At 43.9% G+C, this 144,179-nt stretch overlaps 1 protein-coding gene and 1 long non-coding RNA gene across 3 annotated transcripts; one reads left to right on the plus strand and one right to left on the minus strand.

Annotated features, from left to right (window-relative positions):
- Nucleotides 1–13,850: 13,850 nt before the first annotated feature.
- Nucleotides 13,851–20,037, minus strand: LOC129705327 (uncharacterized). The gene is made up of 3 exons (XR_008724881.1): nt 19,905–20,037; nt 15,990–16,153; nt 13,851–15,374 (listed from the first exon to the last, which is right to left on the minus strand). It is a non-coding gene; the product is annotated as an uncharacterized LOC129705327 (long non-coding RNA).
- Nucleotides 19,175–93,809, plus strand: si:dkey-234i14.6 (uncharacterized). 2 transcript variants are annotated; one of them, XM_055648840.1, is made up of 5 exons: nt 19,175–20,362; nt 50,008–50,184; nt 70,717–70,944; nt 89,954–90,167; nt 92,830–93,809. In XM_055648840.1, the coding sequence occupies exons 1-5, from the start codon at nt 19,931–19,933 to the stop codon at nt 93,006–93,008; spliced, it is 1,230 nt and encodes a 409-aa protein (XP_055504815.1). In that variant the 5' UTR covers nt 19,175–19,930; the 3' UTR covers nt 93,009–93,809. The 2 variants fall into 2 exon arrangements, with proteins under 2 accessions (XP_055504815.1, XP_055504816.1); XM_055648841.1 differs by lacking the exon at nt 50,008–50,184.
- The last annotated feature ends 50,370 nt before the right edge of the window (nt 93,810–144,179 follow it).

Genomic DNA, 144,179 nt, shown 5'->3' on the forward strand with positions numbered 1-144,179 from the left:
AATTAAACTGATCTCTTGTGCCTGCATGTGATTCATATTCCTCCATTCCCTGCTTATTCATTTGTGTCTGCCCAAATGACTCTTACATGCAACTATGATAACTGCCTTCACCACCTCTTGCAGTTTAGAGATACAGCATGGAAACTGGCCCTCTGGCCCACCAAGTCTGCGCTGACAATCAACCACCCGTACACTAGATCTATATTGTCCAACTTTTGCATCCTACACACCAGGGGCAATTTACAGAAGGCAATTAACCAATAAATCTGCACATCTTTCGAATGAGGGAGGGAACTGGAACACAGCCAGATCCCACAGCCATTTGAATGGAACTTTGTGAAAGACTGAAGGGCCTGTCCCACTCTCATGACCTAATTCAAGACCTCTCCCGAGTTTCCCCTTGACTCATACTCGCAGCATTGTCGTCACAAGATCGTAGGAGGTCGTAGGTAGGTTGCGATGCTGGTTGTTGGTACTTGTGGCATCAGGTAGATCGGGGCGTTTTTCTAGCCTGATGAAAAATGTCCATGAGTAAAAAAGGTCGTGAATTAGGTCATGAAAGTGGGACAGGCCCTTTAGACACAAGGAACTGCAGATGCTGATTTACAAAAAATAGACATATGATGTTGGAGTAACTCAATGGGCCAGGCAGAATCTCTGGAGAACATGGATATGTGACATTTTGGGTTGGGTAGGTCTGAAGGGGAGAAGAGGAGGGGAAGAGTGAAGAGGCAGGGAGTGAAGGACAGAAGGAGAGGGGAATGGAGAGGAGGGGGAGAAAAAAAGATGGGGAGGAAAGATAGGGAGAGAAGAAGAGAGTGAGAGGAAGGGAGTGAGAAAGAGAAGGGGAAGGGCAAGGGGAGAGAAGGGAAGGAAGAGGAGGAAAGGGAAAAGGGATATGAGGGTGGTGAGGAGGGGAGAGAAGAGGGGATAAGAGAAAGCAAGAAGAAGGATAATTGAATTCTTAAAGCTGCAAAAAGAAACATGAAGTAAAAATTAAAGCAAGATCAGTTTATTTATTTGAATGCAGTGGGACACCTTAGGAATAAAGTGAAAATACACAAAGAGGGATTTAGTGGTGTGGAAGGTTAAGAAATAAAAGGCAGCTCAAGCACAAGCTGTCTGTGGATGTGCAACAAGGTTTGAATCCTGCACAAAGAAAGGGATATAAAACAGAAAATGCTGCGAGCTGTCAGAGGATCAAGCAGCATCAGTGAGGAGAATAAACAATAGTTTTGGGTCAAGCACTCCTCATCAGAACTCAAAATATGACAAGACATAAAAGGTTTAAGAGGCAAATATGGAGAAATGTCTATAGTAGGATGCATGTCAAAATGATCAATGGCCACGGTGGCACAGTGGTAGAGTTGCTGCCTTACAATGCTTGCAGTATTGGAGTTTGTACATTCTCTCTGTGCCCACGGTTTTTTCTCAGAGATCTTCGGTTTCCTCCTACACTCCAAAGACGTACAGGTATGTAGCTTAATTGGCTTGGTGCATGTGTAAAAATGGTCCCCATGTATGTAGGATAGTGTTAATACGCGGGGATCGCTGGTCGATGTGGACTTGGTGGGCCAAAGGGCCTATTTCCATGCTGTATCTCGAAACTAAACTAAAACTAAACATAAACTTAATAAAAAACAGCAACTGGAATAAAATTATACGGAAATAAATATAGTAAAATGCTGCTAAATAGTCACAGTCAGGACTATTAATGTTGGCAGAATGGTATATTGATCAGACTATTGAATGTTATTCTATTTAATATCCAAACATTCATAGAGCGTAGAACACAATACATAGAAAAGAATAAAATCATGAGGGGAACAGATATTGTGAGTGCACAGATCATTTTACCCAGGGTAGGGAAATCAAAAACAAGAGGACATATGGTCAACGTCTTCTTATCGAGTCCACATCACAAGATTAGAAATTGATTGATGGAAACATTGCCGCGATGTGAACGTTCTTTCCTTGACCCCCTTGGTCAAGGTGAGAGGGACAAGATTTAATAACAATCTGAGGGTCAACATTTTCACTCAGAGGGTGGGAGGTCTATGGAACGTGCTGCCGGAGTGGTAGTTGAGGCAGATACGACAAAAGCATTTAAAAGGCAGCTGGATAAGTACATGGTACACAAAAATGCTGGCGAAACTCAGTGGGTGCAGCAGCATCTATGGAAATAGGCAACAATTCAGGCCGAAACGTTGCCTATATCCTTCGCTCCATAGATGCTGCTGCACCCGCTGAGTTTCTCCAGCATTTTTGTGTACCTTCGATTTTCCAGCATCTGCAGTTCCTTCTTAAACACTGGATAAGTACATGGATTGGAATGGTTTAGAGGGTCGGACACAAAGTACTAGAGTAACTCAGCAGGTCAGGCAGCATCTCTGGAGAACATGGATAGACAAAGTTTTGGGTCGAGACCCTTCTTTGGATCCTTTGACACTGGTTGTACATAAGGTGGATTAAAGAGTAAGATTGTCCACTGACTAAAAGATAACTTTAAAACACTGTCATGGTAAATAACTTTTGTTTTTGGATATAAAATTGGCAGAATCAATGCTCCATGAACATTGAATTCTCCAATTTAGGTAACTACTAACTAACCCCCTCTCATATCCCTCTTTCCCCACGCTACACCCTTTTTCTTCCCCTTCCCCTCCCCTGTGCCCACCTACTTCTCCCCCCTCACCACCTCCTGCTACTTTTCTCCCTCTGGCCTCGCAATTTGCAACTCTTCAATTCTGACACACCTTCTGCTTTTATCTCTGGCCTTTGTTCCAACCATCTGCCTATCAACAACCCCTCGCCTGTGCCCACCTATTACCTGCCACACCTGCCTCTCCTCCCTTGCAGGTTTCTTCTTCCCTCACCCCCCATCCCACCACTCTACAATCAGTCTGAAAAAGGGTCTTGACCCAAAATGTCACCTATCCATGTTCTCCAGCGATGAGCTGCTGTGCCAGAGAACCTGCTGAGTTACTCCAGCCCTTTGTGTCCTTTAGTGTATTCATCAGCTTCTGCAGTTCCTTGTTTCTCCATGCTTTTGAAGTTAAATTTGTCACACACTAGATTTATCAAAACAGTGTACCACTTATAGCAGAATACATTTAAAATGCAGAGTATTACATGATAGCATATGCAACAACAGAAAAAGTGTCATGGGCAGAGTTAATATGGAATGGTTACATATCATTTCCTGCACCTTCCCTAAGACTTTAAAAACTGCTGAATAAGCCTTGAGATAAACACAACCCCTAATTGAGGATAAATGAGTAAACTGCTTGTCATTGTTTTCCGTGAAACCATATTGAACAATTTCCATCTGTGATGGACACAAAATGTTGGAGTAACTCAGCGGGACAGGCAGCATCTCTGGATAGAAGGAATGGGTGACATTTTGGGTCGAGACCTTTCTTCCATCTGTGTTGGTCTCTATCATTTAACACCAGTTAAGACTATAATCTTTGTGTCCTATTGTAGCACATGATAGATGAAGCACACAGGTTGTACAAAATAAATTCAGTGTCATCAGAAAAGGAATGTAAACACAGTTACCATGAGTAACTGAAAATAAATTTATCTTTGATAATTATCCTTTGAATCCTTACGTGAAAAAAATCTTATGTCCACAAGATTTTTTTAACATAAGGACACAAAGTGCTGGAGTAACTCAGTGGGTCTGGCAGCATTTCTGGAGAACATGGATATATGACATTTCGGAACGGGATCCTTCAGCACTCTGAGTCCTTTTGTGTAAAGCAGCATCTTCAGTTCCTTGTTTCTACATTTTGACTGCTCCACTCTGAAATCTCCTCAAGGTACGCCTGTTTTGAAGAAGTCCTCCTTCAAAAGAGGAGGAAACTGGAGCACTTGGAGAAAACCAAAGCGTTCACAGGGAGAACGTACAAACTAGACAGATAGCAGCTCCCTGTAGACAGGATCAGACCCAGGTCTCTGGTGCTCAGCGGCAGTAACTCTATCACTGCACCACCATGCCGCCCCCACCAATGGAGAATTCTTCTGGTCAATATTTTTCCATGTGACTGGGCAGCCCACGGGATCAATAGACTATTTCTGTTTACTTTGCTAATGAGGGGTGTACTTTGGTATGGCAGTACTTTTCCGGACTGTACTAAAGAAAATAATTTCAATGCGCATTTGCACGTGACAATAAAACACAAAAAAAAATGTTGGCCGTTATTACACTTGGCTCACATGACGTTGAGTTTTAACAGTGGCGCAGCAGTAGAGTTGCAGTAGTGTGTAGGATATTGTTAAGTGCATGGGGATCGCTGGTCGGCATGGACTCAGTGGGCTCAAGGGCCTATTTCCGCTCTGTATCTCTGAACTAAAATACTTAAGAGGTTGAAAAGAGGTGTTATATAAAGGTCTTGATCATGTTAAAAGGATTTAATAGATGTTGGAAATATATTATTTTAGGTCGGGCAATAAAGAATTGGAGAGGGGGGATGGGAGTGGAATAATTCCACTGTGCCATCAACAATCCCTGATGTGATTTATCCCTTCAAGGTGACTATCATTATCTGACAAATGTAAAGGTCTATTTATATACTATTGGGACAATTATAGTAGTATAATAATAACTAATTTAGTATTAATACACAGTTCATTGGAATCCGGGGGCATTCCAACTGACTGCTTTGTAGACACTAAATCCAACAGGAATCTAAAGATCAGATATAGTATCAAAAACATTCTTGAGTTGGAGCTAAAATAAAATCTGGTATGAAACACAGTCTGATGTAACTTACAATCACATTGTCATAGCATGAAGGTTATGTGTCCCTAGTGTGTGGGATAGTGCTGGTGTACAGGGATTGCTGGTTGGCATGGACTCAGTGGGCCGAAGGGCCTGTTTCCACTCTGTATTTCTAAGTTAAACTAAACTAAACTAAATCCAAATTTGGAAGCTGGTAGTGCTGGACAGCGTTGGACAGCCTGATTCGGTCTTGACCTCGGGTGCTGTCTGTGTGTGGAGTTTGCACGTTCTCCCTGTGATGGCACAGGTTTCCTCCAGGTGCTGTAGTTTCCCTCCACTTCACAAAAGATGTGCGGGTTTGTAGGTTAATTGGCCTTTGTAAATTGCCTCCAGTGTGTAGGAGAAAGTGGGATAACATAGAACTGGTGTGAACGGGTGATCGCTGGTTGGCGTGGACTTGGTGGACCATAGGGCCTGTTTCCATGCGGTATGTCTAAGCTAAAGTAAAGTGGCAAATTTTGTTCCAAATCTTTGTTAGTGTTAACACCTGCTGTGTACAAGGCATGTGATGGGCCACACCTGCAGCTCAACAAGGGGCATTCTTGCATCCAAGTCAGAAGCTCATGGCTTCAAGTCTTGCTCTGGAGATTCAAGCAGGTCTAGACAGATACTTCAATGTGGTACACTGATTTTCTGGCAACTGGTGGTCCGGCACCTCCTTTAATGGATGAGTTGAATTTGGCCACAGCAGCCCCGGGGCTCTCGAAGTCCGGCCCGGCCAGAGCCGGCAGATCTGTTTCCTTCGCTAACTTCCGAGACCGACTTTGCGGGCTGGTATCTCGGCCTCTGTCGGTCCAGCAAAATGGATTATCCAGGAAGGGTCTGGAACCAAGGGTGCCAGAAAATCGGTGGTGGACCTGTATAAAGATAATGCTGCACTCTTGGACACTTCCTTTCACGTTATCTGAGGCCCTATTCTGATGTTGAATATCCACTTAAAGAAAAGAAAGGAAGATCTCCCTGCTATTTCTAGCCAATAGTTATACCTCAATTGCTATGACAGTATCACGGTGTAGAATAATTTATCTTATTGCCATTGATTGTCAAACTTACAACATTTTAAAAGGTGGTATATTTTTAATAGCCCTTCGTTGATTGAAAGGGAATTCAGAGCCTTCTGAAAGGTAATTTATGTGTGTTTATTTAATGCATTGTGTTGCTTACATGTAACTGAAATCATTAATTATTAGGCTTTATTGTGACTATTCTGACTTTGGTCTTCCTAAAACGAACAAATGCTGCGATTTTAAGTTGCAGCCTTTGGTTAGGCCGCATGGTACTATTGTTTGCAGTTCATTGGAAGGGTGTGGAGGCTTTGGAGACATTGGAGAAGAGATTAACTAGGACATCGATCAGAGAGTATTAACTATAAGGAATGAATGGACACATTTGGATTGTGTTCTCTGGTATGTTGGAGACTAATAAACATATGTATAATTATGAGAGCCATGAATAGGATTGTTGATCAGAGTGGAAATGTTAAATGTCAAATGCTAGAGTGCATAGTTTTAAGTTGAGAGGAACAATGTTTAATGAGATTTACGCAGCAATTTTTGTTTAAACAAAATGCTAGATGAATGGAACATGTTGGCAGGGGAGGTTATAGAAACATGTATGGGAGCAACATTGAAGAGGCATTTTGGTATAAATGACCAGACAGGCACTAGATGGATACGAACTGTGTGTAGGCAGGTAGGATGGGATGCATCACAACACGGTTTGGGAACAACTTCATGACTGCAAGGCATTGAAGAGAGTTGTGGACGCAGCCCAGACCATCATGCAAGCCAACCTTGATTCCATTGACTTCATCGACACCTCACGTTGCCTCGGAAAGGCCACCAGCATAATCAAGGATGAGTCTCATCCCACTCACTCCCTCTTTTCCGCTCTTGCGTCAGACAAGAGGGACAAAAGTTTGAAAACGTACACCTCCAGATTCAGAGACAGTTTCTCGTTTCCTGTTGTTATCAGGCAACTGAACCGTCCTCTCACAAACTGGAGACCGATCCTGACCTAGCATCTACCAAAGGGTACACTTAATCAGACTTTACTGAATTTTATCTTGCGCTAAACATTCTACCCTTTATCCTGGATCTGTACACTGTGGACAGCGTGATTGTAATCATGTATTGTATTTTCGCTGACTGGATGACAGGTAACAAAAAGCTTTAATTAGTTTAGTTTATTGTTACGTGTACAAAGATACAGTGAAAAGCTTTTGTTGCGTGCTAACCAGTCAGCGGAAAGACTATACATTATTAGAATCAAGACATTTACAGTGTATAGATACATGATAAGAGAATAGTATCTAGTGCAAGGTAAAGCCAACAAAGTTTGATCAAGGATTATCTGTGGGTCACCAATGAGGTAGATGGTAGTTCAGGACTGCTCTCTGGTTGTGGGAGGATGATTTAGTTGCCTGATAGTTTATCAGCTGATAAATACAGTGCAGTTTTTCACTGTACCTCGGTACACGTGACAATAATAAACTAAACTAAACTATGTTGGCATCATGTGCAGCACATACATGGTGGGATGAAGGGCCTGTTCTTGTACTGAGCTGTGCTGTTGTATATTCTATGTTCTTTGGCAACAAAGTTACAAAGCAAGGGACAAAATGTGCCTGCAAAAATGTTTATGACATACTGAAAATTAAACGTGTTCGTATCTGCAGCTTGAATGAGGTATGAGGTTTTGCATTATGTCCTAGTACATGAAGATGGATGGAACGCAGAAACATAAATGCATTCCTCTGTTATCTGCTTTCGTTTGCAAGATCAAGAGATAAGGTTTCAATGAAGACAAACCGTCATCCATTTGATTGCTCATTTCCTGAATGCCATTACTACCCTTCCTTGTCAACTTGTTAAATTAATCCCAATCCCTGCCCACAGCCACCAGTTTCAACACGTTTAATATATTGCTTCTACATATCTGTGTAACTCCAGAGCAAGACTTTCCATGTAATTTGCAAACTTAGTCAGCATATCTCCGTCTATGTAACCCTCTGCCTGAGATACACCACAGTGCCTACAGTCAACGCACAAGCTCTGACATTCACCACGTGCTAGAGGCAACCATTTTGCAATGAGTGTCTTGGAACTCCAGTGTGCCTCAAGATGCACAAACATAACATAAATTATACTTAAATTATTTATAAACAACACCTAAAATTCTGTAAGACAGTAAAAAGATAAAATGACTGCAAAAAACACGACATTAGTACCAAACAGGAAAATTAGGAAACAACAAGCAAGTCCATGGTAGTGCATTAATACTTTTACATTTTATTTCATAGTTTAGTTTAGAGATACAGCGTGGAAACAGACCTTTTGGCCCATCGGGTTTATGCCTACCAGCGATCCTCGCACACTTACACAATCCTACATACTCCAGGGGCGATTTACAATTTAACCAAGCTAATTAATCTACAAACCTGTATGTCTTTGGAGTGTGGGAGGAAATCAGGAGCACCCGGAGAAAACCCATGCAGGTCAAGGGGAGATTGTAAAACTCGTACAGATACTGTGGTGCTGCGAGGCAGCAACTCTACCGCTGAACCTCCCTGCCGTATTATACACTCATGTTCACCCACCAAACTCTTAATAGTCTCCGGAACTGTTGTGCTACAATGCTGAGAGCTACTGTGTATCTTCCCCTATACTCTACATATTGTAATTGAGTTTGTCTTGCTTGTATTTATGTATAGTATTGTCTGATTTGATTGGATAACATGCAAAACAAAGCTTTTCACTATAGGATACCAAGTGTTGGAGTAACTCAGCGAGTCAGGCAGCATCTCTGGAGAACACGGGTAGGTGAAGTTTCGGTCAAGACCTTTCTTCAGTCTGAGTGCATTATTTACAAGCGGGTAAATGAAGCTTTGGTATTGAAGGGACATGCACATTATAAAATTTGAAGACAAATGTAGGTGCCTTATAATTAGAGACAGGTGAATTTATAATGGGAAAAGGAAATGGCAGAACAGTTAAACGAGTAGTTTGGTTCTGTTTTCACTAAAGAAGACACGGACAATCTCCCAGAAATACTAGGGGACCGAGGATCTAGTGGGAAGGAGGAACTGAAGGGAATCCTCATTAGTCAGGAAATAGTTTTAGGTAAACTGTTGGGACTGAAGGCAGATACATCCCCAGGGCCTGATTGTTTGTATCCCAGAGTACTCAACGAGGTGGCCCTGGAAATCGTGGATGCATTTGTGATCATTTTCCAATGTTCTCTCGACTCTGGGTCAGTTCCCGTGGACTGGAGGGTAGCCAATGTAACCCCACTTTTTAAGAGACAGGAAATTATAGACCAGTTAGCCTTACATTGGTTGTGGGGAAGATGCTTGAGTCGTTTGTTAAAGATGTTAGAGCAGTGCATTTGGAAAACAGTGACAGGATCGGTCAAAGTCAGCATGGATTTATGAAGGGGAGATCATGCTTGACTAACCTTCTGGAATTTTTTGAGGATGTAACAAGTGGAATGGATAAGGCTGAACCAGTGGATGTGGTGTATCTGAACTTTCAAAAGGCCTTTGACAAGGTCCCACGTAAGAGATTAGTGTGCAAAATTAGAGCACATGGTATTTGGGGGTGGGCATGACATGGATAGAGAACTAGATGGCAGACTGGAAGCAAAGAGTAGGAAATAACAGGTCCTTTTCAGAATGGCAGGCAGTGACTAGTGGGATGCCGCAAGGCTCGGTGCTAGGACCCCAGTTATTTACAATATATATCAACGATTAAGTGAGGGAATTAAATGTGACATATAACATCTCCAAGTTTGCGGATGAAACAAAGCTGGGTGGTAGTGGGAGCTACGTGAGGATGCTATGAGGCTGCAGGGTGACTTGGATAGGTTGGGCGAGTGGGCAGATGCATGCCATATGATAAATGTGAGGTTATCCACTTTGATGGCAAGAACAGGAAGGCAGATTATTATCCGAATGGTGTCAGATTAGGAAAAGGGGAGGTGCAACGAGTCCTGGGTGTACTTGTACACCAGTCACTGAAAGCAAGCATGCAGGTACAGCAGGCAGTGAAGAAAGCTAATGGCATGTTGGCCTTCATTGCGAGAGGATTTGACTTTAGGAGCAAGGAGGTCCTAATGCAGTTGTATGGGCCCTGGTGATACCGCACCTGGAGTATTGTGTGCAATTTTGGTCTCCTATTTTGAGGAAGGACATTATTGTTATTGAGGGAGTGCAACATAGGTTCACCAGGTTAATTCCCAGGATGGCGGGACTGACATATGATGAAAGAATGGGTCGACTGGGCTTGTATTCAGTGGAATTTGGAAAGATGAGTGGGGATCTTATAGAAACAAATAAAATTCTTAAATGATTGGACATGCTGGATACAGGAAAAATGTTTCCGATATTGGATGAGCCCAGAACCATGGGGTCACAGTTTAAGAATAAGGGGTAGGCCATTTAGGATTGAGATAAGGAAAAACATATTTGCCCAGAGAGTTGTGAATGTGTGGAATTCTCTGCCACAGAATGCAGTGGAGGCCAATTCACTGGATGTTTCAAGAGAGAGTTGGTTTTAGCTCTTTGGGCTAAAGGAATCAAGGGATATGGGGAACAGCAGGAACAGGGTACTGATTTTAGATGATCAGCCATGATCATATTGAATGGTGGTGCTGGCTCAAAGGGCAGAATGGCCTACTCCTGCACCTATATTTATATGTTTCTATTTCAAAGTAAAGCCCCTGTCCCACTTAGGAAACCTGAACGGAAACCTCTGGAGACTTTGCACCCCACCCAAGGTCTCTGTGTGGTTCCTGGAGGATTTTGTCAGTCTCCCTACCTGCTTCCACTACCTGCAACCTCCGACAACCACCTGCAACCTCCGGGAACCGCACGGAAACCTTGGGTGGGGCGCAAAGTCTCTAGAGGTTTCCGTTCAGGTTTCCTAAGTGGGACAGGGGCATTACATGTAGTCTAAAGAAGGGTCTCGCCCTAAACGACACCTATCCACAATATAGACACAAAGTGGGACCGGCAGCATATCTGGAGAAAAGGAACAGGACACTTTATGAGTCGGAACTCTTCTTCTGTCTGCCCTTTTCCTTTTCTCCGGACATGCTGTTTGACCGCTGAGTTGCCCCAGCATTTTGTGTCGATCTTCGGTATAAACCAGCCTCTGCAGTTTCTTCCCACATACCATCACCTATCCATGTTCTAGAGATGCTGTCTGACATGCTGAGTTACTCCTGCACTTTGTGTCCTTTTGTGCATTAATCAGCATCTGCAGTTCCTTGTTTCTACAGCTTTTCACTGTACCTTGATACATATGACAATAATAAACCTAAACGTACTCTGAGATGCTGCACTTCTAAATCCACGAGGGACACAAACATGTGCCGTCTGCAAACTGGACAATATATTTCCCTCTTCAAAATGATTGAATTGTGAAAAGCCAGTGTCTGAGCACTGCCTGCTGTCCAGGAAAACGTCATGTATATTCTTCCTGCCAGAGGCACTGTATAAATGCAAGTTGTTGTTGACAAGATAAGAGCCGTTTGCAACAGCTTTCTTTACAGTCCGTGCTCCTTTAAGAAAGCACGCAATTGTCTGCATGGTCTGTGTGGTTAATTATTTCTTCAGTGGGACTGGTGTGCAGCTTTGACGTAGTCCTATTCATGCACGGCAAAGCCTAAATTAGTAATTACATCAAATCCCCACAGAAATTTCACAGCCTTCACAGATCGAGCAACTAAGACGTAGTCAGAGCTGCTTGTCAGATGCCTCGTTCCAGTTCTGATTACCTTGCTTTTAATCACAATGTTCCTCTTGGAGCTTTCTGTTTGCTGACTATGTGCTTGCTTTCCTTACATTATAATAGAAGCACCAACTGTAAACCTGATGGGATATGGGGAGAAGGCAGGAGACTGGGGTTGAGAGGGAGAACTCGATCAGCCAAGATTGAATGGTGGAGTAGATTTAATGGGCTGAATGGTTTAATTCTGCTCCTATCACTTCTGAACTTATGAACCTCAACTGATTTGTGGCATCAATCTGGTTGCCAGTGATGCTTTTCCCCCTAGGCTCTGGGGCATATTAACAATGGCCCAACATAGATTGTTCATTTGACATTTTCATCATGGCTCTGTGGTGGATATAATGCCTCCAACTTGTTTTCAACTATAGATACAAAAATAAGGTACTGCTTAAGGAGTCTGATGAAGGCACTCGGCCCACAAAGTCTCCTATTCCTTTTCTCCAAAGATGCTGCCTGACCCGCTGAGTTACTCCAGCATTTTGGATCTATCCAAGGAACTGCAGATGCTGGTTAATGAAAAGGACAAAGAATGCTGGAGTAACCTAGCAGGTCAGGCAGCATCTCTGGAGAATATGGATTGGTGACCTTACAGGTCTCAACCTGAAATGTCACCAATTTGTGTTCTCCAGAGAAGCTGCCTGATCTGCTGATTCATTTAGTTTATTGTAGTTGAGTTCAGTTTATTCTCACGTGTGCTGAGGTACAGTGAAAGTTTTTTTTTTGCATGCTAACCAGTCAGCGAATGGACTATACATGATTACAATCGAGCCATCCACAGATTATTGATACATGATAAAGGAAATAATGTTTAGTGCAAGATAAAGTCCAGTAAAGTCAGATTAAAGATAGTCCGAGGTAGATGGTAGCTCAGGACTGCTCTCTTGTTGGATGGTTCAGTTGCCCGAATACAGCTGGGAAGAAACTGTCCCTGTATCTGGAGTGCTTTTTCACACTTCTGTACCTCTTGTCTGATGGGTGAGAGTAGTCCTTGATTATGATGGTAGCCTTGCCAAGGCAGCGTAAGGTGTGCATGGATTTACTCCAGCTCATTGACTCCTTTTTGTTTTCAACTCTTCCTTTTCCCTGAACGTGGAATCCCTGACTAAGGTCAAACTGAAGCATCTCCTCTCCCTCAAAAAATGAAATATGCACAAGAAACAAGAGCTTTGCAGTAGGTTGAGTTGTCTTATATAATGCAAGATGTGGGGATATGAAAAATTGATGAGTTCCAAAGAAAACATGGAACATAGAAAAATGGGTGCAAGAGTAGGCAGTTCAGCCCTTCGAGCCAGCACTGCCATTCAATAGGAGCATGGCTGATCATCTAAAATCAGTACCCCATTCCAGCTTTTCCCCCCATATCCCTTGATCCCTTTAGCCCTAAGAGCTAAATCTAACTCTCTCTTGAAAACATCCAGTGAATTGGCCTCCACTGCCTTCTGTGGCAGAGAATTCCACTGATTCACAACTCTTTGGGTGAAAAAGTTTTCCTTCACCTCAGTCCTAAATGGCCTTCACCTTATTCTGAACAGTGACCACTAGTTCTGGATTCCCCCAACATTGGGAACATTTTTCCTGCATCTAGCCTGTGCAATTATTTAAGAATTTTCTATGTCTCTATAAGATAACCACTCATCCTTCTAGATTCTAGTGAATACATGCCCAGTCGACCGATTATTTCATCATATGTCAGTCCTGCCATCCCGGGAATTAACCTGGTGAACCTACGTTGCACTCCCTCAATTACAATAATGTCTTCCTCAAATTTGGAAAACTAAATTGCACACAATACTCCAGGTGCGGTATCCCCGGGCCCTGTACAACTGCAGTAGGATCTCCTTGCTCCTAAACTCAAATCCTCTTGCAATGAAGGCCAACATGGCATGAGCTTTCTTCACTGTCTGCTGTACCTACACACTTATTTTCAGTGACTGATGTGCAAACACACCCAGGATCTCGTTGCACCTCTCCTTTTCCTAATCCGCAACCATCCTGTTCTTGCCACCAAAGTGGATAACCTCACATTTATCCACATTCAAAGTGGATAACCTCACATTTATCCATATTTATCCAGGCACTGATTATCCCTCGATCAATCAGTGCCTGAGGTGAAGCTGACGATATCTGGGTTAGTATGGGAGCTGAAACCATTATCTTGCATAGAAAGATATGTAATGGGTAAATAAAATACTTTTATCTTTAATGGAGTTGAATTATTTAGTTTCGTTTACACTAAAAAGGTTAGGTTTATCAGGAATACTCATAATTAATTGTACATGATTTTTTTGTGTTGCTGCAATAATGTTCCTGTGAAGCAGCAGCAAGCAAGAGTTTCATTGTTTCAGACTCAGTGCATATGAAAATTAAACACTCTTGACTCAATTGGAACAGTGGACAGTATTTTCCTTTCAAATCTTAATTTGTCATGAGGTCTCTTCAAAATCTTCATTTTATTAATGTGCTGAAGAATGTGTCATCTATCATCAAGATCATCATGTCCTCTTCTCACTGCTACCATTAGGCAGAAGGTACAGAAGCCTCAGGTTCCACACCACCAGGTTCAGGATCAGCTACTTTCTTACTACCTGTACTATCAAGTTCTTGATTCAACCTGCACAACCTAGATCCGACTCAACAAGAGAATACGAAGGACCACATCTTGCACTTGGGCGGCACACTGGTGCAGCGGTAGAGTTGCTGCCTTACAGCGCCAAAGATCCTGGTTGATCCTGACGATAGGTGCTGTCTGTATGGAGTTTGTACGTTCTCCCTTTCACCGCGTGGGTTTTCTCTGGGTGCTCTGGTTTCCTCCCATATTCCAATGACTTGCAGGTTTGTAGGTTAATTGTCCCCAGTGTGTAAGATAGAACTGATTTACGGGTGATCACTGGTCGGGCAGACTAGGTGGTCCGAAGAGCCTGTTTCCACTCTGTGTTTCTAAACTAAACTAAAACTAGACACTACCATGGACTTGGTTTTTTGTCTAATTATATTTTTTCACTAATGTCTTGTTTTTGTTTTGTTTTGTTCAGTTTTTGTTTCTTTTTGCTGACTTCCAGAATTTTATGTGTAATTTAATTTAAATATTATTTATATTTGTCCTTCTGTCCCAATACCTTTTTTTTTTTTACCTTTGGCACCATTTTACCTAGGTGAAGTGTGGTTGGCATGTGGTCTCTGACCTTGATCAATCTTTGTTGTACAAATTATCAGCATATTTGGACTGGACTGGAATGGCAAAATTTATGAGCTTGGAATGGGTTTGTGTTCAGATTAGCCAAGGCCAAAGGTTGGTTTAACATTACACCTGAGCAAAACATTTAAAATTCAATTGGAACCAGATCCAAAACTAATAATATAAGGAATGACAGAGGGCTGCCCTAATCTAACGATATTTCAAAGACGCTTCCTTGACTATGGTTTAATGGCTGTGAAAAGACTAATACTTAAATTCTGGAAAAAGATAACAGTCCCCACATTGAAGATGTGGATCACAGAAATGACCGAGACACTACATCTAGAAAAAATAAGACTTGGCTTGACTGACAAACCTGACCAATTTTCAAAAATATGGTCTCCTTTTATTGAATTTCTTCAACAACATAATGGTTGAACACAAACTCAAAACCGACGCTAGGGTCGGGTGAGCGAGCGTATGGAAGGGTAGTGGGATATATCTCCGCTTCTGTCACTCCTTCGTTGGTCTGGGGTTTTCCTTTTTTCTTTTTCGTGTTTTTCTTGACATTTTTTCTTTTTCTTTCTCTTTTCTTTTTTTTTCTTCTTTCTTTTTTTCCGATCTGGTTATTAGTTCACAACATGTTAAAACTGAAGCAATACGAAAATTGTATAACTGTTATGTCGATCATTCTCTCTTTGTACAATTGCTTCTAATAAAAATAAATATTAAAAAAAAACATTACACCTAAGCAGATCTCTACTGTAGACCTGAGGGACAAGTGAGTTACCAATTAAGCTACAGTCTTCTTCATTCGTGTCCATCATCTATGTTTCAAATGCTCGGCCAGGCTCTTGCACAGTGGACAGCCTTCTCGTTTGCCACTGCTAGATCTGCCAGGCAGCATTGTTCACCAAGAAATGGGCATCTTAGTAGATGTGGCTCTGGTATTATATTTAATTCACATGTTTAATCAATAATGTTTTATTATTAATGTTTTATGTATCATTCTTAACTGTTACTGTATGTCATGTTGTCACTTGTGGGCGGAGCACCAAGGCAAAATCCTTGTATGTGAATACTTGGCTAATAAATAAAAGGCCGGTTAGCTCAGTAGGTTAGCTCAGTAGCTCACCACTCTGTGGTGCTAATAATGCCAAGGTCGTGGGTTCAATCCCCATATGGGCCAACTAACTATTTATTTATCAGGTGAACCTTCGGCAAATAACAAGCTTACCTATGAAACTGTACATCATTTTTAGAGCGGCACAGTGGCGCAGGGGTAGAGTTGCTGGCTTACAGCGCCAGAGATCCGGGTCCGATCCTGACTACAGGTGCTGTCTGTAGGACACCCTGTGACCGCGTGGGCTTTCTCTGGGCGCTATGGGTTCTTCCCGCACTCTAAAGACGTGCAGGTTTATAGGTTAATTAGCTTCTGTAAATTTTAGCTATATTTAAGAGGGAGTTACATGTGTCCCTTGTGGCTCAAGGGATCAGGGGGTATGGAGAGAAGGCAGGTACAGGATACTGCGTTGGATAATCAGCCATGATCATATTGAATGGTGGTACAGGCTCGAAGGGCCGAATGGCCTACTCTTGCACCTATTTTCTATGTTTCTAAATTTATTCATTCGTTCATTCATTCATGGATTGTACAGATGTTCCACATTCACATTCTGTGTCTGCCACATCTGCATGGCCCCATTTGCTCGTATTGGTCTTGCATCGGCACATCTCTGTACAAAGCCTATTGAGGGATTTCCAGGTCTTCCACTCACACCTGCGACCAGGTGGTAGCTGTTCATTAGCTGGGAATGGCATCTTCATGTGATGGTGGTTTTCACTGCGTTTATTTGTTTGAGGAGGCCGTGAAACTGGCTGGACTGTGTGAAGGAAGCTCTTCCTCGACATCAGCCGTTTTGAGGCTGGGTGATGGGAGTGACATGAATGGCAGGTGTCCCCAAGTTGCCGACTACGTTCAGGTCTACCTGAGCTACTGTAAATGACAGTCATGGTGTTTATCTCATCATTTTGAGCTGTTACAATCTTGCCTCGTTATAATTGTAGCTTTCACAATATAATGCTAAAATTCAGGTTTTGACTTGCCAATCTGTTAGTGTGATGAAGGGTGTGGCAAGAACGACTGGATACATAAAATAAAGTTAAAATACTAGAAGCTGACATAAAAACAGATCACAGGGAGGACGGATAAGGCACTAAATAATTAGTTTAGTTTAGAGAGATACAGCCCACCGAGTCCACACCAATCAGCGATCCCCGCACAATAACACTATCCTACACACACTACGGACAATTTACATTTTTACCAAGCTAATTAGCCCACAAACCTGTATGGCTTTGGAGTATAGGAAGAAACCGAAGCAACGTGACAAAACCCACGCAGTTCATGGGGAACGTACAACCTCCATACAGACAACATCCAGAGTCAGGATCAAACCGAGGTCTCTGGCGCTGCAAGTCAACAACTCTACCGCTGCACCACTGTGCAACTTGTTTATATTAATATTTGATATATACCAACAACAATAGGTGCCTCTGGTGCTACAAACATGTTACTCGGACTCGCTAACACAGCCATGTGTGTTTCCTCGGTGCTTCCCTGTACCTCCATTTTATGCGAAATGACTTATCTTTGTACATCCCCGCCCCCACCTCAACGAGTTCAGGGTTCACCATGAAGTAGAGCTTTGCTTCCGTCCCCTCCACCCATGCCTTTTTCTATGGGAAGGAGTTCTCACCACCCAGTAGTGACCTCTTCTCCTGTCTCCAACATTCCTCCTCCTCTTGGAATCCTTCCTTTGTCTTATCTTGCCTTCAGTTCTTTCCACCACCACCCCCCCCCCCCCCCCCCCCCCCCGACATTGGGGGGAGGGGGGGAAGTTGGCATTCAACACCAAAATCGATACAATTGCCAAACTCTTTCTTCTAAATCGTTCTTCGTGTAAATCTAACACCATTTCTAGCGATCACCCATACACTAGTTACATCCTGCACCTCAGGGGCAATTTACAGAAGCCAATTCATCTACAAACCTGCACGTCTTTGGAATGTGGGAGGAAACCGGAGCACCTGGAGAAAATCCACACGGTCATGGGGAGAACATACAAACTCTGTACAGACAGCACCTGTAGTCAGGATTGAACCCGGGTCTCTGGCACGGTAAGGCAGCAACTCTACGTCTGCACCACTTTGCAGTTTCAATTTACATCATGGTTTGCACAGACATAGTGGGCCGAAGGGCCTGTTCAGTGCTATCTGTTCATCATTATCTTTTGATACTCCATCTCTAACTCTGGTTTTCTCTCCTATCACATTCCCACTGTCGAAACCTAATGCAAAACCACCATTCCTATTTAGAACATAGTACAGTGCAGCACAGGAACAGGCCCTTCAGCCCACAATGTCTGTCTAAACATGATGCCAAAATAATCTCATTGTCTGCACATGATCTACAGTTGCATTCTTAGAAAACGCCCCCATTGCGATTTTCTGTAATGCAAAACTACATTATCTCTTGCAGTTCAAAGAAAAATTGTCTTTTGTTTTTTTACGCTACCCGCATACATTCTACATGATCAAATCTATTCCTGATCAAATTTTACTTGAATGGTTTAATAATTCAGTAAGGGATAATATCTATTACCCTGAAAGGACTGTAACATAGACATCACCTGTACTGTTTGGCAGAACATAGAATAGTACAACAGGCCTTTCAGCCCACAATGTCTGTGCTGTACATAATTACAAGTTGAATTCATCGAGTCTGCCTGCATGTGATCCATATCCTTCCATTCCCTGCTTATCTGAAAGCCCCTTAAACTCCACTCTAATATCCGGTTCCACCACCACCGGCATGTTCCAGGCACCCACCAACCTCTGGTAAAAAAAACCTGCCCCACACATCTCCTTAAACTTTGCCTCTCTCACCTTAAAGCTATGTATGCCCTCTAGTCTTTGACATTACAGTAGCTATATATTTTATACACACACATATATACGCACACACTCCCTATGAGGCTCCGCGTCTGGCGTTATGAAGTATACACCGACAACATTCACAGGACAGCGGATTGCCGCAAGAGGTTTCGAGAGCAGGAAGTTTGACTCTGGCTTGTAAAACCTGACGCATTTCGGATGAAACCGGCCGGACGATAATTTGTGTTTAACTCTCGTTGGCTTTATAAACAACCCCGCCGGAATCCTCGTCGCTTTTCCGGGCGAACTGGTCGAGCTGGACTGAGAATGTGTAAAAAATATATATCTGGGGGAGAGATGTGACGCGATTGAAGACCTTGGCGTGGGGGTTCGCCGGGTCTCCGTTCGGACCGAATCATTCATTCAGCTCAACCCTCTAGGAATGAGTCCAGAATAACTGGAGAGCAGGAAAGTAATTCAGTAAGAACGAGGTTTGAAAAACACACACACACGCAATGTTAATGACTCTAATATGTGTGGCAACATCGTCTTGCGACAAACAGGGGGAAAGCAGAGAGAGGGAGAGAGGCAGTGTTGTTATTGACATTCCTGGCTGGTTCTGATACGGTTTCCCGAGATCTTTGGATTTCCTGACGTGGAAAGGCGTAGATTTGCAGGGTTGTTCAATCCTACCAATTGATTGTTTTACATTGCAAGTCTCTGTGTGTTTTGTTCTGAGGCTTGGGTTTTTTTTTTTCTCTCCTGAATGCACGGGAGGTTTTTTTTTAATCTCCCCCCATTGAAAGTTTGTTCAGAACATGCGTCAGTCGCCGTCTGCACCTTGGCTGTGCGGAGTTGATGTGTCGATTGAGCGAGTTATGTGAAGTGCTCGGTGGGGGATTGGGAGAATGCAATACTGTACATAGATAGGGAGTGCTCACGGGAGAGACGGGGAGGGAGAGTAGGATTCAAGTGGAGAGAGTATATAAAGGGGGTTGGAGAATGCAATAGATAGAGAGTGCAGTAGGCAGAGAAGGAGGGAGAGGGTTAGTATTTAGATTTAAGTGGAGAGAGTATATAAAACAGACTATGAGGTTGCAATGGGTCTTTTCTGGTTAAGGAACATTCTTGCTTGTAGGTTGCCGAGGGCAAATAATGGCAGAGGCAGCAATTGAGAGGGGTTTTTCTGCACGTTTGCAGCTGAATTATTTCTGACCTGGTTTAAATGCAGCGGTGCGAGCGATGGAAAAGTACGAGACGCTGGCGTACGACACTGCCTTGAGTACCTTGGTGGCGGTGTTGATCTATGTGGTTCTGAAAGTGAGCGTGGATGGTTACCGGCAGTGGCGAGCTCGGGCCAAGGTGCTGGTGGTGGGCTCGGGTCCGGTGGGCTTGACGGCGGCGCTGATAGCCGCTCGCTCGGGCAAGGTGCAGCGCCTGGTGCTGTTGGAGGAGCGTTGCCGCACGGCGCTGCTCGCCAGACCGCAGCAGATCGCCCTGGACTCCCGCAGCGTCCGCTTCCTCCTCGGGCTCGGCGTGGACTTCGACAATGTGGAGGGATGCTGGCACAACGAGCACTTCTTCACCAAGGTCGGGGTCTTCCAGGAGTACCTGCTCAGCCTGCTGGAGAAAAGGAAGCAGGAGATGGACATTCAGATCCATCTTGGCACCAAGGTAAGATAGACACTAAATCTCTGGAGAGAAGGAATGGGTAACATTTCGGGTCGAGACCCTTCTTCAGAGTTAGGGATAAGGGAGACCCTTCTTCCTTCACATTAGGACTTCCTTCCTACACATTTCGTCGGCACTAAGGTACATTGGGCCACATGGCAATCTTGGGATAGACTTAAGCTGGGCAGCACAGATTCAGGTCGTTCGGCCCACCACGTCCATGCTAACCTTTCACCCATTAACACTTATCCCATTTACCCCCATGAGGACCATGCCCTGACTAGACTTCAGATACATTAGTTTGCATTAGGTAGATATCCATTTCCTAATTTAGTTTAGAGATACAGCGCAGAAACAGGCCCTTCGGCCCACCGAGTCGGTGCCCACCAGTGGTCACCACTGCGCCATTATGTCGCCCCAATCTCTGGAGTAAAAGGATGGGTGGTGTTTCGGTTGGGGACCCTTCTCCAGAGACGCTGCTTGACCCGCTGAGTTACTCTGTCAATCTTTAGCATAAACCAGCAGCTGCCGTTCTTTGTTTATACATTTTGTCTGACTTCAGATGCATTCGTTTGCAAAAGTAAGATATCAATTTCTCTGGGATGCTCATTTCAGTGGACCACTGCATTTAAAGCATTGTTTTAACGCTGGAGTTGTATTGCAGAGAAAATAGTAGTCTATTTGTGCACAGCAAAATTCCATAGTGACCATAGAGCCATACAGCATGGAAATGGACCCTTCTGCCCAACTTATCCATGCTTACCGAGTTGCATAACCCAGCTAGTCCTGCTTGCTTGTGTGTCATCTTTACTATCCATGTACCTGTCCAAGTGTTTTTTAAAAGGATGAAATTGTACCAACGACTATTATTTCCTCTGGCAGCTCCTTCCACAATTGTCTTTCATTATGGATAGCACACAGCAAGAAAAGTTTATCACTGTACCTCAGTATATGCGACAATACAAAAAAACCTAAACTAATGCGGCATGGTAGTGTGGCGGTATAATTGTCACCTTACAGCACCAGAGATCCGGGTTCAACCTTGACTACAGGTGCTAAACTGTACGGAGTGACCACATGGGATTTGGCTGGTTGTTCTGGTTTCTTCCCACAGTCCAAAGTCGCACAGGTTTGTAGGTTAATTGGCTTTGGTAACATTGTAAATTGTCCCTAGTCTATAGGAAAGTGCTAGTGACTGGAATTGCTGGTTGGCATGGACTCGGTGGGCCGAAGGGTCTGTTTTCCTGCTGTATCTCTATATATGTACCTCCAAAGTCTAAAATAAACAAAATTGCCCTTTGTCCTCTCACCTTAAACTATGACCCTAGCTTCCCTACCCTGGGCATTGTGGAATAAGTGAGGGATTACTGTTGGACAGGGGGGTGCCTTCTAGGGTTAATGCTATTGAACCTGAGCAACCACCTAGAAGAGTAATGGGCATTTACTGCCTGACTAAATAAATGACAGTGGGTCATAGAGTCAGATAGCACAAAAAGAGTCCCTTGAGGCTAACCCATCCATGCTGACCAAGATAACCCTATCTAGTCCCATTAGGTTGCATATAGTTTAGTTTATTATTGTCGCATGGTTTCACCGACAAAAGTTTTATTTTTGCTGTGCTATCCAGTCAGCAGAATGACTATAAATGATTACAATCACGCTGTTCACAGTGAACGGATACAGGAAAAAAACATTTGGTGCCCGATTTAAAGATAATCTGAGCGTCTCCAATGAGGTAGATGGGAGGTCAGGACCTGCCTCCAAAATGTCCTCTGGCAGCTCATTTAGCATACCCACCATCCTCTGAGTGGTCCGAGTCATGTCTTCAATAGTGCCCTGGGTTATTCGACTTGACGGCTGCACTTATCTCCCTGGTGTGTATGATTTAAACCACAGCCTTTTGATTCTGCTGAACATCCATGAACCTCTGAGCAACAATTGATGCCTTTAAAATACAATCTTTAATTGCCATAAACTGTCAGGATCTCATAGTCGTACAGTGTGGAAAAAGGCCCTTTGGCCCAACTTGCCCACGCTGACCAACATGCCCCATCTGCACTAGTCCCACCTGCCTGCATGTGGCCCATATCCCTCTAAACCCAACCTATCCATATACCTGTGTAAATGTTTCTTAACTCTGGACAGAAGACTGAGCATTTACCCAATCCATTTCTCTCATGTTTTTGAACACCTCTGTAAGATCACCCCTTAACCTCCAAGGAATACAATTCTAGCCTGCTCAACCTCTCCCCATAGCTCGGGCCCTCGAGTCTGACCCCTGAGCTGACCTTTAATGGCTGGTACATTTTGGGTTATTTTGCCTGTGCAGTTCATTCGGATATAGTGACCATTCAAACTTTGGTTCTGTTATGAAATGTAGGTATGAAATGGTTAATATTTACCACAAGACCCTTTTTATTGTAAGTTTCAGTTATCAAGTGTGTGGAAATAATTGGACTCCTCTTGCTTTGACTGTCTTGTATCCAGTACCCAATTACTTCTGAAGTTATTTTGTGGTGTAACAATGGATTGTGTGTAACAACATTGGCATCAACTACGATTGTAAAGTAGCTGGAAATTTTTGATGTGTCATTAGATTTAAAACACTATTTTCTACCAGCTAATATTCTCTTCATCTTGGTGAGTTATTGTCCCATGACCATATGCTCACTCGAATATTACGTAGTGTTTAGACATGTTGCTTCATTCATTCACTTATTTTCTGCCGTCAATCTAACATATTTCAACACCAAGTGCCTCAATGATCAATGGTTGGCATTCTCAAGCCTAGCCTGTAGAACAAGCAGTTATTTTAGAAGATAGATTTTAACAGTGCACTCACTATCTGTTCGATGCAAATTACTCTTGCTTTATTTATTAACTCCTGACCTAAATACCAGTTTATCTAATATACCACAACACTGGAAGATTGTGTGATGCAAGCAATTGTGGGTAAAATGGTTATCTGCAGACTATTTGGTATTGTGACTGCTCGTTAATAATTGACTGAGGTAGAGTGCTGCCTTTCACTACCAGAGTCCTGGGTTTGATCCTGACAACGAGTGACGTCTGTATGAAGTTTGTACGTTCTCCCTGTGACTGCGTGGATTTTTTTTTTAGGTGCTGTGGTTTCCTCCCACACTCCAACGATGTGCCCTCCAAGGATTGTAGGTTATTTTGGCTAAGGTGAAAATTGTAAATTGCACCTACTGTGTAGGATAGTGCTAGTGTATGGGGATCGTTGGTCGGCACAGACTCGAAGGGCTTGTTTCCGCACTGTATCTCTAATCTAAAATTAAACTAAAGACTGAGGGGTGTTTAACCCGTTCATTTTACTCTTTTGTTTAAATTGGACTTGGTTTGTTCATCTCTGCTTCCAACGCCAGTCTCTCTACTACAAAACAGCCGTAGCATAAATCCCTATGACATTGTGAATGATTTTTGTGGCTGGTGTTTCATTATTTGTGACACTTAATATGAAGCTTTGGAGTTGAAGCCCATTCGAATACGCAGCGAGGAAATGCAAGACTTGGCTTATTAAGATATTGCTACTTCTCAGTCAGTTCTGGGTTTGGGTTCCACTTCTGAGACCTTGTCACTCTCATAGCAGCACTGAGAGCTTGGCATACCTGGGCATCAGGCCTGGCTCACCCGCCATGGAACCGGGGACCCACCTGGAGTGGGAGCCTTGTCCAAGGCTCATCTCTTGCTCGCCTTCGAAGATCGGGAACCGGAAGGTGGAGAGAGTCGGCGACAGTGGTGGGTGCGGGACAAAGGGCCAGTAAAGAGAACCAGTGGGGGTCTTGCCTTCTGTGACCTCAAAGCAGGAGATGCCCCCTAGGGCACGAAGGCTGAATTTGGCCAGATGAGAGAGTGGGATGACGGTTTGCTGCCAATCTGGTTGGAGGCGATGGTTGCAGTGGCCCTTTATGGCCATCTGCAGCTGGGACTAGAAATGGTGCGAAAACCTGGCAACTCTTGCATATGGACTCTGGGCTGTTTCTATGCATTTGGAACTTACTCGGGGATTGTACTTGTGTATGGCAATAACATTACTGATCTATATGTAAAGAAAAATTACTGTACCTTGGTGCATGTGATAATAAAAAGGACCCTTGAATGATAGAGAGAATGTTACACCATTGGCAATGCTGACTATTGGACACTTTGCTGAAGTGAGGCCACATCTCCCATTTTACGATTGATGTAATCTCCCTGGAAATAATTTTAAGAGCTGGCGAGTTTCTCTGGTACGGAAATCACAAACCTCGCCAGTTATTTTATTAGGAAAAGGCTATGTGCAAATTTACGGCCATATTTTCAACAGTGCAACAAACAACCTTTTATATTTTAACGCTTGATTGACTGCAGACATTAGAATGACTAATCTCCTTTGTAACTGAAAATGTAAGTATTTTGTGTTTTCTTCTTCTAGTTAGTGTTTCTTTCATCAGCATGACCATATGTTGCTAAATCATTATAGTGAGACTTGCGTTTGTCACTGAATTATCTTTTGGATATCATTGTTTACATTACTGTTCTCCCAGTTATTCTATGCTCATGAACTCCGATGGGTTAGAGATGGGGAAGTGAATGAGATCAGAATTTGCTGTGGAATGAAAGAACATGAGTTGGTGAAGAACGAATATCACTATTAGTTTAGTTTATTGTCACATGTTCTAACATACAATGAAAAGCTTTCTGTTGTGTGCTATCCAGTCAGCAAAAAGATTACACATGGTCATAATCAAGCCGTCCACAGTGTACAGATACACATTATAATGTCTGAAGAAGGGTTTCGGCCCGAAACGTTGCCTTTTTCCTTCGCTCCATAGATGCTGCTGCACCCGCTGAGTTTCTCCAGCTTTTTTTGTGTACCTCACATTATAATGAAGTTGTCCGCAGTGTACCGATACAGGATAAAGGGTATAGTGTTTGGTGCAAGATAAAGCCCAATAAAGACCGATTAAAGATAGTTTGATGGTCTCCAATGAGGTAGATGGAAGCTCAGGATTACTCGCTAGCTGGTGAGAGGATGGTTCAGTTGCCTGATAACAGCTGGGAAGAAACTGTCCCTGCATCCAGGGGTATGCATTTTCAAACTTCTTGTCCGGGGTGAGACTGGTCCTTGATTATGCTGCTGGCCTTGCCGAGGCAGCGTGAAGTGTAGATTATGTGGCATGGAGGAGAGTTTGGGCTCTGCTGGATGTTGACTGTATACTGCTTTCTATCAATCGCAGTTATAACACGTTGTCCCTCTCCAGAGATAGACACAAAATGCTGGAGTAACTAAGTGGGTCAGGCAGCATCTCCGGTCAAAAGGAACAGGTGACATTTCGGGTCAGAGTCGGAGTGAGGGAAATTGGATGTATGAGAAGGGACAGAACAAAGCAGCGTTTGCATTGATGAATCCGGAAAGGTGGAGCCCACAATGGTCCATTGTTGGCTGGGGTGAGGTGGTAACAAAGGAATACAGACGGTGAAATTAGCATGCGGACCAAGGTGGGTGAGGGAAGGGGAGATGGAATGCACGCGTTACTTAATGTTAGAGAAATCAATATTCTGCCCAAGGAAAATGAGATGTTGTTCCTCCAAAATGCATGTGGTCTCACTCTGACAGTAAAGGAGGCCCAGGAGAGAGAGATCAGTATGGGAAGGGGTCCACTCCATTCGAGCTTCAGGAAACTGCTGCATTTTCATTTAATGCATGAAACCTAATTATAAACGTTGATGTCTGTATCTAATGACGTAGGTGCCCTTTTTGACGATATTCTTGCATTGCCATTTGACTTCTTACTCTGGGAAAGGAGAAGGAACAATTGAAATTAATGAATCTCATTTTGGGCAGCTTGTTAATTCTTCAAAGGTTTGTATAAAATGCTCTTGTTCTAATCAAATTAAAACTTTCTTGTCATTATTATTCTTTGCATCTATCACTATTGTTCTGATGCTCAGTGATTTAAGAATAGGGAGGGACAGTGGAACCTCCAATTTACCTAGATATTATCCCTGGCTGTTCGACTATTATTTGTTTTTCCAGCATTGTGTATGAAATTGTGAGCCGCAGACATGATGGGGAGATATAACTTAATAGAGCACACTGTTACCCTAGGTGGTTCAAAGCTTAAAAATGCATGGGGTAAAGCTTCACCCGTGAATACTAACAGCTTCCAGCATTAACCATTTAGTGTCCTTCAGAGACTAATTTTCACACTGTCATTTTTTAAACATTTTTTATAAATCCTCTGCTGCTAGGTGACCGGGTTCGATGGGGAGGTGGTTCAGGTATTGAAGTGCCCAGACATGAGTCAGAAGATCTGATGTATCATTCCTCAGCCTCCAATATTATTGCATCTCTTACGATGGAAACCAGAATATCAACCCTACTTTTAACATTTGAGAACCAACCTTTAAACATGCTACTTGTAAAATTATGCTTCAAACCTCAATGACATTCTCCTGGGTAATTCTTCATTGTGCAGCAGGTATTTTTCTTTTCCGACTCATACAACGTGGAAACAGGCTCTCGGCCCAACTTGCCCACACAAGCCAATCTACACTAGTTCCACCTGCCCGCGTTTGGCCCATATCCCTACAAACTTGTCCTATCCATGTACCAGTCTGAATGTTTTTTAAACATTGTGATGGCACCTGCCTCAACTATCTCCTCTGGCAGCTCGTTCCATATATCCACCACTCTGTGTGACAATGTTACCCCTCGGGTTCCTCTTTTAAAACGTTCCTATTGAAGCTTTACCATTTAAAACTTGAAACCTCATGTTAAACCTATGTCCAATGGTTTTTGATTTCCCCCTTCTCTGCGTGAGAGACTCTTGAGCGTCTACCCGATGTATTCTCTCATGATTTTTATACATATGAATTTCCTACTGAGAAACAAATTCTTTGCATTTGACCCACTTACACGAATAATTCTCTGGTCTATTTTTAATATAATGCCTTGACGCATCTCTCCTTCAATGTGCTGCATTTTATTGGCAGGTCGGGATACGCTTTCTCCTTTTTATGAGCAATCACATCCAGGAACAGAAATATATGAGCAATTCCTTCCCCACCCCTCTGTCCCTTTCTGACGACCTACTTGCAATTTTTTCAGTCCTTTCCAATTTCCTGCTGACTAAAATGAAATAATGAAATGCTGGAATTACTCAGCAGGTCAAGTAGATTCTGTGCTGACTTTGGATATGTTTCATCAGAATTGCCTACGGCACAGTGGCGCAGCTGGTAGAGCTGCTGCCTTCCAGCACTAGAGACCCAGGTTTGATCCTGACTTTGGTGCTGCTTGTGTGGTTTGCACGTTTTTCATGTGACCGAATGGGGATGCTCCAGTTTCCTCCCACATCTCAAAGACGTGCAGGTTTGCACCTTTGTAAATTGACCTCAGTGAATTGCCCCTAGTGTGTAGGGAGGGAATGAGAGAGTGTGACAACATAGAAGTAGTGTGACGGGTGACGTTTCGGGTTGAGACCCTACTTCAGACTGACCCTCAGTTTGAAAAAGGGTCTCGACCTGACATGTCGCCTATTCCTTTTCTCCTGAGATGCTATCTGACCGGCTGAGTTACTCCAGCATTTTGTGTCTATGTTCAGTGTAAACCAGCATATGCAGTTCCTCCCTACACATAGAAGTAATGTGAATGTGGCATCAATGGTTGGCCTGGGCTGATAGGCCTGTTTCTAGGTGCTATGTCAAAACTATACTAATTAAAATGAGAAAAGGGAAGATTTGTAGCAGGGAAGGGATTATCTTGTGTGACCCAAGTATCTCTGGTTGAAGGCGAGTATAAATAGGAAGCAAAGTAGATTTGAAATTCTCAGGAGAGGAGAGGAGAGAACAAAAAGAGCAGTGGAAACGAGATACAAGGCTGGTTGTCAGAAAATATTGCTTGATGCTGAATTTAGAATGGTATGATGTGCCTTGTTGGAAAATGAGACATTATTGATTGAACATGTCAGGTTTCTTGCTGCAGCAGACCAAAGGTGAAGTGGGAGTAAGGTGGAACATTAAAGTGACAGCCTAGCTCTGCTTGCACACATGAGGTGACCTGTACAGTGGTCAACCAAGCCCTTTGAGTCTGAACTGATAGTTGTGCAAGTTTGGCTCCAGAGAGTAGGGTACATAATTCAGTGCTGAAGAGTCAAATTTAAAGGGCAGGGAAATACTCTTCATAGTGCTAGCATTTTCATTGCCCTTTTGCAAGAAACCATTGTATTGTGTTTCTTTTGTAACTTGCTTTCTGCTATACTGGAATGTAAGCTTGTAAGGGTCTGAGTAATGAATCTGAAGTGTTGCTTTAATAAACCATATATGCAGCCTACATGCAGCAAATAATTGCCCATCTCTTGCCGCCACACCCCCAAATTGGAGATTCAATGGTTTGGCAGTTAGCTTGCAAAGTGATGTTTACTGCATTTGCAACTTGCTGGAGCACATGGAATATTTATGTCAATAGTTTTTGTATTTAAGTGAATTAAACCCTTCGGAAATTATAAACATCCATAAGTCTAGAGAAGATGCCCAAATTCCGCAGCGTGCTGAATTTTTGGAGTTTTAAGCTGCTGTCCCACTTTCCTAAGTTAGCACAAATTCTCCCGAGTTTTCCCCTTGATTCAAACTCGGAGAATTACGGTAATAGCTAGCCGTAGGTACTCGTGGCTTTTTTTTTTACTCGTGGACATTTCTCAACATGCTAAAAAAACGTCCCGACTTGCCTGATGCCCCGAGTATCTGCGGCTGGCATTACGAGCCGCTACAGACTCGCTACGGACTTGCTACGGATATTCCCCGAGTTTGAATCAAGGGGAAAACTCGGGAGAATTTGTGAGTAACTCGGGAAAGTGGGACAGGGGCTTTACTGTAATATGGCAACTTTTTTTTCCCTGTGAATATCTGAATTTTTGAAACTATTTACAAAGTATACTGTCAGAAGATAATGTATCAATGTTTCATGGGTCGAAAATAGCTTAATTTCAGGACATCCTTCAAAGGTCCACAGTCGAGCGGATTTGGTGGATATTTCCGATCACCTGGCCCAGTGGTGTGACAAATTTGAATGACATTTGTCTCCTTCAAGGTCAATCAGGGCTGATTTATAACTGACAGCCTTGCTCATGGTTCCCACATCCTATAAAATAAAGCCAAAGATCTATAAATTCCACTTTGCATTTACTTGCAATTATCTACATCGGAGTACTTGTGACCCAGATTTGATCCTGACCTCTGGTGCTATATATATCGATCTCACATAGAAACATAGACAAATAGGTGCAGGAGAAGGCCATTTGGCCCTTCGAGCCAGCATCGCCATTCAATATGGCTGATCACCTAAAATCATCACCACGTCCCTGCTTTTTCTCCATATCCCTTGATTCCTTTAGTCCTAAGAGCTAAATCTAACTCCCTCTTGAAGGAGTTCTCCATGAAATCATATGGGTTTTCTCTGGGTGCTCTGATTTTCCTCCCATGTCCTAATATCACGCAGGCTCTTAGGTTAATTAGGAACTGCAATTAGTGTATGTGGGTCGAAGTGGTAACGGCAGGTACAATTTCAATGCTTAAAAACTATTTGGACTGGGGCACAAATAGACGGCTAAGAAGGTCATCAATTGATAATTATAAGGTGGAGATTGACAGATTCTTGGTTAGTAAGGGTTTTGGTTGTTATGGGGAGAATGGGGTTGAGAAAGAAAGATAGATCAGCCATGACTGATGGGTCAAATGGCCTAATTATGCTCCTGGTACTTGTGAACATGAAGAAAATATGGGACTAACTCGTGAAAGTTGTATCTTGAGTTATGAGAAGAGACTGGATAGTCTGTAATTCTTTTCTTTGGAGTGTAGGAAATTGAGGGATAACTTGATCAAAAGGCTCCTGATTGGCAAGTTTTTCACACAAAGGTCATGGGTATATTGAACGAGCTGCCAGATGAAAAGGTTGAGGTAGGTTGGCTTAGACAAGTTTGACCAAAGGGCCTGTTTCTATGCTGTTTCTCTATTAATCTAAAATACAAGACGTAAAATGATAGTAAGGCCTTGTGTGATGATTTGCGGGGATGATAGGAAACAAACCTGATGATAAAACCTGCAAATAAAACTGGCTTTGCTGGATATCAAAAAAACACTTTTTCCAGTTGTTATTAAAATATTTTAAACTTTAAGTTTAGAGATACAATATGGATGTTGTATCTCTGCCCACAAAGTCCACACCAACTCAGTGGGCCAAAGGGCCTGTGTCTTTCAATCAGACTGAACACATTGCGGTTCAAGTGCTCAAGGCATAAATAGAGACAACACATGTGCACACATGCAGATTTTAAGTCCAAATAAACATCTGAATGGAGAACTTTGATTTTGATTTTAATTGCAAGAAAGTAGAAAGAGTTGGCCTTGTCTTTGATCTGTGGAATTGTGTGCAATGATAAAAGGCAACTAATTGTAGCAGCAAGAGATACCATTGAGTGTTGCTTGAGACAGCAGCACCCCCCCCTCCACGTGTGACACCAATTAAGACTTGCATTCAACTTGGAATGAAGCCCAGAAAAATGTCCTGATAAACACACCAGTTTAAGCAGCAAACATTGCATTGTGTGTCAAGCAATCAGCAGAATCCAATGAGTTGTAGTACATTTTCTATTTCACACTTTAAATTTAGCAACCAAATCGCATTTTTGTGCAACCAGGGCTAAATCAAGTAATACTCCCAAGGCACCCTTTTTAAAATAAAAAAACACATTTGCATTTTGATATACATGAAACAGCAACTTCAAAGCATGTGACAAAATACAGTATTTGGAATAAAGTTGTTTGCCCCAGATTGTTTTGTTAATGCATCAGCAAAATGTCATTCATTACAAGGGCAGCACAAAGTAACAGCAGTAGAGTTGGTGCCTTACAGAGCCATAGACCCGGGTTTGATCCTGACCACAGGTGCTGTCTGTACGCTTTGTACGTTCTCCCCATGACCGGCGTGAGTTTTCTTCGGGAGCTCTGGTTTCCTCCCACAATCTAAAGACATACAGGTTTGTAGGCTAACTGGCTTGGTAAAATTGTAAATTGTTCCTAGTATGTGTGGAGTACAGCTGGTGTGTGGGGATCGCGAGACATCATGGACTCGGTGGGCCCAAGGGGCCTGTTTCTGCATTGTATCCCTAAACTAAACTAAAGCTACAGCACCATTTTTGTTTAATTGGGTAGACACCAGTCTGTAGATAAAGTCCAGTTCCACAAGACTGGGCTGTGGCATTTGTTGCCATTGGTTTATTGTTATCATGTGTACTCATGATAACTGATACCTTTGTTTTGGATGCTATCCAGATCATACCATACATGAATGAATATATCGGGTGATGCAAAAGTGAAAATAAACACAGCCCAATATAGTATGGAGAAAGCGCAGATTAAAAAATAAATACAGGGGCCGCAGTGAGGTTGATTGGAAGGTTCAGAGTAAATCTTTAAAATGTGTACATCTTCTCGCTGGGGCCCAAATGGAGGCTTGAAATTCTCAAATGTTTAAATGATGAATTGCTGTGCTAGGGTGATTTGGACTGGGGCATGAATAAAATGGGGCAGGATACGCGACTAACCTTTAAGAGTTATATCTTGAGTTATGAGAAGAGCTGACTAGGCTGGAATTCTTTTCCTAGCAGGATGGGAGGTTACTTGATTAAAAGACACCCGCTGAGCACATTTTTCACATAGCAGATGGTAGGTTTAAGGAACGAGCTGCCAGTTAAACAGGTTGAGGCAGGTACAACAGCATTTAAAGGACATTTGAAAATGTGTGTATAGAAAGATTCAGAGAGAGATATTGTCCAAATATGGGCAATTAGAACCAACTCGGACATCTTGATCCCAGATAGACATCTTGGTCTTCCTCCCAAAGTGTTCATACTTGGTTGCAATGCCTGTACCATCTGAAGAATTAACATTACAAATTGTCCACTGACATTTAATATAATTTTGGTTAGGAGTAACCCCTATGAAAGCAAGCGATGTTAACATATTCTGTTATGCTGCGGCAAGAAAAGGGCCTGCCCCACTTGTGCGTCATTTGGGTGACATGTAGGCGACAGCCGAAAAAGAGGTTGTCCCGCGTCGTGACGCATGCAGTGACGCGCGGTAAAGCACGGCGCTTCCCTGTCGCCCCAGGATTTTGGAATGTTCAAAAGGGATGGATTCAGTGAGAGTAGACTGAACTCCCCTCTCCCTTTCCCCGATGCCCCCCCATTTGTGGACCCAGCCTGTGACAGCTAGATCCCACTAATAGTATTGCACAAAGGCCACATCATCTGTTTTAGTAACATTGACTATGGGATAAATGCAGACTTTGGGAACAACACCTGCACCCCCCCCCCCTCTCCCCCCAGTCACAGGCTGGGGGGGGGGGGGGGCGTCGTGGAATGTAGGGGGGGGGGGGGGGGAGAATGGGGGAAGGGAAGGAGAGGGAGAGAAGGGGATGTGAGGGGAGGGGGGTAGAAGATAAGAGAAGAAGTGGAGCGGGGAGAAGGGAGGAGAGGGGGACGCCCCCCATTTGTGGACCCAGCGCGTGACAGCTAGATCCCACTAAGGGGGAGAAAAGTGGAGTGGGAAGGGAAGAAGTGGGAGGGGAGAAGGGTAGGGGGGAGTGGAGAAGGAGGGAGGGGGGGAAGACGGGATAGAGTTCAATCTACACTCACTGAATCCATCCCTGGTGATCGGATCTGGAAGCAGACCAATACATCTACAAATAAAACTGAACGACTCGGACATCTTTACATTTACACAATTGATTTTATTGTATTAAGTTTAATATATTAATGTTTAAAATCCATGCATTGAAGGAAGAATATTTTACAACCTCAACCCTAACCGGGCGTCACCCGATAACAGCATACGTCAGCGTGTATGTCGTGCAACTTGACAGTTTTACGGGCGTCAGTCACTGACGCTCCGCAGTCGCCCAAGTGGGACAGGCCTTTAAGAATATCATTGTTCTATCTGGTACAATAAAACACTCTTTTGGCTTTTTTTTTCACCACACCACAGCTGTGCTCTATGTTTTTGCAACATGAAATACCTACATGTGCATCGAGCAGGAACCGTGGACAATTAATTTTCTACAAGGAACCACTCGTCACTTTTCTCACGCTTTCAATTTCATCTTCAAGTACCTTCTGCTAGTAATACATTAGCTTAAAACAAGGCTGATTGGGGGCTTCTCTCATGCCTGCAAGAAGGAATGGTTAATTCCTCCTTCTCCAATAAAATAAATCATCACATTAGCATGTGTTGCTTGGACTTTGAGTCTGTGCTGTATGCATAGAATAATCTATCCAGTTGCTTATATTCCACCCATTTCTAGTTTGTTGCTCGACTCTGCAGTGAAACTGGGTTATGCGTCTTCAGTGATAGTACTAATAGCTCCATGGCATTTATTTCCCCGGCTGCTCTAGGGCCTCCTGCGGCCGTCTCCGCCAACACCACATCCCACGTGCTGTCCGTCGCCTCCCACAGCTATCCCTGCTATTCTGTGCACATAAGTCACTATGTCTTGTTCCCCAAGCTGATCACAGAACTATTCCAAGGAGTGAGTTCATAAGCCATTCACAGACACTAACTCTTGCTCGACTGGTCCTATTCACTGGAATTTAGAAGGATGAGAGGGATTATTGTAGAAACATCTAACATTCTTAAGGGATTGGACAGGCTAAATGCAGGAAGAATTGTTCCTGATTTTGGGGGCGTCCAGAACCAGGGATCATAGATTAAGAATAAGGGGTAGGCCATTTAAGATTGAGATGTGGAAAACCATTTTCACCCAGAGAGTTGTGAATCTGTGGGATTCCCTGCCACAGAAGGCAGTGGAGGCCAATTTACTTGATGTTTTCATGAGAAAGTTATTCTAACAGAATCAAGAGATAGGGGGAGAAAGCAGAAATGGCGTATTGAGTTCAAGTCAAGTCAAGATAGTTTATTGTCATGTGTCCCAGATAGGACAATGAAATTCTTGCTTGCTGCTGCACAACAGAATATTGTAAGCCAAAATACAGAACCGTTCAGTTAACATAAATAAGCAGATAAAGTGGAATAAGCTGTTACAGTTCATAGTCTGTTTAATAGCCTGATGGCTGGGGGGAAGCAGCTGCTTCTGAACCTGGATGTAACAGATTTCAGGCTCCTGTACCTTCTGCCTGATGGTAGCGGAGAGATGAGTGCGTGGCCAGGTTGGTGTGGGTCCTTGATGATGTTGGCTGCCTTTTTGAGGCTGCGACTGCGATAGATCCCTTCAATGGTGGGGAGGTCAGAGCCGATGATGGACTGGACAGTGGTTACAACTTTCTGCATCCTTTTCCGCTCCTGGACGCTCAAGTTGTCGAACCAAGCCACGATGCAACCAGTCAGCATGCTCTCTACTGTGCTATAAGTTTGAGAGAGTCCTCTTTGAAATACCGACTCTCCGTAGTCTTCTCAGGAAGTAGAGGTGCTGATGTGCTTTCTTTATAAATCTCCAAGTTTGTGGATGACATGAAGTTGGGGGACAGTGTTAGCTGTGAGGAGGATACTAGGAGGCTGCAGGGTGACTTGGATAGGTTGGGTGAGTGGGCAAATGCATGGCAGATGCAGTATAATGCAGATAAATGTGAGGTTATCCACTTTGGTGGCAAAAACATTGATCAGCCATGATCATATTGAATGGCGGTGCAGGCTTGAAGGGCCGAATGGCCTACTCCTGCACCTATTTTCTATGTTTCTATCAGTGTGCTGGGACCAGGAAAGATCTTCGGAAATGTGCATGCCTTGGAATTAGAGTTCTTGATCCTTTCCACCATCGTCCCATTGATATAAACGGGACTGTGGGTCCTTATCCTACCCCTTCCGAAGTCCACAATCAGTTCCTTGGTTTTGCTGGTGTTGAGGGCCAGGTTATTGTGCTGGCACCATTTGGTAAATCGGTCGATCTCATTTCTATACTCTGACTCGCCCCCATCAGTGATTTGTCCCACAACAGTGGTGTCGTCGGCGAACTTAATGATGGAGTTTGCACTATGTCCGGCTACGCAGTCATGAGTATAGAGTGAGTAAAGCAGAGGGCTGAGCATGCAGCCTTGAGGTGCTCCCGTGCTGATTGTAATCGAGGATGACGCATTTCCACCAATACGAACAGACTGTGGTCTGTGAATGAGGAAGTCGAGGATCCAATTGCAGAGGGATGCGCAGAGACCCAGATCTGAGGGCTTGGTAACCAGCTCGGAGGGGATGATTGTATTAAATGCCGAGCTGTAGTCAATGAATAACAGCCTGACATATGAGTTTTTGTTGTCCAAGTTGTCCAGAGTGGAATGGAGAGCCCGTGAAATTGTATCCACTGTTGATTTGTTATGGCGGTAAGTTAGAATGATCAGTCATCTTTTGAATGGCGGTGCTGGCTCGAAGGGCCAAATGGCATACTCCTGCACCTATTTTCTATGTTTCCATGTGAGATTGCAATCTGTAACTCATGTTACAGGTCCAGTTGATTAACTAGCAAATCATTTCCTAGTTTGGATGCAGATGAACACCCTTGCAAGAAAATGGATGACTTAACATCCAACCTCGAGGTCAAAAGTAGACCTAGTTGGTAGTTAATATGATCTAGGGTAACCTGGATATACTCTTGAAATTTGATCCTTTACACAAGTCAGGCTGTTTTAAAAAAAAAAAAAAAAAAAAAAATGTGTGAGTGTGATGCACTGAAGTTTGTAATTAACAGAAATTGCTGCTATTTGCATTTTGGGGCAATTGGCTAAGTTATGTCCTAATTCCAATCATTGGTGGTCTATTCACGGTACATACTCTAGGCCATTGCTAGATCACAGGAATGCGGCCAACATAATTGAAGACCAACCACGGTTATTCCTCCTCCCCTCTACTGTTGCATTAGCCAGAAGGCATTCACCAATACACTCGGAAACAGCTTCATCACCTCTGTTATCAGGCTTCTGAATGGTTCTTCCATAAGCTAGTGCACAGGCTGAATATCCTCCACCCCCTTGCTGATATCAGACTAGACATCTGGATTTATTGTGCTATAATACTGAGAATTAAATTCTGCATTCTCATAGGTTCATGTGATAGGAGCAGAATTTGGCAATTCGGGCCATCGTCTACTCTGCCAGTCAATCATGACTGATCTATCTTTCCCTCTTAACCCAATTCTCCTGCCTTCTCCCCATAGCTTTTGGCACCTATACTAATCTATAAATTTTGCTCTACCTAATTGTATTGATAACGAGTATTATCTGATTTGAATGGTGCAAAATTACTCCTTGTTGTACCTCAGTACATATGACAATAATAATAATAATCCAAAACCTTCAGAATTCAAAATTTGAAATGAAATGTGTTCTGCAAGCTCGGGCCGAATGTGAATTAATCGACTTTGAACATTGGCATGCTGTGATCATCTTAGTTGCCGTGTGGGAATTCTGTTCTTGGCATGGCGTGGCTAATCATTTTTTGAAAAGAAAGAGGCTGTTGACGATTAATAGTTCATAGTTCTCCCACTGGCCCGAAATAAACTCTGTATAATAAACAACTTGACAAAAATAGTTGTCATCTGACTTGTAATGTAGATCAAAATTCATGTTCCAGTAAATTAAACTAAATGAAGTTTTGTTTAAGAAAATGTAGAAATTAGCTATAAATTAAAGTGGAGGAGGGGAGATCGTGGCTTACCCAATCCCCTTTCTGCAAAAAAATGAATTTCAATTTCAGGAATCCAACAATCATTTCTTTCAACCTTCATATCACAATCTGAGCGACAATATTCATGTTCTTGATCATGATAAAGTTAGGCAGTTGAAAAGATGAACTTGATTAATTGAAAGATACAGTGTGCAAAACAGGCCTTTTTGCCCACTGAGGCCATGCTGACCATCGATCACCTATTTGCACACGTTCTATAATATCCCACTTTCGCATCCACTCCCTATATACTAAAGGCAATTTACAGAGGCCAATTAACGCACAAATCTGCACACCTTGAGGATGTGGGAGGAAACTCACATAGTCATTGGGATATCGCGCAAACTCCACAGCACCTGAGGTCAGGATCAAACTGGTGTCTTTGTCACTGAGAAACTGCAACTCTATCAGTTGTGCCTGTGTTTTTAGTACCTGGTCTTCCTGATCAATCTTGTACAGTAAAGTACATTTGAAATGTAGCTGCGTCATAACATGGAAGCAGCACCATCTGATCTTTGTACAGCAGGTCCCACAGACTAGCAATGACCAGTTTATTCCTGGAACACTCAAAGGGTCAGTATTTCTGAAAGTGCTGGAGAAAGTATGGTTGCTCTGAATGACCCTATACTGTTGTTCAGATGAAGACCCTGACTTTGTGTCACATTCAAAAGTTTACATCTTTCAACTATGTAGTTTCTTCCTGTTCTAGTGCTTTCCCTCTTGTGAAACTTTGTTCTGCATGGGATCATTATACATTGCATGTGGATGGTATAATGGTCTGGTCCTTGTTTTTATTGTGGCTACAGTGCCTCTGATCCATGAAATAATACACTTGCCCCATCCTACACACTAGGGACAATTTACTATTTTACTCAAGCTAATTAATCTGCAAACCTATACGCCTTTGGAGTGTGGGAGGAAATCGGAGCACCTGGAGAAATTCACAGAGAGAATGTAGAAACTCCGTACCGACGGCACCAGTGGTGAGGATGGAACCCGGGTCTCTAGCACTGTAAGGCAGCAACTCTACCGCTACGCCTCTATGCAACCTCATTCTAATTAGGAAATTGTTTTCTGACTTTTTGCTACAGTGATATGAAGACTTTAAAAGTTGGGGGAAAAAAAAGTTAAAAGACACAGTCAATGCATCTGCAGCCTGAAACACCAAGGTCACAAGGTCTATTTGCTCTTGGAACCTATTTGCACTCAGCCATAGGTCAATTACAAATTGTTCCAATAACATGAGCATTTGTGGCCTTTGCCCAATGGTGTCTGTCTTGCTGTGAATAGACTTTTATTTTGAAGGTGGGCTTGTGGTTATCAAAATATGCTTTAATTTGGACTCGTAAATGGTCAAAGTATATAAAAGTAAAATAAGTAGAGAACTCTCAGTGATTTCTTTCCATTTTGGGTATGTTAGTGTTGGCACATTTGTCACCACAGCACAATTGACACCATTCTTGTTGGAGACGGGGTGAAACAGCACTCTGGTTGTGCACCACATAACTTTCATTGCGATACCGGTGTGGAGGGAGCACTTGGCTGTCATAGATGCTCCGTTTCAGAACCAGGCTTGAATCGTGAGTCAAGAGTGTTTTAATGTCAAATGTCCCAAACAGAGCAACAAACTTCTTATTTGCAGCAGCACAATAGAATATGTAAACGTGGTACTCTGTAAACCATACAATAGACCAAAAAAAGTTGTTTTGATATATATGCACATCATACACATGTTGTATATAATACATACACACATATAATAGATACAGATGCATGTGTACACATGTGCGCTTGCGCATACATGCGGACACATATTATTGTGTGTGTGTCAAAAAGGCAGAGTCAATGCCCCAAGTCTATGTGGTTCAGAGGCTATTTGGAGGTTGCAGTGTTTAATAGCATGATGGCTGTGGGGAATCAAGGACATCTGTCCAGGTATAGAGGAAAAAAGCTACTACAAGGTACTCCCAGTACTACTACTCCCCGACATCCATAAAATGCTGGAGCAACCCAGAGGGTCAGGCAGCATCCCTGGAGAATTGACTTAATAAGGGTCCCAACCCGAAAAGTAATCTAATAATTTTCTCCAGACATGCTGCCTGAGCCATTGAATTACTCCAGCATTTTGTGTCCATCTTTGGTATAAAACAGCATCTGCATTTCCAAGTTATTCTATTCTCCTAGATCCTGGTGGTACAGTTGCATCAATCCTGACTTCTGTACCTTGGCGAACGTGACAATAGTAAACTTCAGTTACATTGGGCATTGAGCTATATTTGGAGTAGATTTTGGATAACATTATCTCCTTTATCTGAGGAAATATATATGTGCTGAAAGTAGTTTGCAGCAAATATCTATGAGAATAGGCAGTTTATAACTTGTATAAATAACAGTTGAAGAGGCCAAAGATGGGTGTGTGTGTGTGTAAATATTGAACCTTTGGAGCTTTTTCTTACCTTGAAAGGCAATGGAAGCAGTAAATTGAATATTTTTTTAACGCAAAGATTGTTGGTAAGAAAGTGGGTGAGAGGTTATCATAGGCAGGAATCCAGAAATAAGGTCACGTGGATTGGCTTTGATCTTTTAAATGACGAATGTGTGCAAGTGGCTGCCTGGCCAACTCCTGCTCCTAATTTGTACGTAAATATATGTCAGTGAAATCTAATAACACATTCTTGAGAACCTTCTTGGCAGATACCGCCACTGGAGGAGTAGAGGTGGCCTGTATAGACACTTTAAAGCAGAAATTGATACGTGTGAGAGCCAGAGAGATGGGAGGTACTGGGGTCGGAGAAGGCGTGTGAGGAGCATTAACATCAATCCACACGAGTTGAGGTTAGTTTCTCCAGGTAATGACCAGTAATGCTATGGCTATCAGTACTAGAGTGCATCCCTGTGTCGCATTGGTAGAGTTTCTGACTTTCAGTGGCAGAGACGCTGACTCCCTGCAACTGTGTGATTTTCCCCTGGGTGCTCCGGTTTCCTCCCACATCCAAAAGATGTGCAGTGTTTGTAGGTTAATTGGCTTTTGTAAATTGTCCCTGGTGTGTAGATTAGACCTCATGTACGGGTGATCGCTGATCGGTGTGTACTCGGTGGGCAGAAGGGCCTGTTTCTGTGATGTATCTCTAAATGAAACAACCTTTGTCCAAGATTCTAATGTCTACAGTCAAGAGTGTCAAGAGTGCTTTATTGCCATTTGTCCCAGATTGAACAATGAAATTCTTACTTGCTGCAGCACAACAGAGTGTGTAAACACATGTGCGGATGTGGCACCGACAGACGAGAAGCCAAAGCAAAGAAGTGGAAGCCAAGGAACCAAATGGAAACGAGGCTGAAACTCCAATAAATCGAAAGATTACGAAGACAAAACGCCTACTAACCAAAAGGATGGGCCGCCTACATGCAAACTAACTGAAAAGGCGGGACGCTTAAAAGCCAACGAACCAAAAAGCTGTGTCACCTAAAAGCAAACATACCGAATGGCCGCTCTGTCGAAACGCTGCCTACACGCCAAAGGACTGACTGCCGCTCAACAGAAAAGTCCAGTAACGGACATGACGTTGCCGGGGGGCGGGACTTGTCATCGATTGGTCCTGACCCCCGCGTCCATCACATCACTGTGAAGGGATGAACATTGTCCCACACCTCCGCTTCACCTGACCCACAGCCCAAGGAGGGTGGCCGTTGGAGAGTGGGAGCTGTCCCGAGGGATGCGCACCTTCGGCCGCTTTCAGCTTGGTGCTTGGGTTCAGATTGCCCAGTCACCTATGGCTTGTGTGGGAAAAGGGCCCCCACGTTTCCGTCTCTCCCTTCTCTCTCTCACTCCCTTCTCTCTCTCACTCCCTTCTCTCTCTCTCCCTTCTCTCTCTCTCTCTCCCCCCTCTTCTCTCTCCACTCTTCAGCAGAGAGGAAACTGGTAAAAATTAGTGATCTGATCTACTTCTACAGGACAGAAAGGTTTGGAACTAAAATGAAGGAAACAACAACCCTTCTCAAGCTCAGAAGGCAGTGAGAAATCGAGCGCCTAATCAAAGAGAGAAGGGACCTGAGGAAAGGGTGGACGAAATCCTCACTGGAGGAAAGAGTGGGCATCAACCTCCTGCAAGTAGATCTAAAGGAATGCCTGGGAAGACTGCGGAGAGCAGAAACCCTCAGAAATCGACGCAAGAAGAAGGAGAGGGCAAGAACATCCTTCTACAGATTTGTGAAAGGACTCTTCACAAAGGAAAAGAGCGGGTCACTTAAGGTGTCAAAGAGGGAATTGGAGGACCACCGGAAATCAACATACACAGACAACCAAAGATTTGATAAGAGGGGGATACCTCCAGACATGCCACCCATTCCTCAACCAGCACACCAGTTGGACGACAGCCTCCCAAGGTGGAGCGAAGTCGAGAAAGCTGTGAGGAAGGCAAGGGCAGCTTCAGCTCCAGGACCAAACGTAGTTCCATACCGGCCGTACAAAATGCTCCAAATTTTCTACGGCTCCTATGGAGGCAAATGGAGGAGGAGGAGCCATCTTGGGGAACGGTTGCTAACCAGCAGCCGTCCGTTTACTTCACTATTTTTGTTGTAGTTTTAATGAGTCCTGTGCTTTGTTTGTGGGAGAGATAGACTTTTTAATGTGACGTAGGGGGTAACAATATTTCTAGGTCCCTACCTGGTCGATGAAGCAGCTTTTTCTCCGGGCTGCCCCGTCGACCCGTCCTCGTGGCCTACCAGCGGGCGTGGAGCGCCGTTTCCTGGCGGGGACCGCCCAGCACCTCGGCTTCGGTGGCGGCACAGCGTTGGAGTGCTATCGCGGAGCAGAGCGGGCGATGCCTTGCCTGGGTCACCGCGCTGGATTGACGCGCTGGAGCTCCGGTGAGCTATGACCGCCGAGTTCATCACCTCCGGGCTGCGGGTCTGCGGAGCGGGCGGCGCCGACTTCAACATCGGGAGCCTGGGAGCTCCAAATCGGCGCGGCCTTGTCGGCTTCGGAAGCGGCCGTTCCAGGTGGCCCAGCCGCTGAGAGGACTCTCCCGACGCCGGGACAACAGCACCCGGCCAGATCGGCCAGGAACATCGGGCCTCCGTAGAGGCAATAGCGGAGGCCTCAATAGGCCTGACTTTGGGAGAACTGGGGATGGGGACTGGACATTGTGCCTTCCCCCACAGTGGTAACCATTGTGGGGGGATGATTTTTTGTGTGTAAGTGAATATTTTAGTTTGTGTCCAAGATGGCTTTCGGAAGGGAGCGTGTACGCTGGCGCAGTTTAGCTGCCGCTGCTCTCTCTTCACAATGTGTTTTTGAATTTTTTTGTCTTTGGATCGAATTATGTCTTTAATTTGTGTATTGGTGATGTCTTTACCAGTCCGGTGGGCGGCGCGACTCGCGTCACAGCGGCCTCTGCAGTCTGTCTGTTTTTTTGTTATTTTTTTGTCCCGTTTTAATGTAGTTTTTATTTTTTTGATGGGGTATGTGTGTGTGTGGGGGGCGGCGGGTGGGGGGGGGAAACTTTTAAAATATTTCCCCTGCACAGAGAACCCGACCTTTCCCTGTCGGGTCTCCGTTGTCGTTGGGGCCTAGCACTGTGGAGCGGCCTCCAGCAGGAACGTCCTGGGGCTCCAGTCACGGAGCTGCGGAGCTACTCACCATCGTACAGCTGGCCGAGTCCGGAGCGGGTGGAGCGGTGGTGGCGCGCTGCTGCGACCCGACCCTCGGAGATTCGGAGGCTCCAACCGCAGGTCTGGTAGACAGCAACACCGGGAGCCCACGGGTCCCTGCTGGGAGACCGCTTTTCAGGGCTTCCGCAACGGCGACTTCTCCCGCCCGAGTAGCGGGGTCGAGGATGACCTGGAGCGGGGCCTGACATCATCTCCCGGCGTGGCTTCAACGGCTGCGGGACTTTGCTAGCGCCCGCTCAGGGCTCCAACAACAAGACCCGGAGCGTGGCCTTGCACCCACCACCCGGCGCGGCGTTAATGGCCGCGGGACAATTGTTGTCGCCCGCTGGGGGCTCTGACTTGGGCTCTGACTTTGACTCTGACATCAGGGGGAGAGGGAAGTGCAGGGGAGAGAAGTTTTTTTTTTGCCTTCCATCACAGCGAGGAGGAGATGCGCTGTGATGGATGTCTGTGTGGTACTGTGTTGTGTCTTGGGTCTTTTTTTTCTTGTATGTATGACTGCAGAAACAACATTACACTTGAGCCTCTATGAGGTTCAAGTGACAAATAAATTGTATTGTATTGTATTGTATTTATTATTTATTTTACTCCGTTTATATGTTTTTTTACTCTTGTTAATTTCTGTAAGGTGTCCTTGAGACTTTGAAAGGCGCCCACAAATAAAATTTATTATTATTATTATTATTATTAAATGAAGATAGCATGGAAAAAGCAAACCATCCCAAAAGCATGGCGAAGAGCAGGGGGAGTGGTGATCGCCAAAGAAAAAGATGCCTCAAACATCGACCAATTCTGGCAAATCATTCGCTTGAATGTTGAAGGGAAGATCTTCTTTAGCATTGTTGCTCAAAGGATGATAACCTACCTGATAACCTACCTGAAGCAGAACAACCTGATTGACACGTCGTTACAGAAAGCTGGTATACCAGGCTTCTCTGGATGATTATATGTATGATATGGCATCAAATCCAGTCTGCAAAAAGGGAAGGAAGAGATCTGCATGTCTTATTCCTGGACCTAGCCGATGATTTTGGATCTGTTCCCCATTCTCTCCTCTAGACTGCCTTTGAGTTCTTCCATGTGTCAAAGACCATTACAAACTGGTCAGAGACTACTTCCAAGATTTGCAATTCTGTATTACAACAACAGAATTGGAAGTGATCATCCGAGCCCCCAAATGGGTCGTAGGAGGAAAGCGGATGCAGTCTGGCAGTTACCTCCCATTCGCGCCTACATGGATGACATGACCACCCTGACCTCAACCATTGCATGTACCAAGCACCTGCTGGAAAAGCTTCATGCGAACATAACTGGGGCCCGGATGAAGTTGAAACCCAGCAAATCCAGGAGCATATCCATCATCGGAGGAAAAATTGTAGACAAGCAATTCCACATTGATGAAACACACATTCCAATGGTGTCAGAGCTGCCAGTCAAGAGTTTAGGACGATGGTATAATGCAAGCCCCAAAGACTCAGACCAGTGTGACCAACCAAGGGAAAAAAACATCAAAGGCCTTGCTAGCATTGACAAGACCTCGCTTCCTGGTAAGCTAAAACTGGCGCCTGCAGTTATGGATTGCTCCCCCGTTTAATGTGGTCTCTGACGGTCTATGAGGTCCTCATCACCAAAGTCGAGAAGCTGGAGAGGACAGTCAGTTCATAAATCAAGAAGTGGCTTGGCCTCCTGAGTTGCCTCAGCAATATCGGCTTGTATGGACACAGCGCTCTGGAACTGCCTCACAGAAGAATACAAATGCACCAAAGTGAGGCTGGACATGACCCGAACTAGACGATGCTGTACGAGCGGCTGCTCCCAGACTGGATGCCATGAGAGGCTGTACAGCAAGCAAAATCTGCTGAGTTCCTTCCTCCTGTACAGTTCTAGCAGAGGGATTGTACAGAGTTGGTCAGGGGAGGCAGAGTAACGTCTTCACAACTGTTTGGAGTTGGTAGACTCGGTAATGTTCACGGACTCTGCACTGGACTCGACTGACTATGCCAGAGTTGTTAATGACTTCATAATGAAATATGTGGATAAGGGGTTCCTACCACTACCATCTGAATGTTCCCTAACGAGAAGCCTTGGATAAGCCAGGAGGTTTGCAATCTACTGCGGACAACACCTGTTGCAGGCAAGTGGGAATTGTGTAGATAGGACATGTTGGTCAGTGTGGGCAAGTTGGGCTGAAAGGTCTGTTTCCACACTGACTCTATGATCAACTCGGTGGAGTTTTTGTGGATGCCTTCAACTTTCACCACAACAGTCCATATGTCAGGCCATTATTCAACCTGTAAATCTAGTACCATTTCCCATGTTCTACCTATTGTACTTGCCTTTTGCTTGGTTGCACTTATGTATGGTATGATCCAATTTGATTGAATAACATGCAAAACAACGTTTTTCACCGGGCCTCGGTACAGGTGACAATAATAAACCTAAACTTAATCCACCCCTTAAACTGCTCTTCAAACTCTGGGAACTGGAGGCCAAGGAACTGCAGATGCAGGTTTAACAAAAAAATAGACTCAAAATACTCGAGTAACTTGAAGAGTCAGGCAGTATCTCAGGAGAACATGGATAGGTGAGATTTCAGGTTCTTCAGACTCAAAGACTTCATGTTCTCCTGAGGTGTGGCCTGATCTGCTGAGTTACTCCAACACTTTGTTCTTTTTTGTAAACCAGCATCTGTAGTTTCTTGTTTCTACATTTGTAAAACTCTTCTATTTTCTGAGCAGATAAAATTTCTAACAAAATAGAACATTGCACAGTGCACACAGCCCACCATCTGCACTGACCACAATGCCAGTCTGAACTAATCCCAGCTGCTGGAACACGGTTCATATTCCACTTCCTTGCCTGTTCATAGATCTGTCTAAATGCTGCCTGACCTGCCGAATTACTCTAATGCTTCATGGTAACTGTGTCTCTGCTTCGACCTATGCATCTCCTGCATTTAGAGTGTTGTGTTCAGTTCTGGGACCCATGTTATAGGAAAGATGTTTTCAAGTTGGAAAGGGTGCAGGGAAGATTTACAAGCATGTTGAGGGTCTGGGCTGTAGGGAGCGGTTAAGCAGGCTAGGACTTTATTCCTTGGAGTGCAGGAAGATGAAGGGTGATCTTATAGAGAAGTATAACGTCATGAGAGGAATAGATCGGGCGGAGTCCCTTGCCCAGAGTAGGGCGGGAATGAGTGAGCATAGGTTTAAGGTGAAGGAGAAAATAATTTATAGGAATCTGAGGGGTAACTTTTTCACACAAAGGGTGGTGGGTGTATGGAACCAACTGACGGATGTGGTAGTTGAGGCAGGGACTGTCGCAACATTTAAGAAACAATGGGTACATGGATAAGACAGGGTTAGATGGATATAGGCCAATTGCTGGCAGGTAGGACTAGTGCCAGTGTGGATGGGACATGTTGGTCGTTGTGGGTAAGTTGGGCTGAAGGGCCCGTTTCCATGCTCTGACTCTGACTATGAATAATGAACTGGATCCTTGACTTTGCCATCACAGACCTGAATCAGCGCAAATTGCCAACACTAACTCAATGACCATCAGCACAGGGGCACCTAAGCACAGCTTACTCAGTCCCTTACTCTGCTCTCTCCAAAGGGTTTGGGTTAGGCATTGACAATGATCGGTAAATCATGGGTATTGACCCCTCTGTCATCAAAGGGATTAAGAGGAAGCCCTGCCTCAAGAAGGCACCTAATGTAACCAAAGACCCACAACACCCTGACCACGTTCTTATCTAGCTGCTACCACCAGGAAGAAGGTATAGGAGTTTGGGAATCCTTACCACCAGGTTCACAAACTGCTTCACCCCCCCCCCCCACATCTACCATCAGACTCTTGAACCACTTCCAGCTCCGTGCCAATCTTCTATGGACTTTGCACTATTAAGTTTGCACTGCACACTTTGGCTTGCGTGGTTTACCTAGAATAACATAATTTATTATATATCCTTTTGCATTTAATGCGCCTGTAAACAGCAGCAGTAAGAATTTCATTGTTCCATTCCCAGTACATTAAACACGCTTGACTCATTGTATGGCTGGTCTATCATATTTAATATGGATAAGAAGTTTCCTCTCATAGCAAAAAGACTATGTAGGAATATTTTTTAGCAGTTTCCAATTGCCTGAGGAGGAGGATGCTCTTTATCAGTATGACTTTGACTCGTTTAGAAAAACAAACTTTTAAAAAATATCATTTATTTTCAAGTCTGAAGAAGGGTCTCAACCCGAAACGTCACCTACACCTTCGCTCCATAGATGCTGCCTCACTCGCTGAGTTTCTCCAACATTTTTGTCTACCTTCGATTTTTCCAGCATCTGCAGTTCTTTCTTAAACATATTTTCAAGTTGTTTGTTTTCCAAAATGGGTGCATTTAGCTCGAACAAGAATTTCTCCAGGTAATTCCAGAGTGGTGGGCAGGTGGCGCAGCGGTTAAGTTGCTGCCTTACAGCGCCAGAGACCTGGGTTCGATCCTGACCACGGGTGCTAAATATACGGAGTTTGTACGTTCTTCCCGTGACTGCATGGGTTTTCTTGGGGTGCTCCAGTTTCCTCCTACACATCAAAAAACGTGCAGGTTTGTAGGTTAATTGACTTCGGTAAAAATTGCAAAATTGGCCCTGGTGTGTTGGATAGTGCTGGTGTACAGGGTGATCGTTGGTTGGTGTGGGCTCAACGGCTTATTTCAACGCTGTATCTTTAAAAGTAAAAGTAATGCCCAGCCAAATAGTAAATGTTTCTTTTGAGTAGACTTTTAATTTGGTCTTTCAGCTTATTTTAAAACTTCCTTTCATCGTTTGGAGAAAGGCCAAATGCCTGTTCTATTCTGAAGGTAGACTCAAAGTGCTAACGCAACAGGTTAGGCAGCATCTCTGGAGAAAAAGTATGGGTGACGTTTCAGGTCGGGATCCTACTATAGACCGGCCTCAGTCCGACCCGATATGTCACCCATCCTTTTTCTCCAGAGAGGCTGCCCGACCTGCTGAGTTACTCCAGCACTTTGTGTCTTATCTTTGGTATATACCAGCAGCTGCAGTTCCTTTCTACGTGCATTCTATACTACCAGGGAATGAAAGGGTAGCATGGCACCGGTATCTTGCATGATCCTGAGAGATCCAGAGCACTTTTGAAACTCCCTTTCTTTGCATTAGAATGGCCCACAATGTCTGTGCCGAACATGATGCCCAGAACAATTCTTACCTGCTTGCACATAATCCATATCCCTCTGTTCCCTGCATATCAATGAGCTCATCTAAAAGTCTCTCAAATGCTACTATTGTATCTGTGACAGCATGTTCCAGGCACCAACCACCCTCTGTGTAATAATTTAAAAAAAATGTTCTTGCACAGTTCCTTTAAACTTTGTTCCACGCCTTAAAGCTATGCCCTTTAGTATTTCATTTTTCTATTTTGGGAACAAGGCTCTAACTGTTTATCCTAACTATGCTGCTTAATATTTTATAAACATCTGTCAGGTCTCCCCGAAACCTCTGTTGCTGAGAAAACCATTCTGGTTTCTTTGGATTTTCTTTGCATTTTCTCTCAATTGCAGCACAATTGACTGTGCTCTTTGCTGCCAAAGTATTAGTCTCTAGAATCCGCTTCCTAAACTACCAAATTGATTTCCCAATCTCATTTAACTAATTCCTGGACTAAACCTCAAATTTGTTTTTCCTGTGGATGTCAAATCTTGCTTGAAGCCCATTCCTCTTAATCACTACGATGTTTAACTTTGTTGAAAGCACTAAATAAATGTTTTAATATTACTGCTTGTTACATCTATGTCACTGCTATGTTCTTTTTTTAATGCGGTTTAGTCATTGCTGACAGGACTAACATTTATTATCCAGCTTTAATTACTCTTTCTTGAGTCAACCACATTGGCCACATGACATTGAGAAAAGATTGGGTAAGGACCACAGAGACTTGGAAGTACTCCAGTACTTTGTGTGCATCTGCATTTCCATACATCTCAACAAATTATTGACGTCTGTTTGCTCTTGACATTTGGGCAAAAAAATTAAAAGACTCGCTGAACCATAAAGGCTGTCAGGATAAAGTGACTGCCGACTTCCAGAAAATAACAATAGTCACTGCCCCTTGAGAAGCATCCTGCATAGGGGAGCTGTTTTGACCACATCAAGAAACACAGTATCTCTGGAGAACATGGATAAGCGACTTTTCGGTTCGTAATTCTTCATCAGACCCAAGTAGTCTTCCCTTAGCGAACCAGATGGGGCCGCGCTGTGCATCTGGCAGTTTTGTGATGTCTTTTACTCAAACTGGAGGCAGCATAGCGGTGCAGCTGGTAGAGCAGCCACCTCATGGCACCAGAGACTCTGGTTCGATCTTGACCTCGGCTGCTGTCTGTGTGGAGTTTGCACCTTCTCCCAGTGACTGCAAGGTTTTCCGCTTGATGCTCCGGATTCCTCCCACATCCCGTAGATGTGTGGGTGTGTAGGTACATTGCCCCTAGTGTGTAGAGTTTGGATGAGAAAGTGGGATAACATAAACTAGTGTGCACGGGTGATGGTTGGCATGGATTTGGTGGGCTGAAGGCCCTGTTTCCACACTGTATGTCTAAACTAAACAAGATCTTCTATGCATTGCAAAGTCCACACAGGCAATTTTCCCAGCTTTATAAATAGTTGATGGATAGAAATTGCACAGGTGCCATGTGAAGGAGAGTGGGAGGAATTCTCTGCTGCTATTGTGGATAGAAATGTGGCATATTTATCTGACTGAGGGATAGGCTGTCCCTTGTAACATTTCCAAAAGTTTTGTATATTGAACCACAGTTACATGCCTGAGACTTTTTTCCCCCCCAAAAAGCCTAGTTTAGTCATCAAATACATGAAACTATTTGTAATTGTTCTTAAATTTAGAAGTAATCCCAATAGTTTTTGGTGTAATGGTGCTGTGGACCACTTAACCTTGTATTTCACAACACGTGTCTGCTTCTATCTTCTGTAGCCACAGCAGATGCTGATTAATGTTAATATTATATGCTTCTGGTATGGTTGCCAGGGAGATTTGGCTCAATGTCTGACCTTCTGTTTCTGCAATGAAATTTGATTTTGTTTTTACAGCTAACCAGATCGTGTTATTTCCATCTTGTTAAAAAATGTATTGAATTAGCACGCTTGAATCCCGCTGATTTATCTTGGACTTGTTACAACTGTGTGATTGACCGCCATATTTTTCCCTTTCCACCTGCCCGTACCTTTCCTTTTCCCTAGTTCACGGAGGAGTACTTGAAGAAGATCCCAATGAGCGAATTTCCTCGCGTGATTGTAATCTGCGATGGCTCATGTGGTGAGTCGAGTTCCGTGCTTGGAATCAGCTCGGATTACATTGTGGAGTCGTGCAATGCTTACGGTGCCAACGCTGCCTTGGAAAGAGCTGATCAGCGGCAGGTACCCTTTCACGGAGCGTTACGGTTTTCCTGTTTTCTGTGCAGTCAATTTAAAGATACTTCCACATTGATCACCGTCTAATAATGTACTCTAGAGATAGACACAGAATGCTGGAGTAACTCAGTGGGTCAGGCAGCATCTCTGGAGAAATGGAATAGGTGACGTTTCGGGTCGAGCCCCTTCAGTCTGCGGTCAGGAGAGAGGGAAACTAGAGATATGAAGAGTTGCAAAGAACAAATGAATGAAAGTTATGCAAAAGGATAAATCAAATGTATGCTGTGTGTAGGTTGGCTTGGAGTGTCAGGAAGTTCTGGGGATTCTGTGTCAAGTGTACAACATTGCAGGAATGTTGCCTGCCCTGCAAAATAAGCCACTGATTTTTCAACTAAATTTAGGCAAAACAGAAGCAAAACTATAAGTTGCTCTGTTTGTCTGCTACAACTTTTTGGACATAACTATCGCTGTAAATCGATAAACACAAATTTGCTCCATGGTGGTGCCTGAATGCAAGTTAGTTAGAAATATTTGCTGGATCACTTTGTATCTATCACGAACATAGAAATGCTTGGGTTTAGGTTTATTATTGTCACGTGTTCGTAGGTACAGTGAAAAGCTTTGTTTTGCATGCTATCAGATCAGATAATACTCTGCGTAAATATATTCTGGTCAAACTCCAGTGCAAAGGAGAAGATACAGAATGTAGAATATGATTCTCGGCATTGTAGAGTACCAATTCTTTGGACAAAGTCCAGTGTCCGAAATAGTGGTAGAGGTGAATCGGGCGATACCACAGCTTTTGGGTACTGTCTGATTTCACCTCTACCCCAATGCATATGGTATCTCATCTTTATACAGTCAGATTGAAGAGATTAATATGATTGATTCCCTGTACTCCTCTGGTTCAGGCAATACCAAGGATTCATTGCCATCTGAGTGAAGAATACTTTTGTTCCTCTCAGTCCAAAATGGCCTAATCCTCATCCTGAAACTGGTTCTCTGCTCTTCAGCCCAGGGAAATAGTCTTGCTCCATCTAGCCTGTTAAGCCCTTTGAGATTTGTGTATATTTTGGCACGATCTCCTCGCACTAAATTCGAGAATTTAATCCTAGATTACTAAAGGGAAAAAAATACATCTATACAGAGATATACAGCATCGAAACAGTCCCTTCAATCCAAAGAGTCCACGCCGAGCAGCAATCAACCCGTTCCGAACACTAGCACTGTACTACACACTACGGACAATTTACAATTAATTTTTCTTCCAAAGCCAATTAATCTACAAACCTATACACCCCTCTTTGGAGTGTGGGAGGAAACCGGAGCACCTGGAGAAAACCTACGTGGTCATTCAGATTCAGATTCAGATTCAGATTCAATTTAATTGTCATTGTCAGTGTACAGTACAGAGACAACGAAATGCATTTTCATCTCCCTTGAAGAGCGACATAGCAAACGATTTGAATAAATAATAATAAGTGTCCGGGGTGGGGGGGGGGGGGGGGGGGGGGGTGGTGATTGGCAGTCACAGAGGTACGTTGTTGAGTAGAGTGACAGCCGCCGGAAAGAAGCTGTTCCTCGATCTGCTGGTTCGGCAACGGAGAGACCTGTAGCGCCTCCCGGATGGTAGGAGGGTAAACAGTCCATGGTTGGGGTGAGAGCAGTCCTTGGCGATGCTGAGCGCCCTCCGCAGACAGCGCTTGCTTTGGACAGACTCAATGGAGGGGAGCGTGGAACCGGTGATGCGTTGGGCAATTTTCACCACCCTCTGCAATGCCTTCCGGTCAGAGACAGAGCAGTTGCCATACCATACTGTGATGCAGTTGGTAAGGATGCTCTCGATGGTGCAGCGGTAGAAGTTCACCAGGATCTGAGGAGACAGATGGACCTTCTTCAGTCTCCTCAGGAAGAAGAGACGCTGATGAGCCTTCTTGATCAGAGTAGAGGTGTTGTGGGTCCAAGAGAGGTCATCGGAGATGTTGACTCCCAGGAACCTGAAGCTAGAAACACGTTCCACCTCCGTCCCGTTAATGTGGATGGGGGTGTGCGTGCCGCCTCTGGACTTCCTGAAGTCTACAATGAGCTCCTTGGTCTTCTTGGAGTTAAGGGCCAGGTTGTTGTCAGCACACCATGCTGCTAAGTGCTGGACCTCCTCCCTGTAGGCCAGCTCATCGTTGTTGCTGATGAGGCCAATCACCGTTGTATCATCTGCATACTTGATGATGGTGTTAGTACCATGTACAGGTGTGCAGTCATAGGTGAAGAGGGAGTAGAGGAGGGGGCTCAGCACACAGCCCTGAGGAACGCCGGTGTTCAGGGTGAGGGTTGAAGAGGTGTGCTTGGCTAACCTCACAGACTGGGGTCTGTTGGTTAGAAAGTCCAGTATCCAGTTGCAGAGGGAGGGGTCGAGGGGTCATAGGGAGAACATAAAACTTCGAAAGGACAGCACCCATAGAAGGGATCGAACCCAGGTCTCTGGCGCTGTAAGGCAGCAACTCTACCACTGTGCCACCTCTGGAACAACTGGCGTATTTGTTGCCACACTCCGTCTCTGACAATAATATCCTTGGTTCTTGCAGGTTTCCCGAACCAAAGACAGTAAACCCATGCAATTGCAAATCTCTGTACAGTGGATTTCGGTTATAGTGGACCAACGGTCCCGTGGCACGGCCCCATCCACTTCTGCCAGTTGCACAATGAGCTGGCACAATGTGGCGAGAGCTTCCAGTTGCGGTAACGGAGAGAGCGAGCAGCATGATGGCATTGTGAGTACCGGGCCCGTCTCTGGCGCACTGCATGTGGGGCCGGGAGCTCTGTGGCGCTCTGGCCTGTGAATTCCCACTGATTTAGGCCCCCCCCCCCCCCCCCCCAACATTGGGTTTGTTCCCTCCCGGCCTTTGGTTAAACTTTACCCCCCCGTAACTCGATTATAGCGGACATTCAGCAATAACAGACACCAGCCCCTCCTCCACCCACCTTTGTGGTCCATTATTTGCAAGGGTTTACTGTAGCTAGGTTGTAGTTGCTAAGACATTATTGCTCTCTTAGGTCTGTGAGATTGGACAACATTTTAATTTTAATACTTAAATTTGTTTACTCTAGTTGCAACTAATATGGATTGAAAATTAACCAGTGTTTAAATATGATTAAGGCCGTATCCATCTGATTGAATCACACGCACCATTGAAGCAGAAGGATACAGAAACGCAACTGTACAAGCAAAACACTGCTGATTTCCATTCTTGTGATGGGAGGCCATTTGGCCTATCACGTTTATGCCAGCTCTCTGAGCAATCCCTTTGCATTTATCACATGATCATTATTCCCCAGCCTTATTAGTTTTTTCCATTTACTTACATAAGAGGGGATTCACAGTGGCCAATTAATTTAAAATCCAGCACACTGGAATGTCAGGGAAAATCCATTCTAAGGAGACCACTCCAAACTCCACACTGTTAAAAAGAGACAGTGTACAAGAGCACGGCATTGTGTAAGGCCCAGTCTCTGGCACTGTGACAGCTGTATTGGATACAGTGTGTGTTGGAAGGATCTGCATTTTGGAGTATCTCAGCAGCATCTCTGAAGAAACAAAATAGATGATGGGTCAGGTCTGAAGAAGGGTCTCAACCCGATACTTCTCCTATTCCTTTTCTCCAGAGATACTGCCTGACCTGTTGAATTACTCCAGCATTATACGTCTTCCTCTGGTACAGGTGCACAACCTTTTATCCGAAAGCCTTGGGACCAGACACTTGTCGGATTTCGGACTTTTTCGGATTTCAGAATGGAAGATTTTTAGCGTAGAATAGGTAGGTAGCGCGGGCGGTTTGAAAAGTCTGGAGCAGCTGCCTCCTCCCCGGAGACCGGGAGAATCATTGCATAAATGTTAGTCAGTTAGTTTGGAGGGATTTTATGTGGTGGTGGTGGTGTAGGGGTGAAGGGGGAAACTTTAATTCTTAGTCCCCTACCTACCTGGTCGGCGACTCCCAACCTCGCGGAGCTGGGGGCTCCGTCCGGCCGCGGGCGACGCCGGTTGTAGCTCCGACCCCGGCAACTCTACCCCTGGCCGCGAGGCGCTCCAAATCCAGCGCGGCCCGCGGCCGGACGTCCCAGCTCCGCGAATGTCGGGAGTCGGCGGCGTCGCAGCGCTGAGATACCAGCGGGGAGCGGGCAATGCCTTACCGGGTCGCCGTGCGGCAAGCTCCGGAGCGCTGTGGCCGCCTTCTTCCAACATTCGCGGAGCGTCGCTGGATTTGGAACCGCGGAGCTGGGGGCTCCGTCCAGCCGCGGGCGGCGCCGGTTGGAGCTCCGACCCCGGCAACTCTACCCCTGGCTGCGCGGCTCCAAATCCAGCGACGCTCCGCGATGTTGTGTGTCGGCGGCCACAGCGCTCCGGAGCTTGCCGCACGGCGACCCGGTAAGGCATTGCCCGCTCCCTGCTGGTATCCCAGCGCTGCGATGCCGCCGACTCCCGACATTCGCGGAGCTGGGGCGTCCGGCCGCGGGCCGCGCTGGATTTGGAGCACCTCGCAGCCAGGGGTAGAGTTGCCGGGGTCGGAGCTACAACCGGCGCCGCCCGCGGCCCCACCGGCCACAGCGCTGCGGAGCTTACTGCACAGCGACCCGGTAAGGCATTGACCGCTCCCCGCCTCTCCGACCAGGTAGGGGACTAAGAATTAAAGTTTACCCCTTCACCCCCCTTCACATAAAAGCCCTCCAAACTAACTGACTAACATTTAAGCAATGATTTACAGATGTTTAAGCGTCTCCCGGTCTCCAGGGAGGAGGCAGCCGCTACAGTAGTACAGACCTGGGTTGAACGTGGGTCGTTTTGGGTCAAGTTTGGCGCCAAACGCGAGCTTTGGTGCGCAGACGACATCTGGAAAAAATGGCCGGTTTTCGGAGCTTTTCGGTTTCTGGAACACCGGATAAAAGGTTGTGCACCTGTATATCCATACTGATCAATAGGGTGTGTACATTTACAACAGAAGCTGCATTTGCTGGTGCATAGTTGTAGTTCTCATACTTATTGACATTTGAATAAGTAGAAACTATTGACGATTTGGAATAGACAATAGGTGCAGAAGTAGGCCATTCGGCCCTTCGAGCCAGCACGGCCATTCAATGTGATCATGGCTGATCATCCCCAATCAGTACCCCGTTCCTGCCTTCTCCCCATATCCCCTGACACCGCTATCTTTAAGAGCCCTATCTAGCTCTCTCTTGAAAGTATCCAGAGAACCGGTCTCCACCGCCCTCCGAGGCAGAGAATTCCACAGACTCACAACTCTCTGTGTGGATAAAATGTTTCCTCCTCTCCGTTCTAAATGGCTTACCCCTTATTCTTAAACTGTGGCCCTTGGTTCTGGACTCCCCCAGCATCGGGAATGTGTTTCCTGCCTCTTGCATGTCCAAACCCTTTATAATCTTATATGTTTAAAAAAGATCACCATCTCATCCTTCTAAATTCCAGAGTATACAAGCCCAGCGCTCCAATCTCTCAGCATATGACAGTCCCGCCATCCCAGTAATTAACCTTGTATACCTACGCTGCACTCCCTCAATAACAAGAATGTTCTTCCTCAAATTAGGGGACCAAAACTGTGCACAATTCTCCAGGTGTAGTCTCACTAGGGCCCTGTACAACTGCAGATTGACCTCTTTGCTCCTACACTGCTCTTGTTATGAATATGCTATGAATATGCTGCTTAAATAAACAGTTATGTTGCATTCAACTTTCAACGTGGGGTAATATTGTCCCATTTTGATCAATCTTTCCAATTTGCAAAATTTTGCTCTATTTCTCTCCCCAGAAACTCCGCCTTCATGGATTGAGGAATGGGTTTGCTGGGAGCTTACACACAATTAAGCTTTTGGAAAAAAATCATCAGTTTATGTATACAATCCAATACACAGTCCATATTTCACATAACCCTACCATGCAAATGTCAACTATTTCCATTGAATTATGGACTAATTTTTGGTGAACTCTCTGGGACTTCATGTGAATTTAGAATCAAGTCTGATTTGAAAAATATTGGTTTCTTTCTCATGCTCCTGAGCTGCTCAAAAATGCTGGAAATACTCAAACCACAGTGTCTTTCCACAGATGCTGAATTTCTTACCACCGCATCTGTGGAGAGAAAAACAATATTAATGTTTCAGGTCAATGATTTCTCAGATTTAATTTTTGAATTTCTCTGTCGGCATTTTTGTAGAAATGGTGCTTAATACAAAAAAAGGACATTAAGTCCTGGCATAACTCAGTAGGTATGGCAGCATCTCTGGATGACATGGATAGATGACATTTCAGGACGGGACCAATTTGAAGAAGGCTCCCGACTCGAAACACAACCTATCCATGTTCTGTTCAGGAGTTTAGAAGGATGAGGGAATATCTTATAGAAACATATAAAATTATAAAAGGACGACAAGCTAGATGCAGGAAAAATGTTCCAAATGTGGGGCGAGTCCAGAACCATGGACCACAGTCTTAGAATAAAGGGGAGGCCATTTAAGATTGAGGTGAGAAAAAAACTTTTTCACCCAGAGAGTTGTGAATTTATGGAATTCCCTGCCACAGAGGGCAGTGGCCAAGTCACTGGATGGATTTAAGAGAGTTAGATAGAGCTTTAGGGGTTAGTGGAGTCAAGGGATATGGGGAGAAGGCAGGCACGGGTTATTGATAGGGGACGATCAGCCATGGTCACAATGAATGGCGGTGCTGGCTCGAAGGGCTGAATGGCCTCCTCCTGCATCTATTTCCTATGTTTCTATGTGTAGGAAAGAACTGTAGGTGCTGATTAATACTGTCAGCATATCTGAAGAAAAACGATAGGTGATGTTTCGGGTCAGAACCGTTGTTCAGACTAATTCTCCAGAGGTGCTGCCTGGGCTGGCTGAATAACTCTAGCACTTTGTGTCGTATTGACTGCTGCCTCTTGTTACACTTGAATAATTCCGCTGGCAGCGTCTTAATTTCTTCCCATGACAGCTCGAGATATAGCCTGTTTCGGGAGACTGGTGTCTGTCTAATATGTTGGGTATCATCCCCTCGGAGAGACTGAGGGACTTGGTGCTGGAGAGGATGATGATCATGTTGCTCTTTCCAGTGAGTTTGCAGGATCTGCAGAGGGCATTCAACAACGTTGGAGGATCGTAACTTGCATAAAAACTGAGCAAATTAACCTAGCAACAATAATGTGCAGGATGAATTCATGGAGTGTGTGTGAATCAAATGAATGAGCAGGTTGCTTTTAACTTGTAGTGTGGAATGAGAAAGTTTTGATAGTTAAGGTGCCTTTGAGGAGTCGAGTAATTGGGATGGCACAGAAGTAGAGTTGCTGCCTCACCATGCCAGAAACCCAGGTTCGATCCTGATTACGGGTGCTGTCTGTATGTAGTTTGTATTTTCTCTCTGTGACCATGCGGGTTTTCTCTGGGTCTCCAGTTTCCTCCCACATTCCAAAGCAGTGCAAGTTTGTAGATTAATTGGCTTCTGTAAATTGTCCTTCGTGTGTACGATAGAACTAGTGTGAATGGATGATTGTTGGCCAATGTGGGCCAAAGGACCTGTTTCCATGCTGTATCTCTAAACTAATTTAATAAATGAAGAGTGTTTAATTGTCATATATACCGGCAATGTAACAATGAAATTCTTGCTGCAGCTTTGCAGGCCCATGAGCACAATAATGCACCAGGTTAAAGTATAATAATCAATAATACAATGATTTAATAACCATAAAGCTAACAACCATAATAAAACAAAACCAAAGTCTGTAGTGCAACCAAAGACAATCATATTGGAATGAGGGGAATCGTCATAATAAAAAGTTATGTCAAGATTGTCCTAATTGTAGTTCCATCTAAAACTAGTTTTGTATCCAAAAAAAATTTTAAATGATGACTTTGGGAGTTTGCTATTGTAGATTGTCATGACTTTTAGTTGATTCACGGCTAATAGTTGAAAATTTAACGTAGGTTTGCGGGTAAGAGGAAATGCAGGAAGTGATCTGATCATAACAATAATGATGCATTAATATTTCTCCTGTCATCTAATTCCATATTTGTTCCCAAATGCAGTGATACTGAAGATGGGGAAGTTTCAGAAGTTAACATGAGAAAAACAAGGCATTACTAAGGAAAAGTAGAATACAACAATGGAACTAAACGAAACACTGACTAGGAAAAGCTTTCTGAGATCCATAGAAAGGAAAAAATAACTGAAGTTAATGGGATTGTTTCACTGACAAAGCTCGGGAAACTATATTGAGAAATAGGGGAATGGCAGAGAAATATATTTTCTTTGAAAGAAGATGCAAAACTTCCCTGTTGTGGTCATGGCGACCTGCATGTTTAGAGTAAATGAGATGCTTAAATAAATGAGCACCAATGAAATACCAATACTTGTGAAATGAATGGGATGCTTGACTTAATCATAATTACTGTATAACCTATCATTTTGTTAGCTTTGGAAGTAGCTGTGGAGGTGGTGAGCACAGGAGTTGTCGCCTTCCAATTTTCCTTAAATTGTAGACCAGTTACCGAAGATGGCCAAGGGTACACCATGATTTAAAGGTGGCATGGAGAAAATGGATCTCATTTGCCTGCATTTGATTAATCAGCGTCTGCAATTATTTGTAAGACGATTGAACTTTATTGCCTTCCATCACAGTGGGGAATGTGGAATCCACTGCGATGGATGTTTATGTTGACTTTTATGTGGTTGTGTGGCTTGTTGCTTTTCACTTATGGCTGTATGGTTACTCAAATTTCACTGTACCTTAATTGGTACATGTGACAATAAACTGACCTTGAAACCTTGTTTCTAAGGTTTAGATGGATATGTGCCAAATGCAAGCAAATGGGGCATCTTAGTTGGCATGGACAAGTTGGGCCAAAGTGCTAATTAGCACCGTTGGAGTGTGGGGAGAAACTGGAGCACCTGGGGAAAACCCACACAGTCATAGCAGGAACGTAAAACTCCGTAAAGGGAGGACAAGTAGTCAGGATCAAACCCTGGTATCTGGCGCTGTAAGGTAGCAACTCTCCTGGTGTGCCATGGTTTGAATTCTCCTGATGCACTTCCTCTTAAGGAGAATACACTATCACTACCTCTATTTCTGGTTCTATTGCAAATTTGTAGAAATTTCTGAGCAGATAAAGACATGAAGTGTCATGAACATTAATGTCTTGAATTTCTGACTAACATAAATAATAACATTGAGTGGGTTCATTTCCAGTTTTGTTTATTAAAGCAGCAAGTGTTTGGGATTTTTCCACCAGTCAAATTCTGAATACAAGAATGTGATCCTTGAATGGGTCCAGAATTGATTGAGACTCTCCGACTTGCACAGTTCCCAGTTGGACGTATGCCTCCAAACTCCTGCTCCAATTCCTTTCCCACGGTATCCAGTAGAATTAACTGTTAACTGAGGGGCACAGGTCAAGAGACATTCTGACGATGAATGGTACCAAAACATGGTGACTCTTGCACGCAGTCTCTGTGGAATATTTCTATAGCTTTGTTTAGTTTGGAGATACAGTGCAGAAATGGATCCTTTTGCTCAACAAGTCTGCGCTGACCAGTAATCCCCATACACCAACACTATCCTACACACACTAGGGACGATTTACAATTATACCAAGCCAATTAACAAACAAACCTGTAAGTATTTGGAGTGTGGGAGTAAACCGGAGCTCCCAGAGAAAATCCATGTAGGTCAGGCGGAGAACGTACAAACTCCATACAGACAGCACCGATAGTCAGGATTGAACCTGGGTTTGTGGCACTGTAAGGCAGCAACTCTTCCACTGTGCCACCCTTTGCACTTTGCTACTCAGGGATTGTGTTTAGGTATGGCAATAGTTTACTGAACTGAATGCAAACAAACAATTTCACTGTTCATGTGATAATAAAGCTCCATGGAATGGGACCAACAGTCTGTGTAAAAAGGAACTGCAAATGGCGGTTTATACCAAAGATAGACACAAAGTGCTGGAGTTTAAGTAGCATCTCTGGAGAAAAGGAATAGGTGATGTTTTGGGTTGGAACCCTTTAGCTTGATACAACCCACCAGTTTGGTATCTGCACTGCACAACGTGCCCGGCTAGCTCAGTCGTTAAATCATGAGACACCTAACCTCAGGGTCGTGAGTTCAAGCCCAACATTGGGTAACACTCTTGTGCGCCAAAATATGGCTACGGATGCAAGAATTTCACTCTGCAGTGAATATGTGACAATAAAGAACCAGTAAACTGTTGAAGATTGTAAGCATCACTGAAGACTTGTCAAAGTAAAAGATGACTGCTAAAATGTAACCTTATGCTCTGCTGGAAGGTTGAGTGGTCCCACGGCACAAAGGTTGAGGTCTTGGTGTTCCACATGGCTTCCTAGACTAGTCCGCACATCAGTCACTGACTTGTCTACCATCTGGGATTTTTGGTGAACAAATGTGACCATATCTTGCTTCTGGTATTCTCTGGCTGGAATAAATGTCCAGTCTCTACTGCATGAATGAGACTAGTCCCAACACATGCAGAGTGACTCAATCTCTTTGATCTTCCACCTCCCAAGAGAGAGCTAGATTTAGCTTTTGGGGCTAAAGGAATGAAGAGATATGGGGGAAAAAACAGGAACAGGGTACTAATTTTAGATGATCAGCTGTGATCATGTTGAATGGCGGTGCTGGCTCGAAGGGCCGAATGGCCGACTCCTGCATCTATTTTTTTATGTTTCTATGCCCTTTTGTCAGAAGGTCACCAGCAGTTGTTGGATAATAACTTGCTGAGAATTGTTTACCTTACATTACCTTATGATTTTAACTAAACCTTTCTGGGTACTTCATTTAAAAGGAGCCATATCTCATTCTAGTGTTTTATTGCCGTTGATGTAGATTGATTTGACGGAACGTAGAACATTGAACAACGTAGAACAATGTTTGTGGCATTAATGATGCCGATGCAAACTGCACATCTGACTGTATGTGGTCTTTGTCCCTCCCTTCTCTTCCTGTTCATGTTCCTGTCTAAATGCCTCATGAACACTGCTCTTGTATCTGCTTTCATCACCTTCATAGGCAGCACGCTCCAGGCACCAAAAAAAACATTAACATTTGCCTTGTAAATCTGTTAACTTTCACCATCTTGCCTTTTAAAGCTGTGCCGTCCAGTATTATAATATCCATCAAAGCAGGGTAGGAATTTCACAGTGAACAGTGTTGTAGGTTGGAAGGACTGAGGAGTACAAGTGCATAGTTCCCTGAAAGTGGCATCACAGGTGGATAGGATGGTGAAGAAGGCTTTTGGTATGTAGGCTTTCAACAGACAGGGTATTGAGTATGGAATAACAAGAAACTGCAGATGCTGATTTATACCAAAGGTGGACACAAAATGCGGCAGTGACTTTAATAGTCAGGCAGCATCTGCGTGGAAAATGGTTAGGTGATGATTTGGGTCGGGACCCTTTTACAAAGTCGGTGCGGAAGGGTCCTAACCTGAAATGTCACCTATTCTCCAGAGATTCTGCCTGACCCGTTCTAGTTATTCCAGCATTTTATCTATATTGAATATAGAAGTTGGGATGTCATGTTGTAGTTGTATGAGGTTGATGAGGCTGCACCTGTAGTATGATGTTGAGTTTGTTCACACTACCATTGGAAAAAGTTGCCATTAAGCTGAAAAGAGTGCATAGAAGATGTATGAGGATGTGGCGAGAACTTGAGGAACAGAGGGAGAGGTTGGGCAGGTTGGGACTTTATTCTCATGCGTATAGAACCCTGAGAGGAAACTTAATAGAGGGGTGATCTCACAAAATGATGACGGCATCGGTTTAAGGTGAGAGGGGAAAGATTTAATAGTAACCTGAGAGGTAATTATTTTCACACAGACTGGTGCATATATGCAATGACTGGCCAGACGAAGTAGTACAGTAATATTTAAAATACAATTGGGTAGCTGCATGACTAGCAAAAGTTTAGCAGGATATGTCAAGCACAGGCCAATGGGATTAGTATAGATGGGCATCTTTGCCAACATGGAAGAGCTGCACAAAGGGGTCTGTTTCGAGGGCTGCATGACTCTTGTAATTGTATATGGGTTTTATCAGGTCTCCAGACCTGCTCCAGAGAAAAATATACAAGTTAGCCCAACCCAAATGTATTGTCTCTCCAGGAGCATGCAGGATGTTCTACAGCCTGTATTCAATCCTAAATCCCCAGGCCTCTGTTAGAAGCTGCAGTCCCTGTGCTAACAATACTTTCCGGTCCTCATGGTTCTTCCCAATCTCCTCAAAGTGCAGGCAAATAGTTGTCCTTTCGGGCTGCAAGGAGCGGCACCGTGACACAGCAGTAGAGCTCCTGCCTTACATCGCCCGAGCCCCAGGTTCAATCCGGACTCTGGGCGCTGTCTGTTTGGTGTTTTTATGTTCTCCCTGTGGCCATGTGTATTTTCTCCGGGTGCTCCAGTTTCCTTCCACTCTCTAAAGACGTGCACGTTGGTAGGTTAATGGGTCTGGTGAAATAGCAAATTGTCCCTAGTGTGTAGGACAATGTTAGTGTATGGGGTGAGTGATGGTTGGCACAGACTCGGCGGGCCGAAGGGCTTGTTTCTGCGCTGTAACTCTAAGTTAAAAATGTAAACTAGGCTAAGCAGGGGAATGATTAATGGGTAAGAGCACATAATAATTGAACAGCTTTATAACCTTACAAAAGTTCCTTTTTTCCATGACCCAATTTCAAACTTGGACAGTGGCGTTAGATTGGCCCTGGACACAAACATCTTGCGTGAAAGGTTATTTTGAATTCCATCCCCCTGTGGATCGAGAGTATAAAGGTGCCCATTTACACTGATTTTATATAGTCAAATCAGCAACTTCACTCAAAGGACTGTAGATGGCTGGATTAGGAATGGAAAATGCCAGAGCCACTCACTTAAGTAAAAGTTGAAGCATGGCACGTTTGTGACACTGGAGGCCAATTGGCCCATAGACTATAAAAAAAGCTTTATTTCAGACACACGTCCATATAACACATCATACGGTATAAGGAGATACAAAAACGACATTAAAAATTGCATATTAACCTATAAGATATACAAGCTAATGCACCAATGCCATCTTAGCCTAGAAGTGAATCTATAGCAGTTTTTCAGAGGGCTGACTAGGGCTTCAATTATGTGGTTCTCTGACTTGTCCAGGCGACACATAAAACTAAACATCAGCTGTCTTAAAAGTGCCTCACAGGTTGGCACTCTAGTGGACACAAACAATTGACTGGCACTATGCCACCTAGGGACACGAAGTAGCAACCTCATTGCATCATTGTATGCTACCTTGAGCCTCTGCATACTCTTTTTCTTATAGTTAGACCACAATTGAGCGTTATATAATGGTGTAATATAGATTCTGAACAAGGAACACTTCACAGTGTCAGAGCACATAGAAAACTTCCTTATAAGTATGTTAGCTTGAAAATAAATTTTACAGCGCTGTCAGTAGAGGTCTTTGTCATCCGTCCAGTCATCGGATATGACATGACCTAGGTATTTAATTTCCTCACACACAGTTAGAGGACTGCCTGACAAATAAAAGGTCGGAAAAGTTGATTTCCTGTCCTCAGCGCTTCTAACTATCACTATGCGGCTTTTCTTAGCGTTATACTTTATGTCATAATCAAGACCATAGAATCCATGCAGTACCAAAGATTTGCACATCTTCAAGCACTTGCTCAGTAGCTCTGCAAGGCATCTGTCTTTATTAACACTTTCAGATACTCACGAATTTCCACCTGCATCCTTTCCAGGCAGTGAGATTTCAACATACTCTGCATGAAAATATTTCCCTCTCTCTTCTAATTCTTTGTTCTAATTTAAGTCTCTGCCCTGCATTTGATTTGACACAGAGAAATTAGTTCTTCCAATTTGCATGCAAGCCTGCTCATACACCCCTTTTATCATGTGCTTGTTTTCCCATGACATCTAAGCCTCCCAGCCTAATCTCATCTGCCAACACTCTCAGTGGCCAGGCATTGGTGGCTTTCAGTAACATGCTGCCAAGAATTGTATCAAGCTGCAACTTAACAATCTTTGAATTCATTTCCAGTCTAACCTCCCTGATCTTATTCTGTGTCCTGACTAATACAGCAAGGCAATCTGTGTGCTTTGTGAAAAGATAACAAGGGGCAGCACAGTGGTGGAGCTGCTGCCTTGCAGTGTCAGAGACCTGGGTTCAATCCTGACTACGGGTGCTGTCTGTACAGAGTTTGTACATTCTCACTGTGACCGTGTGGGTTTTCTTCGGGTGCTCCAGTTTCCTCCTGCGACTTACAGATTTGTAGATAAATTGAATTTGGTAAAATAGTAACTTGTCTGTAGTGCGCAGGATAGTGTTCGTGTACAGTGATCGCTGGTCGGCATGGACTCGGTGGGCTGAAGGTCCTGTTTCTGCTCTGCATTTCAAGTCTAAACTAAACCGTTTAAGGGTCTGTAGTCAAGCACTCTGGGGCCCTGTTCCCCACAATTCAAGATTTTACTCTTATTGCACAATTCCTTACTTTGTTACAGATCTCCAAATGCATTAGAAACAGAAATAGCTGCAAACACTCAGCAATAGGATTGGCACAGTTTCAGTTGTGTTAGAAACACAAATAGCTGGAATCGTTCAGCGCGTCCAGCAGCATCTATTTAAAGAGAAACGGTTAATGTCTTGGGTCTGGGACTCTTCAGCAAAACCCTTACATGAACCCTAACCAGAAAACCTTGTACACTTCTCAGGATTTAATACCATTCTCTACTTCTCTAAGACAATCTCCATGCTCCCGCCATTGAAAGCTTCTCTCCTCCGTGAACGACACTAATGGCTAATTTTAGTATTGTCTCCAAACTCCTTTCATCATGCCCCCTTCATTAAATAACTTCATGTGTTCATAAGTCATACGAGCAGAATTAGACCATTCAGCCCATTGTGTCTGCTCCACCATTCAGTCGTGGTTGATCTATCTTTCCCCCTCAACCTCATTCTTCTACCATCTGCTACCTTTGACACCCTTGCTAATCAAGAACCTGTCAACCTCTGCTTTAAAAATATCCAATGACGTGGCCTCCAGCGCCAACTGTGGCAATGAATTCCACAGATTCTCCACCCTCTGAAGAAATTCCTCCTTTTATGTAAAGATATGTCCTAGACCCTGGTCCTGGGCTCGCCCACAAGTGAAAACATCCTCTCCACATCCAGTCCTTAGTTCCTTCTCTGGAATTATTTATCCATTCAAATTATGTTTCATACAAATTAATTTCTACTTTTTGCAAGGCTTTATTGATGATTTGCGTTCTGCTCGTCTTTTTTCAAGCTTGCTAATTTTGCTTTTTTTGGAGCTTAAACTCCCATTCCTGACCAGAAATATAATCTTGCAAAAATAAGGCTTTGTATGATCACTTTGCACATTTGCTCTTTTGTACTTGGACAGCTCCCAATTTCCCTTGAATTTTTCAATCTGACTTTTTTTTTTGTGATTTGCAGCATTCCAGGTATTCTGCATTGAGATTCTTGGGTTCTGTGGGTCCCACTTAATGCACTGGGTGACGTTAGCAGCCCATGCGTAACGATCAGCATGGCACTCACCGGAAGTCTCATCTACTGTTCTGTTCCATGATTCAAACCTCCTGAACAAATGGCACAAAGCTGTTAGCAGGAGGACGGTGACTGAATTTGTTAACATCAATAGATCCATAACATCTGTAGGATCTCCAAACTTCCTCTCTATAGGCAAGATGGGGAGAGGAAAAGGTGAATGCAAATTATGAAGATGGACTGAAGGAGATGGAAGGAGGACACTCTTTGGATATTAAATAAGAGGGAATTTTAATAACTTAAAGATTTAATGGCAAAGTTATAGTCATAGAATTATATTGCAGGCACTTTGGCTCAACTGATCTATGCTGACCAAGTTGGGTAAAGGGGGTAAGTGGATGGAAGTAAATTTTCAGGTGAGACGAAGAGGTGATATTACACTGCAGTACTTCAGTATTGAGAGAGCATATCCTGGACGGCTCCTCAAAGAAAGCCATATGGATAGTGATTAGGAACAATAAGGGAGCTGTCACTTTTCTGGAGGTATTTTATAGACTCCACCTCCCACCCCCTAAAACGGTAGAGAAAAAATATGTAAGCAGATCAGAGGGATTTAAAAAAAAATGGGGTTGTAGTACTTGGGGGTTTGAATTTCCTGAATAATAACTGGGATTGCCTGTCCATTAGAATTCGGTAGAATTTTAATGATGTGTTCAAGAGAGCTTTTAGACATGGTATGTAGGCAGACCAAAGAGGGTAGGAGCATTATTGGACCTCTGGCAAAGAAACCATTCCAGTGGAGAGAATTTTAGGAATCGTGGCCATACCTCCATATGTTTCACAAATGTAATGGAAAAAAGGTAGAAGATGGAAATAAATGTCTTAAATTGGGGGAAGGCCAATATCATTCAAATAAGGGAGGACCTGGCTAAGGTTGACTAGGGGCATCTACTTGCAGGCAATACCTCTGCCTAGCAAGAAGCATTCAAAGGATTAGCATAGATTGGGGTATCTTGGTTGGCATGCTATATGACTCTGAAGACATTTCTGGTTAATGTGTTACAGTAGCAACATTTGATTTGGAGCCAGATTGGGATTAAGTATGGATTGCAACCAATTTAAAATGTTGTGACATTTTGCTTCAGGAACATTTGTATATTGCCAAACTGGTTCAGATGACTAATGATGCAGACATACAGACTCCCAAATCTGTGCCCGCTATGCAAACTGATCTGACTGGGATGAATCTGCTCGGTGATCATTATTTTGGAAGATGGTTTACTTGAGTGACTCAGAAACAGTTTATGGCTGAATATTGATGCAATTTCCCCATTCTCTTTTTATTGGATTTAATGCAATTTTTAAATCGCTTTCAAGGCAGATGCAAGCACTGCAGAAACAAAATAGCTTGTAAATGAAAAACCGAGGAGGTGTGAAAGTGTAATGATTCCCCCAGTACCAGTTCTTAAACAAATGCAGCTTTGGTATCGTTTTTGTTAAAACACCTTCAGCAGTTATGGAGCTGCTGCCTCATAGCACCAGAGACATAGGTTCTATCCTAACCTTGGGTGTTATCCGTGTGGAGTTTGCACGTTCTCCCTGTGACCATGTAGGTTTCCTCCAGGTGCTCTGGTTCCCTTCCACATCCCAAAGAGTTGTGGGTTTGTGCCTTAATTGGCCTCTGTAAATTGCTCCTGAGTTGGACGTGGATGAGAAAGTGGGATAATGTAGAACTAGTGATAATGGGTGATAGATAATGAGCATGGATCCAGTGCGCCACAGGGAATGTTTCCATGCTGTATCCCTAAACTAAACGGGCAAATGCTGAGAAACTTCACCACCCACAGGCTCTCTTTAACCAGTGATGTTCTGTGTAGAATCAAGGAACTGCAGATTGCTAGTTTACAAAAAAAGACACAGTACTGGAATAACTCAGCGGGTCAAGCAGCATCCTGAGAAAACATGGAAAGGTGACGTATTGCGATTAAGAACAGGAGTAAAATAGATTGACAAGTAGGTGCAGGAATGTGAAGAAATGGCATGCAATTCTTGATTTGACTTTTAGACTTTAGAGTACAGTGCAGAAACAGGCACTTTAGCCCACAGAGTGCACAATGGCCAGCGATCCACCCTGTACACTAACACTATCTTACGTATTAGGGGCTTTTTTTACAACTTACCCAAGCCAATTAACTGACAAACCTACATATCCTTGTGGGAGGAAAGCAGAGAAACCAGAGAAAATCCACGTGGTCACAGGGAGAAAATTAAACTCCGTAAAGACAGCACCTGTAGTCATCATTGAACCCGGGCCTCTGGCACTGTAGGGCAGCAACTCTACCGCTGTGCCACTGGGCCGCCCTAATTGATCCTTAATCATGGCCATGAACTTGATTTGAAAATACCCAGATTTTGGTTTGATAGTTAGAAATCCGAGGGGAATATGTTGGTTGGTTATCATAACACAATTAACCAACAGGTGATGGAGTTAAGGACGTGAATTTCTGCCTGACAAGGATAAAGTGAGCTATTAATAACCTTATTCCTCAGTTGGCTAGAGGGCAGATTTTGCCCAGGTTCTGACAACTGATCCATTAACTAAGTGGACGACTGATCTATTAAATTTGTTGTCCTGTATTACGGAGCATTATTGCTGAGAATTGGAGGAAAGTGCAGTAAAAACCTTTCTTCAGCCTCTCCAAAATGCATGACGGCATGATGGCGCAGTGGTACTGCCTTACAGCGCAGTGACCCGGGTTCGATCCTGACTATGGGTGCTCTCTCTACGGAGTTTGTACGTTCTCCCTGTGACCGGGTAGGTTTTCTCCAGGTGCTCTGGTTTCCTTCCACACTCCAAAGATGTACAGGTTTGTACGTTAAATGGCTTCAGTAAAAATAATCACTTGTTCCTGCTGAGTAGGGCAGTGTTAATGCACTGGGTGTTCACTGCTCGGCACTGACTAGGTAAGCAGAAGAGCCCGTTTCAGTGCTGTATTTCTAAATTCTAAAATAAAGTCTAAATAGGACAACTTGACATTGCTAACCAATTTAACCCTACCCATGCCCATACCTGACCTATCTGTCCTTGGCCTCCTCCATTGTCAGGGTGAGCCCACACACAAACTGGAGGAACAGGACCTCCTACAACCCAAAAGTATCAACATTGAATTCTGCAATTTCAAACAATTCCCCTGTCACCCTCCTACCTAAACTAATCCCTGCATTCCCCAATTTCTGTTTTACACCCACCTCTCTTTCACTTCCCCTGTCCAATTTCACCCATATCCCACCCTCCAGCTTTACATTTCTATTCTCTTATCTGACGCCCTACTGTCTACTTTTCAACTTTAACCTTTGTTAATTTATCAATCTGACAATGATACCCCTATCATTTGCCAGGCTTTGTCCTACCCCCACCTCTCCAGCTTTCTCTCCCTACTCTTGTGTCTAAAGAAGGATCCAGACCTCTTCCCTTCATAGAAGACCAGCTGAGTTCACAGTGTCAGTAAAGAGAATTGGGGGTGTGTAAGAAGGAACTGGTAGATGCTGGTTTAAACCAAAGATGGACACAAAAAGCTGGAGTAACTCGGCAGGTCAAACATCCTCTCTGGAGAAAAGGAATAAGTGACGTTTCGGGTCGAGGCCCTTCTTCAGACCTGAAGAGCAGAACTGGGGGTCTTATCTTCTGCGGCCTCGAGGTCAGCTGCAGGAGGTGGCCTGGGCACAAAGGATGAAGTTGGCCGGGAGAGGAGAGGGATGAAGGTTCACTGGATGATCTGGATGGTGATGGCTGCAACAGGCCTTTATGGCCACCTGCAGCTGGAATCTTGCAAATGGCACCAAAACCTGCCGACTCTTGCATATGGATTCAGTGGGCTGTATCTATGCATAGATGGATAGCCTTATATTGTCATTCAGACCGAAGTCTGAACGAAATTGCAGCAGTCATACATATAAAACAATACAATAAAACAACAATAAACACATATTAACATCCACCACAGTGAGTCCACGTGTTACCTGATCTGGGCTTGTACTTATGTATGCCAATAATCTTACTGATCTGTATGCAAATAATTTCACTGTCACTTGGTACACGTGATGATAAAAAGAACCATTGAAACCGGCTGAATAATGAAAGGCCTGAACAGAGTGGATGCGGTGAGGATGTTTCCAGTAGTGGGAGAGTCAAGGACCAAAGGGCATAGCCTCATAATAAAAGGACGCACCTTTAGAATAGAGGTGAGAAGGAATTTCTTTAGCCAGAGGGTGATGAACCTGTGGAATTCATTGCCACAGACGGCTGTGGAGACAGTAAATAGATTTTTTAAGGCGGAGATTGAGAGATTCTTGATTAGTGCTGTGCCTGCCCCACTTATGCGACTTTTTCGGCGATTGCCAGCACGTGTCATAGGACGTGACAGGTTGCCGAAAATTTTCAACATGTTGAAAATCCAGCGGCAACCAGAACAAGGTACGACTCTTTGGGCGACTACGCACGACCACACAGGCTTCACCCTGCAACATGTAGCCAGGGTGTCACCTGTATGGTCGTGAGTAGTCTCCCTGTCACCCAAAGAGTCGTAGCGTCTTTCTGGTTGCCACTTAATTTTCAACATGTTCAACATCTTCGGCAACCTAGTTTTTTCGGTGCTGGTAGTTGCCGAAAACGTCACGTAAGTGGGACAGGCCCATTAGAGTGTCAGGGGTTATGGGGTGAAAGCAGGAGAACAGGGTTGAGAGGGAAAGATAGATTAACCATGATTGAATGGCAGAATAGACTTGATGGGCCGAATGGCCTACTTCTGCTCCTATGACATGGAAAAAAACCCATTGAGCCACTTTGTGGTTTGCTCAAGATTCCTGCATCTGCTGCCTCTTGTGTCTCTGATTTGAGGTCTTGTTTGTGGTGCAAAGGTTTGCCCTCCTAAGTGTGACCGCAGATTTTTAACCCCCTCCTTTCTGCGCAGGTTCCCACTCCGGAGATCCGGGCTCACAGTTTGTACTTCGACCTTTCAGCCTACGGGGTGGAGTTTGCCTCTTGCAACAAGGAAGCACCAAGCTCGCAACCCTCTGCCTTGAGGCCCGGCTCCCACCTGAAGATCTACGGCACTTTTCGGAACCGTTACATGGCACTCGCTTGCCCAACGACTGACTCCAAGGTGGTCAAATTCCTTCGTCACACGCCAAACTCCTCGGTGAGTAGAAGTCAAAACCCTCCTCTTCACCTTTCACTGCCCTTCTGTAGGCTCATTGAATTATCAATGCTTTGCTCAGTCCAGTAATAGCATTTACAATTTTTAATTCAAGCACAATGGTTATACCGCATCGGAGCTAAACATTACAAATCTGCACTCATTTCTGATAACTGAACACATCATAACTAACAAAACAAACAAACTATGCAATTACAACTAAAAGATGAAAGACTGAACATATATTTAGACTTTAGAGTTGCAATGCAGAAACAAGCCCTTTGGCTCACTGAGTCCATGTCGACCAGTGGTCACCCCATGGACTAGCACTATCCTACACACACGGGACAATTTACATTTTACCAAAGCCAATTAACCTACATATCTGCACGTCTTTGGGATGTGGGAGAAAACTGTTCCCGGAGAAAACCCACACAATCACAGGGAGAAATTACAAACTCCGTCCAGATAGCTACCTGTAGTCCGGATCGAACCTGGGTCTCTGGCGCTGTGAGGCAGCAACTCTACCGGTGCACCACCGTGCTGCCCTAAACTAGCAGACAAGACACTGGACATTCAACTAACAACTTCAGCACAGGACGCAATGCTGAAAAACAGGCTTTTTAAAATCTATATAGGGCGATTAGGATGTATTAAGTATCTTTGCACCAGCAAAGGATTATTGTTCGCAGTGCTGACTAGAATATCAGTTGTAACCTTGAGTTCACAAGCTGTTCTTAGTCACTTTCAGCAGTCGTTTTCAAGCAGTTAATGTTTTTGTTTTTTTTAATTAACTAACCCCAGGAATTCTCTGTAAACCCCTACACCCTCACTCTGCCAACATCCCTGAGGTAGCAAGTATATGAATGGTTCCAACTTTCCTCATCAGATATGCCTCCTCAAATGCCCTCTGCAAGTCGTGTACACAATCTACTGCATTTCTTCCTTACAATCAATCCTCTCTCTTGCATTTTCTCTCTCTTTTCTTCCCTTTTTCGTTCGCTCCATCACACCCCCTCCAAGACTTCATTTATGTTGCTCGTTCTCTATGAAGTGAAAGGTCTCCGTTGAAAGGATGATTTAGATTTTTATAGGTGTTGCTGGACTATTTTATACCAGTCAATTCATTGAATATGGAAGGAAATGTGTTGCTTGGTAGATAGGTATAAATACTTTACTCGCTAGTCCGAATTACTTAATGACTGACAGTAAAAGCATTTAACCTTCACTAACACTCAAACAGGCAAATTGCTTTTGAATGTGGCTCACTCTCCAGATGAATGTTTTATTAGAACTTTTTGTCAATCATAGTTGATCTGTCAAGATGAGTTGTAAGCTGAGTTGGAAGAATTAGACAAAAAAAGAGCTGGAATCAGATCAGGAATTTCCCTCCACTTCCTCCGTCAAAATTCCAACATCTTCACCCCTCCCTCCCACTTTCCATTTTTTTGTAAATTTAATTTGCTTTGAGAAATGTAGTATTTCTGGTTAGGTTAGCAACCATTGCCCATTCGTACTACTCGTCAATTGCATGACCTCCGAGTCAGTTTAGTGTCGCTGGGTGTCAGAAGTTATGGGGAGAAGGCAGGAGAATGTGATTAGGTAGGAGAGATAGATCGGCGATGATTGAATGGCAGAGTAGACTTGATGGGCCAAATGGTCTAATTCTACTATCACTTATGATCTTATGAACTTCATTGCCATGAGAGAAACAGTGCTGGTATTATTCAGTAGGTCAGGCAGCACCAATGGAGGGAATGGAAAGATAATATTTCAGGTCAGGACCTTTCTTCAGACTGTAGGAGTAGAGGGGTGATGGCTTTACTGGATGAAAACATACTATTTATACCATCTTGTCCATGCTGACCATGTTGACACTCTGGACCATTTCCTTTTGATCCACATCCCTCTAAACTCTCCCTACCCATATATCTTGGTCATGTTTTTAGGTATTTTTCTTTTCACTGTCGTGAATGATTTGTGTCATTTATGTTTTCCTTTTTCTGTGATTATCTGAGTCTATGTGCCTGTGGTGCTGGTGCAAGCAACATTTGTATTGCACCAGTAAATGTTACAGCACTTGTAACATTGTGCTTGTTCAAATGACTATAAACTCGACTTGCAGACACTTCTATGGTTTTGAAGAGGATTAGGTGGACTAGATAGTGAGGGTGATCTCAATGGCTGGCAAATTAAAGAAGCAGTGATCACAGGTTCAGAAGGGGCGGCACGGTGGTGCAGCGGCAGAGTTGCTGCCATATAGCGTCATAAAGCCGGGTTTGAACCTGACTATGGGTGCTGGCTATTACGGAGTATTACATTTTCCCCGTGACCGCGTGGGTTTTTCCTGGGTGCTGTGGTTTCCTCCAACATTCCAAAGACATACAGGTTTGTAGGTCAATTGAGTTGGTAAGATTGTAAATTGTCCCTAGTGTGTAAAAGTTGTACGGAGATCGCTGATCGGCGCGGATTCGGTGGTCCGAAGGGCCCGTTTCCTCACTGTATCTCGATAACTAAAGAAGGATGGAGTTTGCTGTTTCAAACGAGTTGGCAAAAATTTCTTCACACTGAAGAGCAAAACTATGGAACTTTCATACTTGCTGAAGGCAGTAAACTTCGTCATTAAGAATATGTACAAAAAACTGAGATATCCCTTAACGGCTTTAGCATTTGTGATATCTGAGGGGACAGGTGGATACAGGGGATTGAAGTGGATGATCTGCCATGACCAAGTTGAAGCAAGGCTGAATGATCTCCCTGATCTTCCGCTTCCCCCTGCCTATTCGGGCAAAACCTCTCTTCAATGTAGGAACAAACTGCAGAGATACAAAGAAACAAAGATGCTGGTTTATACCAAAGATAGACACAAGGTGCTGGAGAAACTCAATGGGTCAGGCAGCATCATTGGAGAAAAAGGAAAGTTGAGGTTTTGGGTTGGGCCATCCTTTCTCTCCAGAAATGCGGACTGACCCATTGAGTTACTCCAGCACCTTGTGTCTGTCTAGGACTGCTCTCTTTAAATTCATCTCCTCTGATAGACTTAAGAAAGAAACGATTGTCATTATCCGAGTAACAATAATCTCACCGTGTGCTCAGGCAATTCTCTTCGTTTTTCTGTGCTCTTATCCTTTAAATGGGGGTAATATCCAGTCCCAGGGATTCGACCATCGACAGCTGCAGAGCCCTGGTATCAAGCTTTGCCTCTTGGACGATGTTTAGTTGCGTCAAGCTGTCTTCTGAATAATGAGTGTGCAGCAGGGGGTAATGGAAAGGGCAGATAAATAAATATTGCAGCTACACTTTAACCACCCTGGGCTTTCTGCCCAGTTTCAATTCCACCTCACTCTGTTTAGCTAATGCAGCGCAAGTGATAAATCGTAAATCAGTTTCACTGTACCTTAATTGGTACATATGACAATAAAATACCCTTTGAACCTTTGAATCTTTGAATCCCTGACCCTTTTTGAACCTTTGAACCTTTGGTAATGAATTGATTGAGTGCTGATTTGGCATGTAGAAAGAAGCCATGCAACAGCTTGCATCCATCCATTCGCATTGATAAATCTGTTGTCCGTATAAAATTGTTGATGACGTCAGTCTGCTCATTGACTGATTTATTAATATATCATCTATAGACAAGTGCGCGCCCAGTTACCTAGTAACCACTAGGTAACAACACTCTGAAATAATCTGGTTAGAAAAGGAGAAATCTCTTCATAAATTGGCCAACAAATTATGGGTGAATGAAGAGGAGAGAAGAATTAATTCATTTGTTTAATTCATCAGTTAATTCAAAAGCTCGATCTCCATTGATGTTGAGTTTCTTAGAATTTCATGAGGTGTTGTTTTGCAGCCAAGTTGTATGTGATGTTGTGGCTTCAGTATTGGCTTTTTCCCAGATCATTGAGGTGTCTTAGCCAACTGGGGCAGTGGTTCAGTGGTTCAGGAAGCAAAGAGTAGGAGTAAACGGGTCCTTTTCACAATGGCAGGCAGTGACTAGTGGGGTACCCCAAGGCTCAGTACTGGGACCCCAGCTATTTACAATATATATTAATGATTTGGATGAGGGAATTGAAGGCAATATCTCCAAGTTTGCGGATGACACTAAGCTGGGGGGCAGTGTTAGCTGTGAGGAGGATGCTAGGAGACTGCAGGGTGACTTGGATAGGCTGGGTGAGTGGGCAAATGTTTGGCAGATGCAGTATAATGTGGATAAATGTGAGGTTATCCATTTTGGTGGCAAAAACAGGAAAGCAGACTATTATCTAAATGGTGGCCGATTCGGAAAGTGGGAGATGCAGCGAGACCTGGGTGTCATGGTACACCAGTCATTGAAGGTAGGCATGCAGGTGCAGCAGGCAGTAAAGAAAGCGAATGGTATGTTAGCTTTCATTGCAAAAGGATTTGAGTATAGGAGCAGAGAGGTTCTACTGCAGTTGTACAGGGTCTTGGTGAGACCACACCTGGAGTATTGCGTACAGTTTTGGTCTCCAAATCTGAGGAAGGACATTATTGCCATAGAGGGAGTGCAGAGACGGTTCACCAGACTGATTCCTGGGATGTCAGGACTGTCTTATGAAGAAAGACTGGATAGACTTGGTTTATACTCTCTAGAATTTAGAAGATTGAGAGGGGATCTTATAGAAACTTACAAAATTCTTAAGGGGTTGGACAGGCTAGATGCAGGAAGATTGTTCCCGATGTTAGGGAAGTCCAGGACAAGGGGTCACAGCTTAAGGATAAAGGGGAAATCCTTTAAAACCGAGATGAGAAGAACTTTTTTCACGCAGAGAGTGGTGAATCTCTGGAACTCTCTGCCACAGAGGGTAGTTGAGGCCAGTTCATTGGCTATATTTAAGAGGGAGTTAGATGTGGCCCTTGTGGCTAAGGGGATCAGGGGATATGGAGAGAAGGCAGGTACGGGATACTGAGTTGGATGATCAGCCATGATCATATTGAATGGCGGTGCAGGCTCGAAGGGCCGAATGGCCTACTCCTGCACCTAATTTCTATGTTTCTATGTTACTTTATTGTCACATATACCTCGGAACAGTGAAATTCCGTTTTTTGCATACAAATCAATAAAAATCCTACTATACTTGGGCACAGTTACACTTAAGTACAAGTGTAAGAATCGTAGATTGCACTGAGACAGTACAGAAGAGTTACTGTATTTCCGGCACCATTTTGTATGATTAAAGTCTGAGCTTGAGAGGCCTGAGCTATAGGGAGAGGTTGAGCACACTAGGACTAATTCCTTGGAGCACAGGAGGATGAGTGGTAATAGAAGCATAGAAAAATAGATACAGGAGTAAACCATTCGGCCCTTCGAGCCAGCACCACCATTTTATACGATCATGCCTGATCATTGAAAATCAGTACTGAGTTCCTGCATTTTCCCTTGATTCTTTTACACCTAAGAGCTAAAATTAACTCTCTCTCTTGAAAGCATCCACTCAATTGGGCTCTCCTGCCTTCTATGGCAGCAAATGCCACAGATTCATTACTCTCTGGGTGAAAACTTTTTTCCTCATCTCAGTCTTAAATGGGATACCCCTTATTATTCTTAAAATGTGATCCCTGGTTCTGGACTCCCCCCAACATGGGGAACATTTTTCCTGCATCTAGCCTGTCCAATCCTTTACGATTTATATGGTTTTATTTGATCCCCTCTCATTCTTCTAAATTCCAGATGGTGATTTTATAGAGATTCCAAAATCATGAGAAAAATAGACTGGGTAAACGCACAGAGTATTTTCCCAGAGTAGAGGAATTGAGAACCAAAGCACATGCGTTTATGGTGAGGTGGGGAAAGATTTAATAGGAACTTAAGGGGTAACTTTTTCACACAAAGAATGGTGGGTGTATGGAACAAGCTGCTGGAAGAGGTAGTTGAAGCAGGTACTATCGCAATGTTAAAGAAACATTTATACAGGTACATGGATAGGACAGGTTTAAAGGGATATGGGCCAAATACTGACCTCTCGGTCCTAGGCCTCCTCCATTGTCAGAGTGAGGCTAAATGCAAATTGGAGGACCAGCATCTCATATTTCGCTTGGGCAGCTTACCAAAATTGGTATGAATTTTGATTTATCTAACTTCAAATAACACTGACATTCCTTCTCTCTCCATCCCTCCCCCACCCAAGTTGCACCAGCTTCTCATTTTCACCCAACAAACAGCTAACAATGGCCCGTTTCCTTTATCATTGTTATATTTTTGCATATCTATCATTCATAGTTCTATATTTCTCTACATTGTCTATGTCTCTCATTTCCCTTTACTATGACTTTCTGTCTGAAGAAATGCTGCCTTAGCTACTCCAGCTTTTTGTGTCTATCTTGGGCCAAACACAGACAGGTGGGACTGGTGTAGATGGAACATGTTGATCGGTGTGGACAAGGGCCAAAGGCCCTGTTTCCACGCTATATGACTCTCTAGGTAGAAAGTTATTAATAATGTGGAGTCTTAACTTTGCCAAAAAGGGCTATGGACCCGGTGGCAGCATTGGATCAGGGCTGTAAGATCAGCCTGGTTTGGTGATGTTGTTGATGTCCTCCACTGCTCAGTGCTGCTGCAGGCCATATCCGATCCATGCCTTTGGCCACTTGGAGCAGTGGCTGATCTAATTGAGCCCCAGGCTGCTGCAAGGGCTCTAGTGGCCCACTCCACCAACATCATGACCCGGACACATCCACCCATGTATGTGACATAACTTGCCAGACTTTCTCCATCCCCACTACAATCAGTTTGAATTAGGGTCCAACTCAAAATGTTGCCTGTCCATTCCCTCCACAAATGCTGCCTGATCCACTGTGATACTCCAGCACTACATGTTTCACTCAAGATTCCCACATCTGCAGCTCCTTGTATCCCCAATATATGCAAGGTGTTGTGTGATTTATTTTGTAATTGATCAAAGAGAATTGATAGTGACTTTCAACTTCCTGCCAATTGGGGATATTAAAGATAGTTGTTTGCAATATGGCTAGGATTTTCCTGAATTTAATCAATATAAACCACTTGGTTGTTACATAATAGAAACATAGAAAATATGTCCAGGAGTAGGCCATTCGGCCCTTCAAGCCTGCACCGCCATTCAATATGATCATAGCTGATCATCCAACTCAGTATCCTGTACCTGCCTTCTCTCCATACCCCCTGATCCCTTTAGCTACAAGGGCCACATCTAACTCCCTCTAAAATAGAACTGGCCTCAACTACCTTTTGTGGCAGAGAATTCCAGAGATTCACCACTATCTGTGTGAAAAATGTTTTCCTCATCTCGGTCCTAAAAGATTTCCCCCTTATCCTTAAACTGTGACTCCTTGTTCTGGATTTCCCCAACATTGGGAACAGTCTTCCTGCATCTAGCCTGTCCAACCCCTTAAGAATTTTGTACGTTTCTATAAGATCCCCCCAGACATCCCAGGAATCAGTCTGGTGAACCTTCTCTGTACTCCCTCTATGGCAAGAATGTCTTTCCTCAGATTAGGAGACCAAAACTGTACGCAATACTCCAGGTATGGTCTCACCAAGACCCTGTACAACTGCAGTAGAACCACCCTGCTCCTATACTCAAATCCTTTTGCTATGCATATTCATAATATGAATACAGAAGACTTGTTATCCTAAGCAAAAGTTTTCTGGGAACATTTTACCGCTTACAGTATGCTTCAATGAATTCAATGACATTTCTATAATTCCGTAAGATAGCTGGCCCCATATTTTAATATACAATGGCAACATTCAGCTTTGCCAATGATGCTTGTTGACTTTTGATTATTTTTCTGTCAGCTCCTGATCTATCATGTGAGACAAGCTGTGTAAATTTGCTGATAATTCCTAAAAACAAAACCCATGCCATTTTCTCACATGGCAGATCACGGGTGGACAGGAAAGTTATCGAAAGCCAACGAGCGTCATGGGAGAAGCTGAGTGTTGCCATTGACGTGTGAGAAATGGGGTAAAGCCACAGTTACCGTAATCAGAATTGGGCTGTATTCCCCACGATAACTCCACAGAACCACGAGCTACTGAGTTGGTTCTTCTCCAACCACCACCCCAGGAAGGACAGGTCAGTGTATGACCTCTGGTCACTTGGGGTGGTGCAGCGGTAGAGTTGCTGCCACACGGCGCCAGAGACCTGGGTTCGATCCTGACTATGGATGCTGTCTGTACAGAGCTTGTACGTTGTCCCCATGACCAGGTGGATTTTCCCTGGGTGCTTCGGTATCTTCCCACATTCCAAAGCCATGCTGGTTTGTAGGTTAATTTGCTTCTGTATACTGTCCCTAGTGTGTAGGATAGTGCTAGCGTACAGAGTGATTGATAGTCAATGCAGACTCGGTGGGCCGAAGGGCTGTATCCCTAAAGTAAAGTCTAAATTCTCAGGCCTTAGACTTGCCCAGATGTTCTTTTGACAAAACGCTTTGTCAACAATATAGTCTAGTTTTGAAATAAAGCATGAAAACAGACCCTTTGGCCCACCGAGTCCGCGCCAACCAATGATTCTCTTACACTAGTACTATCCTACACACTAGGGACCATTTACAGAAGCCATGTAACCTACAAATCTGCACATCTTTGGAATATGGCAGGAAACCTGAGCACCCGGTGAAAACCCACATGGTCACAGGGAGAACGTACAAATTCTACACAGACTGCACACATAGGCACGATCGAACCCATGAATCTTGATCCCTGCACTATGCCTTTAACCCGTATCTCTCTCACCTTGAAGCTATGTCTTTGATATATTCACCCTGTGGGGGAGGGAGTTCTGATTGACTAACCTATTTAAAATTTAAATCTTTTGCATTCTTAATACTTTGTTTGACTGACGTTTCAAAAAAGAGATTTCAATAATTTACAAATTGGAATTGTCACTGTTCCATTTTTGTTTCTCAAAATGGAAAACATTGCAGAGTAATCTAACCCAGAAGCATGTCACCTTGATGTACTAACATGTCCCAATGTTAATAGCCCTGAGCTTGACATGCAATGAAGATTAGACAAAGATTAAGTACCTTGTTTCAAAGAAGTTAGTGTCATGAATTGTACAATTTGGACAGAGACTTGTATTAACATGGTGCCCTTCACTCCCCCTTTGAAATATTGTAACTGTAGTTTATAGCTGGTGAAATATGTGGTCGGTGTGACAATTTATGAAATACAGCACTTGAACTGTGCACAGCAGTCTCTCTGAATCTGCAAATCAAATAGTCAGTTTGTTAATCAAAAGCAGCGATGGAAATGGGTTTTAGGAACTAGAGGTACTCTAAGGTCCGTGAGGCTGAGGTTGGGAAGGTGGGGGGGGGTGGTTTTATGTGCGGTCATACCCATGTAAGAGTACAAGAATGCATAACTTGTTTATTGTGTATTAATAACATAGTTTATTGTGTATTATATATCATAGCTGCTTTCTTGCATCTCTCTCTCAGACAGACGAAAGCAATGATCATAGAGTGGAATAGATGACATTTTGAGTCAAGACCCTTCTTCAGACTGACAATCAAGAGAAAGGGAAACGGGAGATATAGACATATCTTCCATTCATTTGTCCTTAGTATTGTGTATATCTCTTGTTCCTCTTTCCCCTGATTCAGTCTGAAGAATGGTCTTGACCTGAAATGTCATCTATTCCACTCTATGATTGTTGCTTTCGTCCGACTGTCCGCTCGCCCTTGGATTAAGTAGCGCAGGATAAAGCTGTGGATTCACGCCATTCCCCTCCCATTCCCAATCTGACCTTTCTGTCCTGGGCCTCCTCCATTGTCAGTGAGGCCCAGTGCAAATTGGAGAAACAGCACCTCATATTTTGCTTGGGTAGCTTACACCCCAGCAGTATGAACATTGACTTCTGTAGTTTCAATAGCCCTTGCTTTCCCTCTCTCTCCATCCCTCCCCCTTCCCAGTTCTCCCTCCAGTCTTACACTCTCCGACTGCATTCTATCTCTGACCCACTCATCCCCGACATCAGTATGAAAAAGGGTCTCGACCCGAAACGTCACCCATTCCTTCTCTCCAGAGATGCTGCATGTTCCGTTGTGTTATTCCAGCATTTTACATAGATACATAGAAAATAGGTGCAGGAGTAAGCCATTCGGCCCTTCGAGCCATTCAATGTGATCATGGCTGATCATCCACAATCAGAACCCCATTCCTGCCTTCTCTCCATATCCCTTGATTCCACTAGCCCTAAGAGCTCTATCTAACTCTCTTTTGAATGCATCCAATGAGTCGGCCTCCACTGCCTTCTGAGAACCTACAGCTGGAATTCCATTTTAGTTGTAAAATTGCTTAGTGTAATTATGGTTTATTTTTTCAATCTTTTGCAGCTCTTATGATGTGCCTTTAGAGCCTAAGAATTAACCAGATGTCTTCAGTAGATGCATGGACACAAGCAGGTGTTTTGAGCATGTCTAATACATCATTGTGCCATATAGGTGTTCAGCACAAACACTCCCCTTTATCAAAACTGATCATGCATGCAGTAAACTATGAGCAGCTTGAAATAGTTAGTGACCATTAAAGCACACAACAATCCTTAACCTCCATCCAGCTTTGCTGAAGTGACCATGACATTAAAAGTAATACAGGATCTTTACTCAATCTCGACATGTGGATCAAGACCTATTCCTCTGAGACTTGCCAAGTTCTGAGCTGAAGGCTGTCCAGAATCTACAACCCAAACCTCAACCCTCCACAGATGTTGCCTGACCCATTAAGGTCCCTCATCAGTCTGAAGAAGGGTTTTGGCCCGAAACGTTACCTATCTCCTTCGCTCCATAGATGCTGCTGCACCCGCTGAGTTTCTCCAGCATTTTTGTGTACCTAAGGTCCCTCATCAGTTTGTTTCTTTTGCTCCAGTTTGCTCCAGATTCCAGAGTCTGCAGTCTCTTGTGTCTCCTGAAAGCATTCTTCAACAGTTCTCCAACTGAGGTTGGAGTGTCTTGACCTAGTTCCCAATGGATGGATGCCTGCGAATAAATTGTTTTCAGAAAAAATTAAATAGAATGTTAACAGTTCAGCCAGCACTGGGAGTTTCCAGCCTCCAGACCGAAGCTGGAAATAGTTTTCATTCTCTATTGCAATAACTTATTTGTTTCTGAGATTTGGTGAAAAATTTCTCGGCAAAATCTGCTTCAGAACCCTGCAATGTTTTACAGTTTAAAACTTGGCCAAAAGATCATGAAAACTTGGACCAATGGTGATCAATTCCAGCATTGCAAGAAGATAACCAGCTGCTCGGCAAGTCAAACAAAACTGGTTACATGGAATTGTGTGGAAGCTAAAACATATAAGTAGATCGTTTAGTTTGCAACTTAACTGATAAACAGCATTCCCTCCCCCTACGTTTCATGCATCCTTCATGTATTTATTTTCCCCATCCCCCAATTTTAGTGTGTTGTCCAAGGAGCAAATATGTTAAATACTTTATCACTAGGAAGATCTCGGTGCTACCTTTTAAATATTCAATGGATATTTTGAAGGCAGAGATAGCTAGCTTCTTGATTAATCGGGGTGTCAGTGTTTTGGGGGGGGCAGGAGAAGGAAAGACAGATCTGCCATGACTTGATGGGCCGAATGGCCCAATTCATCTTCTCATCACTTTTGAATTTATGAACTTAAATCTTAACACTTGCCCTGTTTCCTAGCGACATAATAACTCCACAATGAATGGCATGGCAAGGAAACAATATCATATATAAGAGCAGTTACAATTATGGCTTTTAAAAGACATTTGGACATATAAGCCTAGGAAGGACTTGGAGAACTATTCATCAAATGAAACTAGCCCAATATGCCAACATGGTCGACATGGACAAGCTGCATAGCTCTGATTTTAAGCAGGTCTGATCTCTGCTTAACATTGGGCTTTTTGATCAAGCATTTTAGCATTGAAGGGTGGAAGTTCATTTGGAGATTGAAGTCAGGACATGATCCAATATTTTCTCAATGTAATTCTATCAAATTTAGAAAATTAATCTCCTGTAAATCTCATGAAAATGGTGGATTTAAAATTTATATCTTGATTCCATAAAATAATTAATCTTTTGTAGTGGCTTTGTAAGATTTTGACGTTTGCCACAGTTGGTTATTATTAATCTGGCAATTGATTGCAGAAAGCCATTGAACAGTCAGAATAAAAATCAGTTTTTAAAAAGCTATTGGGTTGGATGAGCATTGTTCAGTGGCGACTGATAAAAAAGCATTGTCTCATCAATCACCAAGTTCCCGGTTTAGTTTCCAAGTTTAATTAAGGAGTGAGAGTTTGAAAAAAAAATATCCATTGTGTGGATATTTCACCTTTTATATACCATATTTTATTTTCAGTTAAGGTGTTCTATGAATATTGCTGATTAAGGATTGTTAAAGCTACAAGGAGAATTTAACACGCATGACAAAGAGGACATCCAAAACCTTGATCAATTGATTTCGAGAAGGGAGTTTACCGTGGGACTTTTTAATTTAGAATCAACTAGATATGATTTTAGAGATACAGTGCAGAAACAGGACCTTTGGTCCATTGAGTCCGTGGTGACCAGCCATCACATTGTACACAAACACTATCCTACACACTGGGAACAACTTACAATTTTACCGAAGTCAACTATGCTATCAAGCTTGTACGTCTTTGAGTGTGGGAGGAAACTGGACACCCAGAGAAAACCCACATGGTCACAGGGAAAATGTACAAACTCCGTACAGACAACACCCAGGATTGAACCTGAGTCTCAGGAGCTGTTAGGCAGTAACTCTACAGCTGTGCCACTGTGCTGCCCAAAATTAAATTTAAACTAAAACAAATGAAAAAATAAAGCTGGTATCAATAACGGTAATTATGTATCTACTAGATTTGTCACTTAATATGATCATGGCTCAATCTTTATCCCAATACCATAGTCCTGCTATCTCTGCACATTCCTTTTATCCAGAAATGTATCCATCTCTCATATAGTAACTTACTTTGCCTCCTTCATGTTCTGAGAACACCAAAGATTTAGTATCTTAAATACTTTGTCTTGAGATTGAGATCTTGTACTAGACCTGCCTGGTATCCTCCCCACACCCACTCTGTTCAGCCCTGTCAGAATTTTGTACGGTTCGGTGAGATATCTTCTGAACACTATGCTTGCTCAACTAATGTCTCCCAATTTGACAATACTTTCATGGCAAGAACTAATCGGGTAAATGTGGCAAGTTTACCTTTCCTTAGATCAAGAGACCAAACAGCACATAACCGTCATCTTCATCAACAGGACAGTGGTGGAGAGAGTCAAAAACTTTATTCCTGGGTTTACATATATCTGAAGAACTGTCCTGGACCCAGCACATTGATTCAACCATAAAGAAAGTCCATCGACGATTCTACTTCCTCAGAAGATTGAGGAGATTTGATATGTTTACGAATACACTCTTGAACTTGTACAGTAGAGGAGCATATTGACTGTCTGGTTCAGTAACTAAAATACCCAAGAATGTCATTTTTCTGTTTTGGGACATATTACAATAAAAACTCTTGATTCTCTTGACCTTCCTGTTGGAGCATGAGCCTAATTAGTGCATGTTAATGAGATGCCCACCTGACCCAGCGAAACTCCATAATCACGTAAATCACAGCAGACATCAGTTTGTCTGATTTGGGGTGAACAGTGGGAGTTAAGCTGGCAAGCAGCCAAATTGACAAAATATTGATCAATGTTAGATTTTATGCGACATCTACCAGGAGGTGTTTTTTTTTTTAACTTTAAGGCCTCTAGGGGCTAACATACATTTGCTTCATCTCATGCCAATTGATGTCAAACTTGCTTTGTTCCAGAACGTAAAAATAGATGTCCCTTTCCACGTCACCTTGTAGTCAATTTAGTTACAAGGACAGAGCTGTGAGATGTGAGTTTAGTCAGAGTCACTGACACATACTTTGGTTCCCCTAACTCGAGCTTTTGACAAGATAACATCCCTTCATGGCACTGACCTTTGTGCCTCTTTATGTTGGTCTAAGTGCACCTAAAGTGAATGGAAAATACTGACAGCTGTCTTTGTGTGCAATTGCAGGGGGAGGAAAGAACCAGCCACTTGGTTTATGTTGCAAACAATTGTTTTTCAATTCTCATTGCTATTTTTTTTCTCGGCTTGAGCGCAATGATTCATGAAGCCCTGAAGGTTGGATATAATTATGCAGAATCTGCAATTACAGATGTTCCTTGCTGTGGTGTTGATGTGAGGAGTGGAGCTGTTCCCTCAGCAGTGAATTTCCTGATTGATGTTTTGATGAAACAATTGGCTTCAGCCAGCATTGATGATCCTGTGCACCAACACAACCAAGTATCATTCTCGTTAACCAAAACCTGTTATCTAATCCTGAAAGTACCTCTAGATAAAAAATGCAACCTTTAATCATGCAATCTTTTATTATAAGGTAAAGACCTGCGTTATAGAGAATGGCTTGAAAGGATTAGGTTGTTTTTGGATGCATTTTAGAATTGTTTTTGAAGTCTAATCATGCTTGTAATTTAATGTGATAACCAATATCTACAACAATATGCCAATGGTCCAAATATTTAAGATAAGGCAAAACTGGGAATTAATCAGATCTTAATAACTGATGAACTCAATTGCCCATTTTCTGACAACAAGACTACCCAATAGAAATAGATGCTGCTGCACCCGCTGAGTTTCTCCAGCTTTTTTGTGTGCCTTCGATTTTCCAGCATCTGCAGTTCCTTCTTAAATACCCAATAGAAATGTCTTGGTATGTATAGTTGAGGTGAAAGGCCTTGATGTTGACTGGTGCACACCAGTGAGTGACAGGAGATATAGATTCTATGTTTCTATGATTAGTGACCATTTGGCCTGATTTAATTAGCAGAGCCACAAAGACCTACCTGTTCTAATACCACCTTTTGTGAACCACTCTGGTTGCCTTAGTTCTGGAGGCGTCAGAATCACTTATCACGCGATACCATTTTGCTAACATTTGTAAAATTGCCAAATAAAAACATGAAGGTGTGGCACAATGGTAGAGCTGCTGCCTTACAGTGCCACAGACCTGGGTACACTCCTGACGGTGGAGTTTGTACGTTCTTCCTGTGACTGTGTGGGTTTTCTCTGGTTTCCTGCCTCACTCCAAAGACAGACAGCTCTGCAGTTTAATTGGCTTCAGACAAATTGTAAATTGTCCCTAGTGTATAGGATCATGCTAGTGTACGAGGATCGATGGTCGGCCTGAACTCAGTGGGCCAAAGGTAACTCGACGGGTCAGGCAGCATCTCTGGATAATGTGGTTTGGTAACGCAGGGCTGCCAACTCTCACGCTTTGAGCGTGAGACTCACGCCCTCAAGCAAACTCTCACACCCTCACGCTGATCAGAAATTTCTCACGCTCAGTGGTGAGAAATTTTGTGATCAACGAAAATTTCAAAACTCTGATAAACTGCATGGTCCGCGGGTGTTGGAGAGCCGGGGCTGCGGGAGGGATGGGAGCAGAACCAGCAGCGGGAACAGATGCGGGGAGCGGGGACTTGCGAGTGTTTGCGGCGCTGTCGAGTGTTTGCGGGGCTGACGCTGCAGTTCCTGGCCATGGAGCACTCCGGACAGTGCAAGAGTCACAGTGCCGCTGCCACTGCCGCGAGAGTCTCTGTGCCGAAGGGACAGACTCTCAAAGGGAGGTGGAAAAAGAGAGAGGGGAAGGAGACAGTGGGGAGAGAGAGAGAGAGAGAGGGGGGGGTGAGAGGGGAGAGACAGAGGGGGCGTGAATGGAGAGAGAGAAAGAGGGAGAGGGGGGGAGAGAGAGAGCAGGGAGAGTGAGGTGGGAGAGGGGGGGGGAGAGAGAGAAGAAGAGAGGAAGAAGAATGAAGAGAAGGGGTGGAGAGAATGGGAGGAAGGGGAAGATAGAGGGGTGGTAAAAGGGAGAGGGGGGGAATGAGAGAGATGGGGGGGGCAAAGAGAAAAGAGGAGAAAGAGAGATGGGAAAGAGCTAGGCGAGAGTGAGGTGGGGGGGGGGGAGAGAGAGAAAGAAGGGAGAGAGAGAGATGTCAGAGAGGGAGGGAGAAAGAGAGAAAATGCATTTAGGGGGAGAGGGAAATAGAAAAAGAGGGGGAGAGAGTTAGGGGAAAGAGAGGGGAACGAGCGTTAAGGGAAAGAGGGGAGAGAGAGAGCCTGGATGAAAGGAGGGTAAAGAGAAGGAGAGAGGTCCTAGGGGGAGAGGGCCCTCCGCAGGATGGGGGACAGAGGAGAGAGGGGTGGAACGAGAGAGGGAGAGATAGAGGGGAGGGAGAAAGTGAGAGTGGGAGGGAGAGAGAGGTAGAAAGGAGGGGAGAGAGAGAGAGAGGGGAGAGAGAGAGATAGGGAGAGAGAGAGAGAGAGAGAGAGAGAGGGGAGAGAAAGGGAGAGAGAGAGAGAGGGAGAGAGGGAGAGGAGAGAGAGAGAGGGGAGAGAGGGGGGAGAGAGAGAGGAGAGAGAGAGGGGAGAGAGAGAGAGAGGTGGGAGAGAGCGAGGAGAGAGGGGAGAGAAAGAGGAGGGGAGAGGAGGGGGGGAGAGGGGGATAGAGGCAGGGCTGCCAACTCCCATGCATTGAGCGTGAGAATCACGCATTTCACCAAATTCTCTCGCTGATCACAAATTTCTCTCACTCTTGTGAGAAATTCTGTGATCCAACGAAAATTTCAAAACTCATATCAACTGCATGGGCCGCGGGTGTTGGAAGCAGAAGCAGCGGCGGGGACAGATGCGGACGGGGAGCGGGGCTGGCGAGTGTTTGCCGGGCTGGCGAGTTGCTCACTGCAGCTCCGGCCATGGAGCAGCCTCAGTGCAAGAGTCCTGGGCCGTCGGAGGCGTTGAAGCGTTGCACCGCTGCCGTGAGAGTCTGTGCTGAATTTGCCCAGGTGACCGGCATGGATCGAGCTGCGGCTCGGTGCATCCTGGAGGACAACCAGTGGCTGCTGGAAATAAGTACCAAGCACTGGGTAGATACGGTGGAAGATAGTGAACAGGAAAGAGGTACTGATTTTAGATGAATAGCCATGATCATATTGAATGGCAGTGCTGGCTTGAAGGGCCGATGGCTTATTCCTGCACCAATTTTCTATGTTTCTATGCTTGAGTATATGGCAATAAAACTCGATCACTTGATTTTGAAGCATTCATGCATGGTGGAGGTATAATGTAGTCATAGAGTGATACAGTGTGAAAACAGGCCCTTCGGTGCAACTTGTCCACACCCGCCAACATGTCCCAGCTACGCCACCAGCTTTTAGTCCATACCTCCAAACCTGTCCTATCCATGTATCAGTCTAACTTTTTCTTAAATGTTGGGATGGTCCCTGCCTCAACTACCTCCTCTGGCAGCTTGTTCCATACACCCATCACCCTTTGTGTGGATAAAGTTACCCCTTAAAAAGTTACCTCTTAAAAATACTTAATACAAAAACCATTGGAATCATACTTCTACAGTGCACTAAAACATGATTTTAATACATCAAATTTCAAAAGGTTCCTACCCTGGGAGGGGGGACACCCTTCTTCCACACCCTCTCCCCACTCGGTTGCTCCACTCCCTCACCGGGTACCCCCAAGGCCTGTGATCAGTGACCACACAGCCTCCCCCCTTTCAAAAACGCTCCAATCCAATTTAAAGCATATATATATTGCATTCAAGTGTAAGTTAAAAGACTCGCTACAGTATGCACCATATTGCACAATTTCAAGCTGAAAAATGCAAATGTTCCGTACCAATGGGAGGGGGAACACCCTCCCCCCCCCCAATGTTGGGAGCCCTGTAACATTTCTGGTTGGGTCTCTTCTTCAGATTCGAAGTTACCTATCCATGTTAGCCAGAGATGCTGCCTGACCTGCTGAATTGCTCCAACACTTTGTGTCTTTCTTTGTCAACCAGCATCTGCAGTTCGTTGCTTCTATATTTGTAAAACGGTCCTGTTTTCTGAGCAAATAACATTTGTAACAATATAGAACATTGAATAGTGCAGCACAGGCCAACATCTGTGGTGACCACAATGCCAGTCTGAACTAAACCCACCCAGCATACGATATGATACGATAAACTTTATTCATCCCCGGAGGGAAATTGGTCTGCTGAGAGTCACAACACACAAGGTACACAAAGTTTAAAAAGTGAAACCAAAAAGAAATAGACAAGCAACTGTTGTGCACAATGCCTTCACCAGAACAAATGAACAAATAAACAAACAAACACAGATTTATCCGTTGGGCAAATGATTCTAAACTAGAGTGCCCACCCCCACTGGGTCCTCCTTTGTTCTCCCACTGTCCCTCACTGCAGTCCCCCTCACGCCGGGTCCTCCATTGCCTTCCCTTCCACCTGCCGGGTTCCCATTGCCTTCCCTTCCCCCCTCACGCTCATCAACCGCGAAGCCCCAACGCCGCCGAGGCCCCCCTTGTTGCGGCCGGGGCTCCTGCCGCCACCGAGTCTCCCACTGCCACCGTCGAGGCTCCTTCAACCCAGACACGTCTCAGTGCCCGGCTGCACTACAGGCCTCTGGGAGGCCTGTGGGGCGAGTTGGGCCTACTGGGGCACATTCTGGTCTTCGGTCGTCGTTCTGGTCTTCGGCAGCACGGTTGTTCGGCGGGTGGATCGGGCCTGCGTGGCTACCTGAGACACTCCCATCACGCACGCAGCTCCCTGGGACACTCCCACTGCACGCATACCATTAAATCTTCCCCCCCTTATCTTAAACCTACGCCCTCTGGTTCTCGATTTCCCTACTCTTGGCAAGGGACTCTGTGCATCTACCCAATCTATTCCTCTCATTATTCTGTACACCTCTCAGATCCGTGCGTCTTTGGGGCGAGCATCTAAGGGAAACCCTTGTGGTCACAGAGAGCACCAGATTTCAGGATGGAAAGAAGGTTGAGAAAGCTCTGAAGCATTAGCTCTGCCAAGTGTGCCATTGTGCTACCATGCCTTCTCTACATCGAAGGAGAAGATGCTGAGATCCATCTCACTGCAGATTTTTATTTTTCTTGCAGATAATGAAGAATATATTTCATCAGTCCTTCAATGCATACAAAACGGGCATTGAGCCTCGGGTGAACGACCTGACAATTCACCTTCTACAGTGCAGCCGAAGGCTATTTGAAATCCTGTTGTCACACAGGAGGATCACGGCAGCTTACATTGAAGGAGATAACGTTGTAGTCACCATAGAAGGTGAAGCAGCCAGGGTCTTAAACTTTGACACAGGTAATCGTGCAATGAAGGGGAAACTGTTTATTTTATAAAAGAATATTTCATTTTGGCTTGTTGGTTATTCTCAACCAAGCAAGGGGATGGAAGAAACAATGAACTGCAGATGCTGGTTTATACCAAAGATAGACACAAAACGCTGGAGTAACTCAGTGAGTGAGGCAGCATCTCTGGAGAAAAAGGATGGGTGACGTTTTGGGTTGGGACCCTTCTTCAGGGTTTGGGTTGGGACCCTTCTCGACCCGAAACGTCACTTCTCCATGTTCTCCAGACATGCTGTCTGACCTGCAGCATCAACATTGACATCCAATTTTACGCAACCTCTAACTAACCTCCCCACATGCACTCTTCACCCACTTTCTCCCCCTTTCCCTCCTCTGTGCCCACCTGGATTCCCACCTATTTCTAGCGCCGCAGCACCTCCAGCTACTTTCCTCCCTCTGCCGTCATAACTCACAACTCTTCAATTCCATCTCACACCTCATGTTTTTATCTCTGGCCTATGTTCCAACCATTTGCCTACCTGCCCCCTTTGCTGGTGTCCACCTATTACCTGCCACACTTTATCCTGCCCTCCCCTCTTCCAGCTTTCCCCCCGCCATCCCCCCAACGCTCTACGATCTGTCTGAAAAACGACCCAGAATGTCACCTAGCCAATATCTTGCGAGATGCTGCCTAGCTGAATTACTCCAGCACTTTGTGTATTAACCAGCATCTGCAGTTCTTTGTTTCTAGGTATTGGGGTAAATGGATTCTGGATTATGTCCATGCTGTTCGCTGCTTGAATCAATAACTTGTTTGCACATATAATGCATATTCTTGACACTGAGGTTGATCATGGGGAACAAGGACATGGCAGACCAATAGAATAACTACTTTGGTTCTGTCTTCACTAAGGAAGACATAAATAATCTGCCGGAAATAGCAGGGGACCGCAGGTCAAATGAGATGGAGGAACTGAGTGAAATCCAGGTTAACCGGGAAGTGGTGTTAGGTAAATTGAATGGATTAAAGGCCGATAAATCCCTAGGGCCAGATAGGCTGCATCCCAGAGTACTTCAGGAAGTAGCCCCAGAAATAGTGGATGCATTGTTGATAATTTTTCAAAACTTTTTAGATTCTGGAGTAGTTCCTGAGGATTGGAGGGTAGCTAATGTAACCCCACTTTTTAAAAAGGGAGGGAGAGAGAAAACGGGTATTACAGACCAGTTAGTCTAACATCGGTAGTGGTGAAACTGCTAGAGTCAGTTATTAAACATGAGATAGCAGCACATTTGGAAAGTGGTGAAATCATTGGACAGCATGGATTTATGAAAGGTAAATCATGTCTGACGAATCTTATAGAACTTTTCGAGGATGTAACTAGTAGAGTGGATAAGGGAGAACCAGTGGATGTGTTATATCTGGACTTTCAGAAGGCTTTCGCCAAGGTCCCACATAAGTATACAAACTTAAAGCACACGGTATTGGGGGTTCAGTATTGATGTGGATAGAGAACTGGCTGGCAAACAGGAAGCAAAGAGTAGGAGTAAACGGGTCCTTTTCAGATTGGCAGGCAGTGACTAGTGGGGTACCGCAAGGCTCAGTGCTGGGACTCCAGCTATTTACAATATATATTAATGATTTGGACAAGGGAATTGAATGCAACATCTCCAAGTTTGCGGATGATACGAAGCTGGGGGGCAGTGTTAGCTGTGAGGAGGATGCTAGGAGGCTGCAAGGTGACTTGGATAGGTGACTTGGATAGGCTCGGTGAGTGGGCAAATGCATAGCAGATGCAGTATAATGCGGATAAATGTGAGGTTATCCACTTTGGTGGCTAAAACAGGAAAGTAAACTATTACCTAAATGGTGGCCAATTAGGAAAAGGGGAGATGCAACGAGACCTGGGTGTCATGGTACACCAGTCATTGTAAGTAGGCATGCAGCAGGCAGTGAAGAAAGCAAATGGTATGTTGGCATTCATAGCAAAAGGATTTGAGTATAGGAGCAGGGAGATTCTACTGCAGTTGTACAGGGTCTTGGGTATTGCATACAGTTTTGGTCTGCAAATCTGAGGAAAGACATTCTTGCCATAGAGGGAGTACAGAGAAGGTTCACCAGACTGATTCCTGTGATGTCAGGACTTTCATATGAAGAAAGACTGGATAGACTTGGCTTGTATTTGCTACAATTTAGAAATTTGAGGGGGGATCTTATAGAAACTTACAAAATTCTTAAGGGGTTGGACAGGCTAGATGCAGGAAGATTGTTCCCGATCTTGGGGAAGTCCAGGACAAGGGGTCACAGTTTAAAGATAAAGGGGAAATCCCTTAGGGCCGAGATGAGAAAAACATTTTTTCACACAGAGAGTGTGGTGAATCTCTGGAACTCCCTGACACAGAAGGTAGTTGAGGCCAGTTCATTGGCTATATTTAAGAGGGAGTTAGATGTGGCCCTTGTGGCTAAAGGGATCAGGGGGTATGGAGAGAGGGCAGGTACAGGATACTGAGTTGGATGATCAGCCATGACCATATTGAATGGCGCTGCAGGCTCGAAGGGCCGAATGGCCTACTCCTGCACCTATTTTGTATGTTTCTATAACGTGACAGTAGTACAGTGTGCCTCTGAGGATCAGTAGTATATCAAAAATCTGTTGGATGTTATTTTCCTGTTCTAGGTTGTGGAGTCAACCTTGGTCTGAACGGCTTGGAGTCCTTGGAGGAATTTATTTACAAGGTAGCAACGGCGGTTGATCAAAATGACGTATTTGAAGCTCTCTCTGGGAAAATCCGACACTCCAAGCAGATGGCGGAGGACTTCCGGCGGAATGGCTTGACTCTGACCATGTTTCAGTGAGACGACACGGGATGGTGTGTCTGAGGTCTGACTTGTGGACGGCTGCGAATAATGCATTGTGAACTCTGCCCTGCGTGTTGATAGATAACGGCACTACTCTAGCCATTAGAGTCTAGTGGACTGGAGTGCATAGGCACAATAACATTCAGAGATGTAACCTTAGATGATAAAGCTAAAGTGAGTAGCTTCAGGGAAGCCTGAAGACCTGTTCATGCCTGCGCTGTCACATTAGGCCATCGGTCAAAATGGTTTAACTGCTCCTAATAAGACATTTTATCACCGTTTACATTACAATTCTAGTTGCCAATATCATGGAGGATCTCAAGATAAAGTTATCACTGCATAGTTAAATGGGTGATGAAACTTTTTGTCAGACTGTAAAATGTGGATCTGCAATGCTCATCAACTCGATCAATCAATCATTGACTATTCAGCAGCAACCAACACTCTTGTGATAGTCCACGCACTGTTTTACTAACCCTGGATCCCAAAGGTTATTCATAAACGTTCTTGAAGCACCTTGGTTGAAAATCTCTGTTGCGTACCTTAAAAGCAAACAAATTAATTGAATTGCGTATGTCACAAATGTAAACAGTATGGTGGTCAGATTTGAGACATGGGTTACACAATTGAATGGTATGGACATTGGTCTTTAGGTACTTTAGGTGCAGTGACAGTCTTTGCTACATCACAATGATTTATGGATTTGCATCTAAATGGCTACTACACCAGGTATTGAGATGAATGGATTCTGGATGATGTTTATGATGTTCACCAGCTGAATAAAGAAATTGTTTGCAGATATAACGCATTTTCTTGACACGGAAACGCTGTGTAATGCAATAGTAATACAATCTGAGGATCTATCGTATAACAAAAATCTCTGAGGGGAAAGGTACTATCAGTGCAAATATTATGAAAATTGATGCAATCTTGGATTTCACTGAAAACTGTAGTCCAATACTTTGGTTTGAAATTTTCTGGTAATCCATTGGCTCTTGTGCTGTTGGTTTGGCCAAGCAAGAGGGAGAGCTACCTGAAGAAAATCCTTTCTTGAAGAGCCATTTCAACTAAAGGGAGTATCAGAAATAATAATGTATCAATATATTGTGGTTCTTAGAGGATTCAATTTTCCTGATGATATCAGAAACCATTTATCTAACCAAACCTCTGTTGGCTATCAGAATCAGTCCCATTCCTTCACTTTATTGCTCAGTAATTCAACGTGGTAATCAACTCATGCCATCCATAAGGTCCAATTTTCAGTTTTCAGGCACCATCCCTGGAGCCCACAAAAAGACATCTGATATTATGTTTAGTACCTCTATCATCAATGGAGGGGAAGTGCAAGTCTGGTCAAACTGGTCTGCTTCCTGCTTGACGAACTTGGCCTGTGATCGTTATTTATACTGGACACTCATAAACTATACTAACCATTTGTTCAATCTGTATACACAATCTTATAATGAAAAGCACGAATTTGCCTTCCAGAGTTGAAAGCAGAAAATTCCAGATAAATGCATTGAAACACCAGTACATAATAAGCCATTGATACATAAAAGTACAGCCATAATATTAGGTTAATACTGCATGGAGCCTTCCTGTCAGCTCTGTGCGTGTGTGCGTGTGTGTGTGTGTGTGTGTGTGTGATAATTCAATGCTATGCTTCAGTGGTCATAGCAGAATAAAGTTGTTTTCTGAATGTGTTTCTGACCTGAGGCGTATCTCCTGCTGTGTGGTCACCAGTTATTCACGCCTGATGGCCTTTTTGGCCAGTCTGTTCTCTTTGGGGGAAGTTGATGCCACTTAGAATGAATTGTGTTGGGGAATGTGATCCTGCGGGCTGAGGAAACACGGGTGGAATGAGTTGACCGATTTTGTTAAACTGAGTTCTTTTGTCAATCTAAAGTCAACTTGACTCAAACGCTTGTAGCTGTTGAAATTGATTCTTTATTCAGCTGAGACTAGTCTTTGAACCATCCAACAGAGCTGATGCTCTGGGGCGGGTCCAGAGAAGAGTAGCTTTGATAGAAACTCATGGCATTTATATAGGTATTAGACATTTCAGATACAGAGGGTATGACAAACTGGTAATCAATCATCTGAGTCCTTCTGGTGATTTACAACAGCAGTCACATGATCCCCCCTTCTCTGGCCTCATTTTACAACCTTTGTTTGCCTGTGATTTAACTTTGTTTAGAATTATTTTATTTCAACACAGCAAAACCCCTAGTAGGCTCAATTGTCAAAGACCGCTCCTCAAAATATAAGATACATATGTAATACAATGATCACACAAGTCACACACACTTTCCATACCAAGAAGAAAGATATTTCTATAAATCTAAACAAAGTCTAATATTTACAGTCCCACTAAGACACAATACATTTCATAAATGGTTTCACTACAATTTTACACAGTTTAAAATACTATTACCTATGTATTAAAACATTAATTATATGAATTTCCCAAATTACACAGTTTCTAAGTTAAATTCATACCCACACACCTCCAAACTCCAAGCATACATGGGTAAATCTGTCAACAATTGATGATATGTGTTTTGTGTCAGGGTACAGCTTTATTCTAATTTGCAGCCCCTTTTCCTACTATCTGGGAGCTAGATTTCCAATCTCATCTGCAAGGGCTTTTACAAATATTACAGAACAAAGGTAGATTCACCACCCGACCATTACCCCACAATTACATCTGCTTCTTCGACTTTCTATAAACAGGTCACAAATCCACCAATCTGATTATTTTCCTCTCCAAGCATCCATCGCTTATCTAAACCTGATTATAATTTAACATAGCCAAAGCTAAATTACAGAGTTATTATATTTCAACCTTGAATTCTGTCTCGAACGCAGCATAACCGGCCATAACTCTTCACCTTTATGTCATATCAAAAATGTGCCATAGAGAAAAAGCAGATGACCACTTGCCTAAGAAGAGGCCTTATTCAGTAATCCATTCTTTAACACAAAATCATATCAAATACAATTTCCTCTAGCGTTATAATTGCCTCAAAGAGAAAAATGCAGGTTCAGATTATTTTGACAACTTGCTTTGTACTTATATTTCTTTAGAAGCTTTTCTTTTGCAAATTACCTAGCTTATATAAAATTCACTATCCGAGCAGTTCTATTATATAATATTTCCTCAATTTGGGGCAGGATAATGCATATAATTAATCCAGCCTCTTCCCTGGAGCAAGACCTATTCGTTCACATGATGCAGATATTGCAGACAAGAAGAGCATTGACTATCGCTATTTGCCCATCGGTTGTGTCTTGTTCATTTATAGATTTGTTTAGTTTATAGATGCAGCATGGAGTCCACCGACTCCACACTGACCAACAATCACCCATACACTAGTTCTATCTTACATACTAGGAATAATTCCTAAAAGCTAATTCGCCTACAAACTTGCACATCACACCGAGAACGTTCAAGCTCCGTACAGACAGCCCCTGTAGGATCTCCGGTTTCCTCCCACACTCCAAAGACATACAAGTTTGTAGGTTCATAGGCTTGGTATAATTCTATGTTTTGATTCATCTGCTGTGTCTCTAAAGTTCGCTGCAATTGTATTTGAACTAAGCGTTTTGTTTTCCTACTTTATTTTTCTTTAGTGTCCGTTCAGTTTTCGTTACAAAATGTCATGAACAATTTAACCCTCTGAAAACCAATAAGCTTTTCTTTTGCAAAGTGTACCTAGCTTATACTTGGCATAAAATTCACTATCTTATAGCAGTGGGAAGAAGCTATGCTGGTATTGCAGCTGATATCCTTCCTCTTCCCAGATGGGAGGATGGTGAAAAAGTCATTTGGGGCAGGGGTCTTTGATGATGGAGCATATCTGTTTAATCCAGCCTCTCTTCCCTGGAGCAGACCTATTCGTTCACATGATGCAGATATTGCAGACAAGAAGAGCATTGACTTTCGCTATTTTCCCATCGGTTGGGGCTTGTTCATTTATAGATTTGTTTAGTTTATAGATGCAGCATGGAGTCCCCAAGAACTTCATGACTCCACACTGACCAATGTTTCAAGTCACCCATACGTTAAGAATGAGGTTGTGGGATTTGCTAGTCCACCTCTATCTTACATGACTAGGAAGCGAATATGAAGTTCTGGCTAAAGCAGCTAAACAGAAGGGGGCTTAGGACACAGCCTACCAAACTTGCACCCACCCTGACTGTCTGCTGCCGCTGCGACAGGAAGTTCAGGACCCAGCTACATGTGCCAGCATCAACCCCCCAACAGCTCCAACTCTCGCTGCTGAATTGTGTTGAAAGCGGAGCTTCTAAGAGGATCCTGGCCGATACACGAGGTTCAGTGTTGTTGAGACTGCCCTCTGTGGATCGGTTGGCTCTGTAGGCGAACTGCAGTGGGTCTAGGTCGGCAGGTTGTTTTGATGTGCTGCATAACTAGTCGCTCAAAGCACTTCATTACAAAGGGCCACTGGTCGAAAGTATGGCAGGCTGGGTTTTTTCTTCGTAGGTACAGGGACGATGATGGCACTTTAAGACAATTCGGCACTACTGCCTGGCTGAGTGAGATGTTAAAAAATGTCTGTGAAGACATCCTTCAGTTGCTCGGCACAGTCTCTTTAGAACGCATCCAGGAATGTTGTCCGGCCCTGCAGCTTTGTTATTGACGCTGGCGAAGGCCTTTTTAACTCTGGCTGCGGACAGCCTGAGCGACTGGTCACTGGGAGATGGCAGTGGTGCACGTGTCTGGGTGCTGTTTTAACCTCAAACCGTGCGGAACTCGTTCAGTTCATCTGGTGGGGAGGGGTTGCTTTGGCATATCCGCATCGGGGGGGGCTTGTAGTCAGTGATGGTCTGAAATCCCTGCCACAAGCGGCGTGTGTCTTTGTCATTTGCGAAGTGGCTATTCAGTTTTTGTCCGTACAGCCTCTTCGCTTCCCTGATCCCCCGGGATAGGTTGCCCCTTGCCAGTTTGTATGCTTCGTTGTCCCCAGATTTGAATGCCGCATTCCGGATTCTCAGTAGGGAACACACTTCCCCAGTTAGCCAAGGTTTCTGATTGGCACGCCTCTACTAAATACTTACTAAATGTACTTACTAAATAAACAGCCACCACCATTCAGTAACAAAAGAAATGGACCATTGGAAACGATCAGAAATAAAATATGTGCACTAATTTTCATATTTTTGCCAGGTTGTTAAAAATGAAATATTGTTACCAAGCATGTTATTTAAGACCGTGACTCGCACCACAGTAATCTACTTTTAATAATGTCAGCAATGGTTAATCATGGAATATGGGAGACCATTTAGCTCACCTTGGCAATGCCAGCTCCTTAATTAATTCATTAACTAACAGGGTCCAGGAATCATGAGCAAGACCAGCATCTGTGTTCCACTTTTAATTGCTGTTGAGCGGAATAGCCCCAGTTGCTTGAACTAATGAGTAAGTGAAAGCCAGCAAGGATGGCGGATTATCTTCCCCGAAAGGCCATTGATGAATCATGAGGTCTTTCAAACCAGTCCAATAATAATCATGATTAATGTTGAATTTAAATTTAGGCTGGAATTTGAAATGCCTTCAAGCTTTTGGTTAAGATTTTATATGAATATTCAAAATGTTATTGTGCCATCTAAAGAAAAAAGTCTCCGACTGCTTTTGGTTTTTTACCCAATCATTGAGTTTCAAGAAGGGTCCCGACCTAATACGTCACCCATCCTTTTTCACCAGAGATGCTGCCTTACCGGCAGAGTTGCTCCAACACTTTTTTTCTATCTTTGGTATAAACCAGCATCAACTTAATGATCAGAGCTTTATCAATGGGATAAATTGTAAATGCATATGATAGTGTTAATGTATGGGGATGGCTGGTTGGTTCACTCAGGGGGCCAAAGGGCTTGTTTCCGTGGTGTATCTCTAAACTAAACTAAAAGAGAAATTGGGAAAGTAAATGGAAGGCATGAAAACATACTGGCAGGAAAATCAAGGAACATCCTAAGGTATTTTGTAAACACATAAAGGGCTGAGGATATCTTGAGAAATAATATCTTATTGGGGACCTTCTTGGGGGAAAATACAGTAACAATTTGAGTTGTATTGTGTCACCCTGTAGCTCTTGCTCATTCATGAGTTATGGGAACAGAATTAGGCCATTAGGCGCATCAAGTTTCCTCCGCCATTCAATCATGGCTGATCTATCTTTACCTCTCAATCCCATTCTCCTGTCTTCTCCCCAAAACTCCTGACACACTTGCTAATCATGAAATGCAATAATCAACTTAATGTGATATCTGCATGTGATGCATACAGAAGTAAGAGCAAGGTGAATGAAGATACCATAGACCTTTGATGATTTGACTGATGAGCATGCAAGCAAAGCATTTCACTGTATATTGGTACACGAGACAACATTTGACCAACACAACAACAACTTCCTCCAGTTGCACCATCCTCTAATCCTGGAAAAACCCTCTACAACAGTACCGGAGCAAGGGGATCAGAAGATCCACCAAGGCCCAAGGCAACAGGTCACCACCATCTTTTCAGAGATGGACAATAAATGCTGCCCTTGGAAGTATGTCCATAAACAAAAAGCTATGCATAATGACCAGTCAGAAGTGGAAATGTTGGATGGCAGAAGCAATTACAACAAATCATTTGGCCTTCATAATTGACAGTTGTTATCAGCGGCTTTGGTTAATAAAAGAGAGAAATAAATTTAAATGACAGAAACCAGAGCCAAATGGACAACTGGCTTCAAGGGATTAATTTGGGCACAGTTTAACATCCTTTTTAAATCCCATCATTAGCTTTTTCCTAGTAATAATCATTAAAATGCTATTACTGTCTTAATATTCTTTTAATGATTTTAATTTAACATAATCTTCAGAGGCATTTTCAGGTATTGTACTGTATTGGGCATCCATCATCATTATGAATAAACTCAATTGCTGCAGAACCCAGTTACTATTTTGGATATTGGTTTATTATTGTCATGTGTACGGGGGCACCATGACACAGCGGTAGAGTTGCTGCCTCCCAGCGCCAGAGACCTGGCTTCAATCCTGACTACGGGTACTATCCGTGTGGAGTTTGTACATTTTCCCTGTGACTGCGTGGATTTTTTTCCAGTTACTCTGGTTTCCACCCATATTCCAAGGATGTGCAGGTTTGTAGGTTAATTGGCTTATATACTGTAAATTGTCCCCAGTGTGCAGGACAGAACTAGTGTTCAGGTGATCATTGGTCGGGGTGGACTCAGTGGGCGAAGGGTCTGTTTCCATTCCATCGCCAAACTGAACAAAAACTAAAAAAACTTGTTTTTGTATGTTATCTAATCAAATCAGTAAAAAATATATATGAATACAAGCAAGCCAAGCATAAGTACAACAGGTATAGTGAAGAGAAAGATACAGAGTGCAGTATAGAGTTTTCAGCATTGGAGGATAACAGTTTCGGAAAAGGTTCCAACGTCGTTTGTGAAATAGACTGGAAAATCAAGGTTGTACACTAGCTTATTGAAGGACCGTTCAGAAGTCTGATAACAGTGGGGAAGAAGTGGTTCGCAGAACTAACCAACTGCAAGATAAGACTTATTTCAGCTAAACTAATGAATGACCCTGTGAGGGGTAACTTGATGCTAGCACCAAGTGCACTTGCATTTGTTCCTTTAACTGGTGCAAACTCAATGCATTAAATGTGCATGACACGCAGACGTCATAGATTCATACAGCGTGGAAACAGGCACTTCGGCCCAACTAGCACACACCAACCAACATGCCCCATCTACACTAGACACGCGTGCCTGTGTTTGGTACTGCAAAGCAGTTTCAGAACCTTCAAAGTGCCTTATCCTTTGGGCCAATTTAGCTGTAAAGACATGCGGTCAGTCTGATGAACTAACTGTAAAGCAGTCAGTTATTTTGGTAAATGAAATAAAATTACTCACTAGAAAGAATTGTTTGACACAGATGGAAGCTATTTGACCTGTAATGTACAAACTGTCTCTTTGAACAAATTATTTTGTTTCAGTTTAGTTTTAGATTAGAGATACAGTATGGAAATAAGCCCTTCAGCACTCCGAGTCTGTGCTGACCAACGATCACTCATTCAAACCAGTTCTGTGTTATCCCACTTTCGCAAAATACACATGAGGGGCAATTTTCAGAAGCCAATTAAACTACAAACCTGCATGTCTTAGGAATGTGGGTAGAAACTGGAGGATCCTGAGTAAACGCACATGATCACAGGGAGAATGTGCAAACTTCGCACGGACAGCACCTGCAGTCAGGATCGAACCTGGGTGTCTAATGCTGTGGCAGCAACTCTACCGCTGCACCACTGAGCTTTGAGTAGCTCACATTTCCTGCTTTTCCTCTATAACCCTCCAAAGTTTCATTTTTGTTTAAACCCAATTCCCATCGGAAAGTTACTCGTGAATCTGCTTTCAACCAATGAATTTGCAGCCCAATCACTGCATATAAAAACAATCATCCTCTATTTCACAGTTTCTCATAGTTTTAACCATCTCTATTAAATCCCATTATCCTTATTTACTAGAAGCAGGTCAATCCAGATTAACCAAGCATCTACAATCCTCACCTCTGCACCATTCCAGAAAAGACTTGGGTCTTGAACAGGATCAAATCTTAAGGTAAACACAAGGGGGCGCCTCATAGGGCACAGTGTTGGGGTTTATTGCTGCCTATCTTGGCCTCAAGACATGTCTTAACCAATTATATAGAGCAATTGGTTGATCATGGTCACAGAGATATGTGTGTTTGACTTGATTTGATGTGAAAGGTTGGCCTTGTGAAGGTAAGGAAACTTAAAAATGCCATTGAATTACTGAATGTTTGAGGAATTAGAATGAGGTGTATTTAAAATTGATGTATGTCTTATCATAAGTCTTATAACCATATAACCATATAACAATTACAGCACGGAAACAGGCCATCTCGACCCGTCTAGTCTTGTTGGATAATGCAAGCTTTGGTTTAATATTTAAATTATATAACCAGACAGCAAATGTTAGTAGGTGTTTCTGGCTTTGTTCCATTGTACATCTTATGTTTACTTTGATTAAGCACGATCAGCCAGCTGGTGCTGTGCATTCAGCTAATTTCATTTTAGGATATCATGTTATCATTAGCTGATCCTGTCCTGATTATGAGAAAATTGAGTTTGTTATATTTCTGAGCAAGAGAATTGTGACTTAATGGATGTTGATATTTGTGCATATTTTGATATTTGTTCTTGAGATGTGAATGACATGGCAAAGGTAGAAATTATTCCGATTCTAGGTGGCAATGAGAAGATAAACTGGCTCATCACCATTTCCTTGAAGTACAGATGTCTATGTGAAAAGATTCCCCCTTAATGCTTTTTGGAGGTAGTTCCAGGATTTTGATTTGGTGGTAATAAAAGAATGGCAATGTATTTCCGTAACAGAATGGTCTTTGGTTGTTCAGGGTTTGTTATCTGCTTATTGATGCTTTTACATGCCTTATGGTGCCTTGTATTTTAATTTAAGGCAACAAATTGATGCTAAGAGATGGAAGTGTGTATATGCAATTTAAAAGCCATTTCACTCAGGATATTTGCCATTAAAGAGTTTGCAAGCAAGCAATGATGATAATAATATTGAATGACAGTAACATGTATTTCATTCTTAACAGAGAAAACATCCTAAAACACTTTGAAGAATGCTGTAAACCAATTTAATGCTGGACTTTTATCAGGTTAAATAAAAGCTTGTCAAAAAGACAGATTTTAAGGAATAAAATGGAAATCATCAGCAGTACAAACATTAATTTGTGATATTAACTCACTTTTCCTTTCTTCATAGATGCTGCCTAACCTGTTGAGTGTTTCCAGCATCTATATTGAGTGTAGGAGCAGGGAGGTTCTACTGCAGTTGTACAGGGTATTGGTGAGACCACACCTGGAGTATTGCGTACAGTTTTGGTCTCCTAATCTGAGGAAAGACATTCGTGCCATAGAGGGAGTACAGAGAAGGTTCACCAGACTGATTCCTGGGGTGTCAGGACTTTCATATGAAGAAAGACTGGATAGACTCGGCTTGTACTCGCTAGAGTTTAGAAGATTAAGAGGGGATCTTATAGAAACTTACAACATTCTTAAGGGTTTGGACAGGCTAGATGCGGGAAGATTGTTCCCGATGTTGGGTCACAGTTTAAGGATAAAGGGGAAATCCTTTAGGACCGAGATGAGAAAAATATTTTGCACACAGAGAGTGGTGAATCTATGGAACTCTCTGCCACAGAAGGTAATTGAGGCCAGTTCATTGGCTATATTTAAGAGGGAGTTAGATGTAGCCCTTGTGGCTAAATGGATCAGGGGCTATGGAGAGAAGGCAGGTACAGGATACTGAGTTGGATGATCAGCCATGATCATATTGAATGGCGGTGCAGGCTCGAAGGGCCGAATGGCCTACTCCTGCACCTATTTTCTATGTTTCTACATTGATTCAGTAATCAAGCATTTACAGTCTTCTGCAGTTCACAGAGCCAGCATTGATATTTGTTTTTCCCTTTCTTTCCTTGATTTGCACCAATTTTGCTCACTTTATACCTCATCTGGACAGAACATTTTTTCTTATAAAAACTGGTGAGCGTGTTGTTGGCAACAGGTGAGAAATGGGTTGAGAGGGAAAGATAGTTCAGCCATCAGTGAATAGCTGGGCAGAATGGCCTAATTCTCCTTAGGACTTAATATCCTGGACTGTAAACTGGTTTGAAATAACTTACTGCTCCTCTAGGTTACATGTGGCTTTGTTGGAATGATTTGTAGAAATACCTTTAAACGTTACTTTATAGATACCATGTGGAAATGGGCCCTTTGGCCCACAGAGTCTGTGAACACCAGTGATCACCCCTTTCACTAGCATCATCCTATATATTGGGAACAATTTACAATTTTCAGGGGACAATTTACAATATCCAGAAGCCAACTAACATTTCTGGAGTGTGGGAGGAAACCTGAGCACCCGAGGAAAACCGACGGAGAACATCCAAACTCCTTACAAACAGCAATTGTAGACGTGATCGAACCCGGGTCTCTGGCACCGTAAGGCAGCAACTCTACCGTTGCGTCTCTGTGCAACCTTGAAATAATTTAAAGGAAGGAGTGATGAAGATGTGGAAAGAAGCAAAATGTTTGGTTACGTCAATTCTTATTTTTATTTAATTATCTTCATGCAGTGTAATGTCTCAACTTTTAAATAGTTGTTTCCATCATATTACAAAAAGTGGGAATTTTGTCCCAGAAACTTAGTTTTCTGTGTTGTATTCTCGATTTGAGAGATCAAATATTTTATCTCCCCGGTATATTTTGTAGTAATGTGCTGTTTGTATTTCCCATGGGAAGTACATATTTGTCATTCGGCCATTGGTTTGAGCACTAAATCAGACCATGTCTACCCTTGAGTTCAAGGGCAGAACACTTGAGATTGGCATTTGGGGCAACAGAGCAAAGTGCAGAGAGAGAGAGAGAGAAAGTATGAGAGAGAGAGAGAGAGACTCTGTATCTTCCTCTTTACTCTATTGCACTTGAATATGAAATGATTGTATTTCTATATAGTATTATCTGATCTATGAAAATCATGCCAAACAAAGCTTTTTACTGTACCTCGGGTAAAGGTGACAAAAATAAGCTCTAACCTAGCAGACGAGGCAGCATCAGAGGAGGACACGGAAAGAAGATGTTTTAGGTCAAAATCCAAAATGTCCTGGAGAAGGCTGAATTCTGATTGGAAAATTCCAATTGGAAATAATTTTACAACATACTCTGGAGCTGGAATTTTTGAAAATGCAGCTCTCTTATTTACAAAATAATTGGAAATGCAGGTGTTGCTGTTATCCAATGTACAGTTCTGCTAATGTTATGAGAAGTGTAATGTGGGATGTCTGGGATGAGCAAATTTAATTTTAAGTAAAGATCGAATGGCAAGGACTATTTCCTCTTGCACAAAGGAACGCTGTTTAGTTTAGAGTTACAGCACGGAAACAGGTCCTTCGGTACATCAAGGTCATGCTAACCATGAATCATCAGTTCACACTAGTCCTCTGTTATCCCATTTTTCCATCCTTTCTCTTCATGCTAAGAGGAATTTACTCAGCCAATTAACCTACAGACCCGCATCTTTGGGATGTAGGGGAGAACCAGAGTACCCAGAGAAAACCCACACAGTCATGGGGAGAATGTGCAAACTCCACACAAACAGCATCTGAGGTTAGGATTGAACACGGGTATCTGGTGCTGTGAGCCAGCAGCTCTACTAGCTGCGCCACAGTACTGCCCTGCTAGCAAGGTGTTCAAACGTAATGAGGCCAGATCAGGATAGTCAGGAAAGGTCTCCATCTATGACTAATTGTTCTCCCACCAATTAATCTAGATTTTAGTTTAATTTATTTTAGAGACACTGCATGGAAGTGGGCCCTTCGGCCCACCAAGTCAACACCGACCAGTGATTTCCCCATACACTAGTTCTATCCCACACAATACAACACAATACAATACAATACCGTTTATTTGTCATTTGAACCTCACATGAAGTTCAAATGAAATTTGGTTTCTGCAGTCATACAAGAAAAGAACCAAGTCACACACCAACACAATTTACACAAACATCCATCCCAGTGAATCTCCTCCTCACTGTGATGGAAGGCAAAGTCTTGTCTCTCCCCTGCTCTCCATTCCTCTCCCAAAGTCAAAGTCAAAGCCCCCGGCGGGCGCTAGCAAGTCCCATGGCGACTTAAAGCCGCGCCGGGCGATGTAAGGCCCTGCTCCGGGTCCCGATGTTGGAGCCCCCGGCGGGCGCTAGCAAGTCCGCGGCCATTTAAAGCCGCGCCGGGCGATATAAGGCCCCGCTCCAGGTCACTTTCAACCCCGCAATTCGAGCGGGAGAAGTCGCCGTTGCCGGTGCCCCGCAAAGCGGTCTCCCACCGGGGACCCGCGAGCTCCCGGTGTCACCATCCACCGAGTTGGGTCGCAGCAGCGAGCCACCACAGCTCTCCACGCTCCAAAGCTGGCCAGCTCTACGATGGTAGGTCCGCAGCTCCGCAGGCTCCGTGACTTGAGCTGTCGTTCCGGTTGGAGGCCGCTCCACGGTGCTAGGCCCCAACGGCAACGGAGACCCGACAGGGAAAGGTCGGGTCCCCGTACCCGTACCCCCCTAAAAGTTTCCCCCACCCCCCCCCCCCCCCCCCCCCCCCCCCACACACATACACGGTCAAAAACCCACCACAAATTATACACTCAACAGGATAATAAAATAAAGACAGACGGACTGCAGAGGCCGCTGTGACGTCGGTCGCGCTGCCAACCCATCTACACTGTACTTCTTGTAGATTCTTCAAGAGGGATAATTTACAGAAACCAATTAACATACCGACCTGCACTCTTTAAAATGTGAGAGGAAACCAGAGCACCTGGAGAAAAGCCACGTGGTCACAGTGAAAACATACAAACACCATACAGGCAATACTTGTAGTTGGGATTGAACTCTGGTCTCCTGTGTTGTAAGGCAGCAACTCTACCACCACGCCACTGTGCTGCCCTGGCAGATATGGCTAAAAATTCTCAGGAGATCCTGATTCACTGGTAATCTGGGAGAAAGAAGGCTAAACTATTCCATTGGTATGGGAACTGAGTACTCTTTTGAAAATGCAATCAACAAACTACAGCTGTGCACAGCCGTGTCCTGGGACCACTTACTGAGCTGTGGCATGTTCTTTTAAAATGATAAAAGTTTTTGAAGCATGCTGCTTTGAACAGAAGAATAAAGACTCTATCCATCAGATAAGAGTGCACATGTTGAACCTTTCAACAAGTTCAAACTTGTTTAGACATGGCACCTTGTCTCACCCCCTGATCATTGTAGCCTGACATTGTGAAAATGAACATTCAGGGAGATTTATGTATCAATCACAGGCAAATAAGTTCCCCGCTGATCAAACATCAGCAAATATGCTTTAACCTGGTCCTGATTGGGACCTGCTTGACATCCTACAGTTTAATACCACGAGTCCCTGACTTTGACAGAAAGTAAAAAGATTAAGATTATTTCAATTGATTTTGAAAACAAATCTTTTTTAAATTATTTGTAGGTATTTTAAGATGCTTTTAATTAGCTTTATTTTCAGTCTTTTTTCATCTACTTAAACAGTGGCACATTGGCGCGGCAGTAGAGTTGCTGCCCTGTAGTGCCAGAGACCCGGGTTTGATCCTGCCTGTCAGTACTGTCTGTACATAGATTATACTTTCTCCCTGTGGCCAATTGGTTATTCTCTGATTTCCTCCCTCACTCCAAAGACCTGCTGGTTTGTAGGTTAATTGGCTTCAGTAAAAAGATTGGATATTGTTCCTAGTGTGCAGGATAGTTCTAGGAAAGGGGTGATCGCTGGTTGGGCCTGTTTCAATGCTGTATCTCTAAAGTCTAAAGTCTAAATCTTTAGCGACTGAACATCAGGAACTGAACATTAGTTCCCCCAGCCCCCTGATCTGGGAAAAGAGAGTGCATGCTTGCAGGCTGCTTGGGAGGTAAACTTCGACTGTGTTCCAAGTTCAAGGCGGTTCGGAATAATATTTCACATTCTGCCATAGAAATGTTGGGAAGTTATGAAATCTGTGATTTGTGGCCAAGACTTGGATGGAATTGCTATTTTTTTTCTCTTTGTACAATCCAAGCTGATCCAAGGACATGATTCCTCTCTCCCTCATCCCATAGAACAAGGCGGCAGAGAGGGGCAGTGGGTAGATCTGGGTTTGATCCTGACCTCGGGTGCTGTCTGTGTGGAGATTTCATGTTGTTCCAGAGAGCACCTGGGTTTCCACAGGGTTCTCTGGTTTCTGCTCACATCTCAAAGTCGTGCAGGTTTGTGGTTTAATTGGCCTCAGTAAATTGCGCCTAGTGTGTAGGAAGTCGGATAACATAGAACTAGTGTGAATGGATGATCACTGGTCAGCATGGACTCGGTGGGCCGAAGGGCCCATTCTAAACTAGTTTCCATTCTAAACTAAACTAAACATAGCTGCACTCACCCGAAGAGTTTGACACACTCTATAATCAGAATAATTAAGCATGAACAATAAATCTGATCTTACCAAAATTAATGAGAGCAAATCTTTCAAAGTCAGAGCAATATGGGAATCGCATGTTATGTAAAAGATATAATTAAAAACATCATTTTCGTTTATATTGAGAAAAATGTGGAGCACTGGAGGAGCTCAACAGGTCAAGCAGCATCTATGGAGGGAAAGGACAGACAGCCTTTTGGGAAGGTACCCCTCTTCAAACTGATCAGAGGGAGGTATGATGGATTTACCATGAGCTAGGTAGGGTACTGGCCTGTTCATCTTTATCCCATTGTGGACATTGGATGGTTGAGTAGAACTGTTGTGCCTCCATGCTGAGAACAATATTTTACACTCTATTCCTTCCTCTTTGCTCTACCTATTGTACTTGAGTGATTTGCTTGTATTTATGTATAGTATTGTCGGATCTGTTTGAGTCAAGAGCGTATTATTGTCATATGTCCCAGATAGGACAATGAAATTCTTGCTTGCTGCAGCGCAACATAATATATAAACGTAGGACATAATGGGAGAAAAAAAAAAGTTCAGTTTCTTTATATACACATGCACACATAATAAATAAACAAATATAGTGCAATAATAATAATAGTCTGTTGTAGTTCAGAGCTTATTTGTTGTCGTGTTTAATAGCCTGATGGCTGTAGGGAAGAAGCTGTTCCTGAACCTGGACATTACAGTTGTCAGGCTCCTGTACCTCCTTCCCAATGGCAGTGGTGAGATGAATGTGTGGCCGGGATGGTGTGGGCCTTTGATGGCTGCCTTTTTGAGGCAGCAACTTCGATAGATTCTTTCGATGGTGGGGCGGTTAGAGCCGGTGATGGACTGGGCATTGTTCACAACTTTTTGCAGTCTTTACCGCTCCTGAACGTTCAAGTTGCTGAACCTGGCCATAATGCAACCAGTCAATATGCACTCTACTGTGCACCTGTAGAAGTTTGAGGATTCTCTGTGATATACCAAAACTCCGTAGTCTTTTCAGGAAGTAGAGGTGCTGATGTGTCTTCCTTATAATTGCATCAGTGTGCTGGGTCCATGAAAGATATTTGGAAATGTGCACGCCCAGGAAATTGAAGTAGTTGACTCTCTCCACCATCTACCCATTGATATAAACAGGATTGTGGGTCCTCATCCTCCCCCTTCCAAAGTCCACAATCAGTTCCTTGTTTTTACTGATGTTGAGAGCCAGGTTATTGTGCTGGCTGAACTCGATGATGGAGTTTGCACTATGTCCGGCTACGCAGTCATGGGTATAGAGTGAGTAAAGTAGGGGGCTGAGCATGCAGCCTGGAGGTGCTCCTGTACTGTTTATTACTGAGGATGAAGTATTTCTGCCAATTTGAACAAATTGTGGTCTGTGGTTGAGGAAGTCGAGGATCCAATTGCAGGGGGATGCGCTGAGGCCCAGTTCCGTGAGCAGTTTTTTTTTTTTTAATCAAAAAATGTATTCAATTATTAAAAAATAATAATGACGCTACAATAAAAATAAACCAGAACCCACCACCATACTACAATACAAACATATATCCATAATAGCCTACTATACAACTGATACAATCCTTATTGAGGATACATTCAACACCCTGCAGAGCCCAGCAGTCCCGGAACTCCCTCGGTGTGCCCATGGACAGGACGTATTTCCTTTCTAACCCCACCCGGGCACGGACATATCCCCGGCAAAGGGGCAGGCAGCCGGCTCGGGTAGAGTGCTCCACTGCCTGCCGCCTTGACTCGCGGGTGGCCAGCTTGGCCAGGCCCAGGAGCAACCCAACCAGGCCATCTTCAGCCCTACCCTCTCCCCTATGCACAGGGTGTCCAAAGATGAGGATGGTGGGTGAAAAATGCAGCCAGAAGGCAAGGAGCAGCCCCTTTAGGTATTCAAACAATGGCTGCAGCCTCACGCACTCCATGTACACGTGGTACACAGACTCTTCCAGCCCGCAAAAGTGGCAGGCGGCCGGCGAGTCTGTGAACCGCGAGAGAAACAGGTTGCAGCGAACACCTTGGCGCAATACCCTCCACTCCAGGTCCCCAATGTAGAGGGGGAGAATCCCTGCGTTGAGGGACCCCCACCGGGGCCCCCCCTCGCGACCGGAAGGCAACAACCAGCTTGGAGGGGATGATGGTATTGAATGCCGAGCTGTAGTCTATAAACAACAGTCTGACGTAAGTGTTTTTATTGTCCAAGTGGTCCAATATGAAGTGGAGAGTCAGTGAGGTTGCATACTCCGTTGACCTGTTGTGGCAGTAGGCGAACTGTAGTGAATCGAGGCTCTTGTCGAGGTAGGAGTTGATGTGCCCCATAACCAACCCCTCAAAGCACTTCATCACCACAGACGTTAGTGCCACTGGTCAATAATCATTAAGGCAAGTCACCTTATTCCTCTTGGGCACCGGTATTATTGCTGCCCTCTTAAAGCAGGGCGGAACCTCAGACCTCAGAAGTGAGAGGTTAAATATCCGCAAAAACTAGCCAGTTGGTCTGCACAGGTGTTTAGCCATGCAAAACAAAGCTTTTCACTTTGCCTTGGTACACATGACAGTAATAAACCTAAGTGTATGAGAGGCAGTGCTCAGCCTCTGATCGGTATGAAGAAGGGTCCCAACCCAAAATATCACCTGTCCATTCCCTCCACAGACACACTGTGTCTTTTCCTGTAAACCAGCATTTGCAGTTCCTTGTGTCTATGAGTTACTCCAGCACTTTTTGTCTCCCTTTGAAGATCATTGCCTTGTATTGGAACTTGGATTTTTGCTTCCACCATTCAGTCAGTTGTTGTTTTAACCCAGTGAGATCCCGATGGATTGTTACTAAAAATGGGACGGGATGAAATACAGTGTTAATGCCTTTTTACCTGAACCTACTTTGAAGGTGATTTCAAAAAGCCATTCAATACTGCCACCATGTGGATCGTACAGGGTGATGTTCATTGCTCTTCAATTCATTAGTATGGAACTGAAGGAAGGAATAAATGAAGGAAGGCATCGTTATTAACTAATAGTTGAATTAATGAGGATAAACCTACATACGCGAGAGTCAAGAGTGTTTTATTGTACAACCAGTATATTTTCAGAGGGAGGCATCTAATATATACCCAATATGAAAGTAAGAAAGAAAGCTGGAATTGTGAATGAACTGGAAAGAAAATTAGTAAATGGAATTTCAAGATGTGTGACATAATGTATTTTTGGAAAGCGGGGAAAGGTGTTATCTATAATTGAATCGATGCTGAGAAGTAAAGGCAATTGGCAATTATTAGCCCATGGTAAATTTGTCCAAATCTTAGTGCTTTGGAAGTGTACTGTTATTGCATCTTTTAGAATAGACTTTAGAATTTCCTCTCCACCGCCGTTAGATGGGCAGACATAGTAGTGCAGTGGTAGAGTTGCTGCTTAAGAGCGCCAGAGACCTGAGTTCTGAATACGGGCGCTGTCTGTATGGAGTTTGTAAATTATCCCTGTGACCGCAGGGGATTTTGTAGCGTACAGGGTGGTTGGCATGGACTCGGTGGGCTGAAGGGCCTGTTTCTGTGCTGCATCTCTCAACTGCACTAAATCAATCAATCAATCAGTTTTACTCATCACATACACACACAAGTGCAGTGAAATGAATTTTCCAGCAGCGGTACAATCAAAAAAGAACACACAATATACAATAAAATGTAACACAAACATCCACCACAGTACAGTCAGTCCTCCTCCATTGTGGTCGGGGCCATAAACCTCCGGAGTCGCCGCTGTGTGCGGCCAGATGTACAGGCCCTCTTGTCGGGACGGTCAGTCCCGAATCTGCGCTTCCCATCCGCAGACCGCGGCTTCAGGATGTTGTAGGCTGCAGGCCGGCGGTCAGAGCTCTTCTCTGGCTGTCCACAGAGAGGGAACCCCCTCGCACACACAAACTCACACATGCACGCACATACACTCACACTCACTCACTCACACACACACACACACTCACACACTCAAACACACATACACTCACACACATACTCACACAGACACTCACACATACACTTACACACACTGACTCACACACATATATATGACAATAAACTTTCTTGAATCTACTCACACGGCTGAGCGCGGCTTCTCCACTGTGGAGCTTCCGCAGTCAGCGGCACTTCCGCATTCAGCGTGACCTCTGCACTTACCGGAAATTATGAAATCAGCGCAACGTGTCCAATAAGCTGAAGTCACTAAACACAGTCGGACCTAATAAAGCAGTTTCAAGCACAGGCAGGGCAGCAGGCCAAACAACTCGTGGCTCAGCGGAGGAGGTCTGTGAATAAGATGGTCAAAAAATCATAGCGATACAGGGTCGCGTCTTTTCTAAAATCAATATACAGCGCAGACAGGAAGTGGTCAAGAAGAGACTTTTAATTATATAGATTTCAACTCGTGATTAGAGTAATGGATATAGGCGCAGGAGTAGGTCATTCGGCCCTTCGAGCCAGCAGCGCCATTCAATATGATCTTGGCTGATCATCCAAAATCAGTACCCTATTCCTGTCTTCTCCCCAAATCCCTTGATTCCATTATGGATATTTGGTGGTCAGCATAGAATTAGTGGGTTGAAGGGCCTGTTTCCATGACTCTTAGATGAACCAAGGGCATAAATAGTTATGAGGGGATGATTTAATTGCTGACTGGGTTTGAAGTAGCGTCCTGAGCTTGAAAGCATCATTTTTCTCCAGAGATGCTGCCTGACCTACTTAGTGCCTCCAGCACTTTGTGTCTATTTTTGGTATAAACCAGCATCTGCAGTTCTTTGTTTCTACGTTAAAAAAAAAACCTTCCTGGAAATACTGCCAAATCAAGGATTTGGTTTAGATGAGGAAGTAAAGAAATTAGCTTGACAGGTAGGGACACAAGGAACCGCAGATGCCAGTTTACAAAAAAAAAGACACAAAATGATGGAGTAACTCAGCATGTCAGGCAGCATCTTTTCCAAGTTGGGGATATAGGTTCTGACTGTCTACTCTGGAAGCAGGCAGAGGGACAGGAGAAGTAGTGTGGATAGATGAGAGTTATGAGATATTGAAGCTTGACATGTTGATGTTGGGTCAGGGCCAATTTCTATATATCGGTCCCCAACAGGAGTCTGGCAATTGAGCTGGGTCACTTCTAATGTAAGAAAGTAAGTAAGTTTCTTGGCCAAGTATTCACATACATGGAATTTGCCTTGGTGCTCCACCCACAAGTAACAACATGACGCACAGTGACAGTTACGAATGACTCAGAATACACTAAACATTAATAATAATAAAACATTAATGATAAAACACCATTGATCAAGCATGTGAACCAACAAAATACCAGATCAAAAGGTGGCTACAGATTTTTGGCTGTTGAGTAGAGCAACTGCTCGTGGATAAAAACTGTTTTTATGTCTGGCTGTGGCAGCTTTGACAGTCCGGAGTCGCCTTCCAGAGGAAAGTGATTCAAAGAGTTTGTGGCAGGGTGAGAGGGGTCAGCGATGATCTTGCCCGCTCACTTCCTGGCCCTTGCAGTGTACAGGTCATGAATGGAGGGAAGGTTGCAGCCTTCCTTGGATTAAGATGCTGGGCTCCCTTGGATTAAATCAGCATATTAACGCTCGGTCCATCGGGGCCTACGGGGTCTCCTGATTGCAAACCATTTTAACTCCCCTCCCCATTCTCACACTGAACTTTCTGTCCCATTGCCAGAGTGAGGCCTTGCGCTAATAGGAGGAGCAGCACCTCGCATTTTGCTTGGGTAGCTTAAAGCCAGCGATATGATCATTTGAATTCTCTAATTTTAGGTAACTTCCACCTACACTCCCCTCCTCTCTGTCCCCCTTCATCCCCCTTAGTCATGTAACCAGTTCCTTAGGGCAGCACGGTGGCACAGCAGTATAGTTGCTGCCTTACAGCGGTTGCAATGCCAGAGACCGGGTTTCGATCCCGATTACTGGTGCTGTCTGTACGGAGTTTGTATGTTGTCCCCGTGACCTGCGTCCGTTTTCTCCTAGATTTTTGGTTTCCTCCCACATTCCAAAGACATGCAAGTTTGTAGGTTAATTGGCTTGGTATAAGTGTCCCTAGTGTGTGTTAATGTGCAGGGATCGTGGGTCGATGTGGATTCGGTGGGCCGAAGTGCCTGTTTCTGCGCTGTATCTCTAAACTAAACTAAAAGAATGAAACTCATCTCTCCACAAAGTATTCCTCATGTGATCACACCTTCCCGAGCCAACAATGGGGCCCACCAGGCATCACCCTACCTGAGGTCATATGTTGCCGGACCTGGTCTATTCTCACCTCCAACTCTTCACCCCCACCCCTTACTTTCAATCAAAAGGAGAGTCCCAACCCGCAACCTCACACATCCATGTTGTCCCGAGATGCTGTCTGATCCACTGAGTTACTCCAGTACTCTGTGTCTGTCTTTCTCATTTACATAGCATGGTTGATGTGAAGGTTTATACTTTATATTCCCCAGCCCAACTGAGCTCAGCGGAGGGGATGCAGTGACCAAGTTAATCACGTTGATGAATCATTTATGCAGCACTGTTATATCAGATAATCTATTGACTGTAAATAAAACGCAAGTCCAACAATAAAATTACTCATTTACAATTTTCGTTCCCTGCGAGGTTCATTTACAGGCTTGGATATTTGCCATGTAATTTTAAATTTGTTAATAATTAAAGTGCTTCAGTATCCTTGCAGCTCTGCCAGTAGTAAATATAAGACACAGGGCAGAATATAGAATGCATCATTTGGTTTATATGCTGCAAATTGGTACTTAAATTGCCCTTCCACAAAAAAAAGATTCATCAGAGCGTAATGATAAGCCCATCAAAATAAAACGATGTCACTGTTGATTTAGTGATGTAACTGTGTGTATGGTCAAGAGTTGAGGCAGCGATCAATTTGTTTCACCAGCACACAAATGGACAGGACAGGTGGTGGTGTTGATCTTGAAGCTGTAGCTTGTCTGTTGGGGGCCGTCACATTGCTGACAAAGCGAGGTCTTGGTGCTTGTTGGTGAGTTCTGGTGATGGGGCAATCTGCCATTTGGTTTTGAAACTGATTGGCAAAACATTGCACAGGATCCAACATGTCCCTCTCCACTGGTGCCCATAGGATATTCTACGTTGACCATTGCCTGATGGACTTGGTCAAAGGAGTTTTTATTCTGAGGGAACTATTCCACAAAAGAATACAGTAAACCCATGTTATAATGCATCATGGGGGTGGTGCAATGGTGCACCAATTGTCCTCTATAACAGTTAACGGGCCTGTCACTTAGGTGACTTTTTAGGTGACAACAGGAGACTCTGCGGTCACCACATGTTCGCAGGTGGTTGCCGGGGAATCGACTTCATGGGGGGTCGTGAGTAGTGCCCTCAGACTCGCAATAAGTCATAATGGCATTCTGGTCGCCACTCATTTTTCACCATGTAGCGGCGACCAGAATTTTGACACCATGGAGAGTAGCGAGAATTCTCATGACGTAGGTGCAGTGGTAGTGGGTCGCAGGAGGTTGTAGGTTGTCGCCATTGCTGACAGGTGAATTTCATTGGAGAAAAAAAACATAAACAGTAGTTTTCAGAACCAGGGATAACCGACCAGTAATGTTAATGTCCACCGAACTTCACAGCCGTGCATCTCTAGCTTCTTAAAAGTTGTCTCCACTCCTTCTCCTCATCCCGTCTCCCCCTCATCCCGTCTCCCCTCCTCTTTTAAAGGACTTAAGTCTCCCTTCCCGTACACTGTGCTTTCACCTTCTTATTTACAGCGCCAACCTTCCTGCTCATCATGGTATGTGTCTGTATCACGTTGGCTTTGCACCATGTGAATTTCACTCAGACAGCGCTCCCCCTGCTTGCCGTGTGTGTGTGTGTGACAGTTGCCATTCCAGTTTTTCAGCGACTTGCTACGACTTGACAGTCGCCTGAAAAATCGTCTAAGTGGAACAGGCCCATAAGAGATTATAATTAGTAGAACCTTTCAGAAAATAATTTACTGTGTAGAAGCAAGGAGCTGCAAATGCTGGTTAAAACACAAAAGGACACAAAATGCTGGAGTAACTCAGCAGGTCAGGCACCATCTGTGGAGAACACGGGCAGGTGATGTTTCGGGTCAGGACCCTTCTTCAGACACTTGATGTGAAGCTGGGCCAGGAATCCAAGTGAGCCGAGGTGAGGATCGGCAGAGTCATTGGTCACAGCCAAAGTGCAGGTAAGGGTCGGTGGTGGTGGCAGGTGGGGCCTGGAAGTGGACGAGGGTTGGTAGTGGTTGTGGGAGAGTCAACTCCAGTGATCCCACATGATCCCATTCCAACGGCCATGGACCAAGTGAGATTAGTATAGCTAGTTGGTTAATGGTCAGCTAATTAATTGATGATCATAATCAATTTCACACAACATGTAAACAACTTCAGCCTGCATTTGGTGTGACGTTGACTCTGTGAATCACTCTAAAATGCAACGCTGCCATCTGTAATGGTGATCATGAAAGTGCAAGATTGAATAGATCATTTATGTGGTTTAGGAAAAAAAGTCTTCTGGTCTTTCTTGGGCTAACTCCAGAATGACAAACACATGTCATTCTTTGGTTAAGATCAAGTCCCAAACTTTCAGTGAACCACCCTGAAAAGAGGTCAGTAAGTTAGTTGCCAAGGTCAGCAGGCCTTTTGCGATACATCCACCTAGTGGGGTGGTGGGGGGGTCAGAACAAACTATCTCGGCCCAAAACGTCACCCATTACAGAAGGGTCTCGTCCAGAGACGTCAGCCATTTCCAGAGATGCTACCTGTCCCACTGAATTACTCCAGCTTTTTGTGTCTACCTTTGGTGTAAACCAGCATTTGCTGTTTCTTACTCCACATTTCCGCTACTCCACTGTGAAATCTCAAAATATGCCAACTTTGACGGTTCACCTCCTCGCTCTGGTGAGAGTTCTGCAATACTCTCTCTTGCTACTCATCGTCTGCTTTGATCTGTCATTTTCGCACCTTACACTTCCATATCTCTAGACTCCCTCTCCCCTGACTCTGAAGAAGGATTTCGACCTGACTCATCACCCATTCTTTCTCTCCAGAGATGCTGCCTGTCCTGCTAAGTTATTCCAGCATTTTATGTCTCACCCACAAACTCTTGTTATAAATCTGATTGATCTGGTGGAGCCACTATAAAGATATTCCCCACCATGCCCAACTCATCCTTGTTTAACCATGATTGCCAAAGCACTGCTCAATGTTAGAATGGCGGGACTGTCAAAAGCTGAGAGAATGGAGCGGCTGGGCTTGTATTCTCTGGAATTTAAAAGGATGAGAGGGCATCTTATTGAAACATATAAGATTATTAAGGGTTTGGACACGCTAGAGGTAGTAAATATGTTCCCGAAGATGGGGGAGTCCAGAACCAGGGGCCACAGTTTAAAAATAAGGGGTAAGTCATTTAGAACGGAGACGAGGAAACACTTTTTCACACAGAGAGTTGTGAGTCTTGAATTTTCTGCCTCGGAGGGCGGTGGTGGCCAGTGCTCTGGATTCTTTCAAGAGAGAGCTAGATAGGGCTCTTAAAGATAGTGGAGTCGGGGGATACGGGGAGAAGGCAGGAACGAGGTACTGATTGGGGATGATCAGCCATGATCACATTGAATGGTGGTGCTGCCTCGAAGGGCCGAATGGTCTACTTCTGCACCTATTGTCTAAAGACTGATTGCACTGGCAAGGGTTCAGGGGAGATTCACCCAGTTAGTATTGGTTTGTTTACCTGGGGGCCACATGAGTGGCAAGGGTGCTTGGTGCAAGGATAGATTGTGAACACTATCGAATATATCATTAATGTATTATAAACACTGAGAACGTGGGAAGAGTTTTTGCACTGTTCTTGCTTTGTGTGTATTTATTCTGAATAAAATTTTATTTTGAGGAAAAAATAGTATTGGTTTCACATTTTCATGTCTACCAAGATGCAGTGCAAAACTTTGTGTGTGTGCTATCCAATCAAATCATACTCTACTTCAGTGTAATCAAGCCATACACAAAGACAAAATGCTGGAGGAACACAATGGGTCAGGTGCATCTGTGGAGGGAATGGATTCATTAATTCACAGATCAGATGCATGGACGCTGCCTGACCCACTCAGTTCCACCTGCACTTTTCTTTTGTTCAAGATTCCAGCTTCTGTAGTTCTTTGTGTCTACATGGTGGTGCAAAGAGCAACATACTAGAGTGCAGAAATTACCACATTACAGTCGGACATCAGACATTATAACATTGAATCAACCTGATAGGGTTCCTCTAGGTTTAAGGCAACTTAGGCAACTCATGACTGAGAAGGTTGCTACATTTATTCAAACAAGTTGCCTCTGAGGCAAAGATTGAGCATGTCAAATACAATGTTCACTCTTTCTGTCTCTTTCTCCTTTGGGACTGCTGGTGTTTTGATGGTTTAAATGTTTTATTTGAGCTTAAAGTCGCATATTAAGTGCCTTACTGATTTATCTATCTGCGTGCCAGACTTGGTCAATGAGTCCAGCCCTACTTCAGAAAAGATGGAATAGGTTCATGCAATAAATTGGTATTGGTTTATTATTGTAAAGATACAGTGAAACACTTTGTGTGCTTTCTAGTCAGATCATAATGTACATGAGTACGATCAAACCATACACAAATGCAACAGGTGGTGCGAAAAGCAAAATACCAGAGTGCAGAAAATAAAGTTAATGGGCCTGTCCCACTTAAGTGACTTTTTCGGCGACTGCCGGCACCCGTCATAGGTCGTTATGGGTCGCTGAAAATTTTCAACAAGGTGAAAATCCAGCGGCGACCAGAATGGGGTACGACTCTTTGGTCGACTACTCACGACCATACAGGCTTCACCCCGCGACATGTCGCCAAGCTGTCGCCTGTAAGGTCGTGAGTAGTATCCTAGTCACCCAAAGAGTCGCCGCTGAATTTTCAACACGTTGAAAATTTTCGGCGACCTTTGACGGGTGCCGGCAGTCGCCGAAAAAGTTGTGTAAGTGGAACAGGCCCTTTATGGTGTATACTGTTGCAGTTACAGAGAAAAAGCCCAAGTTCCATAATGAGGTAGTTTGGAAGATTGGGATTTCACTGTAGCTTATGGCAGGACCTTTCTCTAGTGTGTTAACAGTGATGAAGAACCTGTTTCTGAATCTGTTGATGCGTACTTTCAAGCTTTTGTATCTTCTGTCCGATGGGAGAAGGAAGTCGAGGGAATGACGGGTGATAATAGGTTGGCTGCTTTCCTGAGGCAGTGTGGAGTATAGAAGGAGTTCATAGTGGGGAGGCTGGTCTGTGTGATGGGATTGGACTACATCAGCAATTCTCTAATATTTCTGTTGAGGTCTTGGTAAGATTTATTATCAAAATAAGCTGTGATGTGTCGTGATGGGATGGGTTCTACAATGTTTTGTAAGAGTTGTTGGAGACATATTGGCAGATTAGCCACTGGATGGCAGTGCAGGCTCACCAAGAGCAGAGAATGGAGTTAGGTTGTGGGACTCGACAAAAACAGTATGGAAACAGGCCCTTTGGCCCACCGGGTCCACGCCGACCAGTGATCAACCCGTACACTGGCACTATCCTAAACACGAGGGACAATTTCTAATTTACAGAAACCAATTAACATACAAACCTGCGATAGACACAAAAAGCTGTAGTAACTCAGATTCAGATTCAACTTTAATTGTCATTGTCAGTGTACAATACAGAGACAACGAAATGCAGTTAGCATCTCCCTGGAAGAGCGACATAGAATATGATTTCAATAAATAAATCTATTTACATGTATACAGACATAGCATTTTTCCTGTGGGAGCAGTGTCCGGGGGGGGGTGATTGGCTGTCACCGAGGTACATTGTTGAGTAGTGTGACAGCCGCAGGGAAGAAGCTGTTCCTGGACCTGCTGGTCCGGCAACGGAGAGACCTGTAGCGCCTCCCAGATGGTAGGAGGGTAAACAGTCCATGGTTGGGGTGAGAGCAGTCCTTGGTGATGCTGAGCGCCCTTCGCAGACAACGCTTGCTTTGGACAGACCCAATGGAGGGGAGCGAGGAACCGGTGATGCGTTGGGCAATTTTCACCACCCTTTGCAGTGCTTTCCGGTCGGAGACAGAGCAGTTGCCATACCATACTGTGATACAGTTGGTAAGGATGCTCTCGATGGTGCAGCGGTAGAAGTTCACCAGGATCTGAGGAGACAGATGGACCTTCTTCAGTCTCCTCAGGAAGAAGAGACGCTGGTGAGCCTTCTTGACCAGAGTTGAGGTATTGTGGGTCCAAGAGAGGTCATCGGAGATGTTGACCCCCCAGGAACCTGAAGCTGGAAACACGTTCCACCTCCGTCCCGTTGATGTGGATGGGGGTGTGCGTGCCGCCCCTAGACTTCCTGAAGTCTACAATGAGCTCCTTGGTCTTCTTGGCGTTAAGGGCCAGGTTGTTGTCAGCGCACCATGCTGCTAGGAGCTGGACCTCCTCCCTATAGGCCGACTCATCATTGTTGCTGATGAGACCAATCACCGTTGTATCATCTGCATACTTGATGATGGTGTTAGTACCATGTACAGGTGTGCAGTCATAGGTAAAGAGGGAGTAGAGGAGGGGGCTCAGCACACAGCCCTGTGGAACGCCGGTGTTCAGGGTGAGGGTTGAAGAGGTGTGCTTGTCTAACCTCACAGACTGGGGTCTGTTGGTTAGAAAGTCCAGTATCCAGTTGCAGAGGGAGGGGTCGATGCCCAGGTCACCGAGTTTGGTGATCAGTTTAGAGGGTATGATGGTGTTGAATGCTGAGCTGTAATCGATGAACAGCATTCTTACGTAAGTGTCTCTGTTGTCGAGGTGGGAGAGGGCGGAGTGAAGTGCCGTTGAGATGGCATCCTCCGTACTCCTATTCTTGCGGTAGGCAAACTGATAGGGATTCAGTGTGGGGGGTGGGCAGCCTTTGAGGTGTGCCTGGACCAGCCTCGCGAAGCACTTGGTGATGATGGGGGTAAGTGCAACTGGGCGGAAGTCGTTGAGGCTTGCCGTGGAGTGTTTTGGCACCGGCATGATGGAGGTGGTTTTAAGGCACGTGGGGACAACTGCTTGGGCAAGTGACATGTTGAAAATGTCAGTCCAGACGTCTGTCAGCTGCGCAGCACAGGCCTTGAGGACGCGCCCGGGGATGCCGTCTGGGCCAGCAGCCTTACGTGCATTAGTCCTACTCAGTGTCACGTACACGTCGTAGGGGGTGAGTGTGAGGGGTTGGTGATCAGCAGGGAGCACAGCCTTGATGGCTGTCTCTAGATTGTCCCTGTCGAAGCGGCCATAGAAGTGATTAAGCTCCTCAAGGAAGGAGGCGTCGCTGGATGTGGGGGTGATGTTGGAGGGTCTGTAGTCCGTGATGGCCTGGATGCCTTGCCACATGCGTCGGGGGTCAGGAGTTGTTGTTGAAGTGCTCCTCAATCCTGAGCTTATGGCAGTGCTTGGCCTTGTTGATGCCCCTCTTCAGGTTAGCCCTGGATGAACTGTAGGCTCGAGCATCACCTGACCTGAAAGCGGTGTCCCGTGCTTTCAGCAGTAGCCTGACCTCGCTGTTCATCCATGGCTTCTGATTCGGGAATATGGTCGCCCGTTTGAGGGAGGTGACACTATCGATGGTGGAGTTTATAAAGTCCAGAACAGAGGATATGTAGGAATCAATGTCCGTGTGGTAGTCAAGGGTGGCCTGGGCTGCAAACTCCTTCCAGTCAGTGTTTCCAAAACACTGCTGAAGTGGGGAGTCCGCTTCCTCTGACCAGATTTTAACTGTCCTCACAGTGGGTTGAACCCGTCTGATGAGTGGGGAGTACTTAGGGAGCAGGAACAATGAGAGGTGATCAGACTGACCAAGGTGGGGGAGGGGGACGGCTTTGTAAGCTTCAGCCATGTTAGTGTAGACTTTGTCCAGTGTCTTGTCTACTACCCTAGTGGGGAAGGATACATGTTGGTGGAATTTGGGGAGTACAGTCTTCAGGTTGGAGTGATTGAAGTCACCCGCAACAATGAAGGCTGCCTTGGGGTTGTGCGTCTGTTGTTTGCTAATGGCAGTATGCAGCTCTTTCATTGCAAGCTTGGCATTAGCATCAGGAGGGATATAGGCTGCAATCACAACAGTGGAGGTGAACTCTCTGGGCAGATAGAACGGTCTGCATCTAACCAAGAGGAACTCAAGGTTAGCTGAGCAGTGACTCTCGATGATGGTGGAGTCCGTGCACCATGCTTTATTTACATAAATGCACAGACCCCCACCTCTGGTCTTACCGGAGTCTGTTGTCCTGTCCGCTCGGAGTAAATGATGCCCCGTTAGCTGGATGGCGCTATCAGGAACGTCGATGTTGAGCCAAGTTTCCGTGAAGATCAGGATGTTGCAGTCTCTGATCGATTGGGGGAGTTTGTCCATTTTGTTTGCCAGTGAGCGCACGTTGGCGAGGAAAAGGCTAGGAATCGCTAGCCTGTGTGGGGCTAGCTCTAACCTGGTCTTTAACCCACCTCTGCGTCCCCGGCGATGCTTTTGTACGCGTCGCCGTCTGTTGGTGCTTCCGGTCGGCCGAGCTGGCTTGGTGTGCGCTGGTGTTCGGCCGCTCCGTTGCTCCGCGCCTCCGTGGCTCCGGTGGCGGTCTCCAGCCCCGCGGCTCCACGGCCCCGCGGCTCAGCTGGCGTTCTCCAGCCCCGCGGCTCCACTGGCATTCTCCAACCCCGTTCTTCTCCAGCCCCGCGGCTCAGCTGGCGTTCTCCAGCCCCGCGGCTCAGCTGGCGTTCTCCAGCCCCGCGGCTCCGCTGGCGTTCTCCAGCCCCGCGGCTCCGCTGGCAGTCTCCAGCCCCGCGGCCCGGGTGGCGTTTTCCAGCCCCGCTGCTCAGGTGCTCCGTTGCTCTACCGAGTTCAGGAGCAAGACGGAGATCGCCCAGAAAGTTGTTGTAGCCGCAGGAGCTGAAGTCCAGAAGTTCCTGTCGGCTGTACAAAATGGATACAAGACTGCTCCATGTGAGCAGCCTTGAAACAGGTAGGGGAATTATCGCTATTTTTCCCATTACTCATCAGGATGGGCAACATCTCTGAAGAGAAGGAATGTGTGATGTTTCTGGTCGAGACCCTTCTTCAGACCTGAAACGTCAACCATTCCTTCTCTCCAGAGATGCTGCCTGTCCCACTGAGTTACTCTAGCTTTTTGTGTCTATCTTCGGTCTAAACCAGCCTCTGCAGTTCCTTCTTATACATACAAATCTGTACGTCTTTGGAATGTGGGAGGAAACGGGAGCACCCGGAAAAAACCCATGTGGTCACAGGGAGAGCATACAAACTCCGTACAGACAGCGCCTGTAGTCAGTATCGAACCCGTGCTGTAAGGCAGCAACTCTACCGCTGTGCCACTGCACCACCCACTATAAGATCGCCAGAAATTTGCATCGGTGGCTATTATTTTGGAGTTTAATTGGAAGAGTGTGTAATTTAAATAAAATGTCTGCTGTCCATTCATTACCGTAGCACTGTCTGAGCATCGTTTGCATTCTCGTACAAGGCGGTGCAGTGGTGGAGTTGCTGGCTTGCAGCACTTGCACCACAGGGAGAACCCGGGTTCGATCCCGACCACTGTGCTGTCTGTACGAAGTTTGTATGTTCTTCCCGTGACCACGTGGGTCTTCTCCGAGATCTTCGGTTTCCTCCCACACTCCAAAGACATACAGGTTTGTAGGTTAATTGGCTTGGTAAATGTAAAAATTGCCCTTAGCATGTTGTGTGTAGGATAATGTTAATATGAGGGGATGTTAATATCAAGGGCAAGTCTCACCCAGTCAATTCCTCTTCTCCCCTCTCCCACCAGGCAAGTGGTACAGAAGTGTGAAAACACACATCTTCAAATACAGTTTCTTCCCAGCTGTTGTCAGGCAATTGAGCCATTGTATCATCAACTGGGGAGTGGTCGTGGCCTACTATCTATCTCATTGGGGACCCTTGGACTATCTTTAATCGGACGTTACTGGACTTTATCTTGCAATAAACATTATTTCCTTTACATGTATCTGTACACTGTAGATGGCTCGGTTGTAATCATGTATTCCTGCTGACTGGCTAGCACGCAACAGTCTTTCTGCTGACTGGCACGCAACAAAAGCATCGGTACTTGTGACAATAAACTAAACTATAGCATAGGAATAGAATGAAATGCAAGAAAAATGGGATTAACATAGATAGGCATTTTGATTGAATGGATATATTGGCCCAAAGGTCTTTTTTTAATGCCGTACAACCTTATGACTCTGAGTCTCTGCCCCTCTCCCTTCTACCCAGCTTAGTAAGTCATAAATAAACACAGTCCTTAATCTGAACCTGTTTACTGCACTGATGTTTTTGGTGTCAGTTATTGAACTTGATGTCTGTTGATTTAATCATCTCGTGTTTTTTATTTTGGCACTATCCCATTTGACAGGTGAAGGCTTTCCAATCATAACTGCCATAAGAAAAAAGCATCAGTAATCTGACAGGGGCTCATAAATCAAGCCACAGCCCTCTTTTTCTGACAGGGCCCTGTGCTATTTTTAATCTCACTTCCCCCCACTGCCGCTCTCTTGCTTGAACCCAAAGCGGAGGCCGAGGAGATGGTTGGCGTGCCTGAGGATTTGTGGACTGCTCTTTAACAGGTGCAGCCTTAGACTGGGCAGGTCATTGCAGCTCGCTGCTATCTACTTGTGATCCCGTCACCCGAGATGCAAACAGGCCCAAGCTGTCAAACCCACCCAGCTGTATCTAGTTGCACAGGCAACGTGCCTCAGGGGCTTTTCATCAATTACTGAGGGAAACTTCAGGGTTTTCCCAGAGTTTAAGATTCTGCTGCAAGCCCAATCATTGAAACAACAATTTAAAGATAATTGGACAGGTTCATGGATAGGAAAGATTAAGAAGGATATGGGATGAATACAGGCAGGTGGGACTAGCCTAGATGGGCATCTTGGTCAGCATGAATATGTTGGACCAAAGGGCCTGTCTCTCTGTTCCTCTTTGTTTCCCTGACATTTGCACAGGCACATGGATCGGAAATATTTGGAGGGATAATGCCCAAATGCGCCTTGGTAGGACGAGGGAAGATGGGTCATCTTGGTCGGCATGGGTGAGATGGGCCGAAAGGCCTGTTACCATGCTGTATTTTATTCTATGGATCTGACACTGAATCTTATCCTGACCGAAAGTGACAGGCTAGCCATCTCCAGCCAGTTAACCATTCAATTCAATAATTGGAGGATATGATCTTACACATTAATATAGTACAAATCAAAGTAGCAATAGAGACACAAGGAACAGCCGATGATGGATTTTGTATTGGCATGTGGATAAACATGAAATTGAGATATATGGATTTTGTGCAGGCAGATAAGATTAGTTTAACTTAGCATCATGATCACAATGGATATTGTGGGCCAAAGGACCTGTGCTGGTGCTGTATTGTCATATGTTCTAATCTCTATGACTCTATGACATTTGGCCAACAAATTCTAGGAAGATACTCTTGTGTCGTACTGAGGGAGTTCAGCCATGTTAGAGGTCCATCTTTCTGAGATGTTTAGTTTAGAAATATAGCATGGAAGCAGGCCCTTCAGCTCACAGAGTCCATGCTAAACACTGATCACCCGTTCACACTAGTCCTATGTTACTCCATCTTCTCATCCTCTCTACACACTAAGGATAATTTACAGAGGGCAATTAACCTGCTGACCCATGCGTCTTTGGAACACCCGTAGGAAACCCACATGATCACAGAGAGAACATACCGCTCGACATAGAGAGAAATTGAGGTCAGGATTGAACCTGGGTCTCTGGTATTTTGAGGCAGCAACTCTACCAGCTGCGCCACTGTGCCGCCCCAAACCGTGGGATTGTTACATTAAATGGAGCTGTTTGGATGTAAAGGATGCCCTTACAACATATCAAATAGGAAATGGAATGGTCCTAGTTATTCCTCAAGGAGGATTAGAAAAAGAACGACTGTGTAACGAGTCAACCAATGGAGAAAAAATGAATTTTCTATCTTGACGAACTGTCAGGAGAGGCAATATCTTAACTATTTCTTAACCTATTTAGTAAAGGTGTCAAAGGTTACAGGGAGAAGGCAGGAGAATGGGATTGAGAAGGAAAGATAGATCTGAGTAGATTTGATGGGCTGAATGGCCTAATCCTGCACCTATGATTTAGACATTAGAGATACAGCATGGAAATAGACCCTTTGGCCCACTGCTCTGATTGGGATGATCGTACACTAGCACTATCCTACACACCAGGGGCAATTTACAATTTTACCAAAGCCAATTAACCTACAAACCTGTACATCTTTGGGGTGTGAGAGGAAACCAGAGCACCTGGAGAAAAACGCACGCGGTCACTGGGAGAACATACAAACTCCATACAGACAGCATCTGCAGTCAGGATCAAACCCGGGTCTCTGGCGCTTCAAGGCAGCAACTCTACCTCTGCGCCACTTTGCTGCCCCATGAATTTATGGATTTATGAACATGAATATGCCAAGCTGCAGGGATGAAGCTTCTGTAAATACTTCCAATCGCACTGCCGATTCCCTCTGGAGCAGGTCAATGAATCTTCAACAGTCTTCTCCACACTGCTGGATCTTCACCAAAGGAGGTGCAGACTGTGTGAAGAGCAATAGAGGGGGATCAGCTCACTGTAACTAAACACGGGGCACTGTACAGCCACAGCGACGCTGCTCATAGCCCCCGAGAGCCTTCTGAAATTTGCCGCCTCCAGCAGTAAACAGGCTTCGACTGGCCTGGCTGAAGTGTTGTTGAAACAGGAGCCCTATCTCTCGGACGTCACTGAGCCTTAGGTCGGGTGTCCGTACTAAGTTAAACACCCAATTCACACTGTCTGTTAACCTGAGGGAGTTATATGCTCCCACGGTGACCAGAAGAGCGACTATTATGACATTTCTCTTCCTGCATCTTTATCTTTCCATTTTATCTTTGTGCCTTTTTTATGTCTCTACACTTCCCTTTACCCCTTTTCCACACTCCCCCCCCCCTCTTTTTCCTCATTTTCCCCCTCCCCCCCCCCCCCCACACAAACCAAAACACAAGAAAATAGAGGCAATATTAGACTACTTGGCCCCTCAAGCCTGCCCTAGCATTCACTGTGATAGGCTGGCTTCAACTCCCCATCCATGTCACTTCCCCATAGCATTTAATTTCTCTGTCTTTCCAATATTTATCTATCTCCATCTTGAATGTGTCTAATAACCTGGTTTCCACCACCCTCGGAGACAGAGAATTCCAAAGATTCTCTACCCTGTGAAATAAGAAATCTCTATGCACATCAGTCGTAAATAACAGGCCCCATGTTTAACTGCCTGGTATCTGTGTTTCTCTAAATGTCTGACCATTTCTTTATTTTTCCGTCCCTCTGCGTCTTTGACTTCCTCCGTCTCTCTCACTCTCTGTCTTTGATTCTCTTTATGTCTCTTTCTTTGTCTCCCACTCCCCATCCGTATCTCACATTCTCCATTTCCCACTCCCCATCTTTTTATTTATCTTACTCTTTCTCTCTCTCTCTCTCTCTCCCTTGCCTCTCACTCCCTGACTCTCTCTCTCTCACTCTCTCTCTCTCTCTCTCTCGCTCCTCCCCACACTCTCTCTCTTTCCTCTCCATTCTACCCACCTTCTCTCCCTCATTCTCTTTTCTACTTCAGGTCACTCTCTCCTGCCCAACATTTCCCCTCTGCATCGCTCTCTCCTACCTGCTCACCCTCCCTCTCCTCATCATCACTCTCTCCTCCCCGCCCACTTTCCCTCCCCTCCCCATCACTTTCTCTCATTTTATTTCTCTCTTTTTTATTGCTCTTAAAAGAAAAAGAGTCAGTGCTGTTCCTGTTTAATTTCTCAATGACATTTGGGGTCAAGTTGAGATTGTATCTGTTCTTATAATAAGGATAGATAACTTGTGATAACAGTTCCCTAAAATAGCGCACAGAGAAATGTCTTAAATTGACAAAATTGTATAATTATGGTTCTGCGTGCTTTCAGTTCTGGACTCTCTCCCGGGTCAGGTGAGCTAATGAAATTCTAATGGTGATGATTAGCCTTTTAGCGAGAGATTTCTCTGCTCAGCAACCAACTGACCTTCCTCCTTAACCAAAGACCTGAGTCTGTGCATCTGAAGTTTACTGACAGAAAGTTTAGTTCACAGATAGAGCGCAGAGATAGGCCCTTCAGCCCTGAACAGCAATCCCCGTACACTAGCACTATCTTACACACTAGGGGTAATTTACAATCTGTTTTATCAAAGTCAATTAACCTGAAAGTCTGTAGATCTTTGGAGTGTGGGAGGAAACCGGAGCACATGGGAAAAACCCATATGGTCACGGGGAGAACGTACAAATTTCGTACAAACAGCTCTCCTAGTCAGGATCGAACCCGGGTCTCTGGCGTCGTAAAGCTGCATCTCTACCGCTGTGCCACCATGCCGCTAACTGGTACAATCTTGTTTCGGGCTTTAGTTAGTGGTTCCTGTTATAGCCTCATTCAATACTCTCTTTAGAGGTTTACCGTGTTTGTTCTCTGACTCATTGATACAAACAGAACAAAAGTAGGCTCCTCAGCCAAAATAATAGACATAAAATGTTGGAGTAACTCAGCGGGACAGGCAGCGTCTCTGGAGAGAAGCAATGGGTGACGTTTTGGGTCGACTCCCTTCTTTAGACCAAGATGTCAGGAGAGAGGGGATCCAGAGATATAGAAGGGTAAGGAGTGAAAATGGCATATCAAAGTGGATGATGGAAAGAAAAGTTGGTTCTTTGTTAGCTGAGGGGAAGGTGACGTGACATACAATCAGTAATATTTAAACAGGAGGACAGTAGAACTAGTCAGAAAACCAGGATGGGGGAGGGACGGTGAGAGAGGGAAAACAAGGGTTATTTGAAGTTAGAGAAATTAATATTAATTCCACTGGGTTGAAAGCTGCCCAAGCAAAATATGTGGTGCTGTTCTTCCAATTTGCATTGGGCCTCTCTCTGGCAGCAGAGGAGGCCCAGGACAGAAAGGTCAGTATGAGAATGGGACATGGAGTTAAAGTGTTTAGCAACCGGGGGATCATGTAGACCTAGGCGGAGGTTTAAAGCGAAGTGATCGCCACGCCTGTTCTTGGTCTCACCAATATATAAGAATATACACCTGGAAAACACACACACACACACACACACACACACACACACACACACACACACACACACACACACACACACACACACACACACACACACACTGTATATTCTTATATATTGGCGAGACTAAGAACAAGCTCGGCGATCATTTCTATCTATCTGTCTGTCTGTCTGAGCTTGACCACTTCATGTTGTTCTGTATATTGATTTTAGAAGAAACGCTGCCACAAAAACGCTGTGATATTTGGCCATCTTACTTAGATTTCCCCTCTGCTGCAAGGACGAGGATTTTTCCCATCGATGAAAAATAAAAGAGTTATTAGTGTTTAAAAAATGTTGAGATTCTCTCTCCTGAAAGCCGCATCCCTTCCGGAGGGGCTACAAAACCCGGAAGATGGGGGAGCGAGAGGCTGAGCTGTAAATAACACTGAACACGTGTCTACTAAACTGTGAGTGGTTTTACTGACCTGTCAGTGCCCTTAATGTGGTTTGGAAATATGGTTTGGAAATGCTAGTGTTGCCTTTGGTTTGGAAATGCTAAAGCTGTGTTGCTTTTGGTTAGGAAATGCTAAAGCTGTGTTGCCTTTGGTTTGGAAATGCTAAAGCTGTGTTGCCTAATTAAAGTTGCCTTGCCTAATTAAAGTTGCCTTGCCTAATTAAAGTTGCCTTGCCCAATTAAAGTTGCCTTGCCTTCTATATAATGTAAAAGTCTAATCCTGACCACTTCCTGTTTGCGCTTTATATTGATTTTAGAAATAACGCTACCATGTACGGCTGTGATTTTTGACCATCTTACTCAGTGTCCCCGTCCGCTCATCAGGTGCTGAGGATTTTTCCCATCAATGAAAAATAAAAGTGTTATTAGTGTTTAAAAAATGTTGAGATTCTCTCTCCTGTCAATCACGCCATGAAGGCCTCGACCCTTCTGGTGAGAGGGGGGGAGGGACTATAAAACCGAGAAGTGTAGGTGTGGTTCACTCTCTGCAAGATGGAGGAGGGAGAGGTCATGACTCGCTGTCTTTAGTGGCCTTGCACCCTGCTTGAAATAGTATGAAACTGCATTTGCATTTGGTGGCCTTGCACCTTGCTTGAAGTGGTAAGAAACTGCACTTGAATTTGATGGCCTTGGACCCTGCTTGAAATCGAATTTCAAGGAATAGCCGCGAGTCAACTGCCAGCCCACCAGGTATGAGTGAGTGAGCTGCCAGCACAACGGGCTTGAGTGACTGAGCCGCCAGCCCAAGAATCCATTCGGCCCACAATGTCCATACTAGCCCTCTGGAAACCAGTCCCTTCAGCCCACAACACCCATACTAGTGCTCCAGAAAGCTGGGAGAAAGCAACTATCATCAGTTCAATAGGCTATCCATGTTGAAACGAACAATTTCGGGATTTACTTGCTTGTCTTTGGAATGGGAGTAGGAATCTGGAGCACATGAAGAAACAGAAAGAACATATGAACTCCGTACAGACAGCACCCATAGTTGGAATCAAAACCGGGTCTCTGATGCTGTAAGGTGGCAACACTACCACTGCGCCACCATGCCGCTGCTTTTGTGAGATAGAGAGAAAGACGATAGGGTATACAGGCATGTGGATGGGCAAGGGCTGATTTGGGATATTCAGCATGGTTTTGTATATGGGAAGTCGTGTCTCACAAATCTGATTGATTTTTTTTGAAGATGTGACGAAAAAGGTTGATGAGGGCAGAGCTGTAGATGTTGTGTACATGGACTTAAGTAGGCATTCAACAAGGTTCCGCATGTTAGCGTGCTCTGGAAGGTTAGATCGCATGGGATCCAAGAAGAGATGGCTGAATGGATGGCAAATTGGCTCCATGAAAGGAAGCAGAGGGTAATGGTGGAAGGTTGCTTCTCAGACTGGATGCCTGTGACTAGTGGTGTGCCTCAGGGTTCAGCACTGGGCCTGTTCGCTTGTCAACTACATCAATGATTTGGATGAGAACATACAAGGTAAGATTAGCAAGTTAGCTGATGATACAAAAGTTAGTGGTTTTGCAGATAGTGAAGATGGTTATGAATGATTGCAGCAGGATCTGGATCGATTGGCCAGGTGGGCGGAGGAATTTTTGATGGAATTTAATATAGAGAAGTATGAGATGTTGCATTTTGGGACGTCAATCAAGGGCAGGACCTACACAGTAAATGGTAGGCCTCTGAGTAGTGTTGTAGAGCAGAGGGATCTGGGAGTACAGGTGCATGGTTCCTTGAAGGTCGATTTGCAGGTGGTCAAAAAGACTATTGGCACTTTGGCCTTCATCAGTCAGTGTATTGAGTATAGAAGTTGGGAGGTTATTTTGCAGTTGAATAAGACGTTGGTGAGACCACGTTTAGAATATTGTGTTCAGTTCTGGGCACCATGTTATAGGAAAGATATTGCCAAGCTTGAAAGGGTTCAGAAAAGATTTACGAGGATGTTGCCAGGACTGGGTCTCTATTCCAAGGAGCGCAGGAGGGTGAAGGAAGATCTTATCGAGGTATATAAAATCATGAGAGGAATAGATGGGGTAGATGCACAGAGTCTTTTGCTCAGTGTAGGGGAATCGAGGACCAGAGGACATACTGCAGGTTCAAGGTGAAGGGGAAAAAAATGTAATAGGCATCAGAGGGGTAACATTTTCACACAAAGGGTGGTGGGTGTATAGAACAAGCTGCCAGAGGAGGTAGTGGAGGCTGGGACTATCCTAGCATTTAAGAAACAGTTAGACAGGTACATGGATAGGACAGGCTTGGAGCGATAGGGACTAAGCACAGGTAAGTGGGACTAATGTAGCTGGGGCATTGTTGGCTGGTTTGGAGAGTTGGGCCAAAGGGTCTGTATCCACACTCTATCACTATGACTCTATGATGACGGTTTGAAACTCTAGATCGGGACACACACGTTAATTAAAGAGAAAATAAACTATGAACCATTCTACCTCTGATTTTCCTCTTTCATCAATGTAGCTACAAGGCCAAAATAGAAATCTCAGATATCCATATCCCAATGTTGATGAGACATCATCAGAAACTCTATTGACCATATGGAAGAGCTCTTTGTATTCCAGTCAACAGAAGGGGCGATCGGTTCAGATTGTTCTACTGATGTCTTGATAGCTTAATGATCACTGAATTAACAAAATCAATGGCCCTCGAGGTCAATGCTGCAATGTTTCTGTGGTCAAACAATGGACAAGTCAATAAACTGTTAATATAATTACACTGTGACATGTCAGACAGTGACTGTGGTACTTTAGCACCGTTGCTTACTCAGTCTGAATAATATTCTGATTGAGACAACTAATGTAAATGCATGGCTTTAATTGCTATTCGATGGTCGCTTCACATGAATTACTTATCAGCCTTGTTCGGAAACCGAGTGCTGGAGAGCAATGCCGCCTCTGCTATAAACATCAAAGAAAGACCTTCAAGAACCAGAGGAACTAGGTTTAAGGTGGCAGGGCAAAGATTTAATAGGAACCTGAGGGGTAACTTTTTTTTACACAAAGAGTGGTAGGTATTTGGGTGAGTTGCCAGAGGAGGTAGTTGAACCAGGTACTATCACAGTATTTAAGAAACATTTGGACAGATAAACCAGCATCTGCAGTTCCTCATTTCGAGAACATAGAACAGTACAGCACATTAACAGGCCCTTCAGGCCACAATGTTTATGCCAAACATGATGCCTAGTTGAAATGATCCTATGTGCCTGCAAGTGTTCCATATCACTCCATTCCCTGCAAATACAATACATGCGCTTATTTAAAAACTTCTTCAAAACGTGACAATTGTAACTGCTGCCACCACCACCACCCCAGGCAATGCGTTCCTGGCTCCCACCACCTTCCGTCTAAACAAAAGTTTCCCTGCAAACCTCCATTATATTTCCCCCTCTCACCTATAGCTATGCCCTCTAGTGTTCGACATTTCCCTGGGAAAAAGGTTCTTGCTGTCTTTCTTATTTTTAAAAACCTCCAGTTCATTTAAAACAAAGTGGAAAAAGGGCGTGACACGTATTAAAATGCGGAATGGGATTCCTACATTCCATTTTATGTTCCTTTTACGTTCTTTGGGCGGCACAATGGCGCAACGGTAAAGTTGCTGCCTTATGGAGCCAGAGACCCGGGTTCACTCCTGAGTACGTATGCTGTCTTTACGGAGTTTTATATTCTCCCAGAGACCGTGTGTTGTAAAGTTGTATATTAATGTCCCCAGTATGTAGGAGAGTGCTAGTGTATGGGGTATTCACTAGTCGGTCACTGAAAGCTCGGTGGGCTGAAGGGTCTGTTTCCACGCTGTATCTCTAACATCTGGTCTAGTTTCATTGAAAAGTCAATGACCTAAAATGTCATGTCTTGCCTTCTCTCAGCTCATACCTGACCCAAATATCCCCATCATTTTCTGTTTTTTTTTTGCAGTTTCCTAGCACCCACGGTACTTAATGTTTGTAATAACGTGTTTGCAATAGTTCTGTGAACTTGCCAGTGAAGGTGGGAATGTTTTATCCCAATGGTTCTGTAGTGACAAGTGACTTGAAGCCATGTGTTTAACTTCCTGAAACGGAGCTGGAGAAATTAAAGTCCAGTTAATTAAACATTATGGAGTTAAGAAAACAAACCTTGCGTATCAGTAATTAAACTACTGGATTGTTACCGTTAAAAGTCATCCACTTCACCAACATCCTTTGAGGAAGGAAATCTGTCCCCTTTATTACCTTTGGAAGGTATTTGTCTCCAGAAATGTGGTGATTGTGCAACAGCAGAAACGAGTTACACAATTCAAGGGCATTTAGGAAAGTGTAATAGACTCTGGCCATTGGAATAGCACTCACAATCTGTGAGTGAATAAATATGTCGGCTGGTTGAGGAATGGTTCTCTCCTCCTGTGTCAGCAGCTTTAGCAGAAGAGAAGGAAAAAGTAGACAAATTCATTTGAATCGATCACTTTTTTTAATTTCCCCTTTTGTGTGTGTGTGTGAGAGATGTCTAGTCTTTCCTCTTCTGCTAAAAGCGTTGTGTATATATGTGTGTATGTATTTATATACACACACGCATACATACATAGACACTTGCATAGACACATAAGCAAACACACCCTCACCATTTAATTCTCTAAGGCTTTAAAATTAAATTGCAGGATTCTTGTGATTGCCTGACTTTCTTTACTGCTGTTTCAGCAAAGGCATTAGCCCATTTAAAAAATAATGGGTCTAGTGAGTCTGCTAAAATAGCAGGCAAAGGATTTTCAGGCAAATGTGAAAACTGTTTTGTATACAATTATCATTTCATTGCCATTTAAACAAAAAAAGATTTTTACTTGAAAAAACAAGGTTCAGCATGTGCTGCAGACAATCCACTGCTAATTGTATTTAACCGATTCACAGAACAGTTACGGCAAGCAAAGAGACCATTCAGGCTATCAAGTCTGACATGGATAGAGAAGTGGTTGGCAGACAGGAAACAAAGAGTAGGGATTAATGGGTCCCTTTCAGAATGGCAGGCAGTGACTAGTGGGGTACCGCAAGGCTCAGTGCTGGGACCGCAGCTACTTACAATATACATCAATGATTTGGATGAAGGGATTCAAAGTAACATTAGCAAATTTGCAGATGACACAAAGCTGGGTGGGAGTGTGAACTGTGAAGAGGATGCTATGAGAATGCAGAGTGACTTGGACAGGTTGGGGGAGTGGGCAGATGCATGGCAGATGAAGTTTAATGTGGATAAATGTGAGGTTATCCACTTTGGTAGCAAAAACAGGAAGGCAGATTACTATCTAAATGGCGTCAAGTTGTGAAAAGGGGAAGTACAATGGGATCTGGGGGTCCTTTTACATCAGTCTATGAAAGTAAGCATGCAGGTACAGCAGGCAGTGAAGAAAGCGAATGGCATGTTGGCCTTCATAACAAGAGGAATCAAATATAGGAGCAAAGAGGTCCTTCTGCAGTTGTACAGAGCCCAAGTGAGACCACACCTGGACTATTGTGTGCAGTTTTGGTCCCCTAATTTGAGGAAGGACATTCTTGCTATTGAGGGAGTGCAGCGTAGGTTTACAAGGTTAATTCCCGGGATGGCGGGACTGTCATATGCTGAGAGAATGGAGCAGCTGGGCTTGTACACTCTGGAGTTTAGAAGGATGAGAGGGAATCTCATTGAAACATATAAGATTGTTAAAGGCTTGGACACGCTAGAGGCAGGAAACATGTTCCCGATGTTGGGGGAGTCCAGAACCAGGGGCCACAGTTTAAGATTAAGGAGTAAGCCATTTAGAACGGAGACGAGGAAACACCTTTTCTCACAGAGAGTGGTGAGTCTGTGGAATTCTCTGCCTCAGAGGGCAGTGGAGGTGGGTTCTCTGGATGCTTTCAAGAGAGAGCTAGATAGGGCTCTTAAAAATAGCAGAGTCAGGGGATATGGGGAGAAGCCAGGAACGGGGTACTGATTGGGGATGATCAGCCATGATCACATTGAATGGTGGTGCTGGCTCGAATGGCCGAATGACCTACTCCTGCACTTATTGTCTATTGTCTAAGTCCATACGGTCTCCTATTAAGGGGAATACGGTTAATCTCAGATCCCCTTCTATTCTCCCCATAGCTCTGAATGTTATTTCCTTTCAGGAATTATGTTCATAAGTCATCAGAGCTGAGTTAAGCCATTTGGCCCATTGAGTCTACTTCACCATTCAATCATGAGTGATTTATCTTTCCTTCTCAACCCCATTCCCCTGCCTTCTCTTTATAACCTTTGATACCCTTACTAAACAAGAACCTGTCAATCTCCCTTTTAAAGATACCCAATGACTTTGTCTCCACAGACATTTGTGGCAATGATTCCACAGATTCACCACCATCTGGCTAAAGAAATTTCTCCTTGTCTCCTTTCTGAAGGTACACCTTTTTATTCTGTGGCTGTGCCCTATGGTCCTTAGACAGATGCTGCTTTGCTCTAGATTCCAGCACCTGCAGTAACACACCTCCATTTCATTACACGAGTACACCGGAGGAATTGTGAGTTGATAGGACACTGAACAACCAGGAGTTGATAGAAGTTGATAGAAGCATGAGAGGTATGGATTGGGATTAGCACAGGATTAGTGTATATAGATGCTTTAAAAATAGCCGAGTCAGGGGATATTGGGAGGAATGCAGGATGGATAGCATAGACTCAATGGGTCGAACAGAATTAGTTCATATTATTAGTTCGGAATTAGGCCATTCAGCTCATCAAGTCTACTCTGCCATTCAATTGTGGCTGATCTATCTTCCCATCTCAATCCCATTCACCTACCATCCAACCCATAACCCCTGACACCTTTACTAATCAAGAATCTGTTAATCTCTGCCTTAAAAATATCCATTGATGGCCTCAACAGTCGTCTGTGGCAATGAATTCCACAGATTCACCACCCTCTGGCTCAAAAAATTCTCATGATCTTTCTCAAGGTACATTCTTTTATTCAGAGTATCTGGCCTCTGGTCCTAGACTCTCCCAGTATCCATATCCTCTCTATCCAGGCCTTTCACTATTCGGTAATTTTCAATGAGGTCCCCTCCTCATCCTTCTAAACTTCAGTGAGTACAGGCCCTGTGCTTTCAAACACACATCATATGTTAACCCAATCATTCCTGCGAGCATTCTTGTAAACTTCCTCTGGATCCTCTCCAACGTCCGCACATCCTTCCTCAGATACGGGGCCCAAAAATATGGAATTCTTCCCCTGCTCTATGATTCTAAATAAGTAAAGACTGGCAGTGGGCTGCATGCCCTCTATATTTCCCACCCAGCGATCCAAATGCATGTTGGAGGAATGTCATAGAGTCGTACAACACAGATACAGGCCCTTCAGGCCAACTTGTCCATGCTGACCAAGATGCTCCATCTTTGCAAGTCCCACGTCTGTTTTTGGCCCATATCCCTCTAAACCTTGTGTTAAATAGATCAACCTGCACATATGCAAACCTCTTGTATATGCAGTAGCTAAACTTGAATCCATGAATTCTGACTGAATCATCATTTCATTCTTGAATATTCTGTGCTTTAAATTAAGGTCCTGTGCTTTAAATTAGCATTATGGATGTTATCATTGTGGATACAGGGGGTAAATGGCTGTCTCTGTTACATGTACAATGCACAATTTGTGTATGTGTGCATACTATGTACAGCTTCCTGTGGTTGTGATTTTTTGTTACACTTTGCTGTCAACATTTAACATCCGCCTCACCCATGTAAATATTTCAAATGGAAACACGGACTTAAACTGTGACCCGGTGACATTGTTGCAAATTGTTGGGTAATTGCTGCTCCATTGCGTCCTGTATATTTGGGACATTATCGCTATCAACCCACTTTAGCAATAATAATTGACCGGCAATATGTTAAAATGCTCAGTAGTTGATATAAAGTCATAGAGTCATACAGCATGGAAACAGGCCCTTCAGCCCATCTTGCCCATGCTGACCAAATGCCCCATTTACACTAATTCTAACTGCCTGTGTTGGGCCCATAGCCCTCTAAAGCTTTCCTATCCATGCACCTGTCCAAATGTTTTTCAGATGTTGTTATAGTACCTGCCTCAACTACCCCCTCTGGTAAAAATTGACACTCAAACGATGAATTTATCTTTATACATTTCTAAAGGAATGTATAGGAGTCTGAAAATTGTGACCATGTTCAACAATAGCTTCTTCCCAACAAAATCAGGCTCTTGCGCACTGCACCACATTAACCTCGACTATGAACTATAGACCATCTTTAATTGTACTGAACGAGCTGCTCGCGCAGGTAGTTGAGGCTAAACCTTTCCTATCCATGTACTTATCCAAATGCCTTTCATATCCAAATGCCTTTTAAACATTGTTATGGTTTTCTTCAAGTGCTTTGGATTCCTGGCACACTCCAAAGATGTACAGATTTGTTGGATAATTGGCACCTGTAAATTGTCTTTCATGTGCAGGATAGTGCCACTGTATAGAGTGCTAGTGTAGCTGGTCGGCGCGGACTAGGTGTGTCGAAGGGCATGTTTCCATGCTGTATCTCTGAGGTCTACGATCTAGAGCCTTATACTTATCGAAGATGAGAGAGGATGCAGGAAAGGGGTTTGGGACGGTGATGTTGGGAAACGGAAGAATTGGGATACCTTGCTGCCACATGGTTGCCCTGCATTAATACACTAGAAGAGGAGAGACATATTTAATGTGAAATAAAGAGTTCTGGAAGGGGTAACTTATTTCTGCAAGTTGCCTCAACACCACTAACTCCACTAAACGAGACTGCACACTGCTGCCAGATTAAACAGTATTCCCCACAGATTGGCACCCACTGGGATTTGGATTCAGGCCATCCAAACACCAGCTGTTGGAGAGAGGAGACTTTCATTCAAGCTTTCTGGGTTCAATTCAAATCTTGGGGTCCCAGGAGTGACATCACTCAATGCCCACACAGTTACTTTAAATGATCGCAGTCATTCCAAGTTAAACGTGACTCATTCCCATTGCAAATATTTGTTAAAATTAATGTCCCATAACAAAGTTTCACGCAGGAATAAAAAAAAAAAGCAGCTTGTTTGACTTTTTCCCTCATAAGCGTGACTTGTGGAATGAATGGAACCAGGATCAGGGCTGAAAGATTGAACTGGTTGATAGTACAGGGAGTCCAATCGTAAAAAAATGATTCAACCCTAATGCCAAGAAACATCTATTGTTGGATATCATTGGATAAACATTAGGTGTGGGAAGAAATGGTGTGGAGTTTCTGGATTTTTATTCCACTATCAACACTAAGACAATCCAAGCAGAAATTAATTTTTCAATTGACTTTTTGCAAAGTGAAGAACTTAAATATATATCGGAAGGAACTGCAGATGAATACACTGAAGATAGACACAAACATTTGGAGCAGCTCAGCAGGTCAGGCAGCGCCTCTGGTGAGAAATAGTGGTGTTTCGGGTCGAAACCTTTCTTCAGACCAAGTCACGGAGGAGGGAAACTATAGGTATAACAAGGTTCAGAACAAGTCGGAGACAGCACCAATGATCAAGGAAAAATGGTGCTCACTATGGTCCCTTGTTCAGTGTGGAAGAGGTGATAGAGAGAGAGAGAGAGAGAGAGAGAGATGAGAGAGCGAATGAGAGAGAGAGAATGAATACAGGGGTTACTTGAAATTAGAAATCAATATTCATACCATTGGGTTGTAAGCTGCCCAAGTGAAATATGAGGTGCTATTCCACCAATTTGTGTGGGGCCTCACTCTGAAAGTGGTGGATGGTCAGGACAGAAAGGGGGGTATGGAAATGGGAAGGGGAGTTGAAATGTTTGGCAACCTTGGGTCCTACAATACTTCAGCACATTTTCCTTAATCATTTATGCTGCTCCTAGATTTAATCCCCTCAACATCAGACAAAGTACAGAATCATTTGATGATTTTAAAATACCGGTAGATCACTTGCATTCGGGAATGCTCTTCAAATTATGCTTTATTTTAAGCAAGGTTTTAATTGGTTCCTGTAGAAACATAGAAACATAGAAAATAGGTGCATGAGGAGGCCATTTGGCCCTTTGAGCCTGCACTGCCATTCATTGTGATCATGGCTGTTCATCCACATTTCTCTTCGTTCAAAAATAATGAATTTACAGACGTGTGTGTGCCACCAAAACTATTAAATGATTTGTTGTCATTTTTTGGTTGTTTAATCTTTTAAAGTGATATAAAATCTCCTTACTCGCGGATGGAGAACAGGGCACCTTTTTATTAAATTGTTTATTCTTTGTGATTAGCAAATCTAAAACTCCATTAAATCACCACTCTTAAATATGTCAAGAAATGCTTTGTAATACAAAATGGAAACCATTATATTCCATTATACTTTTCCAGTTGCACTAGATAGTGGAAGATTTTACATGTGTTTTTATGCAAATAGATTTTAATAAATATTTGAAGACTAAGCTAGCTGCCATATCTAACTGCACCACTGAATATTAGCCATTATCTCAAAGAAGATACTTAAAGCAAAATGTGTCGATAAAACTTCCACTCTTCACTTTGAATGAGATCACTTACCACACACTTGGGTAATTGATTGCGTAGGGATTTTTGAATTAATTTTAGCATACAGAAGTTTGGTCTACCAACTCAAATGCACGTTGCCACATTGTGTATTGAAGAGAAGAACCATCCCTAACAGACTCTCAAAGTCAACCTTCATAACATTCATCCACTTTCATAGAAGTCTGGGATTTATGGAGATCCATTGTAACTATCTTCTATCCTTGAAAATGTGTGAAAACCTAGATGTTTGGTCAAGCTGTTTCATTGTATGTGACCACCTTGATAATACAAAGCAATTTTATTGACTATAATTTGCTTCCATTGACCCCGATTTCTATGTTCATGGGGCCATATAATTGCGTTGCTGTTAACTGGTTCTTTATTGTCATGTGCATTGAAGTACAGTGAAGTTCATTTTTTGGCGTTCTGTTCAGCGAAGTATTACTATACATAAGCACAATCCTAGATTAAGTACAAAGTATATAGAAATAGTCTACTGAGACCATGTACAAGAGTCGCTGGGTTTTGGTGACATTTTCAATGTCCAAGTTGTTTTAAGTACAGCTGACCATAAAGGCCCGTTGTTCCAGCGATGTTGCAGGGTCGGCCTGTCCAAACAAATCTGTAAGCATCCTCCACCGCTCTGTGCCGCTGCAGGCCATGTCTGGTCCGCTCGCCTGGTCTCTTGGAGCGGAGCCTCATCCAGTCGAGCCCCAGGCTGCTGCAGGGCCTCCAGCCATCGTCTCCATCCTATGGCGTGTCTGGAAAGAATAACAGCAGTGGAAAAGCACCCAGAATATGTGTGTGAAGGCACGTACAAAGTACTATCATTCTTGACTCTGTAATGGAGAATGTGTAAGGCTAGGAAGGGGTTAAATGATCCCACCACTGGCATGCAAATTGAAATTCCTAAAGGCCAGAGTAAAAGTGTATGGGTTTAATGTTTAGCTCCAGTTTCAGACAAGTATTAATCATTGTATCCACAGAGATGCTGTATCACTGATTCATTGGACAACAAGTATACACAAATTAACTGAGCCACCCAGAGAAAACCAACATTGGAAAGAGATCTCCTAGGCTCTGGCATTTGGGCTTATTTCCCTCCTTCTGACCAAATATGGGTATCTTTCATTTGCCTATTAGTTGGCATCGCTCAGTGGACCAAAGCTTAAAGCACTTGGCCTCATGTCTGCAATAAAAGACCCTGAGTGATCTAGTGATAGCTGTCAGGGACAGAGCTCAGATGTCTTACTGCTGCTAGCAGTGGTGAGATTTTATATAAATTTAGAGTCATAGAGTCATACAGCATAAGCCCAACGTGCCAATGCCGATTAACATACCCCATCTAAACTAATCCCACCTGCATGCGTCTGGTCCATATCACTCCAAACCTACCCTACCCTTGCATACAATATCTGGAGGAAACCCACATGGTCACAGAGAGAACATGCAAACTCCACAGAGACAGCACCCGAGGTCAGGATCAAACTCGGGTCTCTGGCGCTGTGAGGCAGCTGCTGTACCAGCTGCGCCACCCTAATGTCAACCTAACACAAAGTCCCAGAAACATTCTGCGTGAAATGAAAACTTCTCGGCAATCCAATCTGTCCATCTCGGCACTGACAATCCATCATATTGCTTCCTGTGAGGCAAAACGCACTGTGTGAAGAGCAGAACCAAGAGCATTTTCAGAGCTGTTACCCCAGAAGGGATATCTGCGGCTGGAATCTCTCATGTCACCGCTGAGCTGAAATTATCTTTGAAAGAGACAGTGTCATTGATTTTTTTTTTCCAAATAAAAAGCTATAAATATGCTCCACTGCCTTTGAATTTTTAGTGGGTCTGCCATTCTAGGTCTGTCAGCCAGAAGCCTTACTCTCCCCCAGCCCCCCTTCCAGTCTCATTTGAATGCACTTTAGCTTCCAACATTTAACCCTGGGAATGACCTCTGCATGCTCAACTCTTCTCTGCAAAGGAGAGAGGCTCAGACAGAATGTGAAACAAATGATTGATTGTCTGGTAGCAGTCCTGCACAATTCTTATCTTTTAAGTAAATTTATTTAATTAAATGAAAATTGATAAAAATTCATTGAGGAGATTTATTGAGCTCTTAAACACTGTTTAAGTGAAGCTGTTGTAATAGCATTCACTGTATAATGAAATGTTTTTTTTTCATCAACATTCAATTATAAGAGGAGTTTTATATATTAAGAGCTGTCTAAACATTTACTTGGGCATTTACCTTGCACATAAAGAGAATATATTGTAACAGAAATAATTATAATAATGTGTAGGAATGAACTGTAGATGCTGGTTTATGATGACGATAGACACAAAATGCTGGAGTAGCTCAGCGGGTCAGGCATCATCTCTGGAGAAAAGGACCAGGTGTCGTTTCGGGTCGGAACCCTTCTTCAGACTCCATTTTGAGTTGGAACCTTTCTTCAAACATTTTTTCAAACTCTTCAGATATATTTCAGACATATAATATTTTTGGCAAGATAGAGTCCTTGTGGAATAGTACCCTTTCTAGCTTACCAAATGTTTGTGTTTATTTATTCTGCTGTTGGTGTTGATTGCTTTAGAGGAAGTCATCACAATTGAGTTAGTTATCACACTTAGCCAGAGATTTTTCAATTCACCTTGAAAGTTGTGACATTGTTTTGAGGTCAAGGTTATGGGCCTTTCTTCTTGCCTCTGTATCAAAGGATCATGAGTTCAAGCCCAACTCCAGAAAATGGAGTGTTAAATCCAGTTAGAAATTTCCATGTGGAATTGGGACAAAGGTCATTTTGTCTTTTTATTGAGATTTGAAGGCGTGCCAATTTTTTCTTTCAGGTTTTAGTTTAGCCATACAGTGCGGAAATAGGTCCTTTGGGGAAGGTTTTGTCATTACCTAAAATTAGAGAATTCAATGTTCATACTGTTGGGTTGTGAGCTACCCAAGTGCAATTGGGAGATCAGGATTGTCTAATGACATGACAAGAGCTGGTAGTAGTTTATAGGTTAGTGCTGGAATCATTGTCACTTGTAATTTATTTTAAGATTTTGCATCTATATAAAAGATCCATTGGTATACAAAATGTTGTGAAAATGCTGCCTTGGATGGGACAGTTAACACTGAGGTGACTTCAACACCATAAATTGCCTGTAAACATCTAGGTTGATGAATAAACTATCAGAAGCAGCATGTGTTGTGCAAGTCACTATGTCTTGCCTATCATTGCCTATCATGTCACCAACATTGCCTATCTCACCAGGGACTAACTCTACAGAACGTTTTTCCTTCCATTATTTATTATGTAAAAGAATATGTGTGTTATGATTGTGTTTAGAATTTGTTTGGTTGTTTTGTTGTTTGTCTTTTGCACAAAAGTCCGCGAGCATTGCCACTTTCATTTCACTGCACATCTCGTATGTGTATGTGACAAATAAACTTGACTTGACTTGACTTGACTTGGAAAGCAAGATTCCACCCTGTTGTTTTAACATCATAAGGGAAATGTTCATGATGAAATAAAACGGTGAATTTCCTCAAGAAATTTAAATGGAACGAGTCAGATTTTTTCCTTCAGTAATTTCGATCAGTGCTGAACTCGGCTTTAGGTTTAGTTTCAGTTTAGTTGATCACGTGTACCAAGGTACATCCTCTCACCAACTAGAGAGTGGTCCTGACCTACCACCTACCTCATTGGAGTCCCTCAAACTAGCTTTAGTCCAGATTTTGCTGAACTTTATCTTGCAATAAACATTATTCCCTTTATCCTGTATCTGTACACTGTGGATGGCTAATCGTGTAATGTCACTCCAATGACTGGATAGCACACAACAAAAACTTTTCA

This window comes from Leucoraja erinacea, chromosome 17 (assembly GCF_028641065.1).
Source record: "Leucoraja erinacea ecotype New England chromosome 17, Leri_hhj_1, whole genome shotgun sequence".
NCBI lineage: Eukaryota > Metazoa > Chordata > Chondrichthyes > Rajiformes > Rajidae > Leucoraja > Leucoraja erinaceus.

Excerpts from the sequence above, each read along its gene's own strand:
- si:dkey-234i14.6 (XM_055648840.1), top strand. The coding sequence starts at position 19,931 with ATGGAAAAGTACGAGACGCTGGCGTACGACACTGCCTTGAGTACCTTG. Across the intron at positions 50,185-70,716 it reads AAAGAGCTGATCAGCGGCAG|GTTCCCACTCCGGAGATCCG; the intron begins GTACCCTTTCAC and ends CTTTCTGCGCAG. Across the intron at positions 70,945-89,953 it reads GTCACACGCCAAACTCCTCG|ATAATGAAGAATATATTTCA; the intron begins GTGAGTAGAAGT and ends TTTTTCTTGCAG.